Here is a 119929-nt window from a genome sequence, read left to right on the forward strand (position 1 = left end):
GCGGTTTGATGATGCAATGGTGCAATGCTTGTGGGGTGGATGTAATTGAACAAAGTTGTAAAAGCACACAAATGGCCTACATATCAAGCTTTTGAGGTAAGAATTAAGCCTAGTATAGTTCAAGTGGAGTTAACGTTATCAGGCTCAAGCAAGGGTAAAGTGGTTTGAGCCGTAGTTGTTGGATTAAGATCTAATGAAAGACATCATGTTCTCAATGCTGATATTGACCGTGAAATCATAGAGTGACTGGATTAGCTAGAAGCATCCAAGTTGCCTACATATCTTCTAGCCAGGAATTAAGTTTTGAGTGTAGTGTTAGGTCAAAGTTTGGAGTATCACAAGTGTATGAGAGAAGGATCAAGTCTTTCATAGAACTATGGAGGATCCGCACAGGACACAACTACAAAGGACTCTCTCCTGTATTTTGGATTAGGACTCTAGTTGAAGTTTTCGGGTAATTCCAAAATTTACAACGTTTTTTACAACTCAAAGCAGGTAGTCTTTAATCTCACCAGCGTTACTACTTAAATCAGAACTCCTCAAGTCATGGTAAGGACCCTTGAATCTCAGTTGATTATGGATTTGCATTAGATAAAATATTAACATTATGTCACTATCCAGGGATTGTCATTGTTCATTCATTCTTACTTTGATCAAATCAACTACTTCTTATAGAAGGTTAGGTGCCAAGGGTTGTACTTGGAGCTACAATTCCTTTATCTCTACAATTCCTTATCCCATTTCTTTTCTTCCTTTCCTCATCTACTACAATTCCTTTATCTCTAGATTGATCATCGCCCATTGAGAGAGCACAAGGATATCATCTTCTTCAGCTTCATTCTTGGACGGCCTATGTCTAATATCCCTTTTTAGTCTTTCTTTTTTCTTTCTTTTTCTCTCTTGTTATTCCTTAAATAACGTTTCATTTGCTACCTAATATTTCTGGGCACTTTCTCACAAGAATCAGCCTTACCCTTGAGTCCTTTGTTTTCACAAAATATACCCATACTTTGCATGAAGCATCATTACTAGTTGTGAAAAATACTTACCATCACCTGAGGGCTCCACCTCTATGGGGCCACATACTTTGCATGAGTTTATTCTAATTTTATTCGATTTTTTTTTTTTTTATGTTTTGATTACCTAATGTTTAATGTAGAATAACTCCTTATTAAGATGTGAGTTTACTGATTTCCGTTAACAATTTTCAGGTGATCGGCAGAACCCATAAAGTAGGACTCAATATGAGGGAGTAACGAGGTTATTACTACTCCTGGAACACTTGGACATCTATGACTTTGTTTTTGTTTTTCTTACTGAAATTTGTAACTTTTAAGGATGAATTTGTAAATATTAATGTGTTAAAATCATTTGGAGTGTGTTAGCGTAGTCACCAATAAAGAATTATCTTAAGTTAGAAGTGTAAATGAGCTAAGTTGAGCTATGCTCTTTTTGGGCTTAGTTCATTTACTTGTGAATGTGTTAAAGTTCAGATCGATTATGAGTCGAGTTTTATAAAGAACATTTAAATTTAATTTATTTGTATATCTTAACATTAGTTTTTGATGTGTTTAACTTAAATGAGTCTCATTTCAAATTTGTTTGTGAGCAATAACATAGTATATTTTTATAAGAAATATCTTCATTGGAAAAAAAAAATTATTGATGAAAAGGGAAAATTAATTATATAATTAAAGAAAAAATAGTTGTATAATTATTTATACACAATATATTATATGTATTATGCATAAAATATAAGTATATACTATTTTAAATGATTTCTAAAAGAATTATAAAATCTGTATGAATATAAATGATTTGAATAAACCTTTGTTTTATCTTGACTTGTTTATAAAAGAATTACGATTTTTTTTGTTTAAATTGGTTTGTTTGTTTACTAAATGAGGTCAAACCCACCTCGTTATTATTTGCCAAACGTATCGGTTGATTCCCACTTTTACTCGAGTTGTGTTCATAACTCACACTTTTTACTTATAGAAGAGTAATTTTATTATTGTTCTCAAATTAATTTTTTTTATAGTTTAATAAAATTTTGAAAAACACATCAAGATATGTGATTTGACTATTTGTCATAAATATCATTAATTTATTTATATGTGAAACATTCAACAAATTTTGATTATTCCTCTAACATGGAGCTAAACATTATATAAAAATAGATGATCAATTTTTTTTTTGGTTTTAATCTTTTGGGGTCGCATAGAATCCGAATATTGAGTATGTCAAGATTGTTTGTTTGAATTCTATACAATATAATAAGTATTGCTTTATTACGTGAAGGGTCACGAAACACGAATTTTTGAATCAGTTTTACTTAACTTATCTTAATTATCTGATTTGGCTCGATGTTTGTAATTTATAGAAAAGAAAGTGATGATTTTTGTCGAAAACTTATGTATTAGAATTTCTTTGGATTCTTACGTTACAAAAAAAAATAAAAAATTATAATTTCAAAACTATACAACACTTACTTTAATTAATTATATTTTTTATTATAATTATAATTATTTTTTAATAAATTTATTTACACAAATAGTAATATGCTCTTTTAGTCATTTTATAACTTTTTATAATTTTATAATTAATAACTTAAATGACATTTTATCTAAATATTTCATTAGCTTAAAGCACTTTACAACTTAAAACATAGCTTAAAAAAGCGTTATTCAAGTTTGAAAATTTTATTTATATTTTACTTCAAATTAAAATACACAAAAATTATAAAACATATATTTTTATCTAAAATCTATCGAATGAAAAAGATGAAATTAAAGGTAGAAATGAAATGATGGCGAAGTGATGCCAATGTTGACACAGAGCAGTGTAGTAGAGTGCATATACTGAGAATCAAACCGACAACTTCACCGTCGCCGCCGTGCATCCACGCCGTCTCTAGCCTTTCCGATCGGTCGGAATTGGAAAAGAAGCACAGCAGTAAGGAAACGCATGAAAAGAGCAACGAAACCACCAAACACATGAAGGAATCGCTACGTTGATTAATTTTGCCTTCTGATCTACGGCTCTTTCCTGAGGTGTCCATGGCGAGCGCGGCGCAGGCTTCCGGAGCTGATGCTTTGGGCCTAATCGATCTCATTGTGGCGGCGGCCCGAAACGCCACTATGCACCGTAAGAACTGCGAGCAGCTCGCCGGCCACGTGAGGATGATCGGGAACTTGCTGGAGACGCTCAAATCGACGGACCTGATGAGCCTTTCGGCGACCAGAGAGCCTTTGGACTTGCTGGAGGAGGCGCTGAGGAGGGCGCTTGATTTGGTGGATGGATGCAGAGAGAAAAGTTACCTGTACATGCTTGCCATGGGATGGAACGTAGTCTATCAGTTCCGACGGATTCAGAACGAGATTGATCGGTATCTGAAGCTGGTGCCGTTGATCACGCTGGTCCACGAGTATCGGATGCAGGTATGCGCTGTGGTGTCTCCGTCGATTTCAGGGATTTGGACCCCTGTCATTTTGTGCAAAGTCAAAGAGCAACACATAGTCATTGGTGACCTCAACTAGGAAAACTTGTTTGGAATAATTTCCCAAAGATGTTGGAGTAACAGGTGGTTGAATCTGAACAAATTCTAGCAGCTTTGTTTTTCTTCCCTGAGTGGCTTCTGAATGTGATTTAGAAATGATTTATAAGAAGTTAAAAACAGTTTTGACTTTTTCTCAAATAATCAGATATTCCTGGTGTTAAACTTTACCTCAAATTGCAGAGGCAGGACTCAAGTGCTTCGTATATAGGTTAGCTTGAAACCTGTGGATTGTAGACTTTAGGGAATTAAATGTTCATTTCCTGCAAAACTTATATTGGATGCTGAATTAAGTGGCAATGAAATTTAAATGATGGTGAAGTTCAGTTGAGTTAACTTGAACCCAATTGATTTTGTAGACCTTAAGGAATTAGAGGTTCATATCCCGCAAAACTTATGTTGGATGTTGAATTAAGTAGCAATGAAATTTGAATGATGTTGAGGTTCGGTTGATATAATGTGGTGTGTGGACTAAGGTCAGGATATTGATGAACACTCTAGAATATAAAACTTTTAAATTAAGTGAGTGAAAACTGATTATATGGAATGCAAGTTTAGTATAAATATAAGTGTGGACGATATTATGATAAAACTCCAAAATAAATTTATACTAAGAGAAGATTAGTTCCAATATCTTAAATCAATCATTCAAAAAGATGGGAGATTAATGAGGATATTTTCCATAGAATTAAGTTAGGATGGTCAAAATGGAAAAGTGCATCCAACATTTTTTGTGATAGTAAGATTCTATTAAAGATAAAAGAAAAATTTTACAACATAGTTATAACACTAGCTTTGTCAAATGACATAGAATGTTGGGAAATAAAGCTCCTATGAGGCTCGCATGTGCAAAATATGAGCATAATAGAGATTAGGATGCTAAGATGGATGCATGACCATAAAAGAAAAGATAAAATGAGAAATGGGGTTATTTGAAATAAGGTCAAAGCTGCTCCTATTGAAAATAAGACGTGAGACAAAATTAAGATAATTTTGTCATGTGGGAAGAACACCAATAGAAGCTCCTATTGAGGAGACTTAGGAGAGTGGATGGAATGAAACAAGTATCTAGCAAAAAAGGTAGAGGAAGACCTAGAAAAACTTGGTGGGAGATACTTGGGTACTATATTAGTTATAAGGGCCTTACAAAAAGATAAGATTCTAGATAAAAATGAATGAAGAGCTAGTTTTTTTTTTTTTTTTTTTTGGTGAACAGCATCAACAACAGTAACCTGGTTTTCCCATAATAGTTACATCAGAATCTGGAGGACTGCTTGCAAGCAATTGAAGAGGACCATCAAGAATACTCCCTTGATAATGAGGATATGAAGGTCCAGGATGCTATATTGAAAAGGCACCGAACCAAGAAAGAGGCAAACATATTAGAGAATTCTTTGTCTCGTCGATACCCTGAACTTCAATTCCATGAGGCTCTTGAAGAGGAGAAGAAGAAGTTGCATGTTGAGTTGCATTGTTCCCAAGTAAATAACGAACAGAAGGAATGCCAAGTTATTGAACATCTTATTGAAGTAACAGAAAATGTTGTTAATGTCCCAACTGGAAAGAAACTTTCCCCTGATGTGCAGACTTATGCAGGATACAGGTAAATTTTATATACACTGCTGAAGGCTTATACATATAATGTATTCATATGCATGTTATTTCACATCAAATTTTCGTTCTTTAGATGTGGAACAAATTCCAGTCTTGGGGCTAATGATTTAAAACCTGATGGTCAAGGAAAATCTGAGTGGCAAGCTGATCTCTTTGACTGTTGGAAGGAGCCTTGTTTAAGTCAGTCCTTCAAACCTCTTATAAATTTTAACTGCCTTAGGCAATGAAGTTTGATTGCATCCACATGTCATGATCTCAGATTTATTATTTAGATTATTATCCAAGTTCAAGCCCATATATCTTGTTAACTTCCCTATACAGGTTTGAAGGCCTGCTTCTATCCCTGTGGAATATTTGTTAACATAGCTGCTCTGTTGTCAGAAGGCAAAATATGTAAGATTTCCTTCCCTTGTGCCATTATCCCAAGTTGCTGTCAAGTTAATTAGATATGCAACCAGATGAGTATACATTTCTGTCTGTTAACTTAGGCCTACCTATTTTGAGGACAAGAAAGCTACTGATATCATCCTTCCTGGACTTGTTTGAGTGGTTGTATTCGCCTTTCCCTTGTTGGTTGATCTGTAATCAGATAAAGGGCATTAAAGGAGGGCACAACTGCTCATCAGCATGCTGTATAAGGACACAAAGCCACCGAGGCTCCAACTATACACACTGACACTAAAGTTTCCTCTTCAACTTTAACTGAAACTTTGATACCTTTATAAAATCTTTAATTCCTTTAACCTATAAATATTCACATTACATACAAATAATAAAAGCCCAAGTTCACCTCCTCTTGACTTGTCTTCTCCCTTGCAACCCTGAGAAACATTCCTGAACTCACATAAAGAAAAACATAGTACACCAAGAAGTTTAACTCCTAAAGCCACCCAGCTAGCAACATTGAATGAATAAACAATGACTTGTAGATTCTTGTTAGGACCGTAGGGTTATGATGAGGGTAGTTTTGTCTTTTGCTCATACAATGTAAGGCTGTTATTCTATTGTACCTAGACTACTACTCAAGTTGTACCTTGGCGGTTATTTTGTGCCAAGGAATAGCTATAAAAGCTATCCTAACAGAATGAAAGGTACGAAAAAGCATATTCTCTGAACATAATTCTCTCTCTTTCTCTCAAATTCTCTCTCTCGATTCTTCTCTTTCTCTCATATCCCTTTGTTCTTCTCTCTCTCTCTGCATCTTTTCTCCCAAAGTTCCTAAATCTACTCTAAATTACATGTCAAGCGCAGAGGACCTGACAATTCTCTATCTTGCTCATATGCCCAACAAAAATACATTAAAAGGTGTCCTTGCTTAATGAAGTTGCTAGTAGTGTGGAGAGGATGTATCTGGAAGCCAATCCCCTTCCTCAGGAATAGGCACCTCTAATTTTACAAGATAGCCTGTAGAAGGTTTTGTCCTTAAATTGCCTGATTTAGATGCCATCCCCCTCATGATTGTTCTCCAATTCTCCTCCTATCCAACATATCCCAACAAATAATGATTCCTATGTGGCTCCGAAATTCACTTCCAATTTTGCAAATTCCTTATGGGAACAAATGTCTCTGAATACTTGCTGCCCATCCTTCTGTAGATTATCTGCCATGGTGATGTATGCCCGTGTTCATCATAGCCCTTTGAAATACAAGGTAAGCTGGGTCCAAATATTCTTGTCACACCAAACATGTTGACGAAGTTTTACCCTCGCAGAGGTCTTGTGCTAAAAAATCGTCATACTTTTGCAAGAATCCTATAAAATGCTCATTGTTTTGAATCCCCAACCTTCGAGGATAAAAACTGTTCATCCCCAACTGGGCAATGATAAATTCCCCGGACATCCCATCTCATATGAGGTTTCTATTTTAAATACACAAAAGATAACCCACTGCTCTATTTTCACCCTAAAAAGTAACATGCTATCATTGGCATAAAGAAGCTCGGGGAAAATTTTTAAAGAACCCACAAAGTAAAAATGCTCCAACAAACTACCATTATTTATCAGTCAATTATCCTACTCAAACCTGAATTACAAGAATTAATAAAAAAAAAAAAAAAGGTGTTCAGAGGGGTTCCTTTCTATGAAATCCATTTGATGTTTGGAGGGGGAAGAAAAAGGAACAGGATGAAGCATTATTAACCAAAGTTCAATTGGTGCACTCATTCTTTAAGAGGGCTGCTTTTTTTTTTTTTTTGTTTTTTTCCCCCCCTAAACGCAAAAAGGTTGGGAAGGGTGATTTTGATCATGCCTTTTATTGAATATTTCTTGCTTGTCATGGTGTTTATCTTGGCATTCTATATGAAAAACGTTGACTATTCTCCCTGGCATAAACCATCATTATTTCACCAGAAATGCTCTAAAATGCTGTTTTAGCCAATTATCCTACTCAAAGCCTCAATTACCAAAATGAAAAAAAAAAAAAAAAAAGGGTGGAGCAGTTCCCTTCTATGAAATCCCCTTGATGTAAAAAGAGGATGAAGCACTGTGAAGTGTGAACCAAAGTTCAATCAATGAATTCATTATTCTGGGGGGATAATCTTGATGATGCGCTTTATTGAACATTTCTTTTTCTTCATGAGGAGGTTAACAAGTTGTTTTCTCTTACAAGCACTCATAGTCGTTGTCTGTCAACAGTTAAAATATAATCCTTATTTTTCTTTGACAAGTACACATAAGTGAAGTCTTACTGGAAAAGATACTTTTCAGCCTTGATTCAGGGCATGTTTATTCCCATGTATGCTCTCAAAAATCAGTACATATCTTTCTAAATGTTTCTGTAAAAGGGTCGGGACTCATATTGATTATGACAACCACGTGGAAATGCAGCTCGTGGGCATACATGCAATGATCTTATGGTTTACTCCCTATTCTGCTGCTGCTGCTGCTACACGTGTTGTACAAGAGGGAAACTGCGTAGGCTTTTTAACATAGAGGTATTTCCTTCTCAAATAGCTTTCGCACTTGTAAAGAAAATCATATACTTCTTTCAGCATCAAACATTAAAATTTTGCTACATCAGCGTGGTCAGTATTAAAAGAAATAATCGTTAAATTCTACCAGAAATCCTTTTTAGTCATCATTCAACCTACTTCTTGTACTTCACAAAAACTATATCTTCTAATATAGTTTACCCTTTCTATGCTCCATAATCGCTTAACCAGATTTGTAGTTTGGCACGTAAGGTTGGCATGATGCATGGACTAGAAAATGATTTTCTAGAAACTAACTATATTGCTGGGTGATGCATCTAGTGAGCTGTGAGCTTAGGAGATCAAGATTAGAAAACCAGGGGAGCAACAAAACTAGAGCAAGTTCTAAACCTATTATCTGTAATGCAGGGAGGCACATGTGACGACTTCTTAACCCATCTTTTGTGTTGTTGCTGCGCAATGGTCCAGGAATGGCATGAGCTTGAACTGAGGGGCTTTGAAGGTAAGCCTGCAATTCACATGGTTGCATGTGCCCCCAATTCTTGTCATTTTTAGTTGCCTCTCTTCTAAACACTCACTGCATTCTTTCTGCAACTGCAGGTTGCAAGGAAAGAAAATTGATTCCACCTCCAAACCAATATATGAAGTCTTAAATGTCTGCCTTGCCGCTCTAGTTTATATTAAATTAAATATGGACATATATTTAAGAGAGAGAGAGAGAGAGAGAGACGCTGATTAACAAAGTTTGGTTTTGTCAACCAAAATGCTTAGTACTAAAATGTGGCCTATACTCATAGTCCTGGGAATATGAATCAATTTCATTCAGATGGAGTGTCTAGTTTGTAAATTTTAGCTAGCAGGTTATTTCTATCTACAGCTGATACTTAATGTGCCAACATAGCAAAATACCGGTCGGATTGTTCTTATGTTTCTAGGAAAAGGTTGTTTTCAGTGCATGGAACCAACAGTTCAGACTCACTGCCTCGTTAGAGTTGGTGAACACTTGTCTATATATGTACCCAATCTGAATTCATTAGGAACATTTTTCTTTCTTAGGGCATCGGAAACAGTTATAAATGTCTATATTAATAGGTGTAAAAATGTACGAATCTATAATTTCATACTTATCATGAGATGCTGTTTATTACATGAGTTATAATAAATCACGAGCAACTTTAAAAATTAAAAAATTAAAAAAAATATTGACCGAATAATGATCTGGGAGTCATAGCAAAGACTTATGAAACAAGCAGTTTTATCCTTATAAATTCAGTTGAATTGTAATTCTAATATTATTGTAGGAGATAATTTTGCCAATTAAATAAATTGGCATAAACTTCACTTTATGGGTCATTGATTGGGGTTCTTGGACTCTGTCCTTAAACAAGGCATCATATGGTGTCCCATAGCCCCAGGCTTTGTTATCGATTTGACTAATTTCGATGATTTTGAGTTGGATTAGGTTCCAAACTCTTTCGCAATTTATGGAAAATGAGCGAATGCGGATCCCAGTTATTGGAGAGTCAATCAGTTGGCCGGTTGATTAATGCATGTATATCCATGATGACCACATATACACGGATTGAAACTGTAGTAGGACAGAGGTGGTTGCAAAGTTGCCATGGTCATACATCATACATTGATCGTTTGATTAACAACATAACAAGCAACATTTAAACATAATCACGTTGCGGGGACCCTACCAGTTCAACTAATGCCACAATATTTGAAGATATCATCTCAATTTAATTAAGCCCCAAATTGGTGCATCCCTAGCCGGTAGGCACCCTAATAATTATTCAACGAGAACCTTATCCATAATTCTTGAAGGAGTTTATTCAAAGTGGGATTGTTTAATTGTTTTTTTTTGGTTATAGATAAAAAAAAGTCACAATTAAAAGTGTTGTTGTCAAAATACAACAATTAGAATTTCTAAGAGTGGGATGCACGTGGATGCACGTGGATGCACGTGCTCCCTCCTCAGTAGCTTCCGAAGCTCCTTTCTCAGCAGCTTCCGAAGCTCTCCTTAGCAACTTCCGAAGCTCTCTCCTCAGCAACTTTCGAAGCTCTCTCCTCAGCAGCTTCCGAAACTTTTCCTCAGCAGTTTTCGAAGGTGGCTTTCCCGCCGTGCTTGGACTTTTTCGTTTTTGATTTTTTGGGGCACCACAAAAAGTGTGTGACAATTGGTTTAGACAAGCACCAAATAATTTTGTTCTAGTTCTGATTTTTCTTGATTCATAAACAATATATATTCCTTGGACGAGAGAATCGATCTTCTTCATCTTCTTCGATTACAGATGAAAGTGGCAAAATTCTGATGCGATTGATATTATATCACTAAGAAGAGGCCATCGTGTAGGAAAATTCTGATGTGATCTTCTTATTCGTCAATGTTTTGCTCGAGTAAGGATGAAGGGCTAGATCGCTGGTATCTTCCTAGCAAGATCGAACATGGAGAACTCGAAAATGGATCAAAAGAGAGAAGTAAGCCCCTTGAGTTTTATACATTGACAACACGTTGGAGGATTATTGTAGAGGCTATTCACCATGATCTTGAAGCAATTCAATGTAGCAATTAAACACTAAAATGTGTGCATTCAAGGTTAGCTTAGGCAAGTAATTGGCCGCCCTGGTCACAAGGAAGGGGATTGGGGATGATCTGTTTGATTGAATCTCTTCCGTTAGAAACTCGCAAGACCAAAACGGTACGTAGAAGCCAATTAAAATAATTGCAAAGTTTGATTGATTCTATTCATCATTTGGTAAGCACCGTCTCTGAGAAGTCAGGCCGTTCAATCAAGATTTTGAGGATTAATTGGTGGCGTTGGTGAACATAAGTCTACTGAAATTTGCTAAATTCTGCACAAAGCATGGGATTAATTAAGTATAAAGCGATCACTCCCAGTTATATATGTGTCAGTATAATGAAGTTACAAGAAGCAATAATAGAATAATGATCTCAGAGAGGAGTCGCATGAATTGAAAAGGGCAATGCAAACAAGCAACATCATTGCTTATTTTTATGGACTCCTTAATTCATCACTCGTTACAGATAATTGAATCGATAGCAGCTAAGGCGAGTTGGACAAAGGATGGGCACAAATACAAAATTGACATGGTGGGTAACAACAATTAATGGGCCATACTCTTATTGTCTTGCTATATTTCTGATCACCAGACTTTCCCTTAAAAGTCTCCCAACACTTCTTGATTTGAGCATCTCAATTGTATTTATGAGAAAACCGTCTCGAGCAGCCTAATTGTAGTTTTTGTATTGAGTTTGCAACCATCTCAATCAATCAAGGCCACTTTGACATGGAGCCCATTGTAAAAGTGGGGTCTGATTCATTGTCCAAGCCCTCAAATTCACAACTACTGAAAGTTGACATCATTAATTATAGTTATTATTATTTATTTTTTGAGAGACGACACTAATCATCCCTTCTATTATTATTATGGTGACTCCTTTGGTCGCTAGCGTTGCTCATTGCCTTCATTAATCGCCCCTTGTCCATTTGTACGTGTCTTGACTAAAAGTCAAGCATGGTGACTCGATAATAGGATCTTTGAATAGATTTAGTTTCTGTTGTGGGTATTTTGCCCTATCAACCCCTTAGTCAAGTGAAGGCAAATATATTGTGTGAGTATTTAAACTTATAGTAGCAATTATAACATTTCTCTCAATTCTAGCCTCTTCTATATATGTAGCCAAAGGGTTTTTAAACTAAAGTCATACAACTACTATCATAGCTATGGTCCCTTGAGAGTGCACTGACTTTCAATAGTCATTTTCATATCCTTCTGTCTGAATTTTAAAGCAATTCAGAATGGTCCCTTGGGCTATATACGATCCATGTTTGTTTCCTTGACTAATGGGTTTGTTGATTAGAGTAATAAGAGTAGAAGGTCCTCTCCTCTTGGGATCCTTTTATGATTCTCTACCATTTAAAAGATCTTAAAACAATAATTATGATATGTGAAGCTATTTTTGTACTTCAATTTTTTTTTATTTCTATAAACTTCCTACTCAAAGATTGATATGTTTTTGAATATTTTTCGTTTTCATGTTTGTCTTATAGACCCTATATATTAGGGATTGTTTTTATTCTGAAATTTTCCTTTCCATCTCTTGTTGGATGATTGGACCTTATAAGTTGTATCCCTAGAAACTTTTATTTATAATACAGCTAGTTAAACTGCTTTCCTTCAACTTTGCAACACACACACACATGCACATTCGTTTCGGGCTTAGAGATATTCAATTGAAGGTGACCAATACTTTTGTTTCTGCCATCTCTAGGGGAGACGATCAACTTGCAAATTTTGGGCACTTTATCCAAGCAATATCCATGGCAGGAAGGTATTTTTTTTCTCCCATTCTTTTAAGTCTTATGCGCCGAAAGGGAAGGCAACAGACTGGCACATGAATTGATGCCTAAGCCTTCAACTGAGACTTGAGCCCGAATTTACCTAATTCTTGGTACATATCTTATAAAAAAAATCAGAAATAAAAAATTTATTTTATATGTTTCCTTTTTCTTTGATTTGTATTTCTTAATTTCTCAATTTTGCCTCATTGTAAATATCAATAGTTAAGCTCAAACAAATAGAAATTTGTTTCTTTATTTTTGTATTGATCATGAACAAGAGAACAGGTTAATTAGAGATCATTGAAGTTGGTTGGGATCTTGTCATTGGCATTCGTCTTTTGGGTTGGGATCCTGACTCCTTTTTTTTTTGATAAAATGTACCAAAATTTATATTAAAGAGATCTAAAAATCCCTCAGAGAGGAAACAAAGCTCATAGCACTAATTAAACCAGGCTCTATCAAACTGCCCCCTAACTGCACCAAAAGCAAAACGTTTTTGAAAGGCACCAAAAATATAGGCTTAGGCTCTTGCTTTTGTCTGATCTAGTCTCAGGCTCTCGGAAATTTTTTGGGTGGCAATTGAAAAAAGCATGACAGATAACTTGTCAATATGCCTTAAGTCTTGGACTCTTCTAGGTTATTCATACGCACTACTTCTCAGGGTTTCTTAAGCTAAGGTTTTTAGCCCCTTGGTCTGTGGCTCTTAAAATATTCTTCTTAGCTTCCCATGATATGCCCAATTCTTCCCCCGTAGTTTATTTCGTCGTCTTGTTGATTGCTTGTTTGCTAGGCTTTTTTTGGATCCCTGCCCTTTGGTTGTATCTTAGTTGGCTTTAGTGTCCTAATGAGACTCCTTGTAAGGTAAGGCTTTGCCATGATTGAAAAGAGAGAGAGAGAGAGAGATCATTGAGAAGAAAAAATAGAATAATATGAGAACTTTAATTTTATGGTTATGCTTTGGGTAAATTTATCAGTTAACTTCTAAATTTCGTATTTTTTTGTATTTTATTATAAATTGATCACTATACTTTTGTTATCAAAATCACTAAATTTTAATTTTGATTACAACTCAATCTCTCTTTTGATTTTTCATCAATTATGTTAATAAAAACTAGTGTGATATACAATATTAATATAAATCTCAAAATCACTTTAGTGTAATTTATGTTAATTTTATAATTAAATAATTTTTAAATTTATACTAATGCATATCACACATCAATTTTCATTAAGAAAATTTAATGAAAATTAAAAGAGAGATTAGATTATAATAAAAATTAAAATTTAATAATTGTGATGACAAAAATTAAAGTATAATAATCAATGTTATTAAAGGCGTGCCTAGGCACAAGGTGCACCTAGGTGCACCTTTGTCTCCTAGAATGGTCCAGGCATGCTTGGCTATTTTTTTAAGAATATTTTTACTGTTTTAACTTTTAATTGTTTATTATTGTAATTTTTAATAGGAAAAGAAAAATTCTTAGATTCCAATTCTAATTATAACTAAATACTAATTGAAATTAATATTTTGTTTATTCTTGTGATTTTTAATAGAATCCAATTTTAATAGGAAAAGAAAATTTTTCATATTCTAATTCTAATTATAATTAAATGCTAAATAAATAATAAATCAGTCAAGCTTTTCTTACAAATTCTTTGAACTTTTGTGATGTTTATATGTTAGTTGCTGCTGAAATATGATCTGATATACTTTGCTGAAATTTAAAAGTATATAACTTATTTTAATATTTTTCTTACTTACTATATATTGAATTTTTTAATTTTATTAATAACATGCTTGTGAATATATATTATTAGGAGTTAAGAAGTATTTTATATCTTATTTTTTAATTAAGATATATATATATATATTTAGTTAGCATGCGTTTAGTTCCACTAGGTGTTTGTGCGCCTTAGTATATCTTAGAACTTAATAATATTGAAAAAAATTAATTTGTTAATAAAACAAAATTTAGGAACTAATTATATAATTTATCTTTTTATGTTTATGTGGAAATTGGAGATGAGAAGAAGTGTTAAAAGTTGACAGATATAGATTGCTATATACAGATGTTGGTACTGTAATGGTTTTAATATTTTTGAAAAAATGGGTAAGTTAAAAGAAACAAGGATGTGCGCGCGGTAACTAAAATCCACCAAATAAGTTAATGCATATGCATGACTGGGTGTGGGTGTGGGTGTGGGTGTGGGTGGACTGGGACAAATTCAAAAGAAGGCATCTAGAGGGAGGCATGATAACGAATGATGAACGCAAGTGGGGCCAAAAATATAGGAAAAAGAAGAAAGTCCCATATTCTTCAAGGGAAAAGATAACACTAACACAGACAGCTTTGCTCTCAACCACCACAAGGATACCCATTAATCAAATGCAAAGATTCAACTCTTCGAACTAAACTACAAAAGCAAAACCATGTGATCGTATCCGCTCCTCTAATCAGATCAGACTAGCTGCTGCTGCTGCTGCTGCTGCTAGATGATATATGAGATATATATGCATGTACATACATGTGTGGTCCTCGCTCCCATTGCGTTAGGGCTTGTCTCTTTGTCATTGTTTGTCAACCATTTGACACCAACGACAGAAGAACCACCCAAAGCTAAAGACAAAAGGGTACCCTCAACTGATTCCACCAACCTGGCCAACATATGCCCTGCATTTATAAAAACAATACCTTTTTCATCTCATCTTCCTGCTATAGTCTTCTTGGACGTGAGTTGATATTGTGACCCCTCGTGGCATGCAGCTGTCATAATGTGATCTCACAGAAGAAAGGGCACCGTACCAGCTCTAGCTATTCCAGAGGTGGATCTAAAAAACTAGTTTAATTAATGTGTTAGGAGAAATACACCAAACAAAAATAAATACTATTGAATTTTATTTTTTTTTATTCACCAAGGGTGTTCGAGATTCGCTTGACTAATCCCTATGGACGAGTGATCTTCTCTCTTGATGCATCTCTCGGATAAATTCAAATACGGACACACTCTATACACACTCAGAGCTAGACATTCGGTATAATTTATAAGGGACTTGTTTTCTAACCTTATTGCTATTTTTCAGTTAAATGCTGCGTTTCAATAATAATTTTAACTTTCAAGTTGTCGCACTGATTTGAATCCCGTTATATATTGTATGTGAAATTTCAAATATTTTGCCACTGCACCATTGACATGGAAGCATATTGAATTTTTTTGAATAAGTAAACTAATTGATATGCAAGAATATTTATAGACTATAGCTAGGCACGGCTATCTAAGACACAAAATTTAGAACAATCTACTTAATATGATCATGTTATCTAATGTGAGCCATATCTTGAACATAATGGAGGCAAATACGCACACACACACTAATAAATTTCTTTTAACAAAAACAGTGCCTACCTACAATACATATGCTCCTTTTTGAGATATCATGTTTTAGAAGGCAATCGTGACAGATTTGGTCTTCTTCTTCTCTACAGGACGAGGAAGCTGATGTACCTAGCTAAAAGTTTAACATCTATTACCAATGACGAAGAGGCTTGCAATGCTGAAATTGATCAATCTGGTTCGTCCATAAAAAAAAAAAAAAAAAACCCTAATCCTAGTTAGTAGTGAGTGTGGATGACAAACTAATTAAACAGGAGAATAGCCAATATATATATATATATATTGCTATGTAAAAGGAAAAAAGTACGTCAATTGGGGCTACCCCTCTCATATCCCCACATTAATGGTCCATCCCTAGCTCAGAGAAGGCCTAGATCTCCATCGATTTTATTGCATATATACGCGCCGTAGCTAAGCCTGCATGTGAGAACGGCCGCTGATCATTTGGAGAAGCTTAGCTTCTTATTTTGTCTACCCAAAGACAGTGTCCATGTGATGCGAATAAGGCTGCTCTATTTATATCCTATATCTTCCAGTCTTAATTTCAGTACAACTGCATGCATTATTTGTATCTATTAGCTGACTCTTCCAGAAATGGTCCTATATATCACGCGTTTGCATGTATGGGCTTTCATTGCTTCCTTAGAACATTAGTTCTTCTTTCCATTTTAATCCGTACCTGTCGCTTAATTAATACTATTTAAACAAATTACCCAGCAAAAAAAAAAGGAAAAAAAAAACTATTTAACAAATTTCTACATACAGCGGCTAATTTGTGAAGAAAAAATCCATTCAAGCGTATTATAGTTGTAGAATATTGTTCTTGGATAATTCTAGTGATGAAAATTATATAAAACTATCATTTTCCTATAGTTAATTAGCCAGCATTGACACGGTTGGTTGGCCTAAAAAGTTTCGAAGCAGTCTATTGATTTGGGTAAGACCAACCACTTTACCCTTGTAACACGTAGTTGATTAGGGCTGCCTGCAATGTTAAAAGATGCGCTAGCAGTGGTCCCGTATTTATTTCCGAGAGAGAGAGAGAGAGAGAGAGAGAGAGAGAGAGACGAGGGAACAAGGAGTCAACGTCAATAGCTGTAAGAAAGGGCCAAAACAAACCTCTACCGGCTCTATATATGAGGCTGTAGAAGAAGAGAGGAGGGGGCATTCACAACGGAGGAGGAGAAGGTAAGATTAAAAGGCCATGAATTAGGGTTCCAGGCAAATTAAGCATGCAAAATGATGAGCATGGCTCTTTGGTTCCTTCGGTTCTACTAATATATATATTATATATATATATGTATATATATGTTGGTTTGAGAGGTTGAAGCTGCCAGCATGATCTGGTGAGACCGGGCCCATGTCTTTCCCTTCCTTTCTTATCGTCATCTTTTCCTTCCTTTGATCATCATCTTCATCCTGTTTCCGAATTTGATGGACCACAAAGCATATAGATAGATAGATCATTTTGGACGATCCAGGTTTTAGATTCCTTCCAGTGATTAGATGGTGAGATTATACACATACACATATTCATTCTATCAGGATGCTGTAGCCTGGTTGCTTTTCCAGTTTCTGATGATGAGGGATTTTATAAGTAATTAGTTAACCACAATTACATGAGCACCAGATAGAACATATATATGGTTGTATCAGGTCATCCTGCAGCTTCAATCACTCACTCACCAACAATACCCCAAATTCCGGCCACCAGTCTGCAATTCTCCGGCCATCCTCCGGTAATAATCCAGGTAATCTTTTGGTACATCTGAAGCTTTATGTATTTTTTTATTGGTTGGGGGGTGAGGGCACAGTTAAGTGGAGGAGAAAGAAGATTTGCTTTACCCTCGTCATCACATCTAGAGTCAACAAGTGAACAGATTTACTGTTGGATTAACATTTCCAAATACATGTTTTTTTTTATCAGTCAAACTGCAATACAATTTTATGAATGATATTATTAGGTATATATATATTGGCGTGTAGTTTTATGGGGAAACCTATTATCTATCTAATTTCTCAGACAACTGCTGTAATGCAGCCGCAGAGAGAGCAGCTGGGACATGGACGGATATGATTTACTTACGCCCTAGACTTCAACAAAATTTTAACCTGTGCTCTAGAGGGGGTTCTAGATTAATGTTATATATATTATGCTATTGATCAGTAATTGTGTCACTTTTTTAAAATTTTTCTTACATAAATTTAGAATGAGGTAAAAAACTTGATATATTACTGTTATTTTTCTTAATTTTTTGTAGATACTATTATCAAAGTAATTTAAAAGAAAAATCAAATGCTATCTGTTTGTTTCATTAATTTTCAGCCACTAATTAATTAACAGACTATCCACTTACCATACTTTCTCATGCACGTGATCTTAATTTTTTTCGACACCATGTCAAAGTCATTAATTTACTTACTAATTATTTGTTTATTGGAGACTCATTTAATTAAGGTGCTTGTGTAACAAATGACGTAAGAATACCAGCATTGTGCTGCCCTATGCAAACTGGGGGCGGAATGTTTACGGCAAATTGGAAGCTTGACATGATAGCATTTTCATATAGATTTTTTTTTGGTTGAGTAACAGAACCTTTTTGATGTCGATTTTGTTTTTTTTGTCTGCCAGTTTTGATATTGATATTTAATAAAATGGATTACAATCTTCTCTTTTTGCCCAAAGTGGACTACAATCTTTTAAGTTCAACGTACAGCTAGCATGCTGAAATTTTGGATATGCAATTTGATCGACATTGCAGGTTTAGAGTTTATGTTCTGGTGCCCAGAACCTCAAATTATTGGAAAGTTGTGCTGCCCTGTGATGGTATATATATAATTAATTAGTACTACAATTTGGTTAACCTCTTAATTAGCATGCAAATATATTTTCATGTTTGTAGGGCTTAGATTCAAGGACCCCTCATGCTATATATCTTGACTTACCCAGTTTCTCACCTTATAGGAATAATTTAAAAAAATTTCTAGTTCATAGAATACTCTTTCGCAATTGCACATGGGCAAATATATTAATGTAGCAATGTTACTTGCTATGCATCTCTGGGGCCGCATTGCATTCTAGTTCTGAACGTAACAACATGATCGAATTCAATTCTGCAAATTAAATATGGTCCAGCCATCTGAGTGCCAAACGAATTAATTTGGTGCAAATAGGTTTTGTCTAGTCTAAAATGATGTCAAACCCTAAGAGGGAATTGATCAGAGAGGAAGAAGCAGTAAAAGTAATCAAAATGAAGTCGAGTCTACCAACGGGAAAGCAAGAATAATAGAGGAAAGAAATGCTTGAAGATTCCGGTGCCCGGAGAGGGGAGAAGAAGGAGGACAAAGGTGGCACTGCTTTGTGGATCCAACCATAAATTAGAGCAAAGATATGGTGCTAAGATCTAATAGTGTATCTAAAAGAAAACAAAAGTCTTCAGTGATGCATCAAGGGGAGAAGATTTAGGAGTAAGGTTTTTTTTTTTTTAAGTAAAACATTGATAATAGGTGAAAAAAGTTGTTCTAACAAGAGCAATCTAACTTTTTCATTCACTTGTCACGTTGGCCAAGGACAAGCGACCCTCTCATGGACTTCAATCCATGGTGTTTAAACTGGTTCATGGCCATTGGGGCTAACGAATGGAAGACTTGGATTGTTCTTGCTAGGACATTTCTTATCATAAGTGTGTTTTTGTTACTAGCTAGAGGATTATTATACATATAATGCTAATGGGTTTGATGAGCAACTGTGTTCTAGCTAGCTGACTTGCCAATAATTGATGTTTCTCGTGTTCCTTTTATTTTTTTTTTTTCTATTGCAATATACAAATGTTTGTTTTATTTGTTATTTGTCTTTAATTGTTCTTGTTATGTGTTTTATATAATCCAATCTTATAATATGCGGCCTCTTGGATTTCCATTTGCAATGTCGTTGACTAGCTAGATTGCCTTTTCTCATTAATATTTTACTTAAACAAAAGAATCAAGAAGAGATCGCGGGATAAACAAGAGATGAAAGGGTGTTCAATTGAAAGAGCAGTCAATTTATAGGAAGAGAATCTTATAAAAGCCAAAAATTCAATGCAATTGGCTAAATGATCAGCTCCAAGCTATAAGATTGGAAACGACAATTTGAAGAATCACAAGAGCTGTTAGGAAGAGGAGAGTGGAACTTATTAGAAGGATATTGGTGTAAACTCAAAACTCTTTTTAACTTCAACCTACTTGGCTTAGTCGTCATTGCTGACAATTAGTCTGTTCTATATATATATGTATATGTTGTTTGAGGTGTGTTGATATTAATGGATTTGTTTTGTGAAACTATTTGTGGTGTTCATTAGTTGATGATCTTGATCAAGTTTATTGCCCTTTTTGCTGGTGTATGTTACTGAAGTTTTATTTGTCTTTATGATGGGTTGTTCTTAATTATCCATTTTGTTGAATCTTCTCAATTGCAGCCCAGGGATTCTAAATTTGTAGAGTCTTTAATTAGACTGTTAAGTTTTTTTTTTTGTTTTTTTGTTTTTGGCTAAGTTAACAACATCTTCATATATTGAAACAATGTACATAATTTGCTGCAAAACAAAACTTTTGGCTTTAATTTATATCATGCCATGCTACATGCTATCTTGATAATGGTGTGATTCTTAAATTTTGCCATACTAAGTGCTGCAATTAATTGTCAATTCATGCTTTCTTTAATTCTTCAGATCTCCTAACTAATGATTTTTTATTTTTTTTTTTAGAACTCCTCTCTAGCTACCAGCATCTATTTTGAGCACCTTTGTCTATAGTTATCTTCTCTTTACACCATTTTTCAAAATAAAAAAATAAAAAAATTAAGGCTTGATTAATTAGTTACAGAAATATTGCTTAATTTTTCATCTCTAATTCTTAGTCTATCTCTATTTTTTCTAATATTAAAAATACGTTCAATTGTTGAATATATATAGAGAACTATTTTTAATCTTGAAAAATTAAATTGGGTTCAAAACAATTATGGTAAAACATGTGTTCATCAATGCAATATTTTACTAATTATTATTATTATAATTAAATTCATATTATATTCTTAACAAATTAAAGTGATAATAGTATAATATTAATATTATGAATATAATATTCATGAGTATATTACTATATATAGTATTTCGATATTAATGCTATCAGTTATAAATTTTACTCTTTTTTGGATTGAAGTTTTATAATGCCATTACTATATATTATCAATACTACTACTATTTATTAATCATTAGTTAACTTACTATTTCATAATATTTGTACAAATTATAGGATTGATATTGTTGATATTCTAACTAATTAAGGGTAAAGATGAATACAAAAATTACCCAGTTATCTCTCACAAAGTAGTTAGTACACTAATTAAGATGTCTTCATTTTTAATGATTTAATTTGTGATATATATATATATATATGTTGTCTATAATTTGATGATATAAAAGTATTGTTTAATATCAAATTAATTGTTCTGATCAACTTTAAACTTCAATATTAATTTATTACATGTCAAAAATAAAAACTACATATCTTAATTCGTTATGTTCTTCCTCTCCGTGTTACTAGTCGGTTAATTACACTAATAATAACCCAACTTTGCATTCTATTATTATTTGGTCAATGAACTTTGAAATGTTACCTGTTAGTCATTGATATTTTAAAACGGTTACTACTTAATCACTGAATTTTGAAATGTTATCTGTTAGTCGTTGATATTTCAAAATTATTACTGCTTAGTTACTGAACTTTAAAATGTTACATATTATTCACTGATATTTCAAAATTGTTACACTGAACTTTAAAATATTACCTATTAGTCACTAATATTTCAAAATTGTTCCTCATTCGTCACTCGTGAACTTAAAGTTCAGTAACTATAGAGTGACGGGTGAAAAAAGATTTTGAAATATCAATGACTAATAGGTAATATTTTAAAGTTTAGTGACTAAGCAATAACAGTTTTGAAATATTGGTGACTAATAGATAACATTTTAAAATTCAGTCATTAAGTAGTAACAATTTTGAAATATCAGTGACTAACAGATAACATTTCAAGGTTCAATGACTAAATAGTAATTGTTTTGAAATATCAGTAATTAACATGTAACATTTCAAAGTTCAGTGACCAAACAGTAATAGAATGCAAAATTGAGTTATCATTGATGTAATTAACCCGTTACTAATTATTGTTAATCAATTTTGAAGAAAGAAATTAGGATTTTCTTTCTTGTTCAAAATTAATAATAATGATGAGAATAATATTTTACATTTCTAATATATAAATAAATTATTACATAAAAGTAGCATGGATGGCTGGGTACGTAAATTTAATTAGATTTTACTTAATTTTTTTCATACTTAGAGCGAAAAGGTTATTTAATTATATTGACCAACTAAAACATGTGCCCTTCAAATTAATCACAACAAAACAATCTTATTAATTGCTATATATGTCAAAACTATTCTCCACCTTTAAAGTAATAAATGTCAAAATTATGCAAAAGTTATCACCTTTTTTTTTTTTTTATCTATATATGTAATTATTATACATATATGTATATATCTAGAGACATAAATTAACATGCATATATGGTGGTATATGTGTTAATTCTTAATTAATTATTATATATAAAATTAAGAGGCATATATGCACCTCAAGTGCATAACCTCTTCAAACGTCACCTTATCCTTAATTGTATTTTGAAGAGATTATTTTATTAACTAATTAAAACATGAACTTTCAATTGTAGTTAAAATTAATACCATCCATTTAATTTACTTGGACTAAAAAATAAAAATTATTTGACACATTACCCATCAATATTAATTGGTGTCCAAAACTACAAGTAGAATGAATAAAAAAAAATCAACAATTATCATTGAATGAAAATATATATAATTAAGTTGGAAAAAGTACCAAAATAAAAAAACTATGCATGAAATATGATAATTGGAACTAAGTAAGAAAAAGAAATCTCAAATCTTCTAGAGATTTGATTCACAATATATATATAGCAATTACAAATCTTATAAATCTCACTAAATATAATATCAATTATATAAATCCTATGTCTCCAAAAAATTTATATTTGTAAATTAATTATATGCCATGATATTGTATGTATATATATATTTATTTATTTATCAAAAGGCATGCATACACACGTACGTACTTGTCTATTTTTATTTAATAAAATATACTCTTGTATTTAATAAATTTTTTAAAGTTTTTTAATACTTCTTTTGCTATTACAAACTTAATTCCCATTTCATTTCTGTCTCATAATTAAGTGCGGCATCTACTAATTATATCTTATGTATTCTATATAAATATATACCATTAATCTAATCTTATTATTATATATGCATATATAATCTTGTTTTTAATTAATTGTATCTTTTTGCATATATATGCATGACTGCATATATATCTATAATATCAATTTATCTTATTTACATTCATTTATATATATATATATATATATTGGTACTTTTAACAGTATCTAATATTTTCTCACATTTATATATAATCTAATTGTATTAATTAAGAAATTAACCCCTCCAAATTTGCTTTACTAATTCTCACATTTTTGTTTGATATTAATTAATGCATGTCCTTTTTAATTGTATATAAATAATTTAAATTTTATTTCTTTTCTAAAACCTTTCATAATATTTTACTTTCCTAGTCATCTTATCATAGGCATAAGCTTTTTTTTTTTAATATATAAATACCATTTACATTCCATTTACCTACACATATTTCCATTAAACACCTCCCTCTATGATAAGGTGACTAGGAAAGTAAAATATTATGGAGGGTTTTGGAAAAGAAATAAAATTTAGATTATTTATATACAATTAAAAACACCTCCCTCTCTATCTATATATTTTGAGATTTTTTTTATGTGGTAATTTGAATTTTTTATTATTTTAATTATACCTCTAAACTTGTATTTTCAAATCAATTTAATCTTTGTATTTTTTTTGTGTGTAACAAAAAAAAAAGTAGAATAAGATAATAAAACACACGTCACACTTTGTTCTTGTAAAAATATAAAAGTTAAATTAACTCAAAAATACTAGATACAAAAATGTAATTAAAATAATAAAAATTAAATTACCACACTAGAAAAATATCGAAATACAATGATTAAATTAACTCGAAAATATAGATTTAGTAACAAAAAAAAAATGAGTGATTATATAAAAAAACATAAAAATATAGGTACGGCCATCAAACAAAATTAATTTTCAAAAAATTTGTTTCTAACTATAACCTTTGCTCAATCATCCCCTCAGAAACGTTCGTATTATCACTGCAACAACCAAGAACTTAAATGAATTCCTAATGGGTCTCAATTAATCTAGTTTAAAATTATTTTATCAATAAAATACATATAAAACTGAAGTATAGATATAAAATATAAATACAAAATTTACTTGAAATTTATTAAACAAATGCATAAATAAAATTAATTATGACCTATATATATCTCTAAAAAGAACAGTCATAAGACTCAATCCCACTAAGTGATATTGTTTCATGATATGGTTATATAATTGAAAAATGATTCAAGTTCCTACCAAATCAAAAATAGTAATTAAGAGTTTATTATAATTGACTTATAGGTGAATAAGTCACATCAGATAGAATCTTTTAATGTGAGTCCAAAATAGAAAAAGATGAATTATACTTAATATTTTTAAGGTTTGATAAAAAAAAAAAAAATCCTGATATTTAAGAAATAAAAATAACATCTTTAAATTTTGTAACTCTTAAGTACACTTTCCTTTCACTATTATTTTATAGGTGTTAAAAATTATAAAATAACAAAATTACTCTCACTTTTTCTCTTCTCCGTCTCTCATTCTTGTGTAATTTGACTACATGTCGATCTTTCTTTCTAACGATGGTTTAACTATCGTTAAATAAGAGAAATATTAAACAAAAAAAAACCAACAGACTACCAAATTCTTACTAGCACTACAGACAAATGAAGATAATATAATGAAAGAAATGCAAAAACAATTTTAACAACAATAAAACATAAGTGTAAATAAAGTTATAAAATCAAAGAAAGTCATGGTCATTTCTCCGATATTACAAGTATTTCTTTTTTGTGGGGGCAAATCTCAAGGAGTATAACGTGAAATTACATGACTCTCTTATAGCCTTTGCGTGCAACTGTTCAAATCTTTTTGCCAAGTAATATCTCTAACATCGTCTCCGTGGAAAAGGAAAAAGTAGAACATCATGAGATAACGAGGTAGAATTTGAGGGGGACCTCTAAAGACCACTATACAAAGTGAATAATTTGCCATTCAGTTAGCAACTGGAAAGGGCTCTTGAGTTGGCTACTTAGACCAAAGATATTACCAGTTATACAGAACAGTATATCAGAATAATCACTACTTTTTACCTAGTGTCGCAGTAAATCAGTACACTTCATTGGAGTTCCCTGAAGATGAAATAAGCTGATAAGCTCAGGGAGAGAATAGACTTGGTCCTGATAATTGGGCCAAATAATAATCAGCCATGCCGCTGTTCGCACCTTCTTGCACCAAAAACACACTGCTGGCCCATACAAAGATGTTGACTTATTGATCACAATGCCGATAACTCAACTTCGCGTGTGCAAGGTCGATATGCCACAAAGGTGCTTTCATTTGAGAAGGAACCAGGGTTGAAACATGTAATTCCCGTGTAATTAAATGCCTTCTGTGCACTTCTGTCCCCCAACACTATCTGCCATATAACACAAGTGATTTAGCTATTATGCCACTTGATGCTACTTTATTTATTCTACGCGGGCTCGGAGACAAAATAGTCTATTTCTCTTTAATCCAGATACAAAATATCACTTGTGCCACTTATCTTGACATATCAAGCCTTATCCCACTGGGTGGGCCGGCTACATATCAACTGATTCAACATGTTATTTCTAATTTGTGCCTCTTGAACTATATTTCATTCCAAGTTCAGCAAAAACAACCGACTGGTAGTATTCAAAATGAAGTTGCAGATTATGACCTAAAAAGATGCAAGGTGGATGAGAAAAAGAATATGATCTTGAACTGGAAGAAAGATCTCAACAGAAATGTAAAATGTTAGCAGCAGGTTAGCTTCAAATGAAAAAAAAAAAAAAATCAGCATGCCCCTTTTGTTGGTTCATCTAGTAGCCTTTGCTTTTGAGACTAGGCACTACTATAGCCCAAGCCAAAGAACTTTGCATTAGATCACTACTAAAATCGACAACTAACATGAAGTTCTTTAGACCTTTTGAGGATATAATACTTAAATTTGATGAAATGGCTCATCCGATGAATTCGATTTTAAAAAATTAGAAATAGTAAACAAAACCGGCTTAGTGAGTTGAATGGAGTAGACATAGCAAACAAGATCCTCATGTATAGGATGCAAAAGTTATTTCACTTTGAAATGTCATTCCAATTAAATAAATCATTTCTGAGCTCCAAACAAGTCTGCTAAAAGGTATCCACACAGAAGATAGCATTACCGCATGAGGAGTTGGATAAAGATGCAGACAATGATCATAATTCCAGATAATGGGCTGTACACTCAGAGGAAGGGGACAGAGATGGCCTTGATGTGTTATGGTAGCAACAAGCTGCATTAAAACCACAAATCAGTCAACACTACAAAACCACAGAATGAAAAATTAAAAACTCACATGCTCAAAAGGTTCACTGGTTTCTTCTGTTGAAGGAGGTATCAAACAAGATCTACGCATTCTGTACAGCAGATCCTGACGGAAAAATACGATTTCTTGGGTGCAAAACTTGACTCTGCTTTCAAACATGACAAGTATTTTTCAGTCAAGAAAATAATATATGCATCAGTAAAACCAAAATGGTAACCTCATAAGAAGTCCATCAAGGGTTGGGTGGTCAGGAGGTTGTGTGCAGGAAATCCAGAGCTTGAGAGGTGCTGCTAAGTATGAAGCATATCTCATTAATTTGATGAATTATGAGACAGACTTACCTGCAAGGATTACTTGAGAATATCGCATTTGGCACATGCTGCTTAAATTCTTCGGTTATGTAGTCTGGCAAAGCACTCCTAGGTAGAACTGTAGAAGGACCTGAGAATGACAGTTGATTGTCATAAGTATGAAACACCAGTATATTTCCAGGAAAGTTTGAAGAAGAAAGAATGATCAAGTTAACACACCGCAATCGTCAGGACCAGGAATTAATAAAAATCTACTGTGGCTTTTTAATCGTGAGTGTGTCCCAATCATCCGCCCAAGTTTTCCAAACTGCAATCTGCATCCAAAGATTGTTGTTGCATTTAGTTCTGCATTGTCAGAGGTTCCTTTAGTAAATAAGCTAATTTAACCTAAGACCTCACCTGAGACTTGAGAAAGAATTGAAGGAAAGATTACAAGGATGGGAACAAAAATTTCCCATAAGAACAAATAAAGAAGGAACCACCTCTACATTCTCATATCCATCTAAGACTGTCTCTAGCTTTTCCATGGTCTTCTCTACGGAAACAACAGTGATATCGATATTAGGCAATGCCACAAACATACAAACACAAGGAACAAAAATAAATAAAAAGCTAGAGTAAGTGAATAAATGACAAGGGCAAGAATTACCTCTTCATTATCAAGCCAAATATCAGACATTATGACAAACATGTCATTAACTGCTCTCTTTTCCATCTCTGCAAGTCTCAGCTATTGGAAATGTCTAAGAAAACTTTTGTAATAATTTTTTGCCACTAAAGAAATGAACTGCAAACTTTATCTTAATGAAGACTGAAAGGGAAAGAAAGAAGAGGATACAGTTTCTTCCTTTGCCAGTGTCCCACAACCAAAAAAGTCAAATCCAGCAAAAGCAGCAATTGACTTGTCTCTGTCTTCTAAGGGAGGAAATCCACATGTTTTCACCTAATACCATGTATAGGAAAATAAATATTAGTATTTTTCAAGACTTCAATTGCAAAACATGCTGATAGATATGCAACCATAATTGAAACTTTCATCCTGGTGCCAGACAGCTAGAATTGGCACTTGGGATCTACAACGTGGAAAAAGCATAAATGTATAAGATGGAAAATTTTCACCATTTTTTGGGCTAACCAAATCCAGAGAAACATATGCACGCCAACATCTTGTTTCAAAAAGTAAAGCCAAATCCGAATATATCAAGGCATGTCCATTTTCACTTTTTCTAGGGCATTTTGTCCAGTAATAGAATCTAATGGGCAAGCAGTTCTCAGAAAATTATGGAACTTTATCATCTACTAATTTAAATACAAAAGTTTCTAATATACTTGACTGGGTTCACAAAGAAAATCAGAAGTTGAAGATAATCAAAGAGACACTAACTTGGCAATGTATGTTCACAGTAAAGAAATAGAGAAGCCTTGGTCACTAAGATCCATCTGGTTAGCATATGTTAGCCAATTGATAATCATTGTGTGGATCTTTTCTGGGTCCCAGTCAATGTTGTCACAAAGAGAAAAAGACATTTGTCTTGGTATATGTTTAACAGTCTAGAATATTTTAGTACTAACAGATGGAAGTAGTGTAAAAACCATGGGTCCTCACCCAAAAATGCTAGTGTAAGGTGACTCTTGGGTTCACAGGGACCAAGTAATAAACTCAAGACCCCTCCAGCAACTTACTGAAGTGGGATTAGGTCACGACAACCACCCCTCTAATTCCTAATTTGATCGAAAATCAATCTCAAAACACTTTTCTGGCAGGCACCCACTCAATAGTGGTCTTCGGTTGACTTTAATACCATTTGTAACACCAAAACTTCTCACCCAAAAGTGCTAGCTAAAGGTGACTTTTGGGTTCACGAAGTACTAGATGCAAAACCTCTCCAGTAGACTATCAATGTGGGATTAGCCGTGACATACCCTCTTTTAATTATTAGCATCCTCACCAAGCCAGAAATCTCATATCTCAATCCAACCCAAGTTAGTCTCAAAACACTTTCCTAGCTAGCACTCACTCAGTAGTGGTTCTGAGTTAGCTCTGATACACTTTTAACACCAGAAGTCCTAACCTAAAAAGGCTAGTTGAAGCCTTGAAAGTGACTCTGGAGTTCATAGAGCCAAATAATATACACAAGACTTCCTTGCTAGACTACCGGTGTGGGATTGGGTTATGACAAACTCCCATCCTTTAATTCCTAATATTCTTACCAGGCTACAAATCCATATCTCAAATCTAATCCAAGTCATTCTCAAAATACTTTTCTAGCTCGCACCCACTCAGCAGTGATCTTGGACTGGTTAAGATCCATGCCTAGAAGTACAAGCTAAATGTGACTTTTGGGTTCATGGGAATTAATATAGCAAAAGAGTCTCCAATAGACTACTGATGTGGGATTGGTTCATGACAAGTAGACATTCAATTAATAGAAAACAGTGAAACACATGATTGAGGTGGTGTACATCTTGATCTGTCCTTTCTCTGTAGGTATATAGGTTTTGTGTTGCTCTATTTTATTTTATTATGTTCCTTACTCTGCAAGAGTTTGCCCCCATTTGAGGTGGATTCATCTATGATATTTTACTTAAAAATAACAGTTTGGAACATTCCAGAACCAACAATGGGATAATTATGGGTAAATGCAGGCAAGGCAGGAAAATGTTCAGTGTGGCATATTCTGTAATGCACCGTAGGGAAACATTGGGCTAACTTTGGCCACTATATCTAGTGCAGGCAGTAATACTCATATCTTAAATAATAAAGGAACTATCCTATCCTAAATAATGATTGCAATCAAGTATCCAAAAAATTATGCATAACCATGCAAAACTAGAATAGAAGTAAAACATAAGAAACATACAAACATCTTCCAAACAGAAAGGTCAAAAACGCTATTTTGAAGTTAAATGGCAAAAACAGTACATAGAAATAAGACAACTGGAAAAGAAAAAAGAAAAGCACTAACCTGAAAGATACCATCCAAAAGCATCTCTCCTTCTGCTAAAACAATAGTATTTTCTGAGAAAAACCCTGTTGTTATCTTGTATTGCATGTCAAAGAAAATCGTGGCAATTTAACATTCCTATGTTGGAATGTAAACCATTTTAAGGCCTACCAACAATTCAAAAGCAATTCACCAACATACTGCATTTTTGTAGCTTCCACCAGAGAAGCCTTAATTAGTTTAAAAAAAAAAAATCAATACTTTGACCTCCCAATGTGTTGAATGAACCCCAACCTAGGGTCCAACTGACTTTAAATTTTTGGAGTTTCCATTAAATTATTATGCAAGAGCAAGAAAATATGAGATTACTAGTAATAGGAACACAATCCAGCTTTTCAGAAAAATGCCAGGAATTTAAGGAATAACCTAAGTGATCATCAGTTGTATCTTCCTCCTAGAGAGCGAGTTCAGCACTACACATGATATAGATTGTTACTGCTAGTTTACAAAATAAGAGAGATCAGATCAAATTGGTTTTGCAACGTAATAAGAGCATCATACTCCTATGTTAAAAACGAGTAGATTTCAAAAAAGACAAGAGAGACACAAAACCAATTTCACAAAATCAGTGGAATTTCTGAACAAACTAAATAGTCACACATCACAAAGTCCTTCAAAATTCGTTTCATGGAGTTATTCAGCAGATTAAAGAAATCCTCCCATTCATTTCACGAAGCTATTCATCCAATTAAAGAGATCATCCTTTTTGTAGACAATAAGGCAGTATCATTCCAAGCATTAAACATAACAATCTTATGAACATAAATGAACAATACATTTTTTTAGGATATTGCATCAGCCAAATTGATTTCAACGGCTGCCGTGAGGTCTTCCAAATAGAAATGACCATCCTCCAACTGAGATATAACACCCATGACCCACCTTCTCCCTGTTAACCCAATCAAACTCTGAATTGGAGATATCTGCCCAACAAATACACACTTAAGGCATATATCATATAAGCACAACCTGTGCAATCAAAGTGTGTTTGCAAGAAATAAGGCCTAACCTCAAAACTGCCAAACTGAGACCTTTCGGTATCAAATGCAGACCTAGAGAAATGCGGATCACGAGAAAGCCTCTGGAGCAACAACAGAAATCTATCCCTATATAAAGTAGCTTTTGCAGCAGCATCACCATGAATTGGAATCCTTCCTTTATGCCTATGATTTAAAGTTATTAATATCATTAAATCATTGTAATCAAATAAATGAGAACAAGAATTGCAATCTTGAGGAAGGAATTCCTATATCCGACACTAACAAGAAAATACATGCAAAATTCCAACAACCATAGTTTCCCACCTTCTCCAATTAAGACAGACAGCATAAAATTACCTAAACAGACTAGGAATCATGTTCGAATTAGGAGTTCTATTTGCCCTAATTTTTGTCTATAAATATGTGAGCATAATTCTTGTAGTTGTAACTTTCTCAAATAGTGAAAAACACCTAGTGCGGTCGTGGCCTAGGCATTCTTTGTAGAACCGTAAATTTTGTCTTGTGTGAGTGATTTTGTTCCATGTTTTTTTAACCGCTTTGATTTGTTCCCGAACATTCAGAAAATGCAGATAAATAATTGACGACTTGAATTGAAAAAGAAGTGGAGAAATGTCAAGGTTAATAATAGGATGTACTCGAAGAAGACTTTTTTGACTGGATCGTAGTGGAATTTGGGGATAATGAAGATATCGATAATGCGGAGAGCTGCGGACGACGAAAAGGCGGAGCTGCTGTCAGGGATTTCGTCCACTGCATCAGAGCCACCGGCGGCTTCGGCCTCCCGGAGAAGGCTGATGACTCGATGCACTGGTTCGTGATCCAGAATCGATGATTTCACTGCAAACACACCGAATTAAAATTAGGATTGACACCAGCACAACATAATTAACAGAAATCTTCAGTGTATTTTCTATCTACGTAATTGATCAATCAAAACGGAAAGAGAGATGCAGAGGAAATGTATATAGATTACGGGATTGGTGATGGAGCTCATCGAGGAGTAGATCTAGGGCTTCGTCTTCGGCGCCCTGGAAATGAGTTACGAAGGACAGCACTTCGTTTAGAGCTTCCACTTTCAAGGTGTATCCCCCCATTTTGAACTTCTTCTGCACCTTCTTCCTCATCATCGCGCTCATCTCTCTTGTCTCTATCTGAAACTTCTCCAGGAGCAAGCGCGAGTTCCCTTCCCTCCGCGCAAACAGTTGGCGCTCGTCAATCTTCCCTACAAGCAGCAACCGGAGCGGCCAGAGTGACCTTCCCTTGCCGCGGCAGATCTCACTCTCTTCGTCTCCGGCGACCAACTGGTTCGTTGCTAATCTCTACGCTTTTTTGGGTTGGCGGGAAAACCCCTAAAAGTGAGCGTAGCAGCGTAGGGGAAGTGGGACTGGGCGCGAAGTCGGCTTGAATCTTATCCCGTTCGCACGTGCCAATTTTTTCTTTCACGAAATATAAGAAAAGGGAGGACAATTAAAAAAATAAAAATTATGACCAAGAAAAAAAAAAAAAAAGCAATTGCGTTAATCTCCTAAAAGTAAAAAGAAATGAAATATAATATAAAATATTTTATTATTATTTCAACGAGTAAGGAATGAAAGTGAATACATAAACTTATAAAGTCATGTGGCTTAATTTTATATTTTCTTTTCCTTTTTTTTTTTTGGTTTAGAATTTTCCTTTTAACTCTATTTTTTTTATTTGTTTATGGAATAATTATTATAAAAGTCAGAAATGTAAATTACATATTAGGGTTTTAAGTAATTCTTGATATATTAGAACAAATATTCCAAGGACTTTAAAAAAAATAAAAAATTCAACCAAAGTTGGTTAAAATTATTGAGCATCACAAAGATTAATTATTAAGGAAATTAAGATGATTAATTTTTATAAGCAGTTGATAGCTTTTTTATATTACTATTTTTATTATAAATAAATAGAGAAAAATTTCATTATTGTAAAACACGTCAGAATGACTTTCATATCATCAAGACCCCCTATCACACAAGCTCTATAAAAGCCATAATATTTGACTCTCAATTGAAAAAAAAAATATATATATATATACATATACATCCTCGTAATTATGGAATATGTGACAACAATATTTGGGCGATTGCAATATATAGATTAATTTTTTTTTGGATGACGCTTCATCACGAGCATTCCTATTGCTCGGCCCCACGATTCTAACATAAAATGTAAATTAAGAAATCACAAGAGTCAAAATTTGAACATTAACACACTATAAACGTAAATGTGAGGGTAAAAAGTCTTTTTTTCATGTTCATCCTGACGAGTGAGCTATGCCGGGCAATATATAGATTAATTTGGTAAAAGCACAAGTGGGAACGTCCAACGCTTGTATCATACTTTCCCGTGGTCGCCAGGATATGATTTTGGCCGAAAGCAAAGATGCTAGTGATTATATTCTTCAACACCATTCTGCCATCATGAAGGAATAAAGAGGGCATCAAAATATGATAACCATGCAATGCAAAGCCATACATGGAGCTGACGGAATAAATTCTGTTGTGATCGGCATTGGGCTGCTTATTCCATAAACTATATATTCCTACAAAGTAAAGCATTTCATTAAAGTAGACCATACATGTTAAAACATCACTATCATTGTACAAAAATCCAGCAAAAATATCATTTTCTCATACCATAAATTGGCCATTTTGCAACCCATTTATGATACTGTGAAAAGATGGGAGCAAGTTCGTCTCAAGATGAGGCTCAACAAGTTACAGAAGAGCCAAAGAAATCAGTGCCACACAGCTCATCATCTTCTGGCGTTAATTCCATGCCTAATGAAACAACAGAAGTGACCCGTAACCAAGACGAAGAGCCCAGGAAGAGAGTCTCCGAGGGATCTGCCATTGATTCTAAGGTTGGTAGGACGACAGCGCAAGTGAAACTACCCCATAATTACGAAGCCATTATCAAAGATGCAGACTCGCCCATTGACAAGTCCTCACCAGACAAGCTGTCCGATCAGCTTCAAGCAGGAGTGTTCTTAACCCAGAAGAAAAAGGCAAGCTCAATTTGCTTTCTCTTCTGCCTATGAATCTTATTTGTGTTAATATGCCCTAAGACATGAAAGTTCCTTGTTTCCATGCAGAAGTATTGGGTTGATAGGAAGTCCAATAGCAACTGTTTCATGCTGTTTTCCAGAGATCTCTCAATCACTTGGTCTGAAGATTATAAATATTGGCGTTGGTATAGTGAGAAAGAAACAAGGTAACTAGAACCCGCAATCGCTACCCACCAAAGAAAACAACAATTGTTTCTCATGTGTCCATAATAACCACTTGAGATTTCATGTGGTTTTGCAGTGATGTGTTGGTTGAGGTTGCCGAACTGTTAAATGTTTGCTGGCTAGAAATTCATGGAAATTTTGAGGCAAGAAATCTCTCACCAGGAGTTGAATATGAGGTCGTGTTTGTGATGATGTTGAAGGATCCCGCTTATGGTTGGGAAGTGGGTGTGAACCTTAGGCTAATTCTTCCTGATGGAAGCATTCAGCAGCATGAGGAAAATTTGATGGAAAAGCCAAGAGGAAGATGGATAGAAATCCCAGCAGGGGAGTTTAGGACTTCACCATCGCATGACACCATGGGAGACATTCAATTCTCTCTCTGTGAATACAAAGGTGGCAAGTGGAAGAGAGGTTTAGTTGTCAAGGGTGCTGCCATTCGCCCTAAAACCTAACTTTAGATTTTGAGAAAAATAATTGTTCTTATGTTAGTCTTGAAAACTAACATACTCATGTCCTTGGTAGCATTAGGATTATTGGAAATAAGTCGAATGACAATCGAACCAACTCCACTTTTTCTGCAATATCAGATGTTTTGTTGCATGTTTTAACTATATTACATCTATCTTGTTCTTATCTGTTGTCACTATACCATACCAAGAAGACTATTCCTATGCAAACGTCTTACCGATAACAACATTAAATCTAATACTATTTTCTTACCATATGTACTAAAATGAAGGCACGACATACCTGATCTCATCTATAATTATGAGTTTATATAGCTTTCATTGCAACATTCTTCCTCATGATTCCCCCGTTTCGCTCTAATAGCTTCATGTTTCCAAGAACCTTATGATGTTGCCATTTAGAGTTTCTAATTTTAACTATTTCTAGCATATCTCCTCCCCTTCTATTCCCCACACTCTTTCTGGTCTGTTAGGTGCACAGAAGCCCAGCTTCTGTTACCATTGCAATGGATGATGTGGATCAGGAAAGACAAGTTCTTTAATCCCTGCAAAATGGTTGAAACAAACAATTCTTTATCAGTTGGGACCTAAATGGCAGTCTAATTCATGAAACAAAGTTCATTATCACCTGGATTTAACATCTAACAAGTCTTTTTCCATATATCAGTTTGTGGACTGTCCCTGTGAGGCTAAGAACATATATCAGTTAAACCAGGAATACAAATTTTAATTGATCAACTACCACTTTCTGGGACAACATGAGGGAAGTAACTGTAATAGCTGTCATATATGATTCTATAATTCTTGCTGCATCCATCATAATTTACAAGTATGCATAACTGTATGAACAAAAGCATCTTTAACTGAAGGTGAAGGTTTAGGACCTGATACAGCTCCAGTAATACAAACTGAAGGTGTTCAAAAAAAGTTGATTTACAATTTGACAAAGTCCTTAACAAATTAGTAGCAACTGAATAGAAGAACAAAATGGATTGGATAGCATACCTGAGCCCCTATAATGAACTAGGAGACTATCATAACATATACTCTGGTAAATCTGCATATATCAGTATTCATGAAATATCAAACTTCCAGCATGGCTTCTAACTGCTGTACGAAGTAATCTAGTAGTCTAAGGAAAAGGATGCTACTGCTTGTGAGAAGAGCAATCACTGATTCACCTGGTTTTCCATGTGCAAGCTTATTTTTTATTCCCCTCTTCCAAGATGATGTTGTAAAGAACAAGACCGTTCTATTTAGACATAAACACATATCTTATGAAGAGAAATTAAAATGTTTGCAACTTTGCATGTGTATTTGGACATTACATACATGGCAGTCATTGATCAATGAACATTTCTTGTACTAGATAACTATGAGTGCATCAATAAGTCTATACATTAGCTTATCCTTTCTACCAATGTCAAACAACCAAATTTGCTTCTTTAAACTTGAAGCATGAATTTTTGTTTTTCTTGGAAGCTAAAAATTAAGAACCCCCCAAAGGAGCAGCACCATGGAAAGCTTGCAAGAGATAGATGCACTAATCCAATACCTCCTTTTCATCCATAGAGGTATCAGGGCAAACCAACCAACCCTAGAGTATCATGTCCGAAATATATATGGAAAGTTTAAACTAGATCAAATAGTGGTGGTGGTGATGAGGATGATAATAATTTGGAATGGCATTAACAAAGCATGATAAAACAGAGAAAAAAATATCATAGTAACTTAAGATTTCAAGCAACCAGAGTATCTGCATGAGAACCGAAGCTACAAAACTGAAAAGGACTGTCAAACCTAAAAACCATGATGCATGATATTCCATTATAACTAATGTCCATCCAGATCAAGAAGCTGGAACAATCCGTCTATAAACTGCTTGGAAAGTTTGCCCTCCATTCCGAGCAACCTTCTGCCCTTCCTCAGTGGCAGTACTCAAGAGTTTGACAACAGGATCAGCTTCAAGTTCTTCGTGTGAAAGAGGTTCAAACATAGGGTGCCTCTCTAAACAAGTCTTCATCCAGTCCCCAAGTTCTTCCACATCTGTAATTGTGTATATGATCCCTCCAACTCCAAGCACGTAAGCATATTCGTCTAGCAAGTGTGGGCTGATAACCCTACGGCGATGATTCTTCTCTTTAAAATGAGGATCGGGGAACAGAAAAAACATTTTTGAAAGCTGTCCTTTCTCAAAGTAATTGGGAATGTATTTCATGGAATTAGTTCGCACCACTGATATATTACGGTACTGACCAGGATTTACCCCTCTCAAAGCCAAAATCCGTTCCTTGACATACTCCATCACCTTATCTCTCAGCTCCATCCCAATCATTAGCGTATCAGGAAACAACGTTGCAAGATTAATTAGAAGTCCTCCAAAACCGCAACCAATGTCTGCAAACTGGATCTTCCTAGAATGCCCAACTTGATCAGATGAAAATAGTTCAGGGAAATGTTGGGAATACTCAACATGGCAAGGGGAGATAGGCACTGGAAAGTGAGAGTCACTTAGCGGATTGCTGTGAGCCCGTGCTCGATAGAAACGTTTCCGCGGCAAACGAGTTGTTTTGCTTATAACAGGGTTTGCCTCATTCTCTAGCATCTTTCTTCTCAAAACTGCATGGCAGTAGCAACTCATAAATTAAAAGACATAAACATTGAGCTTTACACACCAGATATCTGAAAAGGAAACAGATAAAGATAACTGATATAATCAACTCCTCTACAATATTTGACGTTCCACCTAATTCTAGAAATCTGTTGAACTTTTATCTGTAATTTGCTGCAGGCACTATGTACCGTTATCAGTTTTCACACTTCATTTTGCCCGAAGTGAGAACGAATTGTATTGACATACAAAAATCACATCAGCACTACTACATAAAGGTAATATAGTAGGCAACGAAAATACATGTCCATATCCTTTTACTCGGTTCAATCACACATGACAATTCTTGCACGCCCAATTTGAAGTGTCGCCAAACTCCTCGACAGGGGCGGATCCAGAAATTTACGGTGGTGGGGGGGCGCTAGCAGGGGGATTGGGGTGTGGGTCCCACCTCCACTTCCATGGGGCCCGCGCCCGCCCCTCACAAATTGCCGCAGCGAGCGACCGAGGGCGAACAAATCAAGCATAAACAGCTAAAAAAAAATATGGCCGAAAAGCATAAAAACCGCAAGCATAACTAGCAATATCTAGATTTAGCTGCCAATCGAGAGAATCACAGAAGAGAAAACATACCAGTTGTACAGATCCGGGCTCGGATGAAGCAGATATGGGTGTTAGCCGCACTGCCGCAGCGAGCAACAGCGAGGGCAAGCGAGAGCGAAAGAGAGGCAAGCCAGCGACGGAGCGAGGCGCCGAGAGCGAGCGAGCGACCGGCGACGGACGGAGCGAGGGAGAGAGAAGGGTTCGCAGAAGAGCAGGGGGAGAACGAAGGGTTTGGCGGTTTGCAGAGGCCAGAGGGGGTGGGCTCCAAAAACATTGGGCGGGGCTTAGATAGATAGATCCAGTTGGGCTGAGTTATTATTAAAAATTTATTTATTTTTTTATCCTATAAATTTAAATTTAATTGTGGGGATCTGAAATTCCGTCATTCAAATTTCAGTTCCCAAATTCCTTTCCCTTTACTCAGCAGCCAAACAGCTAATCATAGGTTAACAGAAAAATATGAGAATCCGCGGTACATGAAAATAACCCACCCACCATTTGGAAGCGGTTCATCAACCAGAATAAGAACCGCGCCAACTACCTAAAGCAAAAATCCATTAAACAGATCGGGAAACCACTATAAAAATCATCAAAATCAACCTAATTAAACTAAAACAAAACCAACCACAACTACAATTGAAATGCATTTAAGAAAACTTTGAACCAATATTGGTTTAGAATCAGAAAGTTCAATAACGTATATAGGATTCCACCAACCCACGAACATGAAAATTCTCGTTGACGATGGTTTTTGGAACGATCACTACGTGCTATCTCTGTGAATGAACTTCGGGAATAGTATCTCGAACTTGGCAATGTCGAACCTCGAGTATAGAACCTGTAAGACAATGGAGTGACGGGACTAGGGTCCCTCGGGGTGGACTCCGAGACTCAAATCAGTAAAATAAATGTAAGTAGTAATAAACGTGAGAGTTGTAGAGTTTGATCATACCTGGTGAACACTCTTATCTTGTATAGGTGGACATTTTATGGGGTACCCGAGATAAAACTCGATATGAGCAGACACGACTCCCAAGGATCTCAGGTCAAGTTGGAACAGGTCTTGCGGCCCAATCCGGATTTCTCGGACTCTATTTCGAATTGTGGATTTGCCTACGTGTCGGTCTCTCGGGCAATCCACATGGCGAGCGAGGCCACTAGCACGTAGGGGTATTATCGTAATTTTAGGTAGTGTCACATCACTCGTGTTAAAAAATAGCACACATAAAACGTATGTTTAAATGTGCACTGAACTTATCGCAAACTCTATGGTTGATAGGATTAGAACAGAAGCGACGAGCTATGAATCAATACTAAAATCAGAGTATTTAGTCTGCCCTTTAAATTAGCAAAACATTGCAAAACCTAATGTGTGAAGTTTGAATTGAGGATCGAAATATGTAAGTTCGTGTTTTAGGGTTTCTACCAGGCGTCCAACTCAAGATATGAGAGAAGAAAGAAAGTGTTGGCACCATATTGTTACTTTGGTTTTTGTTGCGGGGTTTAATTTATTGAAATTTTTAAATGAAATAAGTTGTTGCCCCTACATTACATTATTAATGTAATAAAGTTAATTATTTAAATTGTGTTCTATTTTAATTATAACTCTCATTTTTTCTTAAAACTTTTGAGACTATTAATTAAAAAAAATCAAATTATTAGCACATTAATATTTTTATTTTAAATACAAAAAATATATATATGGACACGTGTTATTTCAAGAAATAAATTAATGATTAATTCAATATCATTTTGACAACTATAATTTATTAAATAAATTCTTAAAAAATTAATTTATGCTAATTACGAACCAATTATTCTCACATTATTTTATAAACAAAAATTATTTTATGTCGTAAAAGTGTAGATGATATTCAGTATATATTCGTTAAATAAATGATTATTTTTTCATAATTATTATGAGACTCTTTATTAAAATTTTTATCATCTAAAATGCAAAATCACATTTATAATTTTATATAGAATATTATTAAGAGTTATGACTAATGTATTCTCCTTTGATAAGACTAAAGCAGCTATGTTTCATCTGCCTAACATCTCTTTTATACATTTTGTTATGGTTATTAAAATTAAATTAAATTGAGTAAAAATTTAATTAAATGTTTTTTTTTCAATTAAGAATGAAAGGTTAGGATTAAAATATATATTTTTAATTAAAAATTAATATTTAATTAACACGATGATCTGTCGTGTTATTATCAACATCAGAAAGTTAATTTTTTGTTACCAAAATTATAGGAAACAGATGATTGTCTCTTGATCTTCCTGTAACCGTTTCAAAACTCAAAATTCCAATCCATTGTCGTTTGATAGTCTGGACGACGAGCATTTCTTTGTTTCGTTCTTCCATTACTTTTGCTCAATCCAATATACGGATGCCGCCGAGAACGCAGACCCAGAATCCGGCGCCGGCGCCAAACCCTCCGGAGGATTTCGCTTTGAAGGAGACATCCCCGAATCTCGGGGGCGACAGAGTTACCACGACGTTTCATCTCGTCGAGCAAATGGACTACCTGTATGTCAGGGTAGTCAAGGCCAAGGAGTTGCATCCGAAGAACGTTAATAATGGCGGCTGTGAACCGTACGTTGAAGTGAAGCTTGGAAACTACAAGGGTGTTACACAGAATTCTCAGAACAAGTCCAACCCAGAATGGAACCGGGTCTTTGCGTTCCTGAAAGATCGAATTCAGGCCTCATTTGTTGAGGTTAACGTGAAAGATAAGGATTCCGGTGGCGACGATTACATCGGCAAACTGGTCTTCGAACTCTCCGACGTTCCGAAGAGAGTTCCGCCGGACAGTCCGTTGGCACCGCAATGGTATAATCTGGAAAATCGGAACGGGCTTCGGGTCAGACCCGAGTTGATGCTCGCCGTCTGGATGGGGACTCAGGCCGACGAGGCGTTCCCCGAGGCTTGGCATTTGGACGCCGCCGGGGCTATCGGCGAAGGCGTAGCGAATATCCGATCCAAGATATATCTCTCCCCGAAGCTGTGGTATCTCAGAGTGAACGTGATCGAGGCCCACGAATTGCAGCCGAGTGACCGGACTAGGCCGCCGGAAGTTTTCGTGAAGATTGCGCTGGGGAACGTGCTAATGAGGACCAGGATTTCTCCGACCAAGACTGTGAATCCGATGTGGAACGAAGACTTGATGTTCGTAGTTGCAGAACCGTTCGAGGAACAGTTGGTTTTAAGCGTGGAAGATAAAGTGGCGCCGAATAAAGATGCAATTTTGGGTAAGTGTGGAATTCCTTTGCTGAACGTTGAAAAGAGGACAGAATGCAGTTGTGTGAGTAGCCGGTGGTACAATCTCGAGAAGCCATCTGCAGGCGGCGGCGGCGGTCAGAAGATTGCCGGCAGGATTCATATGAGGGTAAGCATGGACGGCGGGTACCATGTTCTTGATGAGTTGACTCAGTACAGCAGCGACCTCAGGGCGACTGAAAAGCAGCTCTGCAAGCCCGGCATGGGGGTGTTGGAATTGGGGATTTTGAGCGCTCAAGGCTTGTCGGCAATGAAGACGAGGGACGGCCGGGGGACAACCGATGCGTATTGCGTGGCCAAGTACGGGCAGAAATGGATCCGGACCAGGACAATCATAGACAGCCTGAACCCGAAATGGAATGAACAGTATACTTGGGAGGTGTTTGATCCTTGCACTGTGATCACAATTGTGGCATTTGACAACTGCCACCTGCACGGAATTAAGGATAAGGGAGTCCATGATGCCCGAATGGGGAAAGTTAGGATTCGGCTATCGACACTCGAAACGGATAGAGTCTATACCCATTCATACCCGCTTATAGTCCTACATCAGTCCGGGGTGAAAAAAATGGGAGAAATTCAATTGGCAGTAAGATTCACTTGCTCCTCATTGTTCAACATGATCCAGACCTATTCACTGCCCCTTTTGCCCAAAATGCATTATCTTCACCCACTGTCTATCTTTCAGCAAGACAGTTTAAGGCACCAAGCGACTCAAGTGATCTCGACGAGGCTGAGCCGGGCGGAGCCGCCTCTAAGAAGAGAGGTGGTGGAATATATGCTCGATGTGGGATCCCAAATGTGGAGCATGCGCAAAAGCAAAGCCCACGTTTGCCGTATTGCCGACGTTCTATCCGGCCTCGCCAAAGTGTCCCAATGGTTCGACGATATACGCACCTGGAAAAGTCCTTTCACGACGACAAGTGTACATTTATTGTGCCTGCTACTGATCATCCACCCAAAGGTAACCGCTAATCATTTATCTAAAATAAAAATAAAAAATTTAAAGTTTACAGATAGAAGAGGATTAACTTTACGTACGTGGACAGCTAATTCTCAGCACGGTCTTGCTTTCAATTTTGTTGGTGGGTCTTTGGAACTACCGGAGCCGGCCAAGGCATCCGCCGCACATGGACGCCAGGCTCTCGAAAGCCGACACGGCGACGGCGGATGAACTGGGGGAAGAGTTCGACACGTTTCCGTCGTCCTGCAAGGGGGACGCTCTGAGGGCGAGGTATGATCGGCTGCGTTGCATTGCGGCGAGAATGCAGGCGGTGGTGGGAGATTTGGCGACGCAAGGGGAGAGGTTCCATTCGCTGTTGACGTGGAGGGATCCGAGAGCCACGGCTCTGTTTCTGATCGTCTGTTTGGTTTGTGGCGTACTGTTGTTGTTCGCTCGGATGGAAGTGGTGGCCCTTTTTGCTGCTTTCTATGTTCTGAGACATCCGAGGTTCCGGGTGAAGTTGCCGTCGTCGCCGTTCAACTTCTTCAGGAGGTTGCCGACGAAAGCAGACAGCTTGTTGTGAGGTGAAGCTCTTCTGAGCGTGATTGGTTTCTTGATGTGATGATGCTTTGCTTGCTTACTTGACTGTTGGGACTTGGCGGGTTTTGGTTTGATTAGTGGAACTTTCTATTTTAAAAAAATAATTGCCTTCTAAGTCTATGCCTTATTCTAAATTCTTTTATTTTTGTGAAATTGGACCTAAATCTAAATACTTTCTATATATATAACGTATTTAGAATTTTCATTTACAAATGACAAATAATATGATGAAATAACAATTTATTTAAGAATAGGCTCAATGGATAAATTGTAAATTTTATACATAATTTTAATTAATATATATTTATTTTATTTCATAAAAATATTTTTTAATTCGAAAAGGATCTTTTATTTTTTTAATTTAATATTCAATTTAATTAACATTCTGATTTGATTCTCTAGACATTAACATTTAATAAATATACTTACCGAAAAATAAGATATATTTTTAACGCTTTAACCCATAATAATTAGCATTAACCATTATATTATATCACTAATCCCATAGCTTTATAATCCGAAAGTATTTTCTAAAATTAACTTGTGGACATTATTTGTCCTCACCGTGCCACACGTCACTACCTTTCGACAGGTCAACGTACAACTGCTTGATGCAGTAAAACGGGCAGAAATATTTTCTGGCGAAAGCAAAAAGTTTTTCCTTCTCATTTTGTTCCTTCAACCGGGCAATGACGACAATCACATGGAATCACCCTCCTCCTATTTAATTGAGCTGATCGGCGGAAGAGACTGTCCGGCGACTGTGGCTGCAACGATGCGCCACCGAAGAAGCGGCCATCAACGCCGATTATAGGATGAACCAGCGACCCAGACCCACCAGATCGCCGCCAGATTCTCATGCCCAAAACCCCCTTAACCTAGCCCTAGCATCCCCCAAAATGGGCCGCAAATCGCTCCTCAAACCCACGCTCGCCACCGCCTTCGTCCTCATCGCCTGCTACGCCCTCTTCAACACCTTCGTTTACCCTAGCCCTTCCAAGCTCGACGCCGACACTGCCTTTGTTTCCCGGGAAAACAACGCCATCGGTTTTCCCGCGAATTCTGGCCCCGTCATGGTCTACATGTACGATCTCCCGAGAAAGTTCACGTACGGGGTGATAGAGAGCTACGCGATGGCCCGAGGGGGCCTGAAAGCTCCGGTGGACGACGTTTCCGAGTTGAAGTACCCGGGCAACCAGCACTCGGCCGAGTGGCATTTGTTCGCCGATTTGAACCGCAACGACCTCTCCGGTTCGCCAATCACTAGGGTTTTCGATCCCGCCCAGGCCGACCTCTTCTACGTGCCTTTCTTCTCGTCGCTAAGCTTGGTAGTGAATCCGATCCGGCCCGCTGCTTCCGTGGCCGGCGATGGTCCAACCTACAGCGATGAGGAGATGCAGGAGGCTCTGATCGAGTGGTTAGAGGGGCAGCCCTACTGGAAGAGGAACAATGGCTGGGACCACGTGTTCATATGTCAGGACCCGAATGCGTTGTACAAGGTGGTCGATCGGGTCAAGAATAGCGTGCTTCTTGTTTCGGATTTCGGGAGGCTGGCCCGAGCTCGGGCCTCGTTGGTCAAGGATGTGATCTTGCCTTACTCTCATAGGATCAGGACCTTCGATGGGGATGTTGGTATTGAGTCCCGGAAGTCTTTGTTGTTCTTCATGGGGAACCGGTATCGGAAAGAGGTAATTATCTATGCTTCTTTGTTATTCGTTATATCTGGTATACTTGGAACGAAAGAAACAGAAAATCCATTTTGCGGACAACTAGTTATCTGTTTGGTTTAAAATGAACTTGTCCCCATAAAGAGGGCGGCCAATTTTACACTTCCTAATTTTAATTACAAAATATTATTTGCTATAGATAGAGGGCTGTTGTGAGTGTTCCTAGAGCCTATTTGGTTCCTGCAATTAAGGTGTAATCCTCTTCATTGGAAATTGACTCGGTGATAGACTGATAGTTCTTTTCTAGCATTTATATTCGTACTATTTGATGGGGCTGGAGAATGACAAATGGGTGTGACTTTCGTTAACTACAAGGATATTGTCCATTCACTCTCAATATGAGCCACTGTATTACGAAGGCCAGCAGTGCTTCCAGGGAGGAATAAAAAGGAAAAGGTTTTGCTTTAACATTTGTATGTTAAACAAATGAAGAGGAATAAGGAAACAATTTTAAGTTAAAGAATCCTTAACACGCTCCCACAGATGTGCTAAAATGGGGTCAAACTGAGCTATTGTTTATGTGTAGTGCCTGCCGTAACACTCTCTATGGAGGAAGAATGATTTACACCTTGATTAACACATTGTATTTGGTTATTGCAAACTGTATCTCTACTAGGACTTTGTGTGTGTGTGTGTGTATAAATATTTACCAAGGACGTTATCAGTTAAGCCTGGACTGTTAGACAAATAAAAGGCATTAAGATAAATATACAATTCCTATTGATAAATCATCCACATAATAAGTCCTGAAATGATTTTATATAAGTATAATCCCAAATCCCTAGAAAAAGTAACAAATGAGATGTTATTGACAAAGCAAACAAGATATGATGATATAAGACATCAAAGCAATTTGACCTGATAAAGCTTACAAATGGTTCCAATTTTTAATAAGTCCTGAAATGATTTTATATAAGTATAATCCCAAAATCCCTAGAAAAAGTAACAAATGAGATGTTACTGACAAAGCAAACAAGATATGATGATATAAGACATCAAAGCAATTTGACATGATAAAGCTTACAAATGGTTCCAATTTTTAATGGATGATGATTTTTTATCAAATAAACTACTGGATAAAAGTTCCTGACCTTCAAAGTATGTCAATCAACTTTATGCTTACCAAGTGAACTAGTGATTTGGGATTCCTAGCTCCCAAATAGCTTTATCTTGCTTCAAATTTGATTTATAAATTTCTATTGTATCTAACTAAAATGAAACTATTGATTGATATATTGTCCATCACAGTTATGCACAACAACAAATATACAATATGACGATTTAAGCTGCATCTTTGAATTTCAATGCATGTAGTTTCTAAATTCTAATTTGGGCTACCTCCATGTTTATGGTTATTGTGCTTGTTACACTGTTATCTTATATTAAAATTTCTTATACTAGCCTAAATAAAGTGTCATTATATTTGTCGTAACAATTATATTTGCATATGTAGCTTATCTAGTACAAAAAATTAATTTAGCAATGGGACTATATGAAAAAGATGAAAATTTATTCATGAAATTTAAAAAGTGTTATTAAAACAAAAACTTAGGTAAAAATAGGAGGAGATGGATTAGAATTGTTGGATGATGATAGCCATGGTAGGAAATAAACTTTTTCTTTGGTAGATGGTGTTTTTGGGAAATATTTATTGAATTAAATATTCAAACTATATAAATGATTAGTAGCTAGAGATGGGGTTCTCCCCCTTTTGATGTTGTTTCTTTGTCTTTATTTATCAAAGTAAATAAAAAAATGAATAAACTTCATTGCCACTAGCATCCTCTAAGCTAGGACTTCAAAATGAGTAAGAATCGTGAAAATATAGTTTAATTGAGATAAGAGTTTTTCATTTATAAGAAATTAATTGGAAAATATATTACCAATATATACTATGCTTAGGTGTGCCATTTTTTAAAATCTAGGAGCATAGAAATGCCACTTAAGCACCACAGAGGAGAGAATATTCAGGGGGGATACTACTACACATATATTCTGTTCCTTTTCATCTAATTAGACGTGTGCCTTATTTTTGGAGACAAAAACTGATCTCTGTGTGTATTTGCTCTCACTTTCTGTGCTTGTGAGGTGGCTGTATGTGATTGTAAACATGACTGGACATATACTTCAATTGTAGGGTGGGAAAATTCGTGACTTGCTTTTTCAACTACTTGAGAATGAAGAAGATGTCATTATAAAACATGGTACACAATCCAGAGAGAGTAGGCGTGCAGCTTCGCAGGGAATGCATACATCAAAGTTCTGTTTGCATCCTGCTGGTGATACTCCATCGGCCTGCCGACTCTTTGATGCTATAGTGAGCTTGTGTGTTCCAGTAATAATTAGTGATTATATTGAGTTACCGTTTGAAGACATCATAGATTATAGAAAAATTGCAGTCTTTGTAGATTCAGAATCTGCTGTAAAGCCAGGCTACTTAATTAAATTGCTCAGGCGAGTAAGCACAAGGACAATTCTGAAATTCCAACAGGAAATGAAAGAGGTAACCTTAATGTGCTGTCGCTGTTTGTTTGTCTATATATCTATTGAATTTGTTTGTCTCTATCAAATCTTTAAATGCACATGCACATAGAAGCAATATCATGTGACTAAGTGCACATAATTTATTTATTTATTTTTAATAAGAAATATAATTGCACAGAGATCTCATCGCATTGAATGTAAAAAGATGCCTGGCAGATTTCAGCCTGCTAAGCACCAACGCCCAGGCATACTATAATTTATATCTGTTGATTCAGGTTTCTTTTGCATCAATGTTAAATAATTTTGTTTCCGTTTTATGCCCCTTTCAACTAATTTTCATGCATTATATTTATACGTATGTCTTTATATTGTAGTTAATTGCCATTGCTGGTCTGTCTGACTTTGTAAGTCAAGGTCTTTTGTGGCCTATATGACATTTTTATAATTTTTCAAATTCTACTAAATGTGAAAGAATAAGTCACTTTGTTTTATTAATAGACAAATTCAAATTTTAGGGTTCAAAATTCTTAAATTGCAATTATAAGAGGAGGAATTAATAAATATAAATTCAGTGTTGTTTTTGTTTATCTTTTGCTTCCAGTCCCCCCCACCCCAAAACCCCCAACCTGGACTACAGTTTTTCCTGTGTATTTAAGGGATCAATATAAGTCTCAAGCGTTCAACTTCCTAGTTCTGTAAAAATAAAGCTATAAAAAAGTACATAATGCACGGTTGAGTATCCGACACTTATAATTGCTAGTATGAATGTAACACGTCCAGAAAGTGTCTATTCTTGCATCACATTGAGATCTAAGGATCATAGCATTTAATTTTCAATTATGTAAGAACTTGGCATCTGAAATAAAAAGGTTAGCCGGCTTGATTTTCTGGTCATGGGTTATCAAGGCCTATAGGGTGAAACACCAAATTGGGTATTCAGGGAGGAGCCAACAAATCTGAAGGTTTTCATGAGTTTAGAGGGTATAGAGGGGTGTTGTTGGCTGTACTTGTACTTTCAGGGTGGTTGGAGCTCAACCATAATGTTGTCTTAGAAACTAATGGCCTTGTTGGTGTCCCCTGCTTAAGATCCAATATGTACATGCTCTGGTTACTCTTAACGGTAAACTTGCCAGTTCAGTTATTTTCCATAAATAAAGAAAAAGGAAAGTGAGAGTCCTGCTGACAATTTATAGGCTGAATGTGTCTAGATGAAAGCTTTGCATCTTGCAAATTGTTCCCCCCGCCCAAAAACCTTAAACACACACACTCAATATTGTAACTGTGATATTAAAAATGAATACTGCAATTAAAACTGTATGCGGTTAACATAAAAACCCAACCACATCTTATGAGGTGTAGTTATGGGATATATTTGAAAAGGGCGACATCAATTTGTTTACTTTTTTATCTTGTTGTCTATATCTGTTGAGTCATTGCAGAGAAAAGTCATCTTGTTGTGTAACCATAGAAGATTTCTGAAAGTCAATTTGATTAAATTTAAAAAATATGGTTCAGGTGAAGCGATACTTTGAGTACGAGGATCCAAATGGAACAGTGAAAGAAATCTGGCGTCAAGTCTCTCTAAAACTCCCACTCATCAAACTGATGATCAATCGCGACAAACGTCTTGTGAAGAGGGACTTGCCTGATCCAGATTGCTCCTGTCTCTGTTCGAACCAGTCAGGAATCCGCACCACACTGTGATGCTTCTTGTGAATACTTTAATGACAGATGAAGTTTGAAGGTCTGTTTCTATTCTCAGAGAAAATATGAGATACTGACTTTAGAGCCACCAGAAAGTAGACATCTGATTGTATCATGGCACAGAAGTATTTGATTGGGCTCATCTGCTATTTATTGTTGAAGAACTGAAGGTATTGCCCCTGCCCTCGAAACTACACAGCATCATTTATTCTCTCGAGTTTTTTGGTAGAATAAATTTTTTTTTTGGGTATTCATTTTCACTGTTGTTGTCTACTACATACTATCTTCTGCATTTTTTAATGCTGAGGGTGATAATGGGGAACAAAACATTCATACCTTTCTACTTGTTGTAACTAATAGAGCGGCATACATGGCTGCATTAAAAGAGATCAGGCAGGTTCTGTATGCCGATGCCTCTCTTTCCCCCATGTTTACTACTACAAAGGGCATGTGAGGTCTAATAAAATAGGTGGTGGGGTTATCCAATTTTACTCATGCTTTGGAGAGGATGATGTGTATGCTCTAGTTTGTACCAATTCTTTATTGACTTTTGCAACTGTTAACAGCATTAGTATCACATTGAAGTGCGGTGCACCAAATAATTTTACTGTTGCATGCTGCTTCTCCTTCTACATGCTATTGCATTTGCTGGCAGTTTTTTTTTTTTTTGGGGGGGGGGGGGGCGGTTGCTTCTTTTTTTAGTTAAACGGAGATTATGTTTATTTTTTTTTTTTCATTTTAGTCCAATAACATTATTAATAATGGGGACAGTGTTTTGACGATTCAAGTACAAAGATTAATTTGACAAAAAAACAAAGTATAAGGAGTATCCAGACTAAATGCTTAAAGTAGAAGTGTACTGTAGAAGGCTAGGCCCTAGCGGGGGTGTTGTTTTATGCGACTGTACTGTCGAGGATGTGATCTTTTATTGGGGTATGGTATGGGAGCCTGCCTGCCTCATTATTGTTGGATCGATGGAGTCGTCGCGGAGAAACATGACATGGTTTGCTGCAAATTCTTGACATTATCAAGGATAAATTAGATTTTTTTTTTAGTTTTTATACCATAGTTTTAATTCTGACATATTTATTTAATCATTTGATAAAAATAAATCTTGGTTTGTTCTTGTGCTCGAGCCCGTCCATTTTTGGCTCTTTTTCCTAGTCTGATTTTCAAAACATTGGTCAAAAAGCCGTCGTCGTTGAGCTAGCTACCTGCAAACATATATATTTGCAAACGTGAGATGCATATAGTAGTCAAGCAAGGTCCAAGTCCAACAAAACAAACGACAACAGGGAGGGTGTGGCTCCCCTGCCCCTGGTATAAGTGTCTGCATCACAACTTCAATCTGTACTCTTTCTCCAAAATATATATAATTCAATTGTGAAGGTTCTCATATTATGTATGTATGCTGCACGTGCCCAAGGTTGAGGCAATTTTTTGGTTTAACTGTTGAAAGTTGTAAGCTCCCATCAGTCTTATACATATGGTGTTACCTACAATCTCAGGTACAACAATCTACAATAATTAATCTACCAAGAGAAATTGCAAAAGATTTCCCACAACTCCATCTCTCATTGCTTGGAAGCATTGCAAAATACGGCCATGCCAGAGTCTTTTACTAGTCTCTGCACAGTGATAATGTAAATAGAACAGTACTAGAACAGAATGGGAACAAGAAACCATCAGGAGTTACAAAGCAACCGAATCCAATCTAACCAGGCGGCCAATTCATCTGCCTCCCTCCAAGTACATGCAGGTGAACATGGTAAACTGATTGACCTGGTGAGTGAAAGAGAGAGAGAGAGAGAGAGATATCATGGTTTTGCATTGAAGCAATTAAACTTGATTGTGTCTGACCGAGTGCGAGACAATTGTGAACCTTATAATTGTTGGGTTGCAAGTGACAACCTATTACAAAGTCTTCTCTGGTCCTTAGCAACAGATGGGGGAACATATAGAGGGAATCTAAATAAACTCGTGGTTTGGCATATTGGCTGCGGATATCAACTTTTCTACACAGGCAGCAAGACCTCCAATTGTCTCTTGCTGTCACAAAGCGTTACTGGCCAGGGGTACTTGTGTCTTTTTACAGATTGCCACATATTCTATCTTCTACCTCACCATAAAGCAATCCCATTTTTTTTTTTTGTGCACAATCTATTCCTATACTTTTTTACAGAATATTTGAAATATATTGAACAGACCAATATAAACCGATAAACAATCCAATACTAACATGGATAATTCCACATATATTTTTTTTGCACAATCCATTCCTATACTTAGTAGGTATTATTTGGTATCAACCAGTATTCTATGCTTTCTAGAAAAAAAAACAAATACTCAGTATTCTAAACTATGGTATTAACATGTATGGTACATATAGATTATAACTTTAAGAAAATGGATCGTTTTCAATGGCCAAATAAATAAAAATTTACTCTAAAGGTGGGTAAAATCCATTTTTAATTTATTCAGACATTTTGAAGATCATTTCAATCAGATGATGGTAAAATAGTCATTTTGACTGGTCAATAATGGTTAACGAACACATCATTAAAGTGGCACTGACAGGAGTAGGCCTCTCTGCTTACACATGAACATTGACGGAGGTCTTTGCCTATTTTCTAAACTCTTGATAATTGGATGTTTAATTGAAAAAATCTCAAGGGTCCACATAAAATTAATCCTAGAACACAGAATGCAAAGAAAAAAGGAAAGACGTGGGATTACAACTTACATGCAGTTGGACCACTGTTGATAACAACACGGAATCCATCAAGAATACCTTCTTTCTCTGCCACTATTTTTGCAGCATAGAGAAGATCGCCCAAAATGTCATGATGTCTTGCTTCAGCCTGATAAAGGGAAAGGATGCAACCTCAATTGAAATGCCAAACAAGTTAAATATCCACTAATCACGAAAAGATAGAAAAAGGGAATTTCTGCTATTGCTTTCTTCTGATGGCTTATTAGTAACCATGAATCTGTTCTATTTTGACAATGTGGTCTAGAAATTGGAAAGAATAAGCAATCTTCAACAAAGCTTCTAAAAAGGTCGCCCGGTCACCATAGCTGGTCAGGGAAGGGTCCCTTGGGTGAGAGAGGTTGCTTCAATGTTTTAACTAATGATGCCTAGGTCAACATGGAATGATCTCATCACTGTCCCAGAGACAGTCCTCTGTAGAGTAGGCCTCTAAGGTGAATCATTATCCTTATATCAATAGAACACCAGCAGCAGTCTTTCGTTGATCGTATCTTAAATTCGAGGCTTTAAAAGACAATTTGTTTCTTTACTGATAAAGTGAGTTGCTCTTAGTGACACTGAACTTCTGTTTACCACATCGTGTAAAAGTTCTCTAGATTAAAGATATTTTTGACCACCTGGTATCTATTAATTTCTGTCATATTGCCAATAGTTCACCCTACAGTTAATCTGCGAATTGCACTTTTTTTTATTACTCTGGGAGCAGTCTATTGACAGATACTGGGAAAAAAGGTGCAAATTGCACTTATTCATCCTTTTCCCTAGCAGAGGTTACAAAAAATTTACAAATGTCTCAAGCTTCAAAACACAACAATGATCAAAAGCGATGGAATAGGACACAAGATTGTAATACTTGTAAAAATAATTGTCACGGAGGGAGAGAAAGAGATAACTATTTATAACTGTTTGGAAATGTTATTTATGAGGTCTTTGCATTTGACTGTACCAGTGATAAAAGCCCTGCAATGTGCAGACAGAGGTTATCCTACATTTACAATTAAATTTTTTGATTGTTCGTGTAAAATTCAGACCAAACGAATATAGTTTCTGAGGGCAGCAGAAAAAAAGTCGAGGAACAAAAAAATAAGACATAGTTTAATAGTTGCAACATGAAGGTCCAACTTTTCACCGAGAACAAACCAACAGAACAATTATGCCAATAAATGAAATCACCCTCTGCACATGCCAAAACATGCACAAGGCATACAGAAGTAAGCATAGAACTGATATGGTTATGAGTTCAACTGAAAAGGTGGAAGGACAAAATAGAAAGGATAATTACCTTGCCTAGCTGTGTCAATCCATCTCTAAACTTAGGAATGACTAAAACATGAACAGGAGCTTGTGGATTAATATCTCGAAATGCTAAGACTTTCTCATCCTCGTACACTATAGTGGAGGGGATCTCTTTAGCAATGATCTTGTCAAATCTGAGATAGAAAAGGACAATGGCTTAATGAATCGTCCTCTTGTAGGTCACTCTAAATTTTGTTGGTTTTTTACTCCAAAATTTCATTAAGTTGTTTTAAAGGTTTGAAAAAGACATGCTGATTTTCAAGTTCATTCCAATATTATGTTACTTTTAAATTCATCAAGATTCAAAAATCTGCATTGCCAAATGCATTATTTCCAATTTAAATATATCAAACTTGGTTGTGGCAGGTAATGAAAACAAAATGCCATATCAACTATATTTTCCTAGAAGCATAATACATGGTTGGAGCTCCAGTGTCAACAGCTGCTCTTGCAGAGGCCTCTTCATCATTTGTAGCACTAACATGAGAGATGGCTCTGTCAGAAAACAAAAGCAGCAGAAGTTATATGAGTGGTTGCACAATTCATTGTTCCGACCATGATTAACAGTGAATAAAGGATAGAAATGATAAGGGTAAAACAGGTTAAGAGTGGTTCTACCATTCTTTGTACATTGACTATGTAGTAAGATGTCATCGGTGACAAAATATATAGGGACTTAATTTCCCCTTGATTAAATATGAACTCGGAAATCAAACAATAAAGTCCATGACAAAGATGCTGGCACTTGAATTGTGGGGTATCTTTTCTCACAGAAAGTTCGGTAGAAATACAACCTTTGTGGGGGTAGAGACAGATAGGACAGTATGGCAAAAAAATAAGTTTATACCCCAAAACTATAGAAACTATATAGTTAGCTAAATATTAAAAAAGAAAAATTAAAATTAAAATCTCTAAGGTTACATTTGAATGTAGGATTTGTAAACACAAAAGAAAGGAAACATAAAAGATAGGAAAGAAAGTGCAGGGCATTGTATATCAATAAAATCTCATTGGCTTTAATTTCCTGTCATTCTCCCTTCCCTGACAATTCAGTCAAATGCATAGTGTTAGTGGCAGTATAATTACGTGCGAAGGCATTCCTAATTGGCGGTTTATGATGACTGTCCATTGGTAACGGGAACAGATGATACTAGAGGAATCATTTTCCATTTAACAAAAGAAAACATAAATTCTGCTAATTCAACACACAAGAATAACAACATTGTTGGAAGTTGTTAGGGAAATTTATAAAAAAAATATACACACACACATATATATATATATATGTACCTGCGAAATTGAAGAGGAAGGTGGAAAAGGCGCTGAGTTTGGGGAACGAAGGAGACTGGCGACGCTCCTCCTCTTCCTCCTCTCAGTGATTTAATTCTCGCCATCGCTCTTACACTTCCACAGTTCCTGTCCCAATCCACCAAAAACAAGTTGCAGAAGTCAACTGAACAGAAATATCAGTGGAGATGGAGGGGTGGGCGGGAAGAGAGAGTAGAACCTTAGCAATGATAGGGCGGCGGCGGCGGAGGAGGAGGAGTTTATACAGGCCATTTTTCCGGCGAGTCAGTTAGGGCTCCGGCCGATCGCTGCTGCTGCGCCTGTAAGGCAGAGACGATCGGATAGACGAATTGCATTTTGGGAGGAGTGAGGGGGGAGGCCGTGAGGGGGCCTCTTGTGATCCAGTGTGCGCGATGTGAGGTGGCTTGTTGTACAACCATTACCTGGACCGTCGGATATCATCTATCATCCAATAACAAAAAAAAATATGGACCGTGCTACCTTGTCCAAGGGACTTACCGAATGGGGTCAAAAAGATCAAAATGCTCTCGTTAAAAATTCAAATTTGTAAGGGATATCACTATTTTTGCCTCTCTCATCTCCCATGGTCACGATGCGACTGTCGCTACCTTTATCACGCTGCCTCTCCATCTTCACCTCACTGCCATCACCTCGTTGTCATCGGAGGATGCAATGATTGTTGGCAAGGCAAGACAGGGAGGCGACGATGCGATGGCAGAGAGGCAGCGTGGCAAAGGCAACGGCAATCGCATCATAGACATAAAAAGAGAAAGAGGAGAAAGACAAAAGTAATGGCATCATTTGCAAATTTGAATTTTTGGTAAAGGCATTTTAATCTTTTTGATCCCATTCGATAAACCCCTCAAGCAAAGGAGATTAAATCAAAAAATATTATGACAACCCTGAAATGATAGCGATATTCACTCCAATCAAATTCTTAACAAATTAATATTAATTATTAATATTTTGTGGAGGAGGTTCCCTCTACATAGAAATGATAAATGAGCCAGGCAACCCATGAGCCTATCCACTTGACCTGATACTATAGCAAACGGGCTAGACCGAGTCAGTACTTTGTGGCCTGAGGCCCAGCCTGACCCACCAAAAATGGGGGTGGCCCACCAAAATGGCCCTCCCATCCCACCTTGACAGCCATGTCGAGCCCCCATTTCTCATTACCTAGCTTGACCTGATCTGGCCTGCCTTTTTCATGGGCTAAATTCGACTCGACCCACAAAATATGTGAGCCAAGAAAGAGAGAGGTCGGGCCCATTCACCATTTCTACCTCCCCATTCAGGCTATGGTCATAGCCTCGTTTGGAAAAGAATCAATCCTATCAACTACCAGACATATTACAAAATTAAAAATCATTTTTTTTATGTAATTTTAATATCTAATTATAGTACTAATATAAATATAAAATAAAATAAACACATAGTTTGTAAATATATGCATGTCTGAGTCTGTCTGTCACCTTCAATTGTATCTAATCAGTCTATATTTGTTCGGTTAAAACAAAATTTAGTTCTATATTTGCTTGTAATAGATTCAATTTATTGAATATTTATCGCCTGTTTGGATATAAAATTCAGGTGTTAAATTTTAATTTTGGAGTCTTAAGTTGATGTATAATAAATCACAACCCAATAACAAAAACCCATACAAAAAATTAGGCATAAAAAAACAAGGGTCAAAACCAAAACAGAAATCATAAAAGAGCTCGAAATATCCTCTCACTCAAGCTATCATTCCCATTAAGAAATAATCAAAAGATCTAGAGATCTCCCTTGGAAATATTTTCATGACAAATTTACAACCTTATCACTTCCAAAATCTTTCAGTGAATCACATAAAGGATAAAGCTCATTTATAGTGTTCAAATTCTAAATGAGCATCTTTCAGATGCTCATTCAAGAGTTTTGCTATTTTTTTTTATATTTTACAAAAATTTAATTTAAGCATCTGAATACTTGTGCGAAAAATATCTTGCGTCATCTAATTATTTTTTTATTTTAAAGAGTCTTAACAACTTAGAGACGAATCACATGACAAAAATTCTATTGGTGTGAATGAGCGATAACATAAATAACTTTTGTATTTGAAATAAATAAAAAAAAAAGTTTTAGGAATTAAAATTCTATTTACTCAAACTTTAAAATATGAATTTTTGAGCAAAAGGATTAAAATTCTTTAAGTCACACTTGTTTATTTATTTCAGTCTCACAAATAATTTGATATTATACACATTGTGGGGTTAACATCTAAAAATTAAATATATAGGGGGGTAGATATATAATATAATAGAGGTAATATTCTAATATACCTCTCATGTAAATTATATCATGTTGAACAACATCCCAGTCTTCTTTTCTTTAGAGTTTGGTTGATTTTGCCACACACTGACACATATGCACACACCTAACAGAAGAAAAACAAAGCAACAACTTGATTGTTATGATTAATATTATCATTTGCCTTAAATTTTCATAGAGCCAAGGAATTTCTCTGAACTTGTTCCAATAGTCTAGCGCTTGAATGGGAACTTGCAGTTGCCATAGCCTGCAAAATCACAAGGCATAAGAGTTTAATTGCCACAAAATTAAGGAAACAAATCAATGTGGTGTCAATTGAAGATGGCAATTGGCTACCTTAAACTCACTGCTAAATCAAATTATAAAAATTGTCCAATCCCAGTTCTTTCCCCTCACATGGGTTTGTTGCTTACATCTCAAAGTGTTAATGGATTCCAACCCATTGTAGATAGGAAATTTGCCTGCCCTTTTGTTTTTATCTCCCTACCCGTGTTTTTGGGAAAATTTTTGTCCATACTCGCAGCTAATAAGGCGGATTTAGTGGGCAGCCATTGCCATTCACGCTTGCAGTCCACAGAGAAAAGTAAAGTTGCTTACTGGGGTCGGTGACGGTTACAACGCCGGAGCTATTGAAGTCACAGTTCCAGAAGTGTCTTCCGGCGTCCTGATAGTAAAGGTTCATGGCAACGGAAGCATGGTTCAGCAGAGACGGAGGCCAGAAACATGGCCCTCCATCTCTGATCATGCTGCAGTTCACGATGGCGCAAGCATAGTTTATGTTTCCCATGAGTTTCTCACTTGGAGTCGACGGCTTTGCCAGGCACCAAGCCCCCTGAATTAATAATGTAGATGTCTTATGTAGAGTAATACGATTGAACGATTGTTTATTGGGAAGGAAAACACAAACCAAATCAACACAAAATTGCAAAAAGCAAGGAAAGGATTGAAATTCACCTGTCCAGGGGCCTGCCCATAAGCAAGCTTGAGAATTCCGCCTAAAAGACAAACACTCATGGGAAGTTAATGAATCGATATTCAACCCAATTGGGGAAAATTTGTGCGTAAAACTGGAAATACAAAGACAGCCCAATTTGGGTGAAGTGGAAAAGACGAATGGAGAAGATAGGATTCATTTAAAACAAGAGAAAGATTTGCACAGTACAGTAAAGGATGAAATAACAAGACACAGTTCATTACCTGAGTTGTTGAAGAGTAAGAGGGTGAAGAGGAAGAGGAGAAGCGTAGAGTTAGCCATGGATATGAGTTGTGACTGTGAGGTAGACAACAGAGAAAGAGAATGGTTTTGGAGAAACAATGGATTGCTCTTGGCTCTTGGGTTCTATTTATAGGGTGAGAGAGAACCCTAATGCAGACAAAAAAGTGAAAAACCCAAGTCATAATTAATACATAAATAAAAGAAAGTAAAAAATTAGAAAGGAAATTGTCTATAAAGCTCAGAAACTAGTAATGTAATTTACCTTTTCTTTTTTTTGTGTGTTCTTGTAAAAAATATACATGTAAGATGCACATCAATTTGTTTTATTATCAACAAGTGTCGTTACAACTCTTACAAGTTCTCTTCTCTTCATTTAAAGTCTCTGTAGTTCTCTTCTCTTCATTTAAAGTCTCTGTGTCACTCAACTCTCTTTATTCAAATGTCATTGTTGATCAAGTTGGAACCAAAAGCGGTGTGTGCGTGCGTGCGTGTGTGTGAGAGAGAGAGAGAGAGAGAGATATTTTACTTACTTTTACTTCTGAGAAAGATGGCTTTTTCCCTTGCTGTATTAAGTAATGTTGATTTGCTTTTGACAACTGTTTTGTTTCTGGGTAGTAATATTGAGTAGTTACTATGGATTTTGTACCTTCCTGAGACAAATTTATTTGGTCGTAGATGATGGTTTCATCAACTTTTTGTTTGTGCCCAACAATTCACTTTCTAGGGAGAGATGGTTCAACACACAACATGTTGGATAACATCCATCCATGCACATTGGAATCTAAGGAGGGCCTGCAAGATAAAATGAGGGGGTGTGCACAGTTGAAATGGATTGGACAATGTGCGCCAACAGTTATGAGGTCCGTCTCCCATATGCCCTGTTTGGATATCGATCTCCAAACAGAGGGAAGGTCATATGTAATAGAGGCAGGCGGGGTCATACACATAACCTCCTATTCCGTGGTTCCTCTTATGTTGTGGAAGCCAGTTACGCTTGCATATCCAAGGCTGAAGGCTGAGATTCAGAGAGCACCCGAGGGACTTACATTGGAAGAAGCAATTGAGATGCGCAAGAAGGGTCGGGTATTAACGCCAATAGAGCGTTTTTGTAAGTAAATCACATTCTGTCAACTGCAATTTTTGCGGTAGGCAAGAAGCTATCTACAAAATTGGTTTAAGCGTGCGTCCAAGAGAGAAGAACACTCACTCTTGGCAAGAGCGTTTTTCTTCTGTTGCCTGCCATGCAAGCAGCCCGTTACGCTTTACAATCCAATTGAAAGAGAAAATATTTTATATTGTGCTGAATCTTATATCTTCTTTTTCGCCTGCTAGACCCACTAAATGGAAGAAAACAATTTTCTTGAAAATGAATTTTCTTTTCCTTTAAGACAGATAAATCCTATTTTGCCATCCCTTTCCTTTCTCACTACCAAAAAAAAAAAAAAAGAAAGAAAGAAAGAGAGAAAAAGATATCACGTCCCAAAGCCCCAGACAAAGTGTAAATAAGCAATTTAATAGGTCTCATGCAATGGCCCTGGAAATACCACCACCACCAACAAAAACAAACTAAATCAAAAAACAAAACAACGAAACTCAGTACACAAATAAAAAAATAGGAGGGGGAAGCATAGATGAGGGAGAACACCAAAAAACACTAATCTAAACTGGAGCTAAGTGTTGTTTGATTCTTTAACTGCATTGCAAGAAAGAATCGCATCGCGGCAAAGGCGCCAATACTCTTTATATGGGATTGAAATCCACGGCATTGTTGGAGGAAAGCCAGCCCCCAGTGTAGATGGAATACTGTATAAAGCCAAAATGAGGAGTTTAAATGTGTGTGTGTGTCTGAGAGAGAGAAGAAACTCAGATTCATTTTAATCAGAAAAGAAAACTCACCTTTTCCCCGTGAGAACTCTATGTGCTGATGATGCGACAAATGACCCAGAAATAACAGCAAACACATTTCTGTAGTGCGGCCACACAACTTGTCCTGTAATATAACAAACGCATTTCTCTAGGTGAGGTGGGCTACATGGATAATTTATAACTTTCCAAGTAAAATCAAAATCTCAGTCAATAAGCATCATGCTTAATTGTTCACCCGTTTAAGTACCGGTACCCAAGTACTTGGATAGATACATTGGTGTCCTAAGATTGATTTAAGGTGGTCAGACACCTAGTAGCCACACACCTATCTCAGATGTTATGCACAAGTCCATGTAAACTAGCACATATCTGCTGATATATGGACAAATATCCATGATGATCACCCTAGAGCCAAAATGAGGTACACAGTATCAATAGCAACACAGCATTCAACCCATCTATTCAAGACATGGCAAGTTGAAGAACACGTATATGGTTCTAGAAAGCAACTCTGATTATAAGAGAATATTAGTCATCAAGTACCAAACAAGACCATGAACCTCTGCAGTAAAACTATTACTTTCAGTGGCCAAACAAAATTTCATAATCACAATAAAATAGCTTAAGGTCACACCTATATTTAAGAAGTTGCTGCGAAGATGTGAAACCAGAACACTGGACTGGCTTCCACTTGTACCTGTTCTTCGCCATGTCTCACACACTGTACAAGTATCACTTGAGCATCCTATGTTCACAGGATCACCACCATTGCTACGACAAGATATAATTTCAAACCATATGCCAGAGGGAAATCTTCTTGGTTTCACCAACCAAAGCAAAATCTTCATGTAAGGTGTAGCATGAATGATGGATATAATGACTTCAACTGCTATGCAGATAAAGTTGATGCTAATCTTCATAATAGTGAAGAAAATATAGAAAACAGAAGTGGTTGGTAGTAAAAGTAAGAGTGGCATAAACAGAAGAGAACCAACTATGTGTTGCTCCACAGAGTAGTCATAGCTATCATATCTCTGACGGAGAGGGTTCCATTTTCTACCCCTGCCAGAAATCAGCAGCCATGTTATTGCAGTTTCAAACATTGAAATCACCACAAAGTTATAATACTCTAGCAAGGATTAAAAGGACATCTCCAATATACAAGGCTCCCCACTTTGCTAGGGTAAGGGGAGGGTTGTTCTTGTACAGAGTCTTACCTTTACTTTGCAATAAGATTGTTTCCACCACTAGAACCTGTGACCTTTAAATCACAAAGGATCAACCTTAGTATTGCTACCTAGGCTTGCCCTCACACTAGGAAGGATCAGAGTTAAATATTTTCCAAGGAAGATTCAGTTCATACTAACGAAGTCCAGAAAGATTGTGACTTACTGCATTTAACAATGGAAACTGACATTGAAATCACCACAAAGTCACAATGCCTTTTACATAAATTACTCAAAGCAATATTGGACCATAACAAGGATCACAATTTAAATATTTTCCAAGTAAAGATTTGATTCTTACAAATTCTAAAGAGATTCAACTTTATTAGTAAAAAAACATTCCAGTGAGATTTAGAATGTTAAATAGGGCATTTCCCTGTCTGCCCTAGCAACCTTTTTCTTCTGTAAGAAACTTCTAGAAATCAAAGATTCGGGAAAATAGTTACTTCATGAAATTATGTAAGCAAAAGGACTACAGGGAAGAATCAAGTAGGAGTCTTACAGCAGACAATTGGGTGCCTCCAAGTAGAGTTGGACATTTAACTTTTTCCACATTGTGGTGCAAGTTTAAGTTACCGTAATTAGCCTATCCCCAAAAAATTAGGTAAGGTTGCTTACATACCATCTCTCCCATACCCTGCGTTATGACCACGGCAGCCCCATACACTAGAGGCACTGACTACAAACTTTCACTGCTCCATTGCCCAGCTAATTTTCACTTGAGGCCCTTTCATTTCAAAAACGTATGGTTTCAAAGTGAAATTATAAATTTTTCCATTCAAGACAATGACAAGACAGTTAAATTTTTCATCTAAAATCATTTTCTAACTAAACAAAGAACATCAATGTGATGATTATAAATTCTAGACCTTTTGCTCCTTATTTTTATTTTTCTTTCATTTTAACACTTTATTTCACTCAGGGAAAAAGTATCTCCTGAGATGATTTTATTTGAAGTTTTTTCCTAAAATAGTTTTCCTACTATATTAAATGCCATTCTAAACTTTTCCATTTTCTTTTCTTTGATTTTCTCCAATTTGGATGCTTTCACTTAGTGAAAATAGCTCTGTATCAGAAACATTAAGGGTCCGTTCAGTTGTAGAAAACATTTTTTTTATTTTTCAACTCCAATTTTATGATTAAACATGCTCTTAACATTTTACGATTCTAAAGGCAATGGCATTCATTTCTAGAAAATTTAGAAAACATCTTTTTGATGTTATCCAATTCATAGCATAAAGTTGAAAAAGTAGAAAATTGAGCTTTCAGTTTTCTAATTGGAGATTCAATCATTCAACAGAAAATTGGAATTAGAAAATTATTCTATGAAGCAGGGAGCCTTGTGGAAACAGCTTTTTCCCAAACAAGGTAAGATGGCATAAAAAAGCAACCCTCCACTGACCCTTTTAAAGCAGGAAGCCTTGTGGACTAGGGATGCCCTTTAAGTAACCATCGCAAATGTATGGTGCTAATGTACTGAATTGAGAGAAGGGAGGGAGGGGGGGGGGGGGGGGGAGTTTACACACAATTCTAATGTTATTGACAACATTCAATAAAAGCCAATGTTCTGCCCCTCCTCGAGTCTACCATCAACCTACTTTTCTTTTCTTTTTATCTTTTTGTCATATCCAAGAATCAAATGTAGCTTCTTCCAGTTGTGTCTACTAGATGCCAATTAGAGAGACAAGTTTCTCTTCCACAGAAGCATGACAAAATTTAGGAACTTGTCTAATATCTCCACCAATTTACTAGAACAGAATTACATTTCAAAAAGGTAAAAAACTAGAAATAATTGGCAAACAATCATTACAAGACAACCAACAATTCATATAATAGTAATACCTGAAAAGGCGCCATAAAGCAGATATTGCCTGTATCTGTTGAGAATATAAGTGTGATATTAACCAATGAAGAGTTGAAATATGTAATGTTCCTAGCAAGATTGTGTCAATGACCAGAGCAGCAGGTGTGGTCAAACCAAAAAGAACGGCTGTTAGAGCAAGTCCTCTAACAAAATAAATGAAGAGGCGACCAACAAAGAACCAAAGAGTTGACCAAATTTGGATTGCATTCAGAGATATCATGCCAAGAACTCCTGCAAGTTCAGTGTTCAACTTGAAACCCGCAGGTACTCCCATTAACCACACACAACCAGTACGCAACAAATAGTTTGTAAAGCCATCAGCAAAGCTTGAAACCCATAGACAGGTGGATTCTGCATGAAAGAATAATGCTATACCAAGAAAGTAGCCCAAAAGAACATCAATGGCCATATTTGACCACATGGAATGCTTAAGTAAAGCAGCGTTCTCCGCATATTCAACACATGATTGAGACCTTACAAATCAAGGAATTTGAAAATAATGAGAAAAGTAATCAAGGAATTCTATTCTTCACACAGATCATAAAATAAAGTATTCTTCATGATGGATAACTGAAGGAAAAACTGCTTGGAGTTGTATTGGAACCTAAAAGGGCCACTAAGTAGCTCAAAAAAGTTCACTTCAAGGCTTGGCTACAGTAACAATTTTGCTAGCATGCACACAATGGTCAACCTTGTGAAACAAACTAGATCTGATCATTCTTCCATTTAAGTTATATCCTACTAATGCAGTAAAAGATTTTGGAAACCATCAACTGATCATAGCAATATGTAAGCAGAGTATAATCTTAAACCAATTGTCAAGACCTGAAAACCAACAAAGAGGTTGGCCTGATTGGTATTGAGCTCCTATTAATCATAATTTAACAACAAAACAGGCAGACAAAGTACAGCCATATCAATTTTGCTCATGCATGTGTCAGCAATACCATGACACCAACACAATACAAAAAACAGACTCCAATTACCAAGTTACACTATTATAAGAAATGACTGTTGACAACATGTTGAATCTCCAAGACTAACAAAATTTTAACATCTATTAGATCTTTTAAATTACAACACGAATTCAAATACCAGATAATCACATCTAACATGATACTATACAACAGTATACCAATTTAATCAATCAAGTAAACATCGGTAAAAGGCCTTTATAGTACCTGAGACCATTATCTTTTAAGAGAATCGGCCAATATAATATTTGACAACTGCGTAAATGGGCATTTCTCCATGTTTTGCAGAATAGCTTTTTCAATGTGAAATACATCCATGATTGTGACCCTGAACTCAGAAAGCCATGGAGAAACTGAAAAATAATATAGAATAAAGTTGATAATGAAGCAATAGATGCGGCCAACAGTTGCCATGCCACTGTAATAAACCTGAAAAGCCAGTATATAGGCCCATTTAGAATTGTAAATCTAAAGAAACCACCGAGAACAGGTAGAAACCATGGTCTAGAAGAGATTACATGAAAACAGCAGGGAACCAAGTATCAGATCCTTCATGACCCACATTTCTTTCAAAAAATAATGTGGCAGAATTAGCACTGTTGATTGCCAAGACCACAGTATCCTGAAATAAAATAATTCAATCAGCAAATAGACAGTTGGACTGAAGTCGAAATATCTAAAATCTGACAGATAAGAGTACCAAGTCAAGGAGCTGCTCCTTCTGATAAAGTTTGTCAAGCCAATTAGGTTTCTCAGGAGGTGTTTCCACCTTCCCAGAACTCCAAAACCCCATCGAAAAATGATGGCTTCCAAGCACGGGAGTTTCATACAGTATTACCTGAATATGTTTGAAAAAGAGAGTTAAGACATCACAAGAAGAATAAGATAAAATTTGACTTCGCCCATGAAGTTGTGAAGGTAACCATGACTTACATACGTGGAGATCAAAGTTGGACACTGTTAGCCTATTCCAATGTATGTGATGCAATTTAGGGATCCACTTGATTCTTCTACCAAGATATCCACGAGAACCAACTAGCTGAATCCAACTGCTTTTTTCTGTGCAAACTAACCCATAATGCTCTAGAGGTGCATCAAGCTTGCAGCATCTGCAGTTCCATTGTCCATTCTTTTCAATTGACATACATTGACTGCTTTCTATACATACATTACCAGGAGTGAAGTTAATTTGATTATCTTCTCCCACTCCTGATGTCAGCAAGTGCCCATTGCAGTTTAGAGCGCCTACACAATGACCAAGCAAAGAGAAAAAGCATTTCTCTTGCAGAGAGACAGGCATCTTTCTATTTGTCTCGTACAGGATTTCCTGAACAAAAAATGATTTACTCACCAACATAAAAAATTCTAAAAAGTATGTAGTGCTTTAGTAATCATCAAAATTTGTAATGTTACACAAAGCTAACACGTCCAACAACAGTGAAGAAATTCCATTGGAGATATGTCTCTGCCTAGACTGGATGTAAGTGAAGGACACTCACATCAAAGTTGAAAGATGTGAGCAAGGTATTCTGGAAAGTAATTACAGGAACCAAGAACCTCTGAGACTACTCAATGTTGCATGGGAGAGAACAAAGATCGCTGTACAAGAGAGAGAGAGGAGAATCATTGTTGTTTTGGTCTTTTACAATGGCGTATTGGATATCCTTAACAATGAGGGGAGAAAATCATAAAACTCCTTTTATAGGCTGCCAAATCTTGATAGATAAACCAAGTTAGCCTGTGGTGAAAGCAACCCTAGGATAGTGGCAATGTTTGTCTGGCTGATAAATTTGATGTATGGTCGACCTGCACAGTTATAAATTAACTTGCTAACCATAGAGCCTCCCTCTTCTAAACTGGGTTAGGTGGAGTGAATCATGTGCTTCTGCCTAGTTCGCTAGGGATTCTTGGAAAAACGTCTATTGTCTTCTGATTCCTCCCTATCTCTCATTGGTTGGGTGAAGTTGAGCCATAATCTTGGCTGAGGTAGGAGAGAAGGGGCACAATCAAAGTGGCAAAAAGTAAGGTTGATTCTCACATTCATCCCATAAGTCTTTGAGGGTCATAAACTTAAGCTCCTGGTCCTACACATAAACAAAGGTGAATAAGGCCTAAGAGATAAAAGATGATATTTCGAAAAGGAGGAGGTAAGGCAAATGGAGCCTGAAGACCAAGAGTTGGTTGTGGAGGTCATCTTCATGGTCACCTTGGATAAGGCATGCTCCTATTACTTCAACCAAGCTAGTTCCTTTCAAGAAGAGGCCAGATAATGGAGTCCAAGAGTCTTGCAAGCCACCTCCTCATGGCATTTCCTTAAGCCAATGGTTTGATAGGATACTAATAATCGAAAGGAACTACAAGCTGGAAATTAACAAAATGAAAAGAAAACTCGGCATTCGAGAGGCCCTTAACTCTCCCAAGAACTCAATACCAAAATCTTCCCTCCCTACCAATAACTTCACCCTCTACATATATCCCTCTTCTCCTCAACCGCATTCTGTTATGCACGCTTGCTGGGTCGTTACACAACCCATCAATTTGCCCACTCTATCCCTAACGCACATGGCTGGCTGTTATGCCAGCCAGCCAATTTTACCACCCCACCCCTGCCTCTTAGACCTTCTTTGATAAGTCCAATGAACCGGGACCCCCCCCCCCCCCAACTTTCACCTTGTCCTCAAGGTGGAAAAATGGAAATTGCTACTGGATCAAAAGGTAAGGTGGTGTTCTCTTTGTGTTTGAGTTTTGAATTCATTTTGAGTTTTGTGTTTTGAGTGTCTGTTTTGAGATTTTTGAAAACGTGTTTTTTTTGTCATTCTGAAAAATTGTTTCTTAAAACAAAAAATTAGAAAACGCGTTTACTTTGAAATTTTGAGAAAATTTATTTTATAATATTTTATTTAATAAATTTAATTTAAAATTATAAATACTTATTAATAAATTATAATTTTAATTCAAAAAATTTAAAATATAATACAAAAGATAACTAATAATCTAACCATATATTATTGGGTCTAAATTTTTTCATTAATTTGTTACTGTAAAATTTTGCCAGTGTTGATATGAAAGCAAATGCAAATATATGAAGCACATATTTTAATAATAATAAGAATATTTAAAAAGCAGAAATTTTCAGTGTTGATTTTTGCCCTTGTCAAAATCCTCCATTTTTAGGCATCCCCCAGTCCTCTTCAAATGCAAAGAAACTCTCTTCTTCTCCTCCTCTCCGACTCTATCTCTATTTCTCTCTCTTTATATATATATATATATATATTGAAAATTCGTTATTGAGCCGAAAGGGTTGAAGAATTCAATGGAAAATCCAGAGTTCTTCGAAGGAGGTTACTACAACGCCGCCCAATTCAAGCCCTAAAGGCTCCACTCTGACACCAAGTCCGCCGGCTACCACTTCATCGTTGAAGACCTCATCGTATTCCCCAACGACGATGCTGTTGCCGCCGACTACGGCTTCAACTCCTCCACTGTCACTAGCACCGACACCTCCACTGTCACTGCCCTAGACAGCTGCAACTCCTCCTCCAGCAGCGAGCCTCACTTTGTCGCCGACGTTGGTTGCCGTGGCTTCGCCGACGCTCAATTCTCAGGCGACCTATGCGTCCTGGTAAACTAATAATCTAACCTAACCGTAGGCTTGAGAGAGAGAGAAGACAAGAGAGAGAGAGAGATGCAAGATTGGGGGGGGGGGGGGGCTGTTTTCCGTGTTTTGGGTTTTTGACTGTGTTTTCATTGAAAACACCCAAAACAACAAAAATGTTGTTTTGGGTTTTATTTACAAATTTTTTCATTGTTTTCGAAAATGTGTTTTTGAAAATAACAAAGAGAACACGTTTTCAGTGTTTTGAAAAACTGAAAACTCAAAACGGGTTGAAAACAGCAAAGAGAACAGGCCCTAAGGCTCCCAAGTAGCTTCCAATGGGGGTAGCCCATTCCATTGCATGAACACCTCTAACACATACGATGGGGGTAGAGACCGCTTGTACGCCAGCCCCCCAATCCTTTCTACCACCTCGTTGATGATCTCCACCTTGTCGTGAACAATCAGTTTCCCTTCTAGGCTGAGAATTTGGTCAACCTCAGCAACCCCAGCCATCAAATGACATCTCTTTTTAACTTTGGAGAAGAGATGGTCTCGTTCATAAACTATAGGTAGTGTATCCGAAGAGCCTATTGGCACCCTAAACATGCTCCACACCTTCAAGTTTCTTAGAGCAACATCAGCCCATCCTCCGTAGATAACTTTCATGCCCAAATTCCCATCAATATTTAAGATCTTTGGGTCTAATCCATTGGGCTCCACAACAGAATGCAAATTGAGCCCTAGACTTCTAGAAACATGCTGCCCTTCCACCATCATGATCTGCTTGGACGAGGCACCCACCCCCTCATGATGGTGAGAATACATGGGGGGCCCTCCATTATCAGCCAACCCATTGTAAAATTTATGAGAAACCTGGCTAAGAGTCAAACCAGCTTCCCAGACAACATGGACGGTTGATGGCGCCCCCTTCCTCGGCAAGATGCTCTCCTTGGCTGTCATCGGATCGGCCATCCGTGGCATTTTAAATGAACCGATCATCGGTTGCCCTTTTGCCTCTCCGGAAAACTCCCCAACACCATCGTCGTCAACGACCACTCTGCCTCATGACACCATGTTCTGCTCAACCGCCAATCCCCCTTCAATATGCAACTCGTCTGACTTCTCCATTGTGCCTTCCTGCGTGAATCCTAAGCGATTCCTCAGCAACCCTTTTAACTCTTCCCAGCTTCTCACTCTTGGTCTCCATTGCTTCCACTGGAACCATGAAAATGCAACACTCTCCAAACACAATGTTGCTGCATCTAACTTCTCCTCATCTGTCATCCCAGCCACTGCAAAGTAACGTTCGGCTCGGAATATCCAATCGTCAAGTTATTCGCCTTCAATGAGCAGCATCTCCAGCCTTCTTCCCTGCACTTCCGGTTGCCAATTCCCTCCAATTCCACCCTCGAACTCCCTGCCCATTTCAATTCCATGTGATCCCTCGAAATTCTGGGTAAATTCCAAAGGACTATCTCCCTTCTTCGCTTTGCTCTTCCTCTCCCGTTCTTGATCCTCCCCTCTTATGGCGTCGACTCCCTTTTGCATCCCCTCCATCTTCTCCTTGTTAGCCAGCCCATTCACCACTACTCCCAACTCTTCACGTTGCCTTAAGCTTCCCCCAACTCCTCACCCATTGCCTTCGCTGCTCCCACTGAAACCGCGACAGAGCCGCTCCTTCAAAGCATAAGGCCGTTGTCTCCAGCTTCTCCACATCGGACAGTTGGTTCATAATGAAGTAGCCCTCAACCCTAAAGACCCAGCCATCTGGATCATCTCCCTCGAAGGTGGGTATTTCCCGACATCTCCCATGGTACTCCTGCCTTCTGACACCATCAACCCAGTCACCCTCTTCGCCAATTCTCCCTCCAGCTACTGGCGTTCCCTCCCTTAACAAGGGTGAACCCGCAGGTTGGTCTTCCTCATCTCGCTTCCCCTTTCTTTCTCTCTCTTGCTGCTCCTGTCTCTCCTCATTCTTCCTCTCCTATTCCTGCTCTTCCCACCTCGTTCTCATCCAAGCGAACTGTTCCAGCAAGCTCGCTACCTTCTTCCCCATCGATTGAACCACACCCCTCATGGCATCAAGTTCCCGTTGCATGCCTTCCACTCTCCCTTCCAATTTTCCTACTCGATCCGCCAAGTTCACCATTAGGATCGATGACGCTCTGATACCAAATTGATAGGATACTGATAATCGAAAGAAACTACAAGCTGGAAATTAACAAAATGAAAAGAAAACTGGGCATTCGAGAGGCCCTTAACTATCCCAAGAACTCATTACCAAAATCTTCCCTCCCTACCAATAACTTCACCCTCTACATATATCCCTCTCTCCTCCTCAACCGCATTCTGTTACGCACGCTTACACACATGGCTGGCTGTTATGCCAGCCAGCCAATTTTACCACCCCACCCCTACCTCTTGGACCTTCTTTAATAAGTCCAATGAATCGGGACCTATCATGGTTCTAATGGCCTAGATTGCCACACAGCTAGTTAATGCACCAGTTAATGGAAAATTAGTGCCAAATGGCGGTAGTAATTCATGGACCATGCCTAGCCCCTACCACACCAAGACTGTCCTACTTTCCTACTTATTGTTGTACATGTTCTTAATTGGATGATTCAATGACACTTGTGACATTTCCCAACTTCTCATAAAAGTGTGTTTTCTTCTCAAATTTGAGCGTGCACTAATTAGATTATTGTGGGGTTGGGGCCCCTCCAAGCCCAGACTCTCATCCTTGAAAAACCAACATAGGTAACAAAAGATCCAATGGCTATAAGGAGTCCAACTCACAAAAATTTAGCAAAAATAATTTGGGATCAAATCAGGTCCTCCAACCCCTCAAATTCCTCCCCGTTTACAGCAACATAGCAATTAACTTCAATTTCACATTTCTTGTGTACAAGTTGAATAAGTGTGGTTTTACAATGATAAGCACGCAGGATTATTTACATCTTAAAATTGGCTAAATTTAAGATTCAACTCTGGTCCGCATAGTTTATACCAACCTGAACACTAGATTGGACCAAAGAAAGTGAAGCTTCATTGCATGTAAAGGCAACTATGACATCCAAAGAAGATGGGGAGGACGAAAAAAACCACCCAAACAGGAACAATGAGGATGCAGGTTCAACTGACGAGAGGTGGTTTGGCCACCAAAGCCTGCACTGTCTTCTCATTTCCATCTCATGATCTCAGCTCAACCTTGCACCAAAGCTTGTTAATATCCTACAACGAAGGATATCAACCATGTTAACAGTTTTTTACGTAGTTTTTAAAAAGAAAATGTGAACACCAGAACATTTATAGAGTAATAAAGGAAATAAATATATAATAGAAGAGGGAAAGTAAATATGTCACTGGGATATAAACTCAGCCTAGCATAACAAGATGGATTTTGAATCACAATATTGTCTGTATCATGCGCCAAGAACCCAACTGCAACAGAGAGAGAGAGAGAGAGAGAGAGAGAGAGAGAGAGAGAGAGAGACTCACCACCGCAAGACTCGACTCAATGTGGGTAAATTTTCAACATTTCCTTCTCCTTCATTTATCGTTATCGATTATACAGAATCAGCACAGACTCCGCCAAACAGTAACTAGACCTCATCCTTAGTTCGAACTAGGAACACCCTTTTTCCGCTGTTCTTCATCACCGAACACGGTGATCGAAAATCTGGTTTCGATCCACAATGAACCAGTGAAGGTTGCCCAACTACCCGCTTATGGTGAAAACCCAAACGAATGAAGCTTCGACTTCGCTCAAATAAACTTGATAAGCCCCTTTGCCCTTAGTGTCAAATCAACAATACCCTATATTGTTGAAGAGGAATCAACAAGGAACCCTAAACCCGATATAGCTGTTGAAAGCAGCAAAGAAACCTAAACCTTATTGCTATTGAACATAATTAAACCCGACCCGACATCAACCCAATTTAAGATTCGTAGCTTGAAATACAAGAGAACCCATGCTGAACGATCACCTGAGACCCGTTACCCAATTTTGACCCGTTTCAAATTAGAATGTAATTCGGCCTAATATCAGGCCGATCGCTGTTGCTGCTCCTATGATGAGTTGAGACAACGGAATAGATGCATTGCACTTTGGAGGACTGAGAACTGAACAGAGGAGCCCAATTGTAATCCAGTGTGCTCGATGTAAGGCGGGTTGCTGTACAACCATCACCCATACCATCCGATATCATTTATGTATCTACAAAACCTAAAACAATGGTGAGCGCTGATCAAATTTGCCCTTAATCACAAAGCGTAACCTCGTATTCTATGAATGACAATGAACATCCACACTGTCGGTAAACAGTGAAAATTGATCATCACACTGGCCCTTTTTCTTACCCTTTTTTTTCCTAAACATGATAGTTGTTAAACACAAAAGAGAGATGAGACAAAAACTCTCTTCGTCGTTAAAGAGGTGCGGTGGCGGAACATACGCAAGGAGACGTCATCCCAAAATATGAGACAAAAATTACAAATACATGCTTAATGTGCAATGACATATATATGAAGACAATATTTGTTAAATAGTGAAAATTGATCATCACACTATTCTCCTTCCTCACCCTTTTGATGCTTTTTTTCTTGATTATGCCAATCTTAAAACACAAAAGAGAGATGAGACAAAGACCCTTCTTATTACTAAAAGGGTAAGGTGACAGGACATCTGTAAAAAAAGTATCTTAAGAGATGAGATAAGGATTGCAAATGCATGCTTAATGTGCAATGACATATATATCAAAATAGTATTTGTTAATTAAGATATAAAATAAAAAAATAAAATTTTAAAAATATTTTAAATTTTTATTTTTTAACATATTTATTAAATTTATTTCACAATTATAAAGAGTTGATAGGTGCTCCTTTCATGAAAACTAGAATGCAATTAGGGGTGTGCAAAAAAAATCGTCAAACTGCGGAAACCGCCCGCACCAAACCACACCGCACCAAACAGTGCGATTTTTTGGGGGTGCGGTTTGGCACGGTTTGAGAAATTCTCAAACCGTGCGGTTTGCGGTTTGTGGTTTTTTTGGTTTGGTTAAAACCAAATCGGCCAAGTAGTATATTAATAAAAAAATTAAAAATATCTAATAATTTAAAAATTAAAAAAATAAATTAAAAATATATACTTTCTTGACCATGAATTATATTGTGAATTTTTGTGTTATTTTTATATTATGAGCTTGTGGTTATGTTGTAGATTTAAAACTTTTAAATTTGTATTTTTTATTAGATAGTAACTTATTTTAGTTTTAAACTCCAAGATACTATAAAAATTTTAAAATTATGATTTTATGCATTAATTTTTATGTTTTAATTAAAAATTTATAAGTTAGTAAAGGAAACACCAAATGAAACAATAAAGAAGCATCAAACTGCGGAAATCGCACCGCAAATGTGGTGCGGTCTGGTGCGGTTTGTGCATACTAAACCAGACCGCGTGGTCTGGTTTAATGCCAAACCGCACATGCAGTTTGGCTTATTAAATCCTTCCTAAATTGTCCAAATCGCACCGTGCACACCCCTAAATGCAATATCAAACTAAGATTTTCAATTTTCTTGCCAACAACACACACATATATATATATATATATTCAAAGGATGAAAGAAAAAAAAGTTGATTAATTAATCAATCAATTACCTGTTCTTCTGGGCTTCCTATCATCATCGAACTGTTCAACATTTGCAGCATTTTTGGGATATTAGTTATAACAATTGCATCATTTTCTCATATGTTCATCTTCTTCTTTTTCCTTGGATTCACTGTCCGGCAATCCTGCTCACCGATCTTTCTTGCCACAAAACTATTCAGCCATCATTGGTCTTCCTTTCCCTTTCACTTCATTGTCTGACGACCCCCTTAGTTTTACCGTCTGACCACCCATCTTCTAGATCTCCTCCTTCACTAGTAGATACTTTAAATCGATTTTTTAAATTCTTTTACTTAATTTTATATTTTATTATCTAATATAAAAATATTTTTTAATTATTTAAGTAGAATTATTGTAATTACACTAATAATTATTTTTATTTTATAATAATAAATTTATTGTTGATGTTAAGGTACAATTTTTGAATAAATTTGACAATATGAATATTTTTGTAAAAAAATTCTTATTTCAGTACTTATTACATGCATTTAACAAACATATAAAAAAAATATAATTTTCAATAAATTTCAAAAATTTTATCAAACAGTTTAATAAAAATCTTGAAAAACTTCTCATGTTTATTTTTACCATTCTATATTTTGATTCGAAAAAATTTCAATCTTATCCTAGTACTTTCTTATCTTGCTCATTTTAACAAATACTGCATTAGATAACATAAATATAAAAAATCACAAATTTGTTGATTGGTATATTCACACTATCTGAGTCACCAAATTTAAGAATAGTTCTAAGCATGGAGACTATCGAGACTTAATCTTATTGACAAAGTCTTGGATAAAATTATAAGCATTGAAATTAAAAAAAAAATCAATCTGGCAAAATAAAATAATAAGATAACAAAATAAATCTTAATCTATATAAAACCTGGAAGAATGACAAAAAAAAAAAAAAAAAAACACAAAGTTAAAACAAACATAATATCATACTTAATCAAACTAGAGCAATAATTCAAATTGAATTGATATAAAGTACATAATATTTATTAAGATATAACTCTTAGTAAATCGTAAAATATAGTTGAATGACATTGAAAGTGATACCAGTAAAAACGCGTGAATTTTTTCACGATGATTCAATCTTAACAAATATACCATATATCTTTAAGCCACATCGTAAAAATATCATACATATTTTACTCTAATATATAATATATAGTTGCATTTTACTTAAAACTTAAAACAACAACAACAACATAATAACAATAATAATAATAATAAGACAAATGACCTAACACTTCAAAAAAATTATTCTTTTCCTTTAATAAAAATACACCCAGATCTCTTCAAATTTTATAAATAAAAATACATGCTCAAAAACAAGTTTACAGAAGTCCAAAGTGATGAGATAGAAGTTAACTTTATTATCTCAGGGAAAAACAAGTGAAAGACAAAGATAGGCAGGCAGCCAGCCAGCTATTCATGTGGGTGGGGAAGGCACTGAATTATTATAAGATGAGGGATGAGAGGAGAGGAGAGCAGAAGAAGAGACAAGACAGAAAGGAAGAGCAAAAACGAACATGAAAATTACGATCGAGTCATAGGACATTGTTTTCCCTTATCTTGAATTCTATCTTCTTTGCACAATACCTCACCACAACAGACAACAATTCAATTCTCTAATTCATAATCCACGTAGTACGAGTACACCCCACACACACACACACACATGCACTTACTGTCGCCTTATTATGCGAGAGTACGAGCTGCAGCAAATCTCCTTCTTTATATATATATATATATAGCTGCATTAATTCCCGAATCCTGACAGGGTGAGAGTTGGTTTGGTTTGGTTCTTGTTGTTGAGGGCCTTTTGAACTTTGGGTAGTCTGGGAATCATCAAATTTCATTTACAAAAGCTAATTAAGCTGCTTAATTATCTTATGTTAAGGTTAGAATGGGATTTTAATCAACAGAGAGTGTTGTGTCTTCGTATACAAACAGTGAAAGTTGCTGTTTTTGGTCCCCCAAAGAACATAGAGAACATCCCACCTTCATTGCTAATGCTTGGACTCTATTGCGCGCAAAAAGATGTTTTGTCACCGTCGACGGCCACTGTCTCTCTCTACACCACATTTTATTATTGTTTCTAACTGACAAATTATATATATATAATTCAATCAAATATTACAAAATTATAAATTCCAAGGGATTCAATTTTTGCTCAATTATTAATTTGATATGAGATCGTACGTAACTGAAATGTTGTTCATTAATTAAATATTTATTATGAAACCATAATAATAATAATAATAATGGTAATGTATATATATATATGTATATATATGTGTGTGGAGACGAGGACTGGGTGGGGGGCTACATGACAGTGCAAAGCCTCGAATGTCTAACAACTGGGCCATGTTTGGATTAAACAAATTTTAAGTGTTCAAGCTCGGCTTTGTTTTCTTAACTGTAATTTAATCGGCCAAACACACAACGGACAAGAACTGTACGGCGACGTTCAATGCGGAAAAGAAGAATTAAGAAATAAAAATAATGTTAATAAAAAGATAATTATTTCATAAATAATGTTAGGAGATGCCTCCTCCTCGCTGTGATGGGCGATTTGGTCTTTTCACTCTTTTTAAAAGTTAACGTAAAACAAGGATTAACGGTTAGAAAAGACTGGGGGAAAATCTGCAAAACGCATTCTTGTCGTCTCCATCGCCATTTGCACTTTGGAGTTATATTGCTCCCACAGCTGTGTTGTTGGTGTTATATTCCGGCTTTCAAGCATGTCAGTGAAGCTCTTCCCAGTCTCTTCTTCTTTATCACAAACTCAACGCGTCGGGAATGGCGTCTCTTCAGGAGCTGCTAGCCCAGGAGGGATTTGAGCGCGGCAAATTCCATCGAAGGCGACTCCGGTTCAGAGACAGAACAAGAGAAGATGAGTCCACTGCCTTGCCCATATACATCTGCCATGGCCGAAACGGCCACGGAAACTCCAAGGACCCGCCGGCCCAGATCGTTTCACAGCGGAGAGGGAGCTCCGATTCAGGGAGATCGAGATTATCGAATTCCATGTCGATAGCAGGCGAGCCCGCAATGGACGAGGTTGCGGTTCGAGCGGTTGTTTCGATTCTGAGCGGATACATAGGGCAGTATCTCAGGGACGAGAGGTTTCGCGAATCTATTCGGGAGAAGTGTTTTTCATGCTTCACGAGAAGAAACGAGAGTTCGGATAATGGGATTTTCGCGAACATGGAATTGGGGGTGGAGAGCATCGACAAATTGGTGGAGAATCCGGGGACCAAGAGTGAATTGAAGCTCAAATTGTTGAGAAATTCGATTCGGCTTCTGAATATTGTCGCTTCGCTGAATTCTGAAGGCTCGAGGAATGGTTCGACTTGTGGAACGCTGAATTCTCATCTCTCGGCCTGCGCGCAGCTATACCTGGCCATTGTTTACAAGCTCGAGAAAAATGACAGGATTTCGGCGAGGCATCTGCTTCGAGTGTTCTGTGATTCGCCGTTTCTTGCGCGAACGCATTTGCTTCCTGAGCTTTGGGAGCATTTCTTTCTTCCCCACCTTCTCCATCTCAAGGTTTGGTATTCTGAAGAGCTTGAATTTCTGTCGAATTCGGACTATGTTGGCAAGGAGAAGAAGATGAAAGCTCTTTGCAAGGTATACAACAACCACATAACAAGCTTTTTCTTCAACAGAGACTATAACTATATTACGAATGATTCCAATTTTAATGTCATCTTTATGCAAGGTCTACAATGATCAAATTGACGCGGGGACCACTCAATTTGCTCTTTACTACAAGGAATGGCTTAAAGTTGGTGCTCAACCCCCTCCAGTTCCTTCGATTCCTTTGCCATCAAGACCCAGTCATGCTTCTTCTAGGAGGAGATCGTTGGAATATCCTTTGACTTCACATTCCTCTGTTGATAAATCTTTGTAAGTCAAAGTTTGTTCCTCATTTCTTCCAACCTTATAGTCTCTAGGCATGCTTTGTTTATGTAATTTTGCTTTTTTTTTTTTGGTCTCATTCATGGAAGATACCGAGTTGTTCTTGGCTCAACACTACTTGAGAGGAGGTCAATGGACTTTGACGATAGAAGTCGAGCTTTGGTCAATACATGGGATTTGGAGGAAGGAGAGAAGGCTTATTATGTACATGAAGATAATGTGAGGCAGCCTGGTTCTGCTGAAGTGAGTGCCTAACTCGTCTCAAATGGCCAGCTTGTTTTTTCTTTTCTTTTTTTTTCTTTTAAAGTTGATAGTTACTTGGGAAGTGTTACGAATTTAATTGATTCTCTAATCCTGACAGCATAGAACCATGGCGCATAGAAGTTCATCGAGCCGGAACTATACAAATCCAAAATCAGATTACTTTTGCCTTCTTGGTTGCCGTAGTGAACCAGCAGAACGCAGTGTGCAAGGTAATCAAATAGGTAGCAGAGACTCAATCAGGAGGTCCCAGAACATACATCCTCCCCCCAATGATTTTAGCAGGGCAATCATCGCCATTTGTTCCCCTGACAGCATAAGCGAGTGTGAAGTGGCAATCCGCGTGATTACCAAAACTTGGCTGGATTTACAGGCTGATCCCACTATCGAGGAAGCATTGTCAAAGGCACCTGTGATTGAGGGAATGCTAGACGTTTTACACTCATCCACTGACGATGAAATTCTAGAACTGACAATCTCACTCATAGCCGAATTAGTCACCAGGAATGATGCAAATAGGCATATTATACTGAACTCGGATCCACAGCTTACTATCTTCATGGCACTATTCAGGAGCAATAGTCTATTTCTAAAGGCAGCTATTTTGCTTTTCCTAGTGAAGCCGAAGGCAAAACAGATGATATCAATCGAGTGGGTTCCACTAGTCCTCCAAGTGTTGGAGTTTGGGGATCAGTTGCAGACTTTATTAGCAGTTCGCTGCAGTCCTCAGGTGGCTGCATATTATTTCCTAGATCAACTTCTTACCGGTTTTGATGAGGACAAGAATTTGGAGAACGCTAGGCTGCTTGTTTCTATCGGGGGACTGAGATTGTTGGTGAAAAGGATGGAGATTGGGGATGCCAATGAGAAGGCAAAAGCTGCTTCAATTATATTGTGCTGCATTCAAGCTGAAGGAAGCTGTCGCCATTATCTAGCCAAGAATTTGAAGAAGAGTTCCCTTATTGAACTCCTCGTTCCGCGAAGGCAAACGGATTCCCAGTGGCTTGCTGTTGCATTGCTAACCGAGTTACTTTGCCTCAATCGGTATACTTCTTTATGAAATCTTACAAGGTTACTGCTATTCCTTTACAAATTAAATTGGTAATAATAGTACAGCATAATTATGACAGAAGGACCGAGGTGACTAGATTCTTAGAAGGATTACTAAGTGAACGGGAGAGCTTGAACACCCTGCATATCTTGTTCGCCTACCTCCAGAAGGCTCGAATCCAAGAGCAGCCTGTGGTTGCAGCCATACTATTACAGCTTGATCTTCTGGTAATTTTAGTTTCATTAGTTTATTTGTAAAAACACGTGTCCATATCCATATGGTTATTCTGAGGGAGATCCTTACCTAGTAGCAGTTATGTTGCAGGGAGATCCTATGAACTGCAGTGTATATAGACATGAAGTAGTAGAGGCAATAACAGTTGCTCTGGGTTGTTGGACTTGTAACGAAGAGGTCCAGGAACAATCAGCAAGAGCTCTATCATTATTGGGAGGATGCTTTTCTTACACGGGACAGCCAACAACAGAAAAATGGCTTTTGAAGGAAGCGGGTTTTAGCGATAACTCTGGAGATTTCTTTCAGGGAAAGAATATTGTCGTTGCCGGGTTGATAGACTTGGTAAATTATCTACTCTGAAAGCTCGATCTAGATAATGTTTTGTGAATGTTTGCTTAGAAGAAAATGAATCATCTTTTTTCATTTCATACTCTCATCCTTGACATCAAATTTAACTCTTGTCAATCTTGTTTCCTGTTTGTGCTCTAAATTGTTATTACATTCTTTATTTCCTGTCTGTCTTCCTGCTGTTTTTATTCATTCATTTAAACCACAAACTTCAGAATGAAGAGGACGATGCAACGCATGATTGGCAGAGGAAAGCAGCTTCAGTTTTGCTTACCTGTGGGAAAAAGACATTCCTGGCTGCATTTTCTAATTCCATATCGAATGGAATACCGTGTTTAGCCCGAGCAAGCCTTGTCACTGTGGCGTGGGTGACCAGGTATCTCGATTCAATTGGAGATGACGATCTTCAGTTAGCTGCGTGTACAGTTCTTCTTCCATGTTTGATAGAATCCTTGAACGATGACAATGCCCTTGAAGGCAGAGTGCTTGCTTCATTCACATTACATACTCTCCTCAAGAGTTCAGCAGGTGAGTCCTTTGGAGCAATGCATGCAATATAGATGCTAAGCTGCAGAGACATGTAACTGCTGCCATCATATATATAAAGCTTGTCAGTCCCATTGAGCTGGATTAAGACTTGGGATTGTTGTTGCTATTCGTGTCCATATTCATGGGGTTCTTCTTTGTCGTACTTTTGTGCAGATTGTTTCTCCATAATCTCGTCTGTGGATGACGTGCTGACGAGTCGTCTCCGGGATCTATCCCGAGTGACATGGACAGCTAAAGAGCTTATTTCAGCCATCAGAAGCAGTTCGAGGCACAGAATCTTGAGCTAGAGGAAATTAAATTCAATTGGTCGGATGAATAGACCATTGGCTGGCTCTCTTAATTATTCAGGCATTTCTTGAAGCCAGCCAGATGAATATCATCAAACTTCTTGTCTTGTGTCTGTTAACAGCGCTGTGTTTATCTTTCCCTGTATTCAATTTTGTGCTGAGGTAGTAAATATCTCAAATAAAATTGGTCCCATTTGTTCTCTTTCCACCCTTTGTTTGGCATAGACATAGTTGCTTGGGGCTTCAGTTTTTCCTCTTGTAAACTGAACATGCAGCCTACTAGCCTAGGTTAGGTTGTTCATTCACACTCGTTAATGGGTTTGAATTTTATCATTATTATTCTTATTTTTAACTCCATTTAATTGGTTAACAGAGTACTTTTTTGTATTTTTTCAAACGTTAAGGATAGTTTTGCACTTATCTTTAAATCTTAGGGGCATCACATCTAATTTTTCCTAAAACAAATTATTTGCAATTTCAAATTATAAATGACAAATAATAGAGTGAAATAATTCTATCCAAACACAACCTTATATCAACTTATTTTATATATCTAAAATATTTTTAATAATTTATAAAAAAATTAAAAAAAAAAACCTTAACTAGTTCAGCCCGCTTAGTTACATTAGTTCAATTACCCTAACTACGATTGTTGGAATAAGTAATTGATTTTGTCACGTTCGGAATTGATTTTTGGGCCAATTTCCAGTTCAACTAGAACAAGTCTACCACCTGGTTTGATCCAATTACTTCCCAAAACACTAATTTCATCTCTATAATTTTTATTTAGTTACAATATATATATATATATATGTAAATTATTAAAAGATCACATATATCATTTAAAGTGAATTCTTAAAATGGCATTTATATATTTTATTTTAAAAAAAAATTAACTTTATGATTATAATTTAAACTCAAGAATTTAAAATTATAATAGACTTAATTTTACAAATAATTTTTTATTTAATTTTTTCTAAAAAATAAATTATAATTGTCAATTGCTACTTTATGAATCTTTATTTGAAATTTTTTATTTTTTCTTAATTATATATGTGTTACACTTCTAATATATACATATAAATAATATGAATAAATTACATTCAACATTTTCAAAATTTGATAGAAAAACAAAGACATTATCGAGATTTGAGAAATTGTAAAGAACATTCTTAAATTTTTACGATTTTTATACACTTTTCTCCCTACTATAATTTCATAAATGTTGAAAATCGTAATATAACTAAAATATTTATATTTTTTATTTCATTCCTCTTTTTCACATGAATTAATTAAATCCAACTATTTATCGATTTTTTTCTGATTAGTTCTTGTTATTGCTAAGATACAATAATAAATTTATTTGACTAAAAATATTGTCATCAAGTTGCATGGATCTACAAGAAAGAAAACAGTCAAATGGCACAGAGAGGTTCTGTGCAAATACTTTGATACTTAAGTCTGACATTGAAGATGATAAAGGTCTTATTGAAATTAGTATAAAAAATATATATTTTCTAAAATGAGGGTTTGTTTATTTATAAAAGATAAACGAAGCAATCCTAATTCCCTATGATTGGGATTTTTACGGATGATATTTATTTCAATATTATAATATTTTATCAAAATCATAATTCTTTACAGATAATATTTATCTTGACATTTTGAAACCCATTAGGATCAGAATTCTTACAGATAACGTCTATCTTGCTCTTTTGAAATCCATTAGAATTATAATTCTTATGAATGATATTTATCTCAATATTTCAAAATCTTTTTAGAACTAGAATTCCTTATGAATAATTGTCTATCATTTTTATAGAATTATATGCGAAGGGATTTTTGAATGTTGGAATTATTTAGTTTGTGAGTTGTGTGGAACCTCCATATTTATGGGGAAATTTATATTTTTTTAGCCCAAATAGTTATTTTTGGCTTTTGGGCTTTTTTGGTCTTTTAATATGCTTTTACATATAATACAATAATTGTTCCTCACTCTTTCATTCGAGTTTCTCATGTGGAACAATAGACTGTATCATAGTTTGCCTTCATTTCTCTTTCATTTTAAAGATTGCTATTGATCTTACATCATTCTTACGCTATTGTACTTTAGTTTTTAAACATATGCGTGTGTTCGGGGCGAGTCCTTCATCCGTCGACACAAGTAACCCCCTAAACATCTTAACAGGTCTTCATTATCCCATGTGTGGGTTGGGTGAGTCATTCGCAAGTGACCCCGGAACGTTTTAATGGTTTATTCGTGAGTAGCGGGTGTTTGAGGCGAGTTTTTCATCCGTTGACGCTATTGACCCCCGAACATCTTAACAATTTATTCACGAGCCGTGTGTGTTCAGGGTGAGTCTTTCTTTCGTCGATATTATCAACCCTCGAACATCTTAATAGTTCTTTGCTATCTACATGTGTTCAGGGTAAGTCCTTCGTCCATCGATGCAAGTGACTCTCAAACATCTTAATGCGTCTTCATCATCCTTGTGTGTTCGAGACAAGTCATTCGTCCATTGACATACCCCCAAACATCTTAATGATCCTCAACATCAGGACGAGTCTTTCGTTCATCGACACAAGTGACCCTCAAACATCTTAATGGGTCTTTATCATCTACGTGTGTTTGGGGGGAGTCCTTCGTCCATCAGCGTAAGTGACCCCCTAAACATCTTCACGGTCTTTAACATCGGCATGTGTTCAAGGCAAGTCATTCGTTCATTGACGCAAATGACCCTCGAACATCCTAAAGGTCTTTAACATCTGCGTGTGTTTGAGCCGAGTCATTCATTTATCCATGCAAATGACCCCTAAACATCTTAACAAGTCTTCGTCATCTGCATGTGTTCAGAGCGAGTCATTTGTTCATCGACATAAGAGACCCCCGAACATCTTAATGGTCTTCAACATTCACATGTTCTTGGACTAAATCTTTCATCTATCGATGCAAATGACCCCTAAACATCTTAACAGGTCTTTGTCATTTCACGTGTGTGCGGGGTGAGTCCTTCATCCATAAATACAAGTGACACCCAAACATCTTAACTATTTTTAATCATCCGCATGTGTTCGGGGCAAGTCCTTTGTCTATTGACACAACTGAACCCTGAACATCTTAACAATCTTCAATATCCACATGTATTTGAGGTGAGTCATTCGTCCATAGCACAAGTGACCCTCAAACATCTTAATGATTTTCAACATTCACGTGCATTTGGGGTTAGTCTTTCATGCCTGATGTGGAATCTATCCGAGAGCATTCGACTAGAAAGCACTCAATATCTATATTATCATGAATCTCCGTTGAAAGTGCAAATAGATCTAACTTCTTAAACTTGTACTTTAACACAACTGACTTTTCAGTCGGATTAACATTGAACCTCATGTATAGAGGACTTATCAATTGGTCGAATGTACAATCTGACTCCACACGTATTAGCTAACCACATTTATCGGTCGCGTACTTATATTCTTTTACATCAATATCATATTCTCACTAACCTCCATACATCATAGGTATAAAGATATGTCTAAAAGCTGTCATTCTTATAATATAAATTGAATTAAAATATTTTGGTTCTGTAAATATAAAAATATATAAGTTGTTTAAGGTTATATTGATTTCCTAACATTAGTCGTGTAAGGATATGCCATTTAATATATATCGGTTTACATAAGATCTCAATCGATAACATGTTACCGATATATCAGTTGAGAAAGAATGAATGTTGGTACATACATATTCTTTTTGTAATACCCCATATTGGCATAAGGGTGCCATGTAATTTAGAGAAGTTTAAAATACCGAAAAATGGGTTTGATAATCAAATAAATCGTCGAATCAGCGGCAGGGAGTGCCTCAGAATTTATATGTCTAAAGAAAAGGGTATGAAATCGATGAACGTCTCAAGGAAAGATTTATGAAGCCAGGCTCATATTTAACATAAGGAACAACCTTTAAGAGGTTTCGGGAAGAAACAAAAGAATTTTCAATCAAAACACGATCTCACTTATATTTGGGCTTAAGTGTAATTTATTAATTTTGGCCGATGGAGGTCGAAACGATGATTTTTCTGAATCTTCAGGGGTGAGATGAAGGGTTTAGAACTTGTGGGACTTAATGGAATTGTTGGATAACCTAGGAGCTTCAAGAGGGCCAAAATGCAAAAGAAATTTGTAAGAGGGTTAAAGTGCAAAATTTTGAAAAGTTGCCATAGCCATGGCCGACCAAGCTTCTGTCACCACTGGCCAGCCTCAGATCGGCATCATGAGAGTCATTTTGAGGGCTAGAAATGGACTCCACAACATGGTGGGTCGATTGGGATGAAGCATGGTCGTGATTGGATGAGGTATTACTGTGATTTGATAGAGTACAACCAAGTTTGGTCGTGGGTCGCCGAAAAATCGAGAAAGAGGTGTTCGTATCAAATCATCACGATTTGAGACCATTAAATGGTTGTAAGGATGATAAAGGCTCGGATTTGACAAAGGTATGGCCCGTCTTGGTCCAAAATCGAGTATAAATAGAGAATTCTAAGTGGCTGAATGTATAAAAAATTAAACTCCAAATCGTGCATGTTTGAGAGTGAGTCAGAGGTTGGGGATAAGGGTTTTTTATTCTCCATGTGTTGAGGAGAAATTCTGGAAAATTTGGTGAGTTTTCATGAAGGTTTGAATGGGTATTGAAGTTTCGTTGGAAAATCACAAGGTCGTCAGTGCCGGATTGTAAATTGGCCATTTGAGCCATTTTTGGTGGGTGTTTCGGCCATCGGAGGTTGTTGCTGTGATTAGATCAAGGATTTCTTCAAGACAATGTCATCGGATCGAGCATTGGAGCAGGTCGTCAGTCACCGTCGCCGAAATAGATGACCGAAAAAAGTGAGAAAATAACAAGAAAATAAGAAAAAAAATAGAAGAACATTCTAAAAAAAAATCCATAAAATTCTAAAAATGTTGGTAAATTATTTTGTGTATTTTGGTGGAGGAAAAATTCTGGAAAATATTGGAGAAATTATTTATTTTATAATTTTTTAGGAAATTAAGGTTCACGGAAAATAGAGGAAAAATAGGAGAAAAATCTAAAAAATTCTATAAAATTTCAGAAAATCAAGAACATTATTTTATGAATTATTGTGAAAAAAATTCAGGAAAAACATTGAGGAGGTATTTATTTTGAAATTTTCAAGAAGAAAATGAAAAGAAAATAAGGGAAAAATTATGAAAAATAGATGTTGATATTATTTTGAATGAATATGGTGTCTAGGGGTTGTCGGGGCTCAAGGTTGAGTATTAGTACGATTACTTGAGGTTTGACATGGAAATTGAGGTCGGTACGAAAACTAAAGTGGTCTGAGATACGTTTAAATTAGAGATGGCAAAATGGGCTTGGCCCGAAGGGCTGGCCCGTTGGGGCTCGGCCCGGCACCGGGCTAGGGCCAGCATTTTGTTGGCCCATTTAAGGTCGGGCTGATTTGGCTTGGCGGGCCAAATGGTGGCGGGCCGGGCTGGCTCGCTTGGCCTGCTAATCGGCCACACCCCCCCTAAACAGCTCGCGCCCCTCGCTTTCAGCCTCGCCTCTCGCCCTCTGTCTCGCCCTCGCTCTCACCCTCGTCTCGCCTTCGCCCTCACCTCGCTCTCTGCCTCGCCCTCGCCCTCGCCCTCGCTTGCCCTCTGTCTCGCCCTCACCCTCGCTCGCCGCCCTCGCCCCTCAGTCGACCTCGCTCGCCCTTTGTCACCAGCGCCCCTCGCTGGGCTGGCCTGGCCTGGCCTGTTTGGCCCACGGGCCCGTGTAGGGCGGGCTAAGACTAGCAATCTGCTGGCCCATTTTTAAGCGAGCCGATTTGGCTCGGCCCGCGGGCCACTTGGTGGCGAGCCGGGCCGGGCTGCCCGTTTGCCGTCTCTAGTTTAAATTGAGTGCCCTGACTTAAAAACTTGGTTTATTGTGAATAGTTCTACCAAAAAATTTGATTTTTATTGTAAGAGTTTCTACTTCAACTAGGTTTATTTTGGGTGGTTCGACCATATATTTGATTTGTTTATACAAATGATTTGACTTACGATAAGTTGGTTTCACGTGAGAGATGCATCCTAAATTGTTTTATATTTGTGCATTGAATTTTGTGCTTTATAAATTCATGCACTGAAATGTTGATTTTAAATGATACATGTTATGTGTTGCATTGGCATGTTTATGTGGGATGTGCATTGTCAATTTGCGTGTGGCACTTGAGTAATAACACTCGGGATGCGTGCCAAGAATTAATGCTATGTGACCTACTTGGGATGGGGCTAAGACAGACGTCACCCTATGGTACTCAAATGGCGGGGATGAGAATGGATACGATCCCAGGTTCTTTTGAGAAATAGTATTATTACTTAGGTGGATGTTAATTCCGAGGATAGTGTTGATCCTCTTGTGGCTAGAGTTGTGTTGAGATCTAGAATGCTTGTGAGCGAGAGCGTAATGTCTAACATGATTTAGGGGTGATACCCGAGTTCATGCGTTAAGGTTGTCCCTCTTAAACAAAATTGTGTTATGCCAATGTATCAATGTGGTTGTGTTGCCTTTAGAGATATTACATTTTTTTCGGTTAGGGTTAAGTGCGGTATGAGATTCTCTTGGACTGATACATGTTGGGATATGTTTATTTGTTTCATGGTTTTGTATATATACATGAAAATATTTTTGAATTCTCATTTAGGTGATTCATCATCTAATTTGTAGTTTGTCATTGAAATATTCAAATGTTTCAAATGAAAGCAACGGCGCTAAGAGAAAGAACGTTATCGAGATGTAGCTGATAGTTATATATAAGATATTTCGTAGGTCTTTATTTATATACGAGATATTAAGATGTTGTGTATTATTTATGTCATGTTGAACATCGATGGTACAAATTTTATATTATGAATAAAAGAATTTCGGTTATGTATCGTTGAGATTTCGATCTTGCTTCCGCTGATATAATTAATATTACCTGTTTTAACTTATTTATCTAAGTTAATATGCTGAGAAGGTAGATCGGAATTGTTGGGATTTAAATTATGTTGAGGAAAAAAAATATCCCTGAAATCTCGGGTTAATGTACGCTTGAAAAAAGTGGGGCGTTACATTTTTCAAACTGATATATCGGTTGATATATATCTTTTCATGATCGATATATCAATCGATATAAAATATTTTTCATGATGCTACTATGTTTTAACCTATATTAGTTAAAATATATCATGACTTAATTGATATATCAACTGATATATGTTCAAACCAGCGAGATACATATTCTTCACTCAATTAAGCTTTTAAATGAAGAATCTAAGCCAAATTTTACAAACTCATTACATTTTCATTCAAAAAATTATAGAGAAGAGAATAAAATACTTTGAAATCACTCAAGCTACTAAGGTTTATTGGCCAAAACTTTTCAAAGAAAAATGAATACATGCCTGATATGGAGACAAACTATCAGATTTGCAAAGAGAAAAACAACAATAATTTAAAAAAAAAAAAATAATTGATGAAGAAACAACAATACTTAAATGGAGGGAAAGAAAGACGAACAAGAGAGATTGAAGGTGGATAAGTGAAAATATGCGCGAAAGAGGAAGACAAAATCTTATAACTAATTTAAAATGAGAGATTTTCTTCTAATTAATTTTTAAAAGTCTTAATTTTACAAAAGTTTTAAAAGTGTCCTATTTTTTCAAAGTTTAGTGCCGAAAGTCCTATTTTTCCAAATTTTCCTCTTGCTTCTTCCTTATGACTTCCTTTTTCATAGGTTTCTTCCTTTTCCAACCAAGCTTCCTCAAAAAATTTCTTATGATGTACGTATATAATATAGCATAATGCCTTGCTGGCTTCTTTTTTGACCAAGCTTCCACGCGAAGCTTCTTTTTGTATATTATTATAACATAGTGGCTCCTTGGCTTCTTTTTCAATCTTTTTTTTCTTTGGATTTATATATATGTGTAAAGCAAGAATTAGAAACAAAGCAAATTCTTTTAATTAATTTAATTCGGTTCTTTACAATTTGAAATTGTGTGAGAGCTATTATAGTATTTTTAGATTTTTTGGATATTTTTTTATAGATAACGTCAATTATTATTGTTAAAATACAATAATAAATTAAAATCGCTGTCAAGATGTATAAGTTTGCAAGAAAAAAATAATTATAGGGCATAGTAAAGTTTTTGCGCAAACATTTCGATGATTAATTCAAATATCAAAGATGATGAATGATTTATTAAAATTAGTATTATAGACGTATATATTTTAAAATGAGAACCTATTTATTATAGAGGAAAAACAAAGTAATCATAAATTTCCTATGATTTGATATTTTTACAAATGATATTTATTTCAATATTCTGATATCTAATCAGAATTAGAATATTTACTGATAATATTTATCTTAATATTAGTATTTTTATAGATAATATTTATTCTAATATCTTAATTTTTTTTAAAATTAAAATTCTTTATAGATAATTGTCTATTATTTTTGTAGAATATTTTTAAAAAAATTTAAATATCAAAATTATCTAATTTGTGCATTCCGAGAGACGCCACATTTACGAAAAAATTTATACTTTTTAATTCAAAGAGTTATTTTGCCCTTTTGAACTTTTTTAATTTTTTAGTAAATTTTTGTTAATAAGAGAATAATTCTTATCATGGTAAAATTAGATAAAAAGTCAGAGATTGATAAATTATTAAATTTTTATTTATTTATTAAATACAAAAAAATAAAAAATATAAAAATATTTTTATTTGTACTAGTAATTTAAACATCAAGAAGAAAAAGAAGTAACTTTATTTCCTCCTTTTGTCTTTTCATTTAGCGAGAGCGGGTGGGTGCGCGGGGTGGTTTGTTCGTGGATGCTTCTGGAATGTTTGGAGCGTGGCTTCGTCCCAATTTCGCATTCGAATCTCGATCCTTCTGGAATCTCCTTCGCCTTGTGGTTTCCTTTTGCTTCTGCAGTGTCCAATCAGAGTCCCTCCTAGTAACGCTTTGCTTAGCCACCAAGGATGGGGTAGTCTGGTCAACTCACTGCCCATTGTTTCTCAGCATAAAGCGCCCCCAAGCCCGCCCTCGGTTCTCCCTCCCACCTACATTCTTTGTTTTTGATTATACCGAGATCGAGAGAGAGAGAGAGAGAGAGAGAGAGAGAGATTCATCAATGGAGCGGGGCAATTACGGACGTGGAAGGGGCCGTGACGGCGGCGGAGGAAGGCGCGGAGGGAGAGGACGATTCGGCGGCGGCGGCGGCCGAGATCAACAGCAGCAGCACCAGTACTATCAGCAGCAGAGCCAGTACCACCAGCACAATCAAGGCGGCGGCGGCGGCCGCGGAGGCCGAGATCAACAGCAGCACCAGCACTACCAACAGCAGGGACAGTACAATCAGTACAATCAAGGCGGAGGGGGCCGAGGAACTGGAGGCCGAGGAGGAGTGGGTAGAGGTCTCAGTTACGCTGCTGCTTCGGCTGTGCAACCGCCTCAGCCGCCTGCTCAGCAGTGGGGCCCTCCTAGGCCCTACGGATCAGCCGGCGAGAGCTCAGCCCGAGGCGCTTGGGGGCCCGGCCCTAGGGCATGGCGTCCTGCTACTCCCCCTGCCCCAGCTCTGCCAGATAGAGCTCCCGAACCTCCTGCTACTCCCCCTGCCCCAGCTCTGCCAGATAGAGCTCCCGAACCTCCTTCAACTGGTAATGATATGCTCTCTCTCTCTCGCCCTCTCTCTCTCTACTAGATATTTATATGCATTAATGCATACATCTATTCTCGGTTTCTTTATGGAGGTTTGTATCATCAATGCTGTTAATATCTTCGTTTTTCTAAAGTTGTTTGAAGTCAATCGAGGTTTTGTCTGACTAGATTTGCTTCTTGTGTCGTTCATTTAATTGGTTATCTTTGTTTGCTGTTTACATTATCAATGCCCCAACTAATTCATGCGTAGTGACGATATTCCCATTACGAAACTTTCGTGAATGCAAATATTGCATCTGTATAGGTCTGGGTAATGATATGTGGTTTTCCCATTGATTTCTCAGTTTGTTGTGAGTTTGTTTATTAGAATTAGATAATTACAGTTTTTTGCTACTCATTCTGGAGTTCGTGGGAGAAAGGCTTGCTATGTTGTTGTATGCTGGAGTTTGTGGATTCTCGGTTATTGCTTTCAGATTAAGAATGTGTTGGAAATTAGAACCAAATAATCTGTCAAGATGAGAGAACAGGTCTGAGTACTCGCCTGACTTGGTACAGAATCAAACTTACATAATTATTTATTTTTGGAGAATTGTGCTTGTAATTAATAAGGTCCCTTTCCGGTTGGTTCTTTTCAATGATCCAGTTTGGGTGGAATCAGATGTTAGTTTCATGGGCAGTATCATCCATACTCATTATTTGGTATCAATTCGTGATTCTGATATTGCCCTTTTTCTTCCCCATCTGTGCCAAGCTTTTTGTTTGCTGACCTGGAAAACTTAAGAAGCTCTGAACAATCTACAACAGTAGATTCAAGTAGTTTGATACTAGGCTTGGTTGTAAATAACTGATTAAAGATGTCTTTTTTGTAATTTGATTAGGACACGATGAAATGGACTTGGGTTGAGAAGGCTTCATAGTTCGTAGTTGGTCGCTTGTTCTTCATCTGTATTTGATGAAAGTGTTTATTGAAATGTTATAGTGATCAATGGGCCATATACGTGCAGTTTTCCTTTTGTTTTGACTTGAATTGGTTACTCTGCTCCGAGGGTAATGGAGCCCTTTCATTGTTTAGTTCTCTTGATCAACCTCAGTAAGATGGAAATTTTTCCTTTGCAGATTTCCAGTCACCGAAGATATCAGAACATCCATCTGCATCATCCCTCCCTCGAACTCCTGGGAGTGATCTGCAACCTGTGAAAAGACCTGATGGAGGCGGCAGGCATTCCATTCAGCCGCTGAAGCTTCTCGCTAATCATTTCCGAGTGAATTTCAATCCAAATACTATCATTACGCATTATGATGTTGATGTTAAGCAGGAGGTTCCACCCGATGGTCATTCTGCAAAAATTCGGAAATCCGACCTAACAATGATCAAGGACAAGCTGTTCTCTGATGATCCTTCTCGATTTCCTCTGTCGATGACTGCTTATGATGGTGAGAAGAACATATTTAGTGCAGTTCCACTTCCCGAAGGAAAGTTCCAGGTGGACTTCTCTGATGCAGAAGATAAGAAGACCAAGTCTTACATCTTTACTATAAAGGCTGTAAATAGTCTGCAGTTTTGCAAGCTTCGTGATTACTTGAGTACAGACAGCCATGGCCGGTCTGTTCCACGTGACATACTACAAGGAATGGATTTGGTAATGAAGGAAAACCCATCTAGGCATAGAATTTCAGTTGGTCGCAATTTTTACCCAAAAGCGTTCAATAACGAGGATGATCTTGATGGTGGAATTACAGCATCTAAAGGCTTCCAACAAGGTCTGAAGCCCACTTCCCAGGGTCTTGCGCTGTGTCTGGACTACTCAGTTTTATCATTCCACAAGTGGTTGCCTGTCATTGATTTCCTTAAGGAGCATATTCGTGGATTTAGAGAGGCAAACGATGTGAAAAGATTAAGAAATCAAGTCAGTGATTCATTGGAAGGATTGAAAGTTACAGTAACTCATCGCAAGACCAAGCAAAAGTATACTATCAAAAGATTAACTGAAAAAGACACAAGGAATATTTCATTTGGTTTGGAGGATCGTGACCAAGAGGGCAAGGTTTCGGTGAAAGACATTAACCTTGTTGCGTATTTTAAGGAAAAGTATGCCAAGGAAATCATACACAAGGATATACCCTGCTTAGATTTAGGGACAGCTGGTAAGATAAACTATGTACCAATGGAATTTTGTGTCTTGGTTGAGGGGCAGAGGTATGCAAAGGAGAATTTGAGCAGAGACGGAAGCCTGTTGTTAAAGAACATGTCTCTGGCTCCACCGAGGGAAAGAATGAACACTATCTGTGAAATGGTGCGGGCTGAAGATGGACCTTGCGGGTATGTAATAACAGTTCTTCCTTTATTCTATATACATGAATGTTTGTCATTCCATATATTCCCGTATCCCATATATGACTTGCCCACAATTATTAACTTTTCTAGTAAAAAGGAAATTCCAAATTTGGCATTTCTCCTATGGTGCCCAAGGCTGCTTTATCAATTGAATTAATATCTGTGTGGCTCTCATTACTTATTTTACAGTATTTTCTTGGTAAAAGTAGAATAATTCTTGAGGAATCTCTGCGTCTCCCCCCCCCCCCCCCCCCCCCCCTCCCCAACCAGTACACAAACCCACCAACCAACCAATATGTAATAATAGTTATTCCTGTATTCTACGTACTTGAATTCTTATCATCATATATATTCCTGTATCCCGTATTTGGTGACTATTATTGAGTTTTCAAGCAAAACAAGGAATTACTTGCTTTTGGCATACATCTTATAGTGCCCAAGGCTGCTTTGTCAGTATTGGTTTGAGTTGGCTTGTGGTCTTTTATCTAAAATTTTCTCTTCTGCATGTTATGGAACTTTGTCTGATTTCAGATTTTTTTTGTTTCCCAAGAGCAGATGCCAACTTTCGTCACAGAATAATCTCTGTGGGGCTCTCATTACTTTGTTAATGTATCATCATATTCATTGATACTGCCAATCATTTTCTTTTTCTTTTTTGGACCCTGTTTGAAGTTTGTGGTTGCCAGTAAATAGAGATGGTTGTTTTTTCAACTTTCCAACTTGGTTAAGATAAGGTGTAGCTGATGATGATATTGGTTGGTTTTCCAACTTTTCATATATAACTTATATATCTATCTATATATGTTTCTGTGAAATCAGAGGTGGTATTGCTCAAAATTTTGGACTTCAAGTTATCCAGAGCATGTCAAGAGTGGAAGGCCGTGTCATTAATCCACCTCAGTTGAAGGTTGGTGGTCCCAACGGCATACTGAGTGTTGACAGGGAGAAGCGTCAGTGGAACCTTGTGGGGAAATCGGTTGTGGAGGGCAAACCAGTTGAACGCTGGGCATTGATAGATTTTAGCTGCTCTAAATATTCCAGATTAAATATTGACCATTTTGTTCAGAGCCTAAGAAGTCGGTGCCAAAAGCTTGGGATTCGGATGGAGGAACCACTTGTTTGTCGTCAAACTAATATGAGGCCATTCTCTGATATTAATATGCTTCGTGACGTCCTTTACGATGTGGTTACGGAAGGTGCTACGAGATGCCAAGGTCGACTGCAAATCATTGTGTGTGTGATGGCTGGAGTTGATCCTGGCTACAAGTTTCTGAAATGGCTCTCTGAAACCCAGATTGGCGTAGTTACTCAATGTTGTTTGTCCAAACATGCTAGCCAAGCGCGTGACCAGTACCTTGCAAACCTTGCTCTCAAGATCAATGCCAAGCTTGGCGGCAGCAATACAGAGCTCGTAGATCCGCTCCCCCGTTTCGAGGGTGAAGGCCATGTTATGTTTGTGGGGGCTGATGTGAATCACCCTCCTGCGAGCAATAAAACATGCCCTTCCATGGCAGCAGTTGTTGCTACTGTTAATTGGCCTGCTGCAAATCGGTATGCTGCCAGAATTTGCCCTCAGTTCCATCGGAAAGAACATATTCTGAACTTTGGGAGCATGTGTCTGGAACTTATCCAGACTTATGCTAGGATTAACAAAGTCAAGCCGCGGAGGATAGTGATATTCCGTGATGGGGTAAGTGAGGGGCAGTTTGATATGGTTCTCAACGAGGAGTTACGTGATCTAAAGAAGGCCATTTATGCGGAAGATTATCATCCAACAATAACTGTTATCGTAGCCCGGAAGAGACATCAGACTCGTTTATTTCCGGAGACTCCTAGGGATGGGGGACCCACCGGCAATGTGCCGCCTGGGACAGTTGTGGACAGAACAATCACTCATCCATTTGAGTTTGATTTCTACCTTTGCAGCCATTATGGGATTCTGGGAACTAGCAAGCCTACCCACTACTATGTTCTCTGGGATGAGCACAACTTCACTTCTGACCAGTTGCAGAAGCTCATCTACGACATGTGCTTCACCTTCGCTCGGTGCACAAAACCAGTTTCTCTTGTTCCTCCGGTGTACTATGCCGACCTTGTTGCGTATAGAGGGCGGATGTTCCAAGAGGTGGTGACAACGTTTAATCCAGGCTCTGCAGCAGCATCTTCATCTTCATCTTCTGTGGCATCCTCGTCTGGTCCATCATTTGATGAAGGGTTCTACAAGCTGCATCCCGAGCTTGAGAACATAATGTATTTTGTCTGAGTGCAGAAGACAACCGGCCAACCTCCTTTGGCATATAGGCTTTGATGGAAGCTGATTTTTGCGGACTGCACTTGAGCTCAGGGAGTGCAGATCAAACCTCCATTTCTCCAGCGGTAAAAGGAGTTTGTGCGTGAATCTAATCAGTAGTTTCATGCTTTTGTGTTGCTTTTCCACCTGTGAGGTTATGAATAAACTATAATGCCAATGTAGAATTGGCATGGTGTGTGTGTTCGTGGGTTTGTTGTTGGATTTCAAGTTGATGTGTTTTGTGGTCTTGTTCTTCTGGCTGCACTCTGCAGTGTGTATGTTTCCAGTGTGTGGACTGAGTTTGTTACATATACAACATTTTAATGATGGTTTGGTTGTGTTTTTTGCTACATCATCATGAGACTGATGGGGCCTTTTTTGTTTTTAAGGTAATATTTGTCTAGTTGATCAGCCCTTGTGCTACTTTTCATTCTGAAACAAGGTTATTAGTAAATAAGTGAAGGGTGCTTATTGCAGGTTCTTGTCATAATTTTTATATTTTTCTTTTATTTGTTTTTACTTTTCTCAAAATTTGTAATTTCTGAAAACCTTTGAGAACATCTTTATTATCATGTGCTTTCTTTGTTCATGTTTTTATAATGATTTTGAACTTGTGTATCAATATTATTATTATTATTATTATTATTTTTATTATTAATTTTGAACCAACAAAACTATATCTGCTTATTTTTTTTATCTTTGCATTTTTAATTAGAATAGTAATTATTATTATTATTATAAATATAGTATGTATAATAGTTAAATTTGAATCAAATGGGTTCTCAGAATCCTGATCTCTTCCTCGAACACGCAACCATTACTTTCTTTTTGTCTCGGAATCAGTCACCAGTGCCGGGACTCAAAGCCAAAGGTGAGAAAGAATCGCCGGAACAGAACCTCGCTTTTGAATTCCTTGGAATTTGTCGCCATCCATTGCCGTTCATAGAGAAGTTTGTTAGGCTTTGGATTTTTTATTTTTATTTTTTGGCCATTGAAACTGGCGTCTGGTTTCTCTCTTTCGGATGCCAGGGCTTGTTTAACCACAAGGATGCTGAACCAAACCCTTTTGATGCCGAGCTTAAGCGCTTCATTGTTTTACAAAGAGATTGATTTGTCGCAACCTATTTCCTCTGACAAGGTCTTCCAATTTGAAACCTTTAATTCACTTTGTAAAAGGTTTGTCCAATTAGGATGATATTTGGATGTTTCAAACCGGACTGATGTTATCGAGCTTCAAAAGGGTAGCGGAAGGAGGCGGACGGTTGAGAGAGATTTGGAACAGTTAGTACAATTTAGCAAGGATCCATATAATCAACAGGAGATAATTCAGGTTATTGGAAAGAACCCATTTCTGTGGCCTGATCACTGGCCCGTTAAAGACTATGCCAAGGTCTTCGAGTGTTTAGTTTTGGTCGATGAAATATCTAAAGAAGCTGACCGAGTCGTGTCTAAGATTAGAGAGGCAGGAAGAAAGCTAAGGAGCAAAATTGTTTCCGATAATCCTATTTCAGAACCAGTGCCAGTGCCTTGTGTGGCTGTTCATATACGGATTGGATGATTCATCGTAAGAAGTTGGAGAAAAGGTCAAAGATTAGTGAAATCTGTTGCAGCAGGCAGGAGATTATGCAGAGAGTTGGGAGTATTGCAGGCCTGCAAGCCCCGACACTGGTCTATCTTGCCGTGGCTAACAGTCTTCTTGAAGACGACTCAAATCTTGAACGGTTGGAGGGAAGGCTTGGTTCCCTTTGAGATGAAGAAACTGGGAGTTATGGAAATCTACTAGAGGTATCCTTAACTCCAAAAAGAAATAATTAATCTACTACTAGAAGTTAGGCAAGTGAAAGTTGTCAAAAGTTAGATTGATGAAGGGGCAGTTGATTGAGATTGTAAAGATAAAAACATAACCCTGAAAACAATACTGTTTTTGGTTCTTGTTTAGCAATAAATATGATTTTTTTTATTAAAGTTTAGTCCGTTTGGTCTGCGGGCATGTTAGGGCGAGTTTGGCAGGTATGAATTTAATAAAATTTATACTATTATTTATAAAATTATATTTTACCATAATGCAACACAATAGAATGTGATTAATTTAAAATAAATCGATGCCATACTTATAATATATAATATTTTATGTAAGTACTAGACAAATAAATATAAACTTAATAATTCTTTTAATTTTTATTTGATCAGTCATTCTTGAAATGATTGTCTTTACACGATATTCGGTACTCGTACTCTCGATTATGTCAGAAGAGATAAACTGTAAGTTGGGTACGAATTCGTAACATATTATTCACTTGAGTACCCAATTTATATTCTCGGATGACCAGCCATTAATGTTGTGTGATGGTTGACGTGGTTGAATTCAAAGATCAAACCTTCAACAGGGTTGTGGAACATCTTATTGATAAAGCATAGCAAAGAGAAGGGACCCCCTCAAATGCAGAGCTGACAATATAGCAAAGAGAACGGACCCCCTCAAGACCGCCATTTTAGTTCCCCCCTCCCCCCCGCGCCGACGCTACGAATCGATTACAAATCTTTCCGACACGAATTTGCACCTATCGCGCCATCCAGACGACCTTCTCTTCAGTCGTCTCCTCCTTCCTCCTCGCCAATCTGACTTCCAGCCATCGCGAGAGACCGACGACATCAACACCACTTTCGCCATCGCCGGAAGTCAGAAGACCTCACCGCAACCGCCTTCGCTTGCTGCAACTTCCCGCGCAACCCGATTTCAGCTCAACCCGACCCAAATTTGATACCCAGTTACCCATTCCTTTTTATAGCCGAATCTGACCTATTCATTCATTCATTCCCTTGAAAGGCTAGCCAGCCCGATTCAATTAAATCCCAACCCAGTCCAACCTGCCCCAAATCTTACCCAACCTTTAATACAATGGGCCCAAATGACGAAGCCAGCCAGCCAGCCAGCCACCTTCGACCTTTCTGACTCTACAACGACGACGAGGAAGAAGAGCGGGTTCTATCTTTCCGTCTCTCTGGTTTCTATTTTTTCGCTTTCTAAGATTAGGATTAATTTATTCTTATGTGCTTAGAATTTCTTTAGCCAGCCTTGTTTACGTTGCTTTTTCATAATTGTTTGGTTATCATTTTTCCCATCCTTAACCCCTACCCTATTTTTCATTAGTCCTTCCATTGCATGCATTGCCCTCATCTTATTTTAGAGCTCTCTTAGTTTTAGTTTCAGTTTCATGGTTGACCTCTTATAAAAAAAAAAAAAAAATTATCTCCGCATGTCTTTTCATCTCAACATCACCAACTTTAATGTCTTATGCAATTGGTATGCGAATTTTTTTTTTTTATTGTATTATCATGAGTGCCCTTATTATTCAGTCTCACGATATCAGCAAGAGATATAAATAAGAGGATTCAGAGACCAGTTCGATCCCTAATCTCACCGTAAACGTGAGGGCGACAAGCAAATTTTAACTTTCAAGATCGCTCTGGTTGTTGAACTTTTCCCATGATCAAGATTCGAACACAGAATTTGAGAGCCTAAAGAATATCATTCTAGGAGATTTTTTCTTTGCTAATAGAACTATGCCCGGGACTATGTGGTAATATTGTTCAACCCATCTAACTTGTTCCCTCAACTCATCATCCACCTTCGTAATTTATGAAATTTCTTTAAGAAATGAGATTGGAAAACCTAGATTGATTTCAAGCCTTACAAACCCAAATCACGTCTATTGTTGAATATTGATTCAAAATTGCTGATTTAGTGGGTTGATTGGGTCAAAAATCTGTTTACTGATTTAGTGGGTTAAGATAATTTCGTTTTTTAAATTTAAATCCAACAATAAATCTTATTTTCTTGTTATTCAATTGACATGTATTGCCTATTTAAAGGCATGATGATATGAATAAAAAAATGAGATTACAACCTTTCACATTCATGTTTTTTTTCAGCTTTTGTTCGTTAACTTGATAGCTACCAATGTCTCTAAAATTCTAACAGTGGTATCAGAGCATTCAATGATCTTAAGGGATCTGTGAGAGAGAACCCATCAACGCCTTCTTATTTCTATGGCTTCCACCAACACGTCATCTCTTTCACCACCAGTTTTTGATGGAGAAAATTATCAAGTATGGGCTGTCAAAATGAAAGCTCATTTGAGAGGTCTTAGTTTATGGCAGTGGGTCGAAAGTGAAAGGGAGATACCTCCACTTGGCAACAATCCTACGCTCAATCAAATCAGAGCTCATGAAGAAGCAGAAGCTAAAGCACCGAGGGCTTTATCTCAAATACACGCTGCTGTCTCCGAATCAATTTTCTCAAGAATCATGGCGTGTGAAACGGCTAAGGAAGCATGGGATATATTGAAAGAGCTATATCAAGGGAATGCTAGAACGAAGAGAATACAAGTGTTGAATCTCAAAAGAAATTTTGAGATCCTTAGAATGAATGAAAAGGATACAATCCAAGAGTTCTCTGAAAAACTAATGACGGTGGTAAATAAAATCAGACTTATGGGAGAAGAGCTACCTGACAGCAGGATCGTAGAGAAAGTCTTGATAAGTTTACCTGAGAGGTTTGAGGCAAAAATCTCCTCCTTTGAAGATTCAAGGGATATTAGCCAAATTACATTAGCAGAATTAATCGGAGCCTTGCAAGCTCAGGAGCAAAGAAGGATTATGAGAAATGAAGAAAGTGAAAAGACGGTGGAATGAGCTTATCTTGCCAAGAGTTCATCGTCAAAGAAGAAAGGAAAAATTCCAGAATGTGACCATTGCAAAAAACTTGGTCATGAAGAGAAAGATTGTTGGCACAAGGGGAAGCCTCAATGCTTCCAGTGTAAAAGATTTGGGCATTTGAAAAAAGATTGCAGATTTTACTTGAAAGAACAAGCAAGTACAGTGAAGGCGATTGAAGGGGCAATTGAAGAGGAAACGCTCTTTTAGTTGGTAAGAAGTGCACCAAGAAGAATTTTTTGGAGAGAAGTGCTCCAAGAAATTGAATTATTATTTTTTTTTTTTAACATTTGAAGGAAGTATTGATTGTGATGAGAAGTGCATCAAAGTATTGATTGTGATGAGAAGTGCATCAAGAAGTGAAGAGAAGTGCTTTACAATTGGGAAGAAATTTGGAGAGAAGTGCTCCATACAAAGTTGAAGTTTTGCAACTTTGAATCAAGGAGGAATGTTGAATATTGATTCAAAATTGTTGATTTAGTGGGTTGATTGGGTCAAAAATCTGTTTACTGATTTAGTGGGTTAAGATAATTTCGTTTTTTAAATTTAAATCCAACAATAAATCTTATTTTCTTGTTATTCAATTGACATGTATTGCCTATTTAAAGGCATGATGATATGAATAAAAAAATGAGATTACAACCTTTCACATTCATGTTTTTTTTCAGCTTTTGTTCGTTAACTTGATAGCTACCAATGTCTCTAAAATTCCAACATCTATCACCAACATGTTAGATGCATTATTGGAGACTAGTCAACATCTCCCAGCGGGTGAAAAAAGAGTGAAATCCATGAGAGGAAGAATCAACACCACAAGAGAGATGATAAGGGTCCTATGATCATAAATAAAGACTTTAAAAGAGAACATGCTAATTCACAAAAATACATAATCACATTAAAAAAATTTAAAATATATAAATAAATATATATCTCAATACACAACCGTAATTTTATATCTATAATTTTTATTTAGTTACAATATATATGATCACATATGTCATTTAAAGTGAATTCTTAAAATAGCATTTATATATTTTATTTAAAAAAATTAACTTTATTATTAGAATTTAAAATTATGATAGACTTAATTTTACCACTAATTTTTTTATTTTTTGTTCTAAAAAATAAATTATAATGGTCAATTACTACTTATGAATCTTTTTTTGATTTTTTTTATTATATGTGTTACATTTTAATTATATTTATATATAATGAATAAATTACTTATCAAAATTTGTTAAATAAAAAAAAAGTAAAGACACTCCTGAGATTTGAAAAATTATAAAGAATTTCCCTGACTTGACGATTTTCATAAACATTTCTCCCTACCATTATTTCATCAATGTTGAAAATTGTAATATAACTAAAATATTTATATTTTCTATTTCATTCCCCCTTTTTCAAATGAATTAGTTAAATTCAACTGTTATCGATTTTTTTTATATTCATTTTTATCATCGTCAAATTGGATAAAAAAAGAAATTGATAAATTATTAATTATTTATTTATTTATTAAATAAAAGAAGAAAATAAAAAAATAAAAAAATATTTTTATTTGTACTAATAATTTAAACATCAAGAAAAAAAAAAAAAAAAAGAAGTGACTTTATTTCCCTTTTGGTCTTTTTCATCCATTTTCCATTTAGGGAAAATGAGTGGGTACGTGCAGACATAGCCAAAATTGAACCGGACCGGCGGTTCGAACCGGAACCGGACCGGCCGGAACCGGACCCGAAACTGGCCGAACCGGAACCGGAACCGGAACCGGCGAAATTCGGTCCGGTTCCGGTTCAAGGTTCCGGAGAACCGGAACCGGCCCCCCTCCCCCCCCCCAACCCCCCCCCGTGCGCGTGCGGCCGCGCACGGTGCACCCCCCCCCCAACGGTCCAAATTGGACCGTTGGACACCCCCCCCCCAACGGTCCAATTTGGATTGGACCGTTGGACCCCCCCAACTTTTTTTTTTTTTTTTAAATTTTATAATTCCTATCTATATATACCCCTCCCTCCCCCACTCATTTTTCACACTTTCTCTCTCTCTCTCTCTCTCTCTCTCAAGTCTCAAGCTATTATTCTTTCAATTTTGTCTCTCATTTAATATTTTAATTTCAATTTCTTCAATCTTCTCATTTTGTTATTTATCAATTTATTCAATTATATTGTTAATTATTTATTACTTGTTACTATATTATTTTATCATTATTATATTTTTTTATTATCATACTTTTTTCAAAAAAATGGCAAGTGAAGGTAGAAATGTTGAAAATGTTGAGTTTGAAGCTCAAAATTTTCAAACACAAGAGAGTGAAACTCAACAAAAGGGAGGTGGAAAAATTTCTACTTCTGATATTTTTAATATTCATTTCAAGAAAACACCAAAAGGAGATGGTAAATTTGATGTATCTTGTAATTATTGTAATCAAGTATACAAATTCAAGCAAGGAGGTGGATATGGTACTTTCGTCTGACATTTGCAAACAAAGCACCCGCTCAAGGTTGGATTGAGCCGCGATCAAACACAAATATCCGGGTTTGCTACCTCTTCAAACTCTCCTCAATTATTTCATTATAATGAAGCTAATTGTAGGTCTGGTTTAGCTGAAATGGTAGCAATTGATCATTTATCTTTTAGTTTTGGTGAAAAATTAGGTTTTACTCGATTTTGTCAAAACTTTGTTAATCCTAGTTTTAAATCAATTCCTAGAAATACTTTGAAAAGGAATTTGTTAAAATTGTTTAAAAACTCAAAAATTGAATTGATAACATATTTTCAAAACAATAATATTAATGTTTCTATTTGTAGTGATAGTTGGAGTGATCATCGGCAAACTCATTCATATATGGGTATTACTTGTCATTGGGTTGATGAAAATTATGTTTTACAAAAAAGAATTCTTGCGTATCGATGTTTTGATGAAAGTCATAATGCTGAAAATATTTGTAGATTAATTCAACAAATTTTACAAGAATATAGATTAGTTAATAGAATTTTTTCAATTTCTTTTGATAATGCATCGGCTAATACTGCTTCTATTAATGAATTGAAAAGAATTTGCCAACCAAATTTTGGTGGAAGATTTTTTCATGTTAGATGTGCATGTCATGTTTTAAATTTATGTGTTCAAGATGGTATTAAGTCACTTAATTCTTATTTAGATCCAATTAGAAATGTTATTTCTTATATTTGGGTACACCCTCGAACTGCAAAAGCATGGGCACATTTTTTGCACCTCCAATGGTCAAACCCCAAAACGTTTTTCAAAAGATGTCCCTACTCGTTGGAACTCAACTTTTAAATTACTTAATCAATCTTTTGAATATAAAGATTTATTGTGTTCTTTTGCAGCAAATTATATTCCACAATATCCTATTTTTCCAACTATGTGGAATGTTTGTAGTTCAATTTTGAATATTTTACGAATTTTTAATGATGCTACTCATACACTTAGTAGTGTTTATAAACCAACTTCACATCAATTTTTAATAGAAGCAATGAATGTGGCCGGTGTATTAATGGAAGGAATTAATGTTGAAGAAATTTGTCATGCTGTTTTAGAAATGAGAGAAAAATGGTTACGTTATTATCAATTTATTCCTGAAATTTTTCTTGTTACTATGGTATTTGATCCTAGGTGTAAATTTGATGGTTTAATTGAGTGTTTGTCTAACTATTATTCGTTGTTAGGATTAGAAAATAATGAAGAAATTGATGTGAATATTATAATTTCTAAGGTTAGAACTTTATGCAATCAATTATATGAAGCATATGTTATTGCTCCTAGTAGTGAAGAATCATTTCCATCCATGGCTCCGCATTCCTCTTCCTCCCAACCAATGAAATGGGGTCATAAATTTTTAGATCAAAGGAGGAAAAAACCTAGATCGAGCTCACATTCGGAGCTCGAAACTTATCTAACCACAGTTTTTGAGTTTGGTGATGATACAGGTTTAAATTTTGAAATTTTGGAGTGGTGGAAAAGGCACAAGGAGACATTTCCAACTCTTGCAATTATTGCAAGTCAACTTCTTGCAGTTCCAGCTTCAACTGTAGCCGTTGAACAAACATTCAGTAGTGGAGGCAACATTTTGGACGAAAGAAGATCAAGATTGGCTCCAGAATCATTGGAAGCTCAAGTTTGCCTCGATGATTGGGAAAGAGCTAACATGCGACGTCAAGAAGAACTTATCCATTCATCATCATCTGACGAATGGTTAATGATGGTTCAACAACGGCGACTTCCGACTCCAATGAAGATGCGTAGGATCCAAGTCCATATTTTATTTTTTTTCACATTTGTAAAAATTAATTACTTGTATTACATTTTTGTTGTAATTATTTTTTAATGAAATTAAGTCTAATTCTATTTTTTATTTTTTATTTTTCACATTTGTAAAAATTAATTACTTATATTACATACTTGTTTAGTTGTTTTAATTATTTTTAATGAAATTATTACTTATATTTCTTCAATTTTTAGTAGTGTTTTTTTATTAAAAATATGGTTGAGAATATTTATATTTACAATTACATTTAACAATTAAAAATCGAAACCAAACCGAACCGAACAACGGAACAAGGACCAAAATTGAATACAACAATATTTAAAAAAAATTAAAAAAATTCGGTTTGAACCGGAACCGGAACCGTTGACCGAACCGACTCAAACCGTTGACCGAACCGGCACGAACCGGAACCGGAACCGAACCGTCCCAAACCGCCCTTGGGCGGTTTGGTTCAGGTTCAAAGATTTCTTGAATCGGAACCGGCGGTTCATGAACCGTGGCCATGTCTAGGTACGTGGGGTGGTTTGTTCGTGGATGCTTCTGGAATGTTTGAAGCTTGGCTTCGTCCCAATTTCGCATTCGACTCTCTTGCCCGGCAGTACGCTACTCGATCCTTCTGGAATCTCCTTCGCCTTCTTGTTTCCTTCCTTCTGCATTGTCCAATCGGAGTCCTTTGCTTACCCACGACGGATGGGTAGTCTGCTCAACTCACTGCCCATTGCTTCCCAGCATAAAGCGGCCCTCACGCCTACATTCTTGGTTTTTGATTATCCCGAGAGCGAGAGAGAGAGAGAGAGATTCATCAATGGAGCGGGGCAATTACAGACGTGGAAGGGGCCGTGACGGCGGCGGAGGAAGGCGCGGAGGGAGAGGACGATGCGGCGGCGGCCGAAATCAACAGCACCAACACCGGTACTATCAGCAGCAGAGCCAGTACCATCAGCACAATCAAGGCGGCGGCCGCGGCGGCCGAGATCAACAGCAGCAGCACCAGTTCTATCAGCAGCAGAGCTGGTACCATCAGCACAATCAAGGCGGCGGCGGCGGCCGCGGAGGCCGAGATCAACAGCAGCACCAGCACTACCAACAGCAGGGACAGTACAATCAGTACAATCAAGGTGAAGGGGGCCGAGGAACTGGAGGCCGAGGAGGAGTGGGTAGAGGTCTCAGTTACGCTGCTGCTGCTTCGGCTGTGCAACCGCCTCAGCCGCCTGCTCAGCAGTGGGGCCCCCCTAGGCCCTACGGATCAGCCGGTGAGAGCTCAGCCCGAGGCGCTGGGGGACGAGGGGCTTGGGGGCCCGGTCCCAGGGCATGGCGTCCTGCTACTCCCTCTGCCCCGGCTCAGCCAGATAGAGCTCCCGAACCTCCTTCTACTGGTAATGATTTGCTCTCTCTCTCTCGCTCTCTCTCTACTAGATATTTTATATGCAAACATCTATTCTCGGTTTCTTTATGGAGGTTTGTATCATCAATGTTGTTAATATCTTCGTTTCTCTAAAGTTATTTGAATTCAATCGAGGTTTTGTCTGACTAGATTTGCTTCTTGTGTTGTTCATTTAATTGGTCATCTTCTTTTGCTGTTTACATTATCAATGCACCCACTAATTCATGCGTAGTGACGATATTCCCATTACAAAACTTTCGTGAATGCAAATATTGCATCTGTATAGGTCTAGGTAATGATATGTAGTTTTCCCGTTGATTTCTCAGTTTGTTGTGAGTTTGTTTATTAGAATTAGATAATTACAGTTTTTTGCTACGCATTCTGGAGTTCGTGGGATAAAGGCTTGCTATGTTGTTGCATGCTGGAGTTTGTGGATTCTCGGTTATTGCTTTCAGATTAAGAATGTGTTGGAAATTAGAACCAAATAATCTGTCAAGATGAGAGTATAGGTCTGAGTACTCGCCTGACATGGTACAGAATCAAACAGACATAATTATTTATTTTTGGAGAATTGTGCTTGTAATTAATAAGGTCCCTTTCCGGTTGGTTCTTTTCAATGATCCAGTTTGGGTGGAAGCAGATGTTAGTTTCATGGGCAGTATCATCCATTCCCATGATTTAGTATCAATTCGTGATTCTGATATTGCCCTTTTTCTTCCCCATCTGTGCCAAGATTTTTGTTTGCTGACCTGGAAAACTTAAGAAGCTCTGAACAATCTACAACACTAGATTCATGTAGTTTGATACTAGGCTTGGTTCTAAACAACTGATTAAAAGATGTCTGTTTTGTAATTTGAGTAGGACGTGATGAAATGGACTTGGGTTGAGAAGGCTTCATAGTTTGTAGTTGGTCGCTTGTTCTTCATGTGTATTTGATGAAAGTGTTTATTGGAATATGATAATGATAAATGGGGGATATACGTGCAGTTTTCCTTGATAACTTTGGTGATTTCTGGAATGGTTATAGTTGCAGCAATTTTTTCAAATTTTGTCAAAATGGGGAACCAGAAAAAAGATAAACGTATGGTTTTAGCAGCTGATTTCCCCCAATTCGCTTCAGTTTGCAGTTTGTGATTATGATTGTGTTCCTGTTGCAGTTTATTGTTCATTTCTTCTTCTTCTTCTTCTTTTTCACGAAAGCTTCTCTGCTATCTGGACTGTTTTATATTGACATGTTTTCCTTTTGTTTTGACTTGAATTGGTTCCTCTGCTCTGAGGGTATTGGAGCACTTTCATTGTTTAGTTCTCTTGATCAACCTCAGTAAGATGGAAATTTGGCCTTTGCAGATTTCCAGTCACTGAAGATATCAGAACATCCATCTGCATCATCCCTCCCTCGAACTCCTGGGAATGATCTGCAACCTGTGAAAAGACCTGATGGAGGCGGCAGGCATTCCATTAAGTCACTGAAGCTTCTTGCTAATCATTTCCGAGTGAATTTCAATCCAAATACTATCATTATGCATTATGATGTAGATGTTAAGCAGGAGGTTCCACCCGATGGTCATTCTGCAAAAATTCAGAAATCCGACCTAAGAATGATCAAGGACAAGCTGTTCTCTGATGATCCTTCTCGATTTCCTCTGTCGATGACTGCTTATGATGGTGAGAAGAACATATTTAGTGCAGTTCCACTTCCCGAAGGAAAGTTCAAGGTGGACTTCCCTGATGCAGAAGATAAGAAGACCAAGTCTTACATTGTTACTATAAAGGCTGTAAAACGTCTGCAGTTTTGCAAGCTTCGTGATTACTCGAGTACAGACAGCCATGGCCAGTCTGTTCCACGTGACATACTACAAGGAATGGATTTGGTAATGAAGGAAAACCCATCTAGGCATAGAATTTCAGTTGGTCGCAATTTTTACCCAAAAGCGTTCAATAACGAGGATGATCTTGGTGGTGGAATTACAGCATCTAAAGGCTTCCAACAAGGTCTGAAACCCACTTCCCAGGGTCTTGCGCTGTGTCTGGACTACTCAGTTTTATCTTTCCACAAGCGGTTGCCTGTCATTGATTTCCTTAAGGAGCATATTCCTGGATTTAAAGAGGCAAACAATGTGAAAAGATTGAGAAGTCATGTGAGTGGTTCATTGGAAGGATTGAAAGTTACTGTAACTCATCGCAAGACCAACCAAAAGTATACTATCAAAGGATTAACTGAAAAGGACACAAGGAATATTTCATTTGGTTTGGAGGATCGTGACCAAGAGGGCAAGGTTCTGGTGAAAGACATTAACCTTGTTACGTTTTTTAAGGAAAAGTATGACAAGGAAATCATACACAAGGATATACCCTGCTTAGATTTAGGGACAGCTGGTAAGATAAACTATGTACCAATGGAATTTTGTGTCTTGGTTGAGGGACAGAGGTATGCAAAGGAGAATTTGAGCAAAGAAGGAAGACAGTATTTCAAGCGCATGTCTCTGCCTCTACCGAAGGAAAGAATGAACACTATCTGTGAAATGGTGCGGGCTGACGATGGACCTTGTGGGTATGTAATAACAGTTCTTCCTTTATTCTATATGCACGAATGTTTGTCATTCCATATATTCCTGTGTCCCACTTATGACTTGGCCACAATTATTAACTTTTCTGGTAAAAAGGAATTGCCAATTTTGGCATTTCTCCTATGGTGCCCAAGGCTGTTTTATCAATTGAATTAATATATGTGTGGCTCTCATTACTTATTTTACAGTATTTTCATCGTAAAAGTAGAATAATTCTTGAGGAATCGCTTCTTTTTTGCGCCCCCCCCCCCCCCCCCCAACCAGCACACAAACCCACCAACCAACCAATATGTAATAATAGTTATTCCTGTATTCTATATACTTGAATGCTTGCCATCCTATATATTCATGTATCCCGTATGTAGTGACAATTATTGATTTTTCAAACAAAACAAGGAATTACTTATGCTTGGCATACATCTTATAGTGCCCAAGGCTGCTTTGTCAGTATTGGTTTGAGTTGGCTTATTGTTTTTATCTAAAATTTTCTCTCCTCCATGTTGTGGAACTTTGTCTGATTTCAGTTTTTTTTTTGTTTCCCAAGAGCGGGTGCCAACATTTGTCACAGAATTATCTCTATGGGGCTCTCATTACTTTGTTAATGTATCATCATATTTGTTGCTACTGTGAGTCATTCTCTTTTTCTTTTTCTTTTTCTTTTTTGGATCCTGTTTGAAGTTTGTGGTTGCTGATAAATATTGAGATGGCTGTTTTTTCAACTTTCCAACTTGGTTAAGATAAGGTATAGTTGATGATGATATTGGTTGTTTTTCCAACTTTTCATATATAACTTATATATCTAACTATATATGTTGCTGTGAAATCAGAGGTGGTATTGCTCAAAATTTTGAACTTCGGGTTATCCAGAGCATGACCGAAGTGGAAGGCCGCGTCATTAATCCACCTCGGTTGAAGGTTGGTGCTCACGACGGCATAGTGAGTGTTGACAGGGAGAAGTGTCAGTGGAACCTTGTGGAGAAATCGGTTGTGGATGGCAAACCAGTTGAACGCTGGGCATTGATAGATTTTAGCTCCAGATTAAATATTGATCATTTTGTTAAGAAGCTAAGGAGTCGGTGCCAAAAGCTTGGGATTCGGATGGAGAAACCACTGGTTTGTCCTCAAACTAATATGAGGCCATTCTCTGACATTAAAATGCTTTATAACACCGTTGTCGACGTTGTTAGGAGGAGCCAAGGTCAACTGCAAATCATTGTGTGTGTGATGGCTGGACAACATCCTGGCTACGGGTTTCTCAAATGGCTCTCTGAAACCCAGATTGGCGTAGTAACTCAATGTTGTTTGTCCAAACATGCTAGCCAAGCATGTGATCGGTTCCTTGCAAACCTTGCTCTCAAGATCAATGCCAAGCTTGGAGGCAGCAATGCAGAGCTCGTAGATCCGCTCCCCCGTTTCGAGGGTGAAGGCCAGGTCATGTTTGCGGGGGCTGATGTGAATCACCCTCCTGCAGGGAATAAAACATGTCCTTCCATGGCAGCAGTTGTTGCTACTGTTAATTGGCCTGCTGCAAATCGCTATGCTGCCAGAATTTGCCCTCAGTACCATCGGAAAGAACGTATTCTGAACTTTGGGAGCATGTGTCTTGAACTTATCCAGACTTATGCTAGGATTAACAAAGTCAAGCCGGAGAGGATAGTGATATTCCGTGATGGGGTAAGTGAGGGGCAGTTTGATATGGTTCTCAACGAGGAGTTACGTGATCTAAAGAAGGCCATTTATGCGGAAGATTATCATCCAACAATAACTGTTATCGTAGCCCGGAAGAGACATCAGACTCGTTTATTTCCGGAGACTCCTAGGGATGGGGGACCCACCGGCAATGTGCCGCCTGGGACAGTTGTGGACAGAACAATCACTCATCCATTTGAGTTTGATTTCTACCTTTGCAGCCACTATGGGAGTCTGGGAACAAGCAAGCCTACCCACTACTATGTTCTCTGGGATGAGCACAACTTCACTTCTGACCAGTTGCAGAAGCTCATCTTCGACATGTGCTTCACCTTCGCTCGGTGCACAAAACCAGTTTCTCTTGTTCCTCCGGTGTACTATGCCGACCTTGTTGCATATAGAGGGCGGATGTACCAAGAGGTGGTGACGAGGTTTAATCCAGGCTCTGCAGCAGCATCTTCATCTTCATCTTCTGCGGCATCCTCGTCTGGTCCATCATTTGATGAAGGGTTCTACAAGCTGCATCCCGAGCTTGAGAACATAATGTATTTTGTCTGAATGCAGAAGACAACCGGCCGACCTCCTTTGCCATATAGGCTTTGATGGAAGCTGATTTTGCAAACTGCGCTTGTGCTCAGGGAGGGAAGATCAAACCTCCATTTCTCCAGAGGTAAAAGGAGTTTGTGCGTGAATCTAATCAGTCGTTTCATGCTTTTGTGTTGCCTTTCCACCCGAGAGGTTATGAATAAACTATAATGCCAATGTAGAATTGGCACGGTGTGTGTGTTCGTGGGTTTGTTGTTGGATTTCAAGTTGATGTGGTTTGTGGTCTTGTTCCTCTGTAGTGTGTAGACTAAGTTTGTTGCATATACATTGTAATGATAGTTTGGTTGTGTTTTGTGTTACTTCACCAGAGTCTCTGGGGCCTTTTTTTATTGGTCCTCCTACTGCATACATTGTCCTTACCTTGTTTTAGAGCATGGTTACCTAATAAGCTTCAACACCCCCCCCCCCCCCCCCCCTCCCCTCCCCTCGAACCACGTTCCAGTACGCGCGCATTGGAATGCAATGTGTTTGCGTCTTGGAACGCTTGGGGACACGTCCTAGTTCCCCTATAATAAAGACCCAGATCTCTAATGCCATCTTCTTCCTTTCTACAGTGATGTTGTCTTCTTCCATTCTCTCTACAACAATTAATGGTCTTTGTCAAGAACTATAAGGTGAAGCAATGACGGCCTACACTCACACCCGCCATTAACCCTTCCTCATACCCTCTCTCGATCAAGCGCTCGCTGCCCACCCCCCTGCCCTTCTCCATCTCTCGCTTCGCTCGTTGCCGACTGTGGGCTGCTATCTCTCGCTCTCACTCACTCCGGCCTTTGTGCCTCCGTCGGACGACTTGGATCGTTGCTGAGGTCGCTGACTTGCTTGCCCTCCTTTGTCGCCCGCCTCGCTTAGTCACTCTTCCTTACTGCCTCTCTCTAGCTCCATCACTCGCCGGCTAGCCCCCTGGCTCCCTCGCCCTCGCCTTCGCCAGCCGTTGGCTCTCCCCTCGGTCTCTCGCTTGCTGTCTTTCTAGCTCTCTCGCTCCATCACATCAGCTGATGTAGACTTCAAGTTGCATCACTTGGTGGAGAGAATAGGTGGGTCTGTAGAGTGATACAACCTAGCCTATCTCGTGTGTTTTTATTTCATTTTTTGGTTAAACCTTTTTATTGGGACTTCACATCCCATTCTATTTTTTTAAATTTTATAATTATTATATTAATATTTATTTATTTAATATTTTTATCATTATTAAGATTCAAGATTTTGTTCATGAATCTTATTGATCTTGTTTGATGTCTTCATTATTTTCAATTCTAAAGTCCTAAGTCCTAATCCCATTTGCCATGTAAGTTTTATCATTTCTCTATCTTAAGAATTTTGATCATTGGTATTAGTTTCTATTTTCTAATTTATATAGTAAAAAATTTAAAGTATATTTTCAAAAATTTATATATTTTATAGTCGTTCCACTTTGGCGCCCCAAAGCATACCATGAATTAAAGTGGCGAACCGAAAAAGCCTACCCCCATGTACCGTGCCCCGGAAAAAGTGGCGCATCATGTCCCTGTACCGCGTTCTGCGTACCGAGCGTTTCACGAACCAGATAACTATGTTTTAGAGCTCTCAATTTCAGTTTCATGGTTGACCTCAGCATCACTACTTAGTGTCCTGTGCAATTGCGTAGTGGTCACTGATCATATTGTTAAACCCCGTCTAACTTGTTCTTTCAACTCATCCACCTTCCCAATTTATGAAATTTGTTTAACATATGAGTCTGGAAAGCCTAGATCACATCTATCTTCACAGGCGAAAGGAGTGGAAACTGTTGTAAAAGAATAATATTTCAAATGGTCTTTGGCAGTTGAGAAAGACCAGGTCATGGCTGACCAAGACTCCCACGTTGGCTTCAGTTGCGTCTTATCCTTATCATTTTGCTTTTGAATCGGTCTTGCTTCTTATCCTTTTGGCCAAGTATTCCTCTCTTCCTACGTACACTTCTTTGGCTATAAAAGGCAGCCTTCGCTGCACTTGTAAATTGGAACCACGAGCAACTCTTGTTTTTGCTTACTGTTAATATTTTCCCAGATATATATTTCTTTGTTGCCTTTTGTTTCTGTTTGCGATATACATTCTTTGACAGCTTCTTGTTTCTGTTCGCGATATACTTTTCGTTGTTTTTACTGTACATGCTATTCTTCATTCAATTACTGCTGCTGTAATTCTATTGCTGGGTTCATTGTTTATAATCTTGCTCTCCTCTTTTTCCCAAACACCGTGAGTGCATGCCGGTTTGGAAGTGCTCGTATTCTGGAAGAGTATCCATCGGAGCCTTTGCACTGTTTATTGAGAGGTGAAAAATACTTTTTGGGACAGTGACGTCTGTCACGTCCTAGATTCTAGTTATTTACTGTTCATTCTGTCTATTATTCTTTTATAGAAACCGTTATAAATAGAATCAACACCATAAAAAAAGATGGTACGGATCATGATCATAATGACTTTGAAAGAAAACATGCTAATTATTGTAGGAATTCCCATCCTCCCCTTCCCCCACAAGACAAGACGAGCTACTCTTGAAACGTGTTGAGCTAGAAACACCTATCTTTGATGGTCACCTCAATCCTTGGGTTTTTACTCAATGGGTTAGTGGGATAGATCACTTTTTTTTTTTGTAGTGGTACAATTTTTTTAAGATGTAAAGGTCAAATTTGCCCATCTAAAGTTAACTGGAGATGAAGGCATACAAACCTGTTAGGTATAAAGGAAAACCAACTTCTTCCCAAAGGAATTGAGTATGTTCTAGAGCCCCCTCCTCAGATACCACCACCTATGAGATAGAGCAATCGAAAAACCCATTTAAATGGAACCCAAATCACTCTCTTTTTGAGTTTAATGTTTTAATTACAAAAGTCTTGGACACTTATCTTCAATTGTCCCACCAAGGCCCCTTAGTCAGTCAGGAAACCAAAGAAGTGAACATTGATAAAAGAGTGGAGAATCATGTGGAAGATCAAGTTTATAAGCCAAACTTGAAAGAATTTGGATATTTCAATGACTATTGTGGCGTTGGTGACTTGAATTACATTAGAATTCATTCTAGTCTATTAGGCTTATTTTGATCCCCTTATCAGTCCTGCTCTTTAAAGATATCAAATAAGTAATGATTCGAGCTCAGCATAACTTGGCCCACCATTTGTATAGGGTTGGGCCAAAGCCCACATTTTTTTAGCCTGCAACCTTACTTGGTCCAACTCGTCAAAGCGCTCGGCTCAATTCAGGAATATAAGCTCATGGGCTTGTCTCCTGAGCTCATCCCATTGGGTTTGGTCAAATTTTAATTTTATAAAAAAATAAAATTATAAATAATTTTAACTTTGAATTTGAATGGTTGATATTTAATGTAATAACTCTTAATACTTTAAAAACTATATAGACAATATCGTTAACTTACAATGACAATTAATAAATATCAAATAATTTATATCTCATATATAAGTTTAAACTTTTTTATAAGAAAATCTATATTTCACATTAAAAAATTTAAAATATATAAATAAATATGTATCTCATACACAACTCTTAGAGTTTGAGTTCAAAATATGAAATCATTTTTATAATTTTTTTATATTTATAAATTTTAATACTAGTATTGTAAATTATTAAAAGTTTTAATTTTTAAACTTATTTTACATGTAGAATTTGCATTTTTAAAAATATTTGTATACCTTAGATATTAATTAAGTAAATATATTTCTTAAAATTATTTTCAAGCTTTCTTAGAAATGGGTTGACCTACTAGGTTTAACTTGTTAAGGCTCAAGAGCCCTGACTCAAGTAGAGGCGGAGTCAAAATTGATTAGTGGAGACAAATTTAAATATAAAAAATATAATTTAAAAAATAAGACAATAATAATAATAATATTATTATTAAAATACAATTTTTTTTTACAATTGTTCCTTGCGAGTTTTCATACTTTGATAACGTTGTAGCAATAGTAACCAAAAGAAAAAATTGGCTGGAAATTGAAAAAGAAAGAAAGCTAATGGGTGAAAATTAAGAAAGAAAACAAGAAATAAGATAAATTTGGATTTAAGAGTTTGTGGATTTAGGCCATTTGAGCTATTTGGATTAAGTTTTAATATAATAATTTTGAATTGATTTTATAAATTAGGCCTGGATTAAAAATAATATAAAATCAATTTTTTTTTTTTTTTTTAAATTCGACTCAGTGGGCCTTACTTAGCTCCGCTCAGGAGAGCAACAGGTTGACCCGACGATTAGCTGTAGGTTGGCTCATAATGAATTGGGCCTAGCTCAGATCATCTCTTTTCAGCCAATGGCAAGCCCAACCCGTTTGACATTACTACTCCTCTAACATTGTTCTGTGCGCATTAATTAATCCAACCAAGGGAATCTTATGACTTGTGATGTTATGCAATCTTTTACAACTACATCAAAATGAACGACAAACCATGCAAGGTCATCATTGATAGTGGCAGTTGCATCAATACAATCTCTTCTTCCACTGTAACTCACGTTGGTTTTACAATGGTTCCCTTTCCCAACGCATATAGTGTTTCATGGGGTGACACTTCATCCATAGATGTCACTGATTGTTGTTTAGTTCATATTTAGTTCTTTAACTGGACGGATCAAATCTGGTGTGATGTTATGTCCATAGACGTAGGACACATCATTTTTAGGAGACCATGGTTGTATGATTGGAATGCCATTATTATTAGTTACTCTTAACTCTTGTTCGTTCGTATACAACAGCAAGAAGATTCACCTCAATCCCCTACCACCTCAACTTACAAGCTTAGAGAAACCTAGGAAAGTGTACAGAAATAAGGAATCCATATCATTAAGTATAAGGAATTCAACATGAAATAGAGGTAAAGTCTGGTGCCCTTATTTAGTGCTTAAAAGAGGTTTCCAAAGATGTAGGTTTAGAAGTCCCTAAAGTGATACAACATGTAGTTGACCAATTTCAAGATGTGCTTTCAGAGAACCTTCCTTAGAGTTTGCCCCCTTTGTGTGACATTCAACATACAATTGACCTTGTTTTAGGGGCAACACTTCCTAACTTGCCACACAATCGAATGAACCCAATCGAAAATGTTAGAGTTACAATGACTGGTGAAGGGATTAATGTCTTAAGGGACTTATTTGTGAAAGTGAGCTCCTATGTTGTCCCCATCCTTTGAACTCCCAAAAAAGATGGGGCGCGTAGAATGTGCGTTGATAGTTGGGCAATTAACAAATTCACAATTAAATACTGATTTTTCATACTTAAGCTAGATGATATGCTAAATATGAAAATTGTGCCACCATTTTCTCTAAGTTAGACTTACTTGGCCATCATAAAATCAGAATTTGCCTAAGGAATAAATGGAAGATTGCGTTTAAGACAAATAATGGTCTTTACAAATGGTTAATTATGCAATTTGGGTTGTCAAATATGCTTACTACTTTCTTGCGAGTCATAACCAGGGCTGGCCCTGAGAAATTAGGGGTCCTAAACAAAATTTTATATAGACTCTAACATCTCAGACCTCTAATATTATTTAATATTATATATATATATATATATAATATAAGATGGGCCTATGCCAAGAAGGCCAGGACCGGCCTTGGTGGGGGGCCCAAGGCAACTACCTTGGTTGCCTACCCTCAGGCCGGCTCTGGTCATAACCCAAACGCTCAAATCATTCATTGGACCATACTTGGTTGTTTATTTTGATAACCTCCTCATTTATAGCAAGACCAAGGGACAACACTTGAAACACCTCACTAAAATTTGCTTCACACTTGGGAAGGAAAGCCTTTTTGCTAATCTGGAAAAGTGTTCATTCTGTACCAACAATGTTGTCTTCTTAGGATTTGTTGTATCTTCAGAAGGAGTTCAGGCAAACCCTCAAACGATCCCAGTAATTACAGAATGACCAGTTCCCAAATCCATCCACGACGTTAGGAGTTTTCATAGCCTAAAGACCTTTTATTGTTGGTTCATTACAGGGTTTAGCACCAACATGGCACAAATCATTAAGTGGATGAAAAAGAGAGATTTACAGTGGACAAGAAATGCAGAAAAGGCCTTTGCACTCATCAAACAGAAAATGATTGAATCCCCAATAATGAGACTTCCTAATTTTTCTAAAGTGTTTGATATGAAGTGTGATAGGACAAGAATAGGAGCCGGAGAAGTCCTTAGTGGGAAATTGAATGATGCCAAGCAAAAGTAGTCCACCTACAATAAGGAGTTCTACGTTCTCGTCCAATCTTTGTGATATTGGCGTCATTGCTTGTTACCCTAATAATTTGTCCTTTATTATGATCATGAAGCCCTTCATTTCTTGAATTCTCAAAAGAAGATGAATTACAGACATGTTTGTTGGGTGGAATATCCACAAGCCTATTCATTTGTAGTGAAACATCAATATTCTAGCGAGGAGAATGAAGTCATTCTCAGTCAACATCACAATTTGTTAATAACATTGTAATTTGAAGTCATAGGTTTTGAAAGGCTCAAGGAGGAATGATAGACCTGTCTTGATTTCGGAGACATTTATAGGACCTTACAAGATGGACAATCCAGCTCCTTAACTGAGGTTCATATTCAAGATGACTATTTGTTTCCTGTTTCTAGGTTCTGTGTTTCACACATCAGTAATGGATTTCTAAGTGTGGGAAATTGATGCAGGAGGACTTTTTGGATATTTTGGATGCAGCAAAACCATTGAGGAGTTTGAGCACTAATTTTATTGTCCCAGTTTGAAAATAGATATGGCTTGGATCATCAATCAGTGTCCTAACATTTTAGTTAGCGAAGCATATAGGAAGCAAAATACCGATCTGTACGCTCTGTTACCAGTTCCTAATTGCCCATGGTAGGATGATAGTATAGATTTTGTCCTTGGTCTCTCTTGTACCCTAAAAAGGCATGACTCGATCTTTATAGTTGTGGATGATTTTTCCAAAATGACACATTTTATTAGATTCGCGAGTTACTTTTAAAAAACAGTGTCATTTGCTTGGTACTAAGTTGAAATTCTTCACTGCCTATAACCCCTAAACGAATGATCAAACTGAGTTTGTCAATCACATTTTAGGAAATCGGTTAAGGTGCTCAGTGCAGCATACTCTATCTACAGCACAATTCGCCTATAATAGCTCTGTCAATAGGTCCACTGACATGAGCCCTTTTGAAGTCATTCATGGATCCTACCCTAGAAAGCCTCTGGACCAAATGCTTACATCATTGATCTCCCACTGGACCATGGTTTTAGCTAGACCTTTAATGTTGAGGACCTTGTTGCCTTTAAAGGTCCTTTTCATGCTCCGCCTGCCTTGCCTCCTCCTCCTACAATTGATTGATCCTAATATTGAATTCATTCCCTTTACCCCACGAGAATTTTGTGCACAAGGATAGGATAAAATTGATGCAATTTTAGATGAATAGATTACTATTACCCAGCTGGATGGCAAGATGCAGCGATTCCTAGTCCGTTGGGTTGGCAGGAAGGATTGTCCTGATTCCAACACTACTTGAACCACCTAAACCGAGCCAGCTACAACAAATTGACCCAACTTTATTTGAGCGTTACAGAAGCAATAGGACTTGAGACCTCCCAGCAGCCGAGAGATATTCCTTTCCTTGGCGAGTTGGTGTTGATGAATCTTCACGGCCACCGGTGACCGGAGCCTACAATTGCAGATGCCAGAAGAAGACCATCCATCCACTGCCCCTTTGATTCTAAGGGCCCGAATGATGGGGATACCTTAGTTTGAATTTGATTTTAAAGAAAATTTATTAGAGTTTTTTAGACTTGGGGTTCCATCTCTTTTCTTCTTCTCGTTTCCATCTCTTCTCCCTCCTCCTCCTCCTGCTGCTGCTGCTGCTGCTCCTCCACCAGCTTTCTGCAATTCGTTTACTGTTGTTCCAGCACTCTCTAATGACATTAGAAACCGAAAAGAGTCCACGTGCCAAAAAAATAAAACCACAAGAAATTTTAAAACTAACAGAGAATTTCATTGCAAATATTACAATTTAGCCAAAAATAAAAATCGTAGGCTCCTATTAATTTTTGCCCATTTAAAAGCATTATGATATTCAGATTAATAGTTACAGTTGGATGCATTTTAAAATGGACAGAAAACAAATTGACAAACAGTTGTTTAATAATATGATCAATGAGTGGACAGAAAGTCAAAGGACGTACTACCCACCTCTGTTCCGTTTAAGAAAACCAAGGATAATGCTAGATGTCCCGGGACTCTTACAGGGACTCTTACATATTTTTTTCTTTTCTCGGCATTTAAACACCCCCCCCCCCCCCCCCCCCCCCCCCAATTTCTCCCGCCCATTCAGTGGGAGAAAATTCCCCCCTCCCTATCTCTCCCCGCGATCCCTTGCCTTCCACCTCCGCTGGAACCCCATCTCGGCCCAGCCCCATCGTCGCCGTCGTCGTCCCCTCCCCTCGGCCCAGCCCCGCCGTCGCCGCCCCCCTCCGATGTCGCTGCCACCCCCTTCTCTTGTTGGCTTGTTCTTTACAACAGAATCCTCCCAAAATCCCATGAGATTGAGTAGGATAATGAATGTAGATGACATATCTTTTGCCTACCAAACAATCTTTTTCTTTATGTCAAAAGGCCAAGGAAATTTGGCCCATTTGTGGAAGCAAAAAATTGCTCTGGAAGCAGCTGGGTATGCCTTTTTGAGGGCTGGTTATCCCAGCTTGAAACCAACTGCAAAAAGAAGAAATATAACCACACTTACGAACGTGTTAAGAGGTGAAAGCAACAACAATAGGCTGGGCAAGATTACAAATTGAGATTTAAGGAATAAACACAGTGCAAATTGTTTGCACTGCACCCATATTGGGGTTGGAGTTGCAAAGAGAGGCAATACATGGACAGCGGGAACATAGGTCTAATATCTAACTTTGAACCAAAGAGGGTTCAAAACCTGTAGAATCCACAAAATTTCAGCCTTTAACTTCTTATGCTATCGAGCTACCAAAATGAATATGGATGAAAAGAGTACACGATTATTAACACCCCACAAAAATTAGGGGAACTTCGTATATTTGCAAAATTTCATCTCCTACACAAAGAGAAGAAAACAGTAACACAAGGTTTTCTCCCAACAATTTATCTGCCATGAGTTTCATACTTACAGTGGCAATTTCCAGTTAGCATATACAGTTTTGTAGCTCTACTAATGCAAGAGAACACCAAAAAGAGAAGAAAAAAAAATCTCCATCTAATCTATGGAATGCTTATGGGAATCCTTTGAGCGTGAACAAGTCAAGAACATGCCAGGTCAACTGGAAATGAAGAGTATATAACATTTCATAATCTAGGCCGCTTTGAAGGAGATTGTAGCAACGTTGGCGATGAAGATGGTATGGGGGTCGATGTTCGATCGCAGGCATGCGATGTTGGCGACAACGATATCAAGGGAGATGGCGGTGACAGCTTGTGATCATCTTGTTGCGGTGACAGCGGAGGGGGGTGTCGACGGCGAGGCTGTGCCGAGAGGGGAGGGGACGACGACGGCGACGATGGGGCTGGGCCGAGATGGGGTTCCGGCCGAGGTGGGAGGCAAGGGGTCGCGGGGAGATAGGGAGAGAGAAGGAGGGGGGAAATTTTCTCCCAGTGAGTGGGCGGGAGAAATTGGGGGGCCTAAATGTCGAGAAAATAAAATAAAAATTAAAAAATTTTCTGCAAGAGTCCCTGTAAGAGTCCCGGGACATTTAGCATTATCCGAAAACCAATGTTTAAATGAAATATTATTTCCTATTTTATTCGAATTCTGAGTATTCATTCTTTCCCAAGTCAGCACAATAATATTATTAGGGCTATTACCACTAAAAAGTCAAAATATTTTTGAGTTTTGACAATTTTATCAAATGTTTTTAATTTTAACAAAAAGAGCCTAATTTTTAAAATTAATTACAATTTCAATCATTGCTGAAATTAATTTTGACTGCTGTGTGACTTTACTCAAGTGGCATGTCATCTGACATTTAAATTATTTTTTATTATTTTTTTTAAAAAATACTATCTTTTCTCTCCTCTATTATAGCCACCTCCTCTTTCCTCTGCCATAATTGTTTCTCATCTTACCTCATCATCGCTTTACTTTGTCACCTCCTTTCTACATTACACGAATTAGTTAACACACACACAATATATATATATATATACACACAATAATAACATATATACACACAACAAAATATATAGTGGCTGGCGATAGTTGAGGGGGTGACGAACGACAAATTGAGCGACGATAAGGGGCAACAGCAGCACTGTCGAGTAAGAGAGAGAAAGGGTGAAAGAGACGATGAAATCTGATTTGAAGTTCAATAGAACTTCATCGAAGATCAGACTTCTCCGATGAAGACTAGAAAAGTTCAATTAAAAAAGTTCGATCAGAGAAATACAATAATGAATGCCGTAAAAGTCCAATAATAAAGGACGTAGAAGTCTAATAATGAAAGTTGGAAAAGTCCGATCGAATAAGTCCGATAATAAAGACAGTAAAAGTTTGATAATGAAGATTGTAGAAATTCAATCATAGAAGTCTGATAATGAAGGATGTAGAAGTCTGATCGAAAAAGTTCGATAATGAAAGTCGTATAGAGAAGTTTAATTAAAGAAGTCCGATCAGACTTCTCCGATGAAGGCTGTTGAACTTTATAATCAATCTCTCTCTTTCAACCTCTCTCCCTCCTTCCAAGCCGTCGTCACCCCTGATCGTTGCTCAATCAATTATCCGTCGCCCTCATCATCAGCAACTATATTTTGCTCCGTGTACATATATATATTACTGTATATATATATATATGTATATTATTGTGTGTATGCACATTTCTATACACGTATGTATATATATATTAATATATATGTGTTAATTAATTTGTGTAAAGTAAAGAAGAGGTGACCAGATAATTAAGCGACACTGGGTGGCAAGACAAAGCAAGAAGCAACCTTGACAAAGGAGGGAAGAGAGACCATAGCAAAGACAAGAAGAGAGCATTTTAAAAAAATAATAATAAAAAAAATAAAAAATAAATTAAATATAAGTTGA

At 37.0% G+C, this 119929-nt stretch overlaps 13 protein-coding genes, 1 long non-coding RNA gene and 1 pseudogene across 15 annotated transcripts; 10 read left to right on the plus strand and 5 right to left on the minus strand.

Annotated features, from left to right (window-relative positions):
• The first annotated feature begins 2798 nt into the window (after window positions 1-2798).
• On the plus strand, window positions 2799-9111 carry LOC127807085 (protein MID1-COMPLEMENTING ACTIVITY 1-like). Its single transcript, XM_052344698.1, has 7 exons — window positions 2799-3440; window positions 4807-5159; window positions 5244-5350; window positions 5492-5563; window positions 7996-8102; window positions 8508-8601; window positions 8700-9111. The coding sequence occupies exons 1-7, from the start codon at window positions 3060-3062 to the stop codon at window positions 8750-8752; spliced, it is 1167 nt and encodes a 388-aa protein (XP_052200658.1). The 5' UTR covers window positions 2799-3059; the 3' UTR covers window positions 8753-9111.
• A 7613-nt stretch (window positions 9112-16724) lies between these two features.
• On the plus strand, window positions 16725-18181 carry LOC127808794 (uncharacterized). The gene is made up of 2 exons (XR_008024980.1): window positions 16725-17613; window positions 17904-18181. It is a non-coding gene; the product is annotated as an uncharacterized LOC127808794 (long non-coding RNA).
• A 6730-nt stretch (window positions 18182-24911) lies between these two features.
• On the minus strand, window positions 24912-32379 carry LOC127807777 (DNA polymerase epsilon subunit B). Its single transcript, XM_052345872.1, has 13 exons — window positions 31835-32379; window positions 31497-31698; window positions 30870-31023; window positions 30651-30783; window positions 29822-29898; window positions 27694-27798; window positions 27505-27585; window positions 27255-27385; window positions 27075-27169; window positions 26886-26985; window positions 26575-26689; window positions 26401-26511; window positions 24912-25628 (listed from the first exon to the last, which is right to left on the minus strand). Exons 1-13 carry the CDS (start codon window positions 31995-31997, stop codon window positions 25488-25490), a joined length of 1608 nt encoding a protein of 535 aa, XP_052201832.1. The 5' UTR covers window positions 31998-32379; the 3' UTR covers window positions 24912-25487.
• Window positions 32380-33097: 718 nt separating this feature from the next.
• LOC127807779 (lectin-like) lies at window positions 33098-35214 on the plus strand. The gene is made up of 3 exons (XM_052345874.1): window positions 33098-33895; window positions 33983-34101; window positions 34197-35214. Exons 1-3 carry the CDS (start codon window positions 33569-33571, stop codon window positions 34570-34572), a joined length of 822 nt encoding a protein of 273 aa, XP_052201834.1. The 5' UTR covers window positions 33098-33568; the 3' UTR covers window positions 34573-35214.
• Window positions 35215-36206: 992 nt separating this feature from the next.
• LOC127807778 (tRNA (guanine-N(7)-)-methyltransferase) lies at window positions 36207-38178 on the minus strand. Its single transcript, XM_052345873.1, has 2 exons — window positions 37832-38178; window positions 36207-37206 (listed from the first exon to the last, which is right to left on the minus strand). Exons 1-2 carry the CDS (start codon window positions 38073-38075, stop codon window positions 36437-36439), a joined length of 1014 nt encoding a protein of 337 aa, XP_052201833.1. The 5' UTR covers window positions 38076-38178; the 3' UTR covers window positions 36207-36436.
• A 2019-nt stretch (window positions 38179-40197) lies between these two features.
• On the plus strand, window positions 40198-42613 carry LOC127808613 (FT-interacting protein 3-like). The gene is made up of 2 exons (XM_052347184.1): window positions 40198-42051; window positions 42137-42613. Exons 1-2 carry the CDS (start codon window positions 40198-40200, stop codon window positions 42611-42613), a joined length of 2331 nt encoding a protein of 776 aa, XP_052203144.1.
• Window positions 42614-43275: 662 nt separating this feature from the next.
• On the plus strand, window positions 43276-49040 carry LOC127808734 (probable arabinosyltransferase ARAD1). The gene is made up of 3 exons (XM_052347317.1): window positions 43276-44318; window positions 46495-46860; window positions 48357-49040. Exons 1-3 carry the CDS (start codon window positions 43446-43448, stop codon window positions 48543-48545), a joined length of 1428 nt encoding a protein of 475 aa, XP_052203277.1. The 5' UTR covers window positions 43276-43445; the 3' UTR covers window positions 48546-49040.
• Window positions 49041-49912: 872 nt separating this feature from the next.
• Window positions 49913-54284, minus strand: LOC127807839 (14 kDa zinc-binding protein-like). Its single transcript, XM_052345983.1, has 6 exons — window positions 54119-54284; window positions 53902-54027; window positions 53029-53106; window positions 52598-52745; window positions 51289-51406; window positions 49913-50327 (listed from the first exon to the last, which is right to left on the minus strand). The coding sequence occupies exons 1-6, from the start codon at window positions 54169-54171 to the stop codon at window positions 50260-50262; spliced, it is 591 nt and encodes a 196-aa protein (XP_052201943.1). The 5' UTR covers window positions 54172-54284; the 3' UTR covers window positions 49913-50259.
• Window positions 54285-56120: 1836 nt separating this feature from the next.
• Window positions 56121-57806, minus strand: LOC127807840 (glucan endo-1,3-beta-D-glucosidase-like). The gene is made up of 4 exons (XM_052345984.1): window positions 57430-57806; window positions 57187-57227; window positions 56830-57064; window positions 56121-56479 (listed from the first exon to the last, which is right to left on the minus strand). Exons 1-4 carry the CDS (start codon window positions 57485-57487, stop codon window positions 56445-56447), a joined length of 369 nt encoding a protein of 122 aa, XP_052201944.1. The 5' UTR covers window positions 57488-57806; the 3' UTR covers window positions 56121-56444.
• Window positions 57807-58942: 1136 nt separating this feature from the next.
• LOC127807838 (uncharacterized) lies at window positions 58943-71083 on the minus strand. 2 transcript variants are annotated; one of them, XM_052345982.1, is made up of 10 exons: window positions 70478-71083; window positions 69991-70210; window positions 64316-64705; window positions 64079-64216; window positions 63897-64000; window positions 63586-63807; window positions 62383-62877; window positions 60012-60376; window positions 59345-59438; window positions 58943-59251 (listed from the first exon to the last, which is right to left on the minus strand). In XM_052345982.1, the coding sequence occupies exons 2-10, from the start codon at window positions 70165-70167 to the stop codon at window positions 59119-59121; spliced, it is 2118 nt and encodes a 705-aa protein (XP_052201942.1). In that variant the 5' UTR covers window positions 70168-70210; window positions 70478-71083; the 3' UTR covers window positions 58943-59118. The 2 variants fall into 2 exon arrangements, with proteins under 2 accessions (XP_052201942.1, XP_052201941.1); XM_052345981.1 differs by having other exon boundaries at window positions 59949-60376; window positions 70478-71082.
• A 4222-nt stretch (window positions 71084-75305) lies between these two features.
• On the plus strand, window positions 75306-79655 carry LOC127807149 (putative E3 ubiquitin-protein ligase LIN-2). Its single transcript, XM_052344795.1, has 8 exons — window positions 75306-76289; window positions 76381-76568; window positions 76670-76823; window positions 76942-77885; window positions 77972-78119; window positions 78217-78468; window positions 78690-79002; window positions 79177-79655. The coding sequence occupies exons 1-8, from the start codon at window positions 75459-75461 to the stop codon at window positions 79308-79310; spliced, it is 2964 nt and encodes a 987-aa protein (XP_052200755.1). The 5' UTR covers window positions 75306-75458; the 3' UTR covers window positions 79311-79655.
• An 8512-nt stretch (window positions 79656-88167) lies between these two features.
• On the plus strand, window positions 88168-93992 carry LOC127808100 (protein argonaute 2-like). Its single transcript, XM_052346466.1, has 3 exons — window positions 88168-89016; window positions 90134-91337; window positions 92172-93992. The coding sequence occupies exons 1-3, from the start codon at window positions 88200-88202 to the stop codon at window positions 93613-93615; spliced, it is 3465 nt and encodes a 1154-aa protein (XP_052202426.1). The 5' UTR covers window positions 88168-88199; the 3' UTR covers window positions 93616-93992.
• Window positions 93993-94122: 130 nt separating this feature from the next.
• Window positions 94123-96404, plus strand: LOC127808614 (O-fucosyltransferase 23-like; annotated as a pseudogene).
• Window positions 96405-97692: 1288 nt separating this feature from the next.
• On the plus strand, window positions 97693-98337 carry LOC127808615 (uncharacterized). Its single transcript, XM_052347185.1, has one exon. The coding sequence runs from the start codon at window positions 97693-97695 to the stop codon at window positions 98335-98337; it is 645 nt and encodes a 214-aa protein (XP_052203145.1).
• Window positions 98338-103067: 4730 nt separating this feature from the next.
• LOC127808101 (protein argonaute 2-like) lies at window positions 103068-109235 on the plus strand. Its single transcript, XM_052346467.1, has 3 exons — window positions 103068-104017; window positions 105373-106576; window positions 107420-109235. The coding sequence occupies exons 1-3, from the start codon at window positions 103447-103449 to the stop codon at window positions 108837-108839; spliced, it is 3195 nt and encodes a 1064-aa protein (XP_052202427.1). The 5' UTR covers window positions 103068-103446; the 3' UTR covers window positions 108840-109235.
• The last annotated feature ends 10694 nt before the right edge of the window (window positions 109236-119929 follow it).

The sequence above is a fragment of the Diospyros lotus genome, chromosome 8 (genome assembly GCF_014633365.1).
Source record: "Diospyros lotus cultivar Yz01 chromosome 8, ASM1463336v1, whole genome shotgun sequence".
NCBI lineage: Eukaryota > Viridiplantae > Streptophyta > Magnoliopsida > Ericales > Ebenaceae > Diospyros > Diospyros lotus.

What these genes read in the sequence shown, in the direction of transcription:
- LOC127807839 (XM_052345983.1), bottom strand. Translation starts at nt 54,171, where the DNA reads ATGGCCTGTATAAACTCCTCCTCCTCCGCCGCCGCCGCCCTATCATTG. An exon ending in GCCGCCCTATCATTGCTAAG is followed by an intron (nt 54,028 to 54,118) that starts GTTCTACTCTCT and finishes GGATTGGGACAG; the next exon opens with GAACTGTGGAAGTGTAAGAG. An exon ending in GATTGACACAGCTAGGCAAG is followed by an intron (nt 51,407 to 52,597) that starts GTAATTATCCTT and finishes TCCCTTTATCAG; the next exon opens with GCTGAAGCAAGACATCATGA.
- LOC127807779 (XM_052345874.1), top strand. Translation starts at nt 33,569, where the DNA reads ATGGGAGCAAGTTCGTCTCAAGATGAGGCTCAACAAGTTACAGAAGAG. An exon ending in TCTTAACCCAGAAGAAAAAG is followed by an intron (nt 33,896 to 33,982) that starts GCAAGCTCAATT and finishes GTTTCCATGCAG; the next exon opens with AAGTATTGGGTTGATAGGAA. An exon ending in TATAGTGAGAAAGAAACAAG is followed by an intron (nt 34,102 to 34,196) that starts GTAACTAGAACC and finishes GTGGTTTTGCAG; the next exon opens with TGATGTGTTGGTTGAGGTTG.
- LOC127807778 (XM_052345873.1), bottom strand. Translation starts at nt 38,075, where the DNA reads ATGTTTTTGGAGCCCACCCCCTCTGGCCTCTGCAAACCGCCAAACCCT. An exon ending in AGCCCGGATCTGTACAACTG is followed by an intron (nt 37,207 to 37,831) that starts GTATGTTTTCTC and finishes ACTGCCATGCAG; the next exon opens with TTTTGAGAAGAAAGATGCTA.
- LOC127807085 (XM_052344698.1), top strand. Translation starts at nt 3,060, where the DNA reads ATGGCGAGCGCGGCGCAGGCTTCCGGAGCTGATGCTTTGGGCCTAATC. An exon ending in GTAGGCTTTTTAACATAGAG is followed by an intron (nt 8,103 to 8,507) that starts GTATTTCCTTCT and finishes TCTGTAATGCAG; the next exon opens with GGAGGCACATGTGACGACTT. An exon ending in TGAACTGAGGGGCTTTGAAG is followed by an intron (nt 8,602 to 8,699) that starts GTAAGCCTGCAA and finishes CTGCAACTGCAG; the next exon opens with GTTGCAAGGAAAGAAAATTG.
- LOC127808101 (XM_052346467.1), top strand. Translation starts at nt 103,447, where the DNA reads ATGGAGCGGGGCAATTACAGACGTGGAAGGGGCCGTGACGGCGGCGGA. An exon ending in TCCCGAACCTCCTTCTACTG is followed by an intron (nt 104,018 to 105,372) that starts GTAATGATTTGC and finishes TGGCCTTTGCAG; the next exon opens with ATTTCCAGTCACTGAAGATA. An exon ending in GCTGACGATGGACCTTGTGG is followed by an intron (nt 106,577 to 107,419) that starts GTATGTAATAAC and finishes CTGTGAAATCAG; the next exon opens with AGGTGGTATTGCTCAAAATT.
- LOC127807840 (XM_052345984.1), bottom strand. Translation starts at nt 57,487, where the DNA reads ATGGCTAACTCTACGCTTCTCCTCTTCCTCTTCACCCTCTTACTCTTC. An exon ending in ATGGGCAGGCCCCTGGACAG is followed by an intron (nt 57,065 to 57,186) that starts GTGAATTTCAAT and finishes TTATTAATTCAG; the next exon opens with GGGGCTTGGTGCCTGGCAAA. An exon ending in TGTAACCGTCACCGACCCCA is followed by an intron (nt 56,480 to 56,829) that starts GTAAGCAACTTT and finishes GTGATTTTGCAG; the next exon opens with GCTATGGCAACTGCAAGTTC.
- LOC127808615 (XM_052347185.1), top strand. Translation starts at nt 97,693, where the DNA reads ATGGCTTCCACCAACACGTCATCTCTTTCACCACCAGTTTTTGATGGA.
- LOC127807777 (XM_052345872.1), bottom strand. Translation starts at nt 31,997, where the DNA reads ATGAGCGCGATGATGAGGAAGAAGGTGCAGAAGAAGTTCAAAATGGGG. An exon ending in TTTGGCTTGATAATGAAGAG is followed by an intron (nt 27,386 to 27,504) that starts GTAATTCTTGCC and finishes TCCGTAGAGAAG; the next exon opens with ACCATGGAAAAGCTAGAGAC. An exon ending in TTCTCAAGTAATCCTTGCAG is followed by an intron (nt 26,690 to 26,885) that starts GTAAGTCTGTCT and finishes GTTTGAAAGCAG; the next exon opens with AGTCAAGTTTTGCACCCAAG.
- LOC127808734 (XM_052347317.1), top strand. Translation starts at nt 43,446, where the DNA reads ATGAACCAGCGACCCAGACCCACCAGATCGCCGCCAGATTCTCATGCC. An exon ending in GGAACCGGTATCGGAAAGAG is followed by an intron (nt 44,319 to 46,494) that starts GTAATTATCTAT and finishes CTTCAATTGTAG; the next exon opens with GGTGGGAAAATTCGTGACTT. An exon ending in TCCAACAGGAAATGAAAGAG is followed by an intron (nt 46,861 to 48,356) that starts GTAACCTTAATG and finishes AATATGGTTCAG; the next exon opens with GTGAAGCGATACTTTGAGTA.
- LOC127807838 (XM_052345981.1), bottom strand. Translation starts at nt 70,167, where the DNA reads ATGGAAATGAGAAGACAGTGCAGGCTTTGGTGGCCAAACCACCTCTCG. An exon ending in TTAAAAGATAATGGTCTCAG is followed by an intron (nt 62,878 to 63,585) that starts GTACTATAAAGG and finishes TTGATTTGTAAG; the next exon opens with GTCTCAATCATGTGTTGAAT. An exon ending in AGAGTTCTCACGGGGAAAAG is followed by an intron (nt 59,252 to 59,344) that starts GTGAGTTTTCTT and finishes GGCTTTATACAG; the next exon opens with TATTCCATCTACACTGGGGG.
- LOC127807149 (XM_052344795.1), top strand. Translation starts at nt 75,459, where the DNA reads ATGGCGTCTCTTCAGGAGCTGCTAGCCCAGGAGGGATTTGAGCGCGGC. An exon ending in AGATGAAAGCTCTTTGCAAG is followed by an intron (nt 76,290 to 76,380) that starts GTATACAACAAC and finishes TCTTTATGCAAG; the next exon opens with GTCTACAATGATCAAATTGA. An exon ending in TCCTCTGTTGATAAATCTTT is followed by an intron (nt 76,569 to 76,669) that starts GTAAGTCAAAGT and finishes CATTCATGGAAG; the next exon opens with ATACCGAGTTGTTCTTGGCT.
- LOC127808100 (XM_052346466.1), top strand. Translation starts at nt 88,200, where the DNA reads ATGTTTGGAGCGTGGCTTCGTCCCAATTTCGCATTCGAATCTCGATCC. An exon ending in TCCCGAACCTCCTTCAACTG is followed by an intron (nt 89,017 to 90,133) that starts GTAATGATATGC and finishes TTTCCTTTGCAG; the next exon opens with ATTTCCAGTCACCGAAGATA. An exon ending in GCTGAAGATGGACCTTGCGG is followed by an intron (nt 91,338 to 92,171) that starts GTATGTAATAAC and finishes CTGTGAAATCAG; the next exon opens with AGGTGGTATTGCTCAAAATT.
- LOC127808613 (XM_052347184.1), top strand. Translation starts at nt 40,198, where the DNA reads ATGCCGCCGAGAACGCAGACCCAGAATCCGGCGCCGGCGCCAAACCCT. An exon ending in TACTGATCATCCACCCAAAG is followed by an intron (nt 42,052 to 42,136) that starts GTAACCGCTAAT and finishes GTACGTGGACAG; the next exon opens with CTAATTCTCAGCACGGTCTT.